General features: G+C 44.0%; 3 protein-coding genes and 1 long non-coding RNA gene across 9 annotated transcripts in view; all 4 read right to left on the bottom strand.

Annotated features, from left to right (window-relative positions):
* LOC122158402 overlaps nucleotides 1-331 on the bottom strand; it is a 6,119-nt gene extending 5,788 nt beyond the window's left edge. Inside the window, exon 1 of the long non-coding RNA XR_006168218.1 lies at nucleotides 261-331. This is a non-coding gene — a long non-coding RNA (uncharacterized LOC122158402). The remainder of the gene's footprint in view (nucleotides 1-260) is intronic.
* A 2,242-nt stretch (nucleotides 332-2,573) lies between these two features.
* Nucleotides 2,574-15,252, bottom strand: LOC122158140 (SERTA domain-containing protein 2-like). The gene is made up of 3 exons (XM_042814574.1): nucleotides 15,166-15,252; nucleotides 12,689-12,808; nucleotides 2,574-6,214 (listed from the first exon to the last, which is right to left on the bottom strand). The coding sequence occupies exon 3, from the start codon at nucleotides 6,208-6,210 to the stop codon at nucleotides 5,359-5,361; it is 852 nt and encodes a 283-aa protein (XP_042670508.1). The 5' UTR covers nucleotides 6,211-6,214; nucleotides 12,689-12,808; nucleotides 15,166-15,252; the 3' UTR covers nucleotides 2,574-5,358.
* Nucleotides 15,253-20,885: 5,633 nt separating this feature from the next.
* On the bottom strand, nucleotides 20,886-28,393 carry LOC122158202 (cell division cycle-associated protein 4-like). Of its 4 annotated transcripts, XM_042814698.1 has the most exons (5): nucleotides 28,314-28,370; nucleotides 27,581-27,633; nucleotides 24,977-25,057; nucleotides 23,035-23,325; nucleotides 20,886-22,899 (listed from the first exon to the last, which is right to left on the bottom strand). In XM_042814698.1, exons 3-5 carry the CDS (start codon nucleotides 25,013-25,015, stop codon nucleotides 22,144-22,146), a joined length of 1,086 nt encoding a protein of 361 aa, XP_042670632.1. In that variant the 5' UTR covers nucleotides 25,016-25,057; nucleotides 27,581-27,633; nucleotides 28,314-28,370; the 3' UTR covers nucleotides 20,886-22,143. The 4 variants fall into 4 exon arrangements, with proteins under 4 accessions (XP_042670632.1, XP_042670631.1, XP_042670633.1 ...); XM_042814697.1 differs by lacking the exon at nucleotides 27,581-27,633 and having other exon boundaries at nucleotides 28,314-28,393; XM_042814699.1 differs by lacking the exons at nucleotides 27,581-27,633; nucleotides 28,314-28,370 and adding an exon at nucleotides 25,785-27,567.
* Nucleotides 28,394-40,199: 11,806 nt separating this feature from the next.
* On the bottom strand, nucleotides 40,200-115,027 carry GPR132 (G protein-coupled receptor 132). 3 transcript variants are annotated; one of them, XM_042814818.1, is made up of 3 exons: nucleotides 114,777-115,027; nucleotides 55,770-56,085; nucleotides 40,200-43,933 (listed from the first exon to the last, which is right to left on the bottom strand). In XM_042814818.1, the coding sequence occupies exons 2-3, from the start codon at nucleotides 55,891-55,893 to the stop codon at nucleotides 42,792-42,794; spliced, it is 1,266 nt and encodes a 421-aa protein (XP_042670752.1). In that variant the 5' UTR covers nucleotides 55,894-56,085; nucleotides 114,777-115,027; the 3' UTR covers nucleotides 40,200-42,791. The 3 variants fall into 3 exon arrangements, with proteins under 3 accessions (XP_042670752.1, XP_042670753.1, XP_042670755.1); XM_042814819.1 differs by lacking the exon at nucleotides 114,777-115,027 and adding an exon at nucleotides 68,058-68,101; XM_042814821.1 differs by lacking the exon at nucleotides 114,777-115,027 and adding an exon at nucleotides 62,537-62,604.
* Between the last annotated feature and the right edge of the window lie 29,152 nt (nucleotides 115,028-144,179).

Genomic DNA, 144,179 nt, shown 5'->3' on the forward strand with positions numbered 1-144,179 from the left:
AACTACTGGCCTTCCAAAGATGATGGTCTCTGTGTTTCAGCTTCTTTTTTTTGTGGACAGATGCTCTGGGCTACCTGAGTGCTGCAGCACGTGACAGGTGAGAGAAGATCTGTGACTCCTGTCTTCAGTCTGAGCTCATTTATTCAAAGAAAAGGACTCACAGATAGGAAATTGTAAAGCAATTCAATTCAGCATCAAGTCTGTGGAGTCCCAGCTGCCTGCCTCAGAACTAGGACACGAGCTGTTTGGGGGATACTCACACAGAAAGGGAGACAGGCCTCTCCAAACTTGTTCGTAGATCATTTTCAGCTGTAGAGCAGCCTTGCCTTCTATTCTTATCTTTGGAAACAAGGGGTGACGGAAAACCCTATGATGCGCTTTGCACAAATACTCTCTGTTCATTTCCTTTTGTCATTTCCTTGTTGCCTTCCTGGGCACGAAGCCAAGCCTGCTAACAATCGCCACTCACCAACTCCTGAAATACACAATTGTATGAAGTCGGAGCAGGTGTTCGTTCTGTGAAAATGATACAGGGAGCAGAAGCTTCAAAACTTAGCGTGTTTTAAGCTACGATTTTCATCACTTCCAATCTTACTTTTGAGCTCCCAACTGTGAAATACTCTAGTTTTGATGAGATAAACTTGTCGCTCTACTCTGCGTTTGTGAAAGGTAAATACCACAGAGCTTGGCGTTTGCTCGTGGTTTTGAAAAGATGAAAACTAAAGCAAGGTGAGAGTTTTACACTGCAGAGCTGGACAGAAATGCATTTTTCCTCCTGTTTGAAACTAGAGGGAAAATATATTCATAGAACAAAGTTCTACAAAGTTCAAATCAGAGATGTGGTTACAAAAATGGTTCCTCTATAGGAGGAACGTTGTCTACAGTTTTGAGTAAAATAGAACAAAAAAAAACCCCAAACAATCCCATTGTGAAAGACTGAAAACATTTCAATGATATTCTGTTCAAAGCTGCAATCTCTTAGGGACCCTTATTCCAACAATCAATCCTTAGAGTTGAACAGAGCAGAGAGGCACGGTCTGGGGAGGTTCTGTCTTTGAAGCATCACATTCCTACTGCTAGAGCTTATTTTTAGAAGTCCAAATTAAAATAATTTGATAACATAAACAGCAATCCAGACCCCAGTATGAGTACACCTGTGAGTATACACTCTAAGTATTCCTCAGTATACTGGAGACCCTCCATTTCTTAGGTATATGAATTTTAAAAAAGCTTTAGATGCTGGCGTTGATCCCTGTAGATTTGTCTCCACATGAGGGGTGCTCCTGTCTACGGGCAGGAGGCCCTGCTCTAACTCACTCCAAAGTGCTGCAGTCAGAGGTGAACACAGATTACAGCACTTTATAAGATACAGCATTTATAGACCGACCTTAAGAGTGAACTTGGGAGTAGCCCACCAATACTTATTCCTAGTCCAGTTACAACAGCAGAGAAAATCTAACTAAAAACAAGCTGCATTCAAATTAAATGTTAAATCCACAAAGCCATTTGGATTTGAGTTTACCTTCATAGAGTGAAGGGGGAAAAAAAAAAAAAAGCAAAAAAACCCCACAACCATCCAGCTCACCTTAAGTGCCAAAGCACAGCCAGTCCAGAACAGTTCTATCTGGGTTCTAATGAGGGAAAAATGTATGGAATGAAGGTTACAGATTTTTCTTTTTTCACTAAAGGCAAGATACTGATGAATACTAGGATATTAGATAAATACCTGAAAGCCAAACAACTGCCCACTTCCACAAATGCTTGATTTAATAATACGTACCTCACTGATGCATCTTAATAGCTTAACTCTCCTAATACTGGTTTTTAATAACTCAAAATTAGTTTGGGAACTAATTATAATTCATTTTCCTTGCAGAACTCATGCACAGGTTACCTTCTTGTGTGTACTTCCCTGTTGTGTGAGCTGGAAATTACTCTTGCTCCATCTCCCAGTACACAGAACATTGATCCAACCAGAGCGTTCCAAGTGCTGCCTACACCTCCCCTGCCAGCCATGCTATACCAGCACTGTGCATCATGTTGAAGCTAGAGCCTTCAGAGTGGCTAAAACTGAGGTAAGCAAATAGAGAAACCTCTCACTACATTTGAAGTCTCAGCATGATCTGATTCCCTCATTTTCTTAATATGCTGCACTACTGTACCTTCACGAAGGCAGCTTTCCTATTAGTGAGTTCCAGGACCCATCACGTGAGCGGCTCTGTGCTGCTGCAATGCCCTCACAGCCAAAAGCACGTTTCTGGGGAGTCCCCTCCAGACTCACATTGATCAGGCTGTGCTCAGCAGCCTCTGTGGCAACAGGCAGGAGGAGTGCCTCACATACAAGCTGCAGTCAGTAGCTCTACCATTAAGACGAGGGATTCCCACTCTTCTGCAGTGAACTTCATTTTAGTGGTTGACAACAGGAAGAGAGCAGAGAACTTTAAACTTGAAGCCATCAGTGTAATCTCCAGTAGGGACCTATGGAAAAACGTCACATCTTTGAAAGGAGAGAGATGACTGAAGAGTGGCAAAGGTCATTTGTTTATAAAAGAAATACTGAAGACTTCAAAATATAAATGGTTAAACTGCAAAACTGTGGCTTTTATTTCCAAACATACAATAAATAGGTCCACCACAACTAGCCTCTAACTTCATTTTACATGGAAGGATTTTAAAATTAGTTTGTGCATATTTAAAAAAAAAATAATAAAACTTCCCTTTGCACATAATTCCATACATAACCCAACTGCATTACATACCAGCTTACGGTCTTGGCACTGTGATGCAAGCAACCAATTGGAAACAGAGCTTTCTGGCAAGAGATTGAACAGAAATCACATTTTGTACTGTTGATGAAATGTACCAACAATTTAATCTATGTCTGAAGTGTACAAAAAACTTTTAGCATGTAAATGCTGAAAAGCAAGTCTCCTTGTGGGGGCTGCAAGGTAAGTGGATTTATTAACTGTTTGCTATTTGCTACATGATATAATTTTCATACCAAAATACCTTTACTGCATAGTAACATTCCATATTTTCAAATGCAAGAAGAAATTAAATGCAGTCTTTTTGCTTTATTCCTCGTCGCTGAATTTAAAGACATTTTTAACCATAACTCTGCTTCATCACAGTGCAGAAGGCCCTTAATATTTCAAGGATTTATTCAGGCATATCTTTAATACAAAAGTAGAGGCTGAGGAAAAGCCAGAGTAGTCTATACACAATGCACAATCTGTGTACATTCTGAAGCTGTACCTCTTCAAGAACTACTTATACACTCTTCAAACAAATCCCTTTATCCAGCAATTCAAAATACTTTAGATCAGAAGTTTTATATTAGAATCAATACATTATATGCATATAAATACATTTATACCCTTCGGTTGCTGAACAACCCAGATGGCTGTGAGGATGTGACCTGAACTGGTTCTCCACTGGTCTGGGATACCAAACTGTATTGGCAGCTCACTGTTAACACAGTGACAGTAAGAAATGGAGATCTTTGCACAAGGTAGGTGTGCTACAGCATCAGTTAAGACTAGAAATAGTAGGTGACATCCTGGCACCTTCAGCAGGGCCAGGGCTCCAACTTTTGAGATGCAACACCTGGGCAGTGTTTTCTTTCTCTGCATATGCCCCGTTCATTTAGAGTCCCAGCAGAACAAAAACAAAACAAACAAAAAATAAAACCAAAGCAAAGCTTTTACCACTACAAATTTTCTTATGAGACAGGTGCTGCAGCTTTCAAGAGCAAAGTAGAATTCTGTCATTAAAAAAACAAAACTCCCCCCCCCCCAAAAAAAAAAACAAAAAACCAAAATCAACCACTAGTGTGCAAGTGTGTACTTCAGAAGACAACAGCAAGGATCAAATACAGACCTCAGTTCAATCTGAAACACGGTAGCCAAACTGCTTGACAGAGAAATAGCTCTCACTGCAAATCTCATCTTCAGTTAACGAGTGCGCTTATATATACTGGTATACACACCTGCCACACGCACACAAACCCCTCCTTCCCCCATCCTTCAGTACAATCTGCAGCATAATCATCATTAGCAACCACCAGAACGCTTTGGAAGCACACAGGCAGCCCCTGAGCTCCCACAGCACCGCCTCCTCGCGAGCGTTTCAGGAGCATTCAGAACTGCACCGGTGCAGCGAGAAGCGTTCTCAACTTTGTCTCTCAAAGGATACAGCAATGCTGACTCTTTGAGTATCCTCCAAAGGTGCTAGAAGCTTTAAGTTTGAAGCGTTTCTTTCTACAATGCCAGGCATACAAACGTGGATCTCTTTTAAATAATATTGCACATAAAAATCATCTTAAACTTCGTAGTGAAAGCAAGGTTGGAGGACAGTGTTTCCCAAAACAGATTAAAAAGCTACCTGTACATATTAAGTTTTAATTTAAAGAACGCCAAGATTATTCAAAATCTAAGCACATAATACTGACAGAAAAATGTTAAATTGCACAATCTACATATAAATTACATTTGTAAATACTTAAAAGTTTTTAAACATCGAATACCCTTGATTTCACCAATCAGCTGGGTCACTGGCAGAGGATCAGCTCGATGAGTTAGAAGTACTTTCCCCCAGAAAAAAAATAGAAACAAAAAGATCTGCAGTCTTAGACGAAGCACTGGAAAAGAGTTAAAGCATTTCAGCTCAGAGGTAGTGCTAAACACATCCAACTAGAAGTCCATTATATCTGAACTATGATGAAATAACGTAGTAAAATGTAGAAAGACTATAAAATTTACAAAAATAAATAGTTCTGAATGCTTTAGAAAATGCAAGAGACTTTGTTGACAAGTGTCTTGATCTGCTTTTCCGACCAAAAGAAAGCAAAGCGTTGTCTCATTTTTAAAATATACCCATCTCTAGTAATGTGTCTGCATCCATTCAATCCAACTACGCAACTCGACGTATGCTGACGTGGCATAGACTCTGATATTAAAAATAAAGTGGAGGCTTTGTAAAAGATCATCTCATATGAAATTTGTTTTGCATGTAAATTCTTCTGACAAATTAAAAATTGCACATAAAAAAGTTTATTGAAAGAGGCATGAGGGGTGAGAAGGGTATGTGCCTAATGTTCCACATGTACCCTGGAGGGAAAAAAAGATGATTGCACAGTTCTGATAAATAAATATTTCTTAAAAAAAAAAAAAAAGAAAAAAAAGAAAAAAGGACCACCACCTTCCAGGTTTAAAAGTTTTGGAATTATTTAGGAAACCTCACTACAGACAAGTTATTTTTAGCTGTGTTTTAAATAATTCTTTACAACGTTTCCAGTGGCTTTTATCCTGAAACCAAATGAAAGCGGCAGTCAAAAAGTATCTTTGGGTAAAACAAATATCAGGACCCAACCAGAATCTCCATGATGTGGTCCAACTCACTCAGATCTGTTCTACATATTTGAATGTTGTTTGCTGAAGAAGAATTACAAGTTGGAAAGGTCTTCAACGGTTCTTCTGTAGCAAGAGGTGGTGGTCTGGGCGGCATCAGCGGGGGGCAACAGAAGTCTGAATCGTACATTGAAGTATCGATATCTTCAAAAATGTCATCTATTGCCAGATCCTTCAAGTAGCTGGTTGAATTGGAAATCTCAAAGGAACCAAACACGCATTCGGCTCCTTTCAAATCCTGTCTATCGTCTTCTAGCTTTAGACCGGGATTTTCTGGAAACTTTGGCTGCTCATCTCCAGCAGGAACCAGACAAGTAGGTGGGCTTATATCTTCTACAAAGTCTAAATCCTTCAGAATAGACGAAATAGCAGACGACATATCATCATCTGAAACTATCAGCAGGCTATTTTCAATCGGGTCCTCCGCAGACCTCAAGTCACAACAGTTAGACTCTTGCTGACTAATACCTGAAGGCAGCTGTAGGGAAATCCCAGATGACTCCATCCCTGTGTAGCTGGGAGAACTAGGAGTAATGCCAGTGCAGACGGTAATTGCCTGCTGATTACTCTCTTGTCTCATTTCCTCTTGAATTTGCCGCACTGTGTTGGCTATGAGGACAGAGCGGTGCAAGTTCGGTTCCACCAGCATTTTGTAAGTCTGTAGCTTGGTGAGGCACATGTTAAGCACCAGCTGCCTCTTAACTGGATATGGCAGATTTCGACTGGAATCGAAGGCACTAGAGAGACCAGCCATGTTCTCCTCATAGTCACTCAGTTTGCGTTTTAGGCCTCTCCCCAACATGAACCTGAAAGAGAAGAACTCTGAATTAACCTTGGCCAACACGGTCACTTCTGTAAGATCTCAACAGGCACCTTCAGAAGTCCACAGCAACTGGCTGACTTAAAATTCTAATGCTGTAGAACACTGAAAGACAGTACAAAACCCCAGACAAGAGAATTTAATTCAGAAGAGGCACCTTCCACCTGCACTGTTTCACAACATTTTTTCAAAGGGGAAAACACTAGAAATAGAGTAACTGCTGTCCAAAAAAGCAGCCTAAGAACTTCCAATTCCCATTTTTAATGTTTACTTTCAACTCTACTATGAGAATAAGAACTTTATAGGTTATCTGTGTTTTTTAACCTCTACCATTAAAATTACACAGCATATGAGATTCATTAATGAAGTTTAAAGTCTTACATCCATATGAAAGGAAATAGTTGCTTAGCAGTTTAACTAAGGGACGAGAGGAAATCTGGCAGTGTCTCAGAGCTCAAAGAATCATTACCATTACCAGTGGCCACCAGTTCACAACTTGCTAGTAACCTAACTCTATGGATATCCAGCAGGAGTCTTTCACACAGAAGTTTAGTAGTGAACAGTAAACACTGGTAAAATACTGATTACACACATCTTGATGTGCTCGAGGAATACAGGGACCTCACTCCCAAACAATTTAAAAGATTAAGCAATTGTACATTAGACACTCAGTGGCAGATCAAGGGCAGATCCTGAACGTACAAAGATCCAGACACTGCACAGGGCCTCCCAGCTTCCTTTTCATGTGAGCACTGGGCACTGCCAGCAGCAGCTCAGCTGATGGCCGCAGCTGCCAGCTGCTAGACTTTTGGGAACAAGGAGATGGCAGCAGGATAAAGCCTCTTTTACTTCTGGGATTTCTCCAGATTTGCAGGAAGCAACGCAGGGCTCCATGGCTACGTTCACGTGCCTGGACAAGGCTGCTGGAGAACTCAGCTCCTCTGGAGGAACAGAAAATGAGCAGGCATTCTTCTCAGTTAGAAATGCATGAAAAACAGACAGCAAGTAGAGCAGTTTATGTTTACAACTTCTAAATCATACCCACAGTTTCTGGGACACACCTAAATAAGTTAAGCCTGTTGTAAGAATGTGTTTTTGCTTAATGGGTAAGTAGCTTGAAAAATAAACACAATTAGCTATAACTTTTGCTATTAAAATAAAAGATTAAGTGAATCTTTCATTTCTCACAATTCTACCAAAGCTGCAATTTTTCTAAGCTTCAAATATAAGTTTAAACTTTGTAAGCTTAAGAATGTGTTCTACTCTGATTTTTTTTCTGCCAAACTACCAGAGCAGCAGCTGAACCTCTTGATAAAAATAAGGTGTCTGAATGCTGTGTGCCTACTCATGTGCCCACACTGCCCCCAGCCCTGCACCCCATCTGAAGCAAGCAGAGCCAGGCAGTACTGAGCACTCGGCTACAACAAAATCAGCACCAATCCACGTACAGAGTTCAAGTGCCAAATATTAAAAGGGGATGTGCACGTACACGATAGGCACTGCCTGTAAAACTATCAGCAATACTGCCTGCAACTGGTAACATCGTACACAAACCAAGGGAAACTACAAGTTACACAGGCCCTTACAATAAAGTTGTTGCTAGATATGCCAGTGCGTGGCATACTGTGAAGAAACAGCGTCTGCCTATCAATGACAAATCACACGGAAATCACTAACTCTCCATCTTAAATAGCATTTAAGGTTGTGCAACCTAAGGCATGCCCACATACCCTTCCTGTAAGGAACAAAAGCACACATCAAACCAGCTCTGTGTCTGCTAAGCACCATCATTCCCACACACCACATACTAGCTGTGTTGGATTTTTTCCCCCCATTCTCTACTCAAGCAGACCAAAATTCCTATTCCCAAAGGAACAAAATACAGAGCACGCACGGAACAGCAATTCTGATGGTTCATACATTCAGAATGCTTGGTTTTGCCACTTTACAGCTGTTAGCAATCTTAACCTCTGACATCTCAAACGTGCTAGTGTTTCAATTCTGTAAGCAAGCTTAAAGAGCATGCAAACGTGCACGAGGACACGTCATTTCACAGAACAACTCAAACCCAAATTTTAACATTTCAAATCATACAGTAGGCTAGACTAAGTATTTTATGCTCCCATAGGAGACACCCTCCTTTCCTTTCATAAAGAAGTGTCCTACAGTATTCCTGACATACGTAACAAAGCTCGGGTCTGACAGTACTTTGAACTGTAAGAACTAAGTGCAAGAAACAATTTCAAGTGCTTCTATTTTACAGATTCCCCATTCTCCGCATGTTGCAAAAGCCTTTTGTGTGTGTGTGGGGGAGTTTTCTGATTATTACGATTTAAACATACTCCTATCTTACATTTCATTAATTCTGCCTGATCATTTTGATTTTTGCCTAATTGCAAGGCTGCTCAAGTCTCTGGCAAATAAAAAAACAGTGCCACCAGTACAGCGGATTTAGAGGTGACCAGTGGCATGGTTGCTACAGGAGACATGAAATTTCTTGTCAAACATACTCAGCTGCTGACCTACAAAAGATACAGAGTCCCTTTGTTACCAGCTAATCCACATTTTATCAGGTCTTTTGCTTTACTTTTGAGCATAAGAATTTCTGACAGGGTCATATTCTTAACAAACTGCTCTGTACTCACATGCAATTTGTCCTCTTGCAGCACTGCCCAAACCAAAAATCACAACCAACACCCTTTTATGATAGCACTGTAAGCCACTCTTTCCCTCAACATTAAGAAAAAGTTCAAAGATCCAACTTTTATAATCTTTTGTTATGGGGAAAAAAAACACAAAAGCATAATAAGGAATGTAGCATCTCAACAAGTTTTCTGGTGTTTTCTCATCCTCTCTCATTACAGTAATGCAAACAGAGCCACAGCCCATTTAGGACTAAACACTCTTTAATTGAAGTTATTTTGTGGAAAAAAAAACCCAACAGAGTGAATTTAATGTTTAGGAGTGCCAAACTCTCCATCTATGGCATGCACAGAAATTCTGCCCCTGACAGCAGGCTCCTCAGTTACTTTCAGTTCCACGGAGTCCATTTAATAGAAACTCCTCCCTGCTAAGAAGAGCAGAAGCCTCCATGCTCTGTAACCCTACACTGTACCCAAGTTGGAAAAAAACTTGGAGGGAAGAGGCACGTTATGGGTTGGCAGATCTGCAGAGAACAGCAAACACACAGGCCTGCTCAGAGCTTGCAGTTACTCAGAAGAAACATTCCAGGCTACCAAGAAAAATTCACATTGCAACGTGTCGCAGACAATGCAGGACTCGTGCCACCATTTCAGATGAAAAACACAGCTCCATCTGTCACGGGGTCTGAGAGTGCAGTGCAGCTGCCACTGACACATGGTTAGGAAGTGCAGCTGGAAACAGCCACAAAGAACACAGCACGTGAAAACTCTCCATTACTTCTATTTAAGCAAACTACCACTACATTTCTTCTTCCTCACCTCCCTACAACATTTGAAGAGAGAGGTGAGCAACAGGTAGAATGTGGAACTGCCCAGAGCTTTCATTTTTAGACAAGAGAAGAAAAGTTTCAAAAAATAAGTACATAAAAGCTGGCTGGCAAGTCAAAATTGCATAAACACAAACTTGACATGCAGAAAAGCAGCACTGCAGTTAACTACACAAGAATTACTGTTGCCACTAAGTAGGTTTAAATGCCTAGATCACCGACAGAGTGCTTGGCCCGCACCATGCAGGAGGTCCAAATTATTTCCTCTCACCAGTCCCTTCTGGCTTCCCTTCTGAGGTTATCATTAAATTCAAACTTGCTTAATTCTTCACATGCAGTGTTAAGTTTTTCAGCCTTAATCTGTCTCTGGTGATAAATGACTGTTTCTTGTGAGAGAAATATTAGATTTGAACAGATGTAAGCACCTCCTAAGTGAAAGCTGCCTGCCTAGTTTCCAGTAGGACAACTGTACTACCTTGAATTCACATCAATATTAGAGACTCCTCACTATTTATAATACAGGTAATTCTCTTTTAAAGTCTCCTTTGGCACATAACCATCCAAAACACCAAACGTAGAGCCAGCCTGACTGCAGACTTCTGATAGCGACTGACTAAAGCTGGCTATAACCTGATTTCCTGCCCTCCTTCCACAGGCACACGCCACAAGCATGCATCCATCTGCAGGAAACAAAGGACAACAAACACCCCCACAGCCAATGGAAATCTCCCAGAACTATCCAACGTACGCTGCATGCTGGTTCTAATGATACCTTTCCCCTACCACACACGTGTTTGAGCACAGGCAACACAACTTCATTAAGTTTTAATTAAGTGGTGGGTGGAGTCTTGGCTAGTATTGCATCTATCAGAAGCTGCAAAGGAAAAAGGTACGACTGAAGGTAGAGTTAAAAGTGTAAATCCTTTCCCTCCATCTGGACTTAACACTGATCACTTCAACACGACTTACATAACACAGTAAGCTGTCAACAGACCTCACAGGGCAGCCTATCTGAGCTGCCGGAGATCCCCACACAGCCACAGCCCGGCTGCGACTGAAAATTAAGGGGAAGTCGGGGCAGGAGGATTAAATGCCTGAAAAGACTGGAGAGTAAGAAAGTAACCCAGACGAGAATACACTGTAAAACACACAAAGATGTATTTAAGTCCCCTCCTCCCCGCCCTGCCCCGTTTTAGCCAAGATGAGTAACTGCTAGAGGTGGCTAAAAATGTACATATAGGGAGGAGTGCAGTCCTACCAGCTTACTCCCATACCTAAAGTCCTATGTAACAGTCTCTTTACAGGAGTTAGAAATGGCCAGAACAGAGCTGCTCAAAGAAGGGAGAACTGAGGTCAACGTTGGGTCACGAAATCCTGATCTATTAACACCAAAGTCTTTCCTGCTACTTCTCTGCTAACCAGAACACAGACCCAAGACATGCCACTGTTCAGACTTAAAAAAAACAACCAACAAATAACAAAAATAGAACACTCCACACATGGATGCACCTAGCATCTTTTCCTGTATTCAGAAAATAAAAATAGGCTGAAAAGTATTCATTAATTAAGAACAGGAAAGAAGTGAGAGGAAGACTGAGCTAAGCACAGAATTACTTTGTGGAATTCATAACCTTCCCACTGTCCCTTCAGTATTTGTGGAAACGGAACAAATATCTACCATACAGTAATATTTTAGGGACTGAAATTATGTTTACAAAGCACTTATGAGCAAGTTTTACTTCTATTTAGAATTTAGATGAAGGCAACCTCCCATCTATTTATATTATGTCTAATTATGTCTAATACTAATTCCTACATTTGGAGGACATCTTCCTAAGTTCCCTACTCCCTTCTTTGGTGCTGATAAGAGCTTTGCTTTAAAAGCTACACCACACTAAGTTTCAGGGCACAACATCTCACTCTGGACAAGACGACCCTCAACTGTGAAGTACATTTTCCACAAGGTACAAACATGCAGCTCTGGGCAATTTACAACTGTAAACAAAACACATTCTTAGCAACTGCTATCTATCACTACAGGCTGATAATATAGATGTACTCAGGCATTACTACTGTTAAGCAAATACAATTCTTCATACTTAGGGAAAACCCAACAACTAAACAAAAGAGCCACCAGCATTACTCTCCTCTTCCCTTGTGACTGTAGCTCCACACACACAAGCAAAGCTCACAGGTGTGTATTTTTAATGAGGAAGCATCTAGCAGATATTTTTCAGGAGCGTGGAGTGTGGGTTTTTTTTGTTTGGCTGGCTTTCCAGGTTCTTTTTTAAGCAGGAAGACAGGAATCATTTAAACTGGAGATCAATAGTAGATGGTAAGAGCTAACACCTGATCAAGAGTTACTAAATCAACGAACTCCCATAATAAAACTAGAACATAATTAAATGAGAACACACGAAACCAAACAAGAGACAAACAACCACAGTTCCACCTAAGGAAAAAGGACTGGGGAGGCAAATGATCCTTAGAACTTTCAATGTGAGGACAAACCAGTAATCAAGTGAATAATTATCAATCCTCTTTTCTTACATGATCTTTAACTTCAAACCGAGATACTGAATGTATTCACCTACTCAATACTGACATATTCTGGGGTTACAGTGATCTAGATGTAAATCACAAAACAAACAAAATTTACAGCTTATTACCTGTGTCAAATCTGGACACCTAAACAAAGCCTAAAGCACTTCACTTTATACTATATCATCACAGAATCATAAAATCACAGAATGGCCTGGGTTGAAAAAGACCACAATGATCATCTAATTGCAACCCCCCTGCTATGTGCAGGGTCACTAACCACCAGACCAGGCTGCCCAGAGCCACATCCAGCCTGGCCTTGAAATATATACACCGCAATTTTTAACTTTATTATTCAGTTTACCATTCTAGCCCACAAAAATAACACCTACAGCTGATTATGAGAACATGGAATATGCTCAGAAGATTTAAAAATATACAAGCAGATACCCTTAGAAAAGAGAGAGGAGTCCAGGCAGGAAGATTCCGGATTTTGCATAAAGTGTGGTCATCCAAAGAGCCTCCAGCTACTCAGGGGTCCAGGCCATCCACAGAGGTAGGATGATGTGACTTAAAGGGAAAAACATGAAAAAAAAAAAAATTAATTGATATGATATTTTTAAACAGGAAAGATTAAGCTCGCAAATCAATAGAGCTATTCGAACGACTGTGCTAAATCCTACTAAAGCAGTGAAACTGGAATACGAAAAAACAAGAGTTCATCAATGCACTGCAGTACCAGGACCTGGTAGTTCCACCTACAAAGACATGAAACGTGAAAATTATGTATTCTTCCTCAAAATGACAGAAGAGCACTGATCCTCCACATGTTGGGCTTTTGGGTAAGAACATGCACTGGTACTTCTTCAGGTTACTGAATGCTGACTTCCAATTGCAGTAATATCAGAAATCACACATCAGGAGAATGGTGAAGTACATTTCAGAATTAACTCCTAACTTTTAGAGGCTGCAAAACGAGATCAGTTTTTATGGAATGCCCTGATTCCTCTCATTTTCAGCACAAATGGAACCACTGCAAGTAGATAACAGGCAGGATGCCCCAGGACTGCATGTAATCAGCACAGCATCATTTTCATCAGAACTCCGATAAAGCAACATCTGCAGTGTGCCAACAGACCACACGGATTAAATTGTGGATTAGACCAAAGACTGGAAACACAGGGGGACATGAAAAGGCTGAAGTGACAATGATCTGAGGAAGAGGCTGGGACGTGCAGATGGAATTGTATGATCTGTGTTCTTGTGGTCTCAGCTGCACCCGGAGAACCCAAGTTCCTTAGTTGCAAGATGTAATGCCCTTATGAAGGCTGGCAGCCTACCCTCTGCATTATACTTAATGTGCTTGTGTGTATGCACACATACGTACAGATGCCCACCCACAGCATTCCAACTATTTCACAGTTACCAAAAGATCCAAGATCAGTTTTATCCAGATGATCACTGGGGACTGTATTTAAAGAACAACAGTTCATATGCTACTTAACTCTGCTTAAAATAATATGCAGTGAAAGCTGGTATCGTATTTAGCCAGACAGAACAGTAAATGAATACATGTGATTTTAGACAGCAACTCCCAGCCTGATCCTATCAAAAGGCTCTTCCATTCACAGTTTCTTGGAACTGAAAAGGTGCAGTGAAACAGCACAGAGGTGCTCATGGCTGATAATGCTCCATGTAACCTCAGTAATAGGTACAGCAATACTGCCCTCCCACTTCTAGAAGCTGACTTCCTTATGAAGGAACATTTGGGCCGGAAGGGACCATTAAGATCATGCAGTTCCAACCCCCACTATGGGCAGAGACACCTCCCTCTAGAGCAGGTTGCTCACAGCCCCATCCAGCCTGGCCTTGAATGCTTCCAGGGACGGGGCATCCACAGCCTCTCTTGGCAACCTGTTCCAGCGAATCACGAGAAGACCAATGTTATAAGTAACCAAAAAAATGAGACAAATAAGTCATAGTCTTTTTCTTGTTTCACTGCAAGCACAACAGCTTAAAAGGTCAACGTGGTGATCTTCTGAGGTGTAGCTGCTAAGTCATGGGGGGGGGGGGAACATTCACTGGCCGCATTTTCTACACATTAAAGATGAAAGGACAAACGTTTCAGAGTGCTAATTCTTTTCAGTATTAAATACCCCTCTAAAAAAAACCTAACAAATAAGCTGCAGCAATTAAAAGTTTTGGATTCGGGATAAGAAAGGCCCAGAGCTCTGCCCACTGTATTTCAGAAGCCCGACCTTTTGCTGGAAGGAGCTGGAGTCCAAGGAGTTATGAAACTTAACTCTTTTATTCCGCACTTTAACAAATCCCTTTAGCATCAACCGTTGAGGTTACAGCGTTTCCCCTGCACGATCTCACGGAGCGGCAGCGCAGAGGGAAGGTTGGCGGGCTCAGATCTTACAACCCACGTAGCGAACGAGCAGTACGCAGCGCACGCAGCAGCCGCACGGCAGGCACTCCTCGCCGGGCGCAGAGCGCTGAGGGCGCCGCACGGCCCGGGCCCCGCCACCATTCGGCCTTTGTGGCAGCAGGCGGGAGCCGCGCCGTTACTTCCTGCACCTCCCCCCGGCCGTAACCGGAGCCGCCCCCGGGCTCTCCGAGCTGCGAAAAGTTGCACTCCTCCCCCTTCCTGCCGCCGGCGGACCTCGAGCGGCTAATTATAACTGCGCGGCCAACTTCCAGCCCCGGGCCCGGCGGCGGCCCGCTCCGACCCCTCGCCCCGCGTCCGCCCGGCTTCCCTCCGGGCCCGCCGCGCCCCCCCGCCCCTTCCTCGCGCTCCCCCCGGGGGGCTCAGACCGGGGGCCCCCGCCCCCCCCCCCCCCCCCCGCGCGGCCGTTACGCCCCCTCACGGCGCCTCCCCCAGCCCCTCGGGCCGCCGCCCGGCCTGGCCCTACCCTGCGCCTCACCTGGCAGCGGAGCGGCCGTCCCCGTTCCGTCGCCGCCTGCCTGCCTGCCTGCCTGCCTGCTTGCTTGCCTGCCTGCCTGCCGTGCCCTCCCGCGCCTACCGGCCGGGCTCCCTTCGGCGGGGCTGGGACTCCGACCGGGAGGAGGCACCACCCCCGCCGGGCCCCGGCAGCCTCCGCTCCGCCCTTCCCTCCGCCCGCGGCACCCACAGCGGTGGCGGCGGGGAGGGGTATGCGTGTGTGTGTGTGTGTGTGTGTGGGTGTGGGGGGGGGGGGGGAGTGGAACGCCGCGCGCACGGCGCCCGCCAGCTGGCCGCGTCCCTATTGGCCAGCGACCGTCACAACCTGCCCAGCAACCATTTTCTCACTGGTCCGCGAGCCCGGGGGGGGGTTGGGCTCCGGCTTGCCCCGCGGCGCCGCCCAATGAGACAGCCGGAAGAGCTGAAGTGGGCGGGGCTCTCCGCAGGCTTCGCCCAATCGTGAGGCGGGCGCCACTGAGTCCCCCCCACCCACCCGTCTCCCGGCACGGCTCTCCGGGTGCCGCGGGCGGAGGGCGGGGGGCAGGCAGGCACGGGGCGGCACGCGGCACGGCTGCACGCCTCGCTACCCGCGGGGAGCACCCGGCTCCGCCCGCAGCGCTAGGACCCGGCCGGAGCAGCAACGCGCCGCCAGGCTTCGCGCGGAACCCGCATCTCTGCCCTCCTTTTATTGTTGTTATTAAACCTAAATAAAGTGAAATTAAAGTCGCTGACAGAAATCGCCCTGTTTAAAGGAGGGGCTCCCACAACTGCGTCCTGCCGCGCGGGCGCACGCGCCTCGGCCCGCTGATAACGCCGCGTCAAACGCTCCGAAACGCCTTTTCACTTCAATTTCTTTCTCCCTTTACAGATGAGAGCTTTTTGGCCGCGCTCGCAGCCGTTTTCTATTTGCTCTCCGTGAGCGTTTGGGTAATCAAGTGACAGCGGCACGATGCTTGTGCAAGGCCGATTTCAACACCTGACTTCCACGTAGTGATCGGTCGGAGCCGTCATCAGCCCCAGCAGGGCCACCTGAAACCCCAACGGCCCGGCCTAGGCCAACCCCACAGGGCCGCGGGGCCTTCTTCCATCCCCCACCCCCATTCAGGACCTAACGCTGACAGAAGCCCGTATTTTCTCCAGGGATAGCACGTCTTCCAAGTCCTCCGCGCTCTCCCATTTTGCTTGAAATCCAAAGGCAAACAGAAGACTTAAGAACATGAATTTTTTATGATTCAAACATGGCCTTTCAGTCTGACTCCCCTCCCAGCACATGGCAGGACACCGATCTCACAAGCAGCGTTGTGGCTTTCACACTCAATTCTGCAGGAGGCAGAAAAACCACACCCCAAACCCGGGCTCTGTACGTAACCCGGCTGACAGGAGCGCTGGGCTCTGCTCCCCCGCTTACCTTAGCACTAGGCTGCTAGTTGGTAACAGCCCCAGAAGGCAGGAACTGATGCAGACTGCTTTCCTATGGATTTACGTCTGTGATTAATTGACTCTGCATCTAATGCTCTAATTGAAGCTGGTCTTCTGCCTGGAAATTGAAAAATGTCTCTATTTTATCCCAGTTACCAGACTCAGCACAATAGTTTTCTTCTGGTCTTTCACCCGCACACTTCTCCATGTGGCAACAAGACCTGGTTGCAATTAATGAGCTAATTGAAGCGGAATTGCACAACAATCACGGTGTGCCACACTTCCATGGCAAAGTGAGGAAGAAGAGTGCACCAAGCCTCATGAGTTTCACCATCTACTTCTGTTGGTTACGCCTCTATGAGCTACTGATTAACCATATATTTAATGCCAGTCCAAAAAAAATAAAAATAATAAAAAAATCCCAGAATGGTAGAAAGTTGTGCTTGAAAACACACATTACACGTTACTGAAGATTTTAAGTAAACCGTGATTCTGTTTTGCTACAAAGAACAGCTAGAAGTGCCTTCTCCCTTTCAAGCAAAGCAGAGGCACGGAAGCAAACATTTCTCAGCACAAAAGTGAATTTGCTCTAAGTGCTGTTTTTCTCCTGTGAGTATTAAACTCTTCTGGTATCTTTCTTAGTCTTGTTTTGGAAGCTTGCACAGTCAGAGACTGAAATTACATTTTCTTGATCTCCAAAATTTGTCTGTGAGGGGCACATGAGAATTGCAATACACTGCTCCTTTGCTGTAACACTTACTCCTGCAGTACTTACTTGCTACTTCCCACATGGTGCTCCTAGGGGACTTCCAAGTACAGCCTACATGTTCTTACAATTTCTTTTTAATTCTGTTTTTGCAAGAAGTCATGTAATCACCTGTATCTTCAATTATTCCTCCCTAAAAAGATGACAGCTGGAATTACTGCCTGTTTCCCCTGCAGTGGAAAGCTGCCCCAAGCTATATATTTTCCCGTTGACAAGTTGGTCGTGCATCAACATTTACCACAGTAATTTTTCAGGTCATAAAGCACTCATTTTTAGCAGAATCTTAGTTAAGCAAAGGAATAATTGTATTAAAAAAAAAAAAAAAAAAAAAAAAAAAGCTACAATTCAGACAAAATATTCCTTATTTTCCACTGACTATATAAAGAAGTCAAGCCACTACATGCAACTGAATTATATCTTCCTTGGTAACTTGAACTATCCAGTGATTTCAGTTCTTCGTGAAACTTCCTTGAAAAAAAATAGCAAAAAAAAAAAAATTAACTGTCAGTTTTGTAAGAGACACCTAAAGGAGCTGGAATAAACCCTTATAGTTTAATTTTTTAAGATGTATATTTCATTGCTATGGAGTATTAGAGACAAGTTGGTGCTTTGGTACTTTTAGTATTAGTCACGTTTCCTATACTGTGAAATCACACTCATTTAGGAATTGATGAGCAACCAAAATTTGTCATGATCAATCATGGTTTTTTTGCATAAGGGACTATACATCGCAGGCCTGAGACATAAGCATACTTTCACTCTGAACGCAACTCACTTTTGAAAGTGTCAGCATAAGACAGGATGTTTTTTTTCATGCTGCCTTTTGACCAAGTTTGTTTGGTTACATGGGAACATACATCCGCAGTCACATCAATATCCCGAGACATGAGACATCCATAATGGACTGATAATTACAGTATAAAACTGTACTATCAAGCAGTTTACAGTAATGCTTTTTGAAATGCCTGCTAAACCAGTCTAGACCTGAGACTTCAAGAAATGACCAAAGGACAGCCTCCAGCACAAGTGAGTGCAGACTGTCTGCACCCCTAACCTGCTAGAGGATGAAAGCCACAGGTGTTGCTGTACCTTTCAGACAATCTGCAATGGCAGCTTTCATCCAAATAAACAATCCCCTCCTTGTTTACCAGATTTGTCCTTTATGCAAACATGACTACGTTCAGAGAGCTATGCAAAATTTCTTCCTAAATAAATTCACAGAGCTGTGGAAGAGAAAGGGGTTAAGAAATAAAAATAGCAAAGTGGTACGTAAGCCACCTCAGCCTCAATTCTCACACATTTTGCCAAATGCCCCGACTCCAGAAGCTCCACATATCCCAGTTTTCTTGAAAGAGAGGAGAAACAAAACTACGCATGACGAGACAGAGGGGACAGATATTCAGGGTTCTGAGAAGGAAGCAGATGTGTGTTAGCTAGAAAGTACTTTCCTTTATGCAAGTCTAAAGCAGAGTTATGTCATTCAGACATACAGCTTACTGTGAGACAGCACAGACTGTCATGCAAGTTTTGTGGTCCTTTTCCCTAGGGAGACATAAAAGAAAGAGGCCACAAGAAATGGTAGGAGAACCTTAGAGAAGCCTTAACAGAGGTTCAATTAATTTCCATCTCCACGTAGAAATTAAGAAAATTGCCATCAGCAAATATCACATTCCTCATTTGGAATAAGAATTCACAAAAAAGAAAGCAATTTAAAGTTCACCAACTTACAGGCACTCTATCATCCTTGCTCTCTTTCTTTATCAGGCAGGAATACAGAGCAAAATATTTTATTAACCTTTAGTGAAGCATATTTAACTATGACCTATTTGCACTAACAAAGAAATGACAATACGAGCACGAAAATAAAATTAGTTTTTTTTTTTTTTTATAAAAGTAAAGCTACAGAATGAGCAGCAGTTAGTCTGAGGCATGCCAAAACACAATAGGCTGACTGTAGACTGACTTGCAAAGTCAGAGCAGCTCTATGTACACATCTGCAGAGTGACTGTGCAAGTTTCAGCAACATAAATTCTTTGACCTGCTCAACGCTTGAGCCAAGACATCAGACATGTAAGAGCACATAAGATTTGGCAGAAGTCTTAAGAACATAATAAAGCAGAATACATATTTCTCTTTAAAATAGTTAACGACATAACCACATACTTACCTAATACCATTCCTGTTAAGCCAAGCAGTCCCTACAAATTACTCTTCGCTGACTATGGCCTCCCCAGCAAAGGAATGCAGCTGACTACGTGTTTGGTGCAATCACTCATTTATGTGTGCATTTGACACACACAGTGTAAAAGCCATGAATGCTCACACTAACTCCCACCTCATACACAAAGACTGAAGCATACTGAAGAGGAAAGGGGAAAAGATTCAAATATCTAAACTTGTAATTTCTTATTTAACAAAAAAATGGAAGGGGAAAAGGAACAGTGGGGTAAACCCACAGTTGTTCAACACTTGGAGTTTTGAACCAACACAGTTCAGAGCAGTTTGGGGGAAGTTTCCAGAGGCACGGAAGGCATTTATTTGTTCAACTCATCACTCCTGTTTCGTTTGTAAAACTGTGAAGCAGTCTGACTATTTTATTCTAATGCATCTGCTGTCTATCCATACAGAAAAGCATCAAGCATGTTTTCTTGAGGATTCATCATTTTAGAAGTAATTTCTTATACTGTAACACTGACAAATAAAACAGACTATTCTTTCCCTGGGAGATCTGACACCTTACATCATTATTTGTATCCTCTTGGACTATGATATTATACTACCACACCTTTCAGTTATCAGTGATGTCTCTCTTGTTTAAGATGCCCAGTAGTACTTTGTGTTTCTTAGGTCCAGCTGTATTACACAGATTGAAATTGCCAAGTGTCTGTATGGTATTTCATATTTAATACAGCTATTAATGAAGATTTAATTGAGGAAGCAATGTTTGACTACTATGGCAAGTAAAGATTAATATAATTTCCACTATCAAGTCTGAATAATTTAGCAAGTGATGTCATTTTTTCCCCAAACCAGATGCTTCTGAATCACTTGTTGAAAACCTAAGCCCAGCAGTGTATTTTTGCAGAGGTGACACCAGAATACCCTTAACATCCTCCTGCCCTCACCCTCTCTGCTTTGGGGACGTTTGAGAATCTGAAAAAGGCAGTATGCAGTAAGAAAGGATAGGCTGCCAGGTACGGAAATGCACTCTCTTCAAGTTCAGTGACTTGCTGGATTCAAATCTACAAAAAACAACTAAGAAAGTGGTGTATGTCTTCCTCTTGGCTAAAACATTCCAGAAACAAATCAAACAATCTTCTCTCCCTTGCCTGCCTCGCTGCTCGGTCAGGCCTCTTGCCACATTTTATCTTTACCAAAAAAATCATACAGTGTATGTTCTTTATGCATCCTTCCCTTCACTTCTTCCCTCCCTCCCCCCCAAAAAAAAGTCTCGTAACAATATGCTTAATTACATACACTCACATGAATGTGAGTATTTGAAGAAAAGAACACCATCCCATGTTATATTATCTTTTGTTATTAAAAATAAAAAAAAAAGCAAGAGGAAACTCATGTAAGAGTGGAGCATACTAATCATGACAAGAGATGAAGACATACCAGTTGAGATTTAAAGGCCACTAGTAACACTTTTTGTAGTAATTAGTGCAAGATAGTTAACCCATATAAACAAATATTTGATGGTAGATTTCAGTGACAAACAATTCACTTGATGACATTTACATATAAATACACATAAATAAAATCCTACGTAATTTAGGTTTGTAGTTAAGAAAAAATGCGGTCTGAAATGAATTAAATGTTATTGTCTCTAGTTGGATCAGAGCTCTTCCTCTAACAACAACCAAGTATATGGGGTATAAAAAGCATAATAGTACAATTCTCAATTTAGTAAAGTACTACTCTATAAAACGGAATCATGAAAACAGCTCTTACATTTTAATGTAAAGTATAAAATTGTATATTTACATTTACATACACTTTACTGAACTACATCGGGTAGCTCACAGTAAAAAAAAAAAACATCCCTTTTTGAAAACCTTTCAAAAAATACATCAACTGCAGATATGATCAAAAGTTGCTAAGTTAGCAGCTGACACAACATCTGTAGTAAAAATATATTTTAGGAAAATACCTGGAAAATTCTAAACACCAATAAACACTTTAAAACTATCTTTAAAGTAAAAAAATGTAGCAAGAACCAGAAGAAGCTAGCTAGAATAATGGGAACTATTGCATACTGCTCTTTAAGAGCCATGTAGCGACTTAGAACAGAAGCAGCAAATATTATAGGAGTTATGTGGTGTAGCAGAGTGGAAACTGGAGGAAAATGAGAAGCCAGTTATCCAACTTCTCACTGTGTTTGTTACAATTTTCAGTGGGAGAATGATTAAAAAAAAAAAAAAAAAAAGAAGGATGAGAGAATCCTTCTCACTAAGCATATCCTCTGTCAAAGGCTAGAACAAATTTGTAGAAGTAACCCAAATTTGAAAGCCTTGGACCACATACTTAAAAACATTTACCGTATGTACTTACAGTTCAGTGGACAAGAGATTGGATCATTACACTACAAGTTGCAGGTTAACTTCAGGAGTTAACACTATTTTGCAATATGAAGTGCTTTTTTAATATATATATCTATATAATATATAGATATTTGTAAAATACATGTGCAGATTTGATAGAACAACCTGTGGAAATAGCTTTCTTGAGTCTTTTTCTTCCATTAACAGATCTTTATCTCCTACACAAGGAGTTTCAGGATTCAACAAGGATTTCTACAATATGATCAAGCTCGTTAAGATCAGATTTACAATTAGAGCTAGAAGTTGTAGTTGTTGGAGAGGGAAACGGTTCTAGCCCATCACAGTGTCCCATTTTTGTGTTGCTCATCATGCCTGTTAACATAGTATCAAGATCATAGTAAGAATTGTCAACTTCTGAAAACAGGTCTTCAACTGAATTAGGACTTTTGTTCTCCAGCGTCTCAAATATTTGATCTAGCGATTTTTGAAAATTTCCTTTATTTTCTTGTGAATTCTCCATTTCCCACACATTACTTTGCAGGTTTCTTAGAGCTTGCACTGAAGAAGCTGTTGACATAGTTTCTGAACTATCTTGTGCCTGGTCACCCTCAAAGTCTTTACTGAAAGTACTGTAACCTGGAACATGCTTTCCCTCAGCTTGCTCCCTAGATGAGCGACAGAGGATATCTGTTGAAACAAGACGATCCACGGATGCCTGGCCTGTATTCTGCATATTTATCATCTGCCAAGTCCCATCTTGGGTCATTTCCTCTTGGATCTGGCGTACCGTGTTGGCTATAAGTACCGAACGACAAAGGTTAGGTTCGACCAGCATGTGACACAGCTGAAGTTTAACCAAGGACATGTCTAACAGTGACTGTCGCTGAAGATTATATGAAGGAATAGCCTTAATACCAGCCAGAGTTCCTTCAATATCTTCTTCGCCATCAAAACATTTTCTTTTTAGTCCTCGCATAAACATTGTGTCCTGTTAAAAAAAAAAATAAAATATTGTACAACATAAACGCTCAATAGACAGAAAAACAAAAGACTAAAAATGTAAACAAAACAGAAAAACTAAACAGCAAATTCTTTGAAGATAAAAACATCAGAATTATCATACCAGGTTATAGAATGGCCATTGTGGTACAACAGGGGTCAGGAACACATGGACAGGGTCCCAAAGACGACACTCAGGAACCAGGAGTGAGCAGGTCCATGAGTCATGGCTTCGCAGAGAGGCACCCGAGAGAGGCACGGGCTCCCAGCTCCTGGTTCCCATTAAATGCCAAACTTGATGGAAGTCAGGAGCCGCTGCTTCGCACAGAGGCGACCATCTCAACAGCTGTATTTCACCTACTGGAGAGGCAGTTTCTCCTCGCTCCTCCTGAGTTTCTACTGGCATGCTTAACCTCTAATTTTGGAAATAAAAATACAACCTAGCACACCATCTTTTAAATATATGACCCCTGTGGAAAACCAATATGCCTAATGTAGTAACAAAAAGAAAGATATATCTCACAGACAGTGTACTGGAAAAGGTTAAGTTTAGTCACTTGGGGTGTAACACATTCAGTTCATATAACTCAAGCATTCCTTCATGTGCCCTCACTCAAGTGAGTAAATGAACAGCTCAGTTACAATATCAATTGTGCAATTCCAATAAGGACAGATTCATCTCTGTATGGGCTTCTGTACTTCTTTCCCAGCTGACTATTAAAAAGCAAAACTTGCATTCTTACTTTATGTTCACTAGCTAAAATGATTGGAGCACATGCAGGCTTCTGATTATTTCCACCTAAAAAAATCACCTGTAGAATTAATCAAGGTATGAATTTCAAGCAGCAGCTTCCAGATTGTCATCTGAACCCTGCTGGTTTTTATAGCAGGCTCCATGCAAGTGAAGCACTACGGCTGACCTCTTTAAATACAAAGTAACTGTTAGTAAATGCAATAGACGTCACTTCACTTAGTCTTACAAAAGTTAGGATGCAAAAGAAAGCCGGCACCTAATCTTCACATTTATGCACCTTCATTATGTCCCTTTCAAGTCTTCTGTCCTCAGAATTCTTTACATAACATTTTGGGAATTTTATACACAGTGATTCAAATAGAATAACATTTTTCAGCTCAAAGCTGATAAGACCAAACTGCTATTGCTGCTGTGTGGTTTATTCTGCTTCTCTTGGTAAAGCCTAATCTCTACCTTGATTTCTGGTAGCTACAGAACGGGCTACATGTTCTCAGAGAGCTCTCTTTCAGCTTTTTCAGTCTCAGTAAAAATGCACCCAAGTGAGATGGAACATATGAACTTTGTCTTAAGGTCTTACTTAATGAACTTCTAAAAAGCTATATACGGACTACCAGTACATTAAACGCTTTTGAAGTCTCATTCTAAAGTTTTCTCCTGTAACTCAACATATCTGTATTATTTCCAACCAAAAAACAAAACAAAACAAAAACCAACCCAAGTTCCTACTTGATAGTGCCTTTCCCAGACCGTTAGGCATTAAAACTTTGTACCTGGTTATATCCTGTATTATTTTTTATGTAATGTTGTATTTACAATGTTTACACATACACACCCTATGTGAAACAACCTCCAGGAAACACCTTTTGTGCCTAATGATCACACAGGGTTGGTTATGTCATCAGACTTTACATGTTCCACACAGAGTTTCAAATTTCTTTTTATTTCAACTTCTTTTCTTGTAAAAGAATAATAAAACTGTAATTGAATGTTAAGCTGATTTTTAACCATCTACTGTTTGACAATTAAATACCTTCTAAGGCACACCTATGGAATAACTGAATGTAGTGTAGAACTTGGAAACATCAGTACATCACACACGCAAGCTGGTAGAAGACCAACAAAAAAACAACAAAATTTATTCTTAAGCATTTCACAGAATTCACTGGAATTTTTCAATCACTTTTCCCATTATAATATTTACTTCTAATAGGAATCTTACATCATAAAAAAAAGCAGTTCTTCATCACCTCGTTTCTGAATCTGCTCAAAACTAAAAGATTTCTATTTCACGTAAGGAGAAAAAGCTACATACCAGTAATTGTGCTTGATGGAGTCCTTCCTCTTCTCCCATGCTACTGAGCAAGAGTCCATACAGTAACAGTTAGGGCAGCACCTACCAAGTACCAGGAAGCAAGGCATCAGGCAAGTACAGGAGATGCACAGCAAAACCATTTCCCACTTCAAAAACATACACAGCTCTACTTTTTCAATTGCTTCAGCATCTCTATCCTCAGCACTCCTGTGACACTATAAAACCCGATTTACAACTGAAACACAAAGGTGATTTGCTGAACAACATGCACAGAATCTGTGACAGGAGAAGGAAACTGCCAATTTAAGTCCAAGTCCTGGGCTATTACACTGACCTTTGGACCAGCCTCCCCCTTATCCCTGTGCCTTTGCCATTTAAAGAGCAAACAAAATCTTTAGCCATCATCTGAAGAGCATAAATGTGTAGCAAGGCATAGTGAAAGCAAGTATATCACAAAGGTGTGCAGTTTTCGCCTCTGTCGTACAGAACCACACATCTCCATAGCATCTACAGGAAAGGAATGTGCACGCACAAGTGTAAAACTGAAAGAGCAAAGGTGGGGAGGATTTTCCTTTAGCAGCAGCACAGAAACCTCATGACTAAGATTTTCTTCACAAGATGACAAAAATGAAAGTAATGACAGAAATTGTTTTAGCTAGGAAGGCTGAGTTTTCAAAACACATTCGAAGCAAAACAAAATCGAATATACCAAACACAACTATCAAATACATGCAACAATTCCTTTAACAACTAAAGCAAAAAAAAAAAAAAAAAAAAAAAAAAAGCCATTTTAATGGGCTGCAAATACCTTATAGGAAAAAAACATGAATACAATTCTGCTACTGTTCTAGACACGTCTGACTGTACAAGTCAGTTCAGAGTCTGCAACTGAAGTTGACCTAGAAAATAAGTAAGTTAACTGGATGCATATGTACACCTTTGTTTTCTGCTGTGGCTGGTAATTAAAATTGTTGAAAAAGCACTTGTTTTTGAAACTGGGGAGAAGGGAAGAGATAGTTGACAAAGGCCTTTCTTTTTATTTTATTTATTTATTTTTGGGGGGGCAGAAAGCCATCTGTTTTTCTCCAGAGGCTGCATATTAAAATATTGCATTAAAAAAGCCACCTCAAATCTTTTGACACAACCCCAAAATATTACTAAAGTAACTAAAGCACTGTCACATCACAAAAACTATCTCAGCCAACTCATTCTCTCACAGACTGAGCTAACAGCAGGTTTGAGAGGGGGCGGTGAGGCACCTGAACTACAGCTCCAGTGAGACATCACAGCACCTAGTCAGTATTCCTCATTTCTATCAATCACCTCATAATGCTACAGAAATTCCGAAGCTTTTGCTCCCTGGATATATCCTCAGCCCGTTCTGTAAATGAAATGCAGGCTCTCCACACAGTAACCCATTTGAATCTCTGAACAGATGCCTTGGGTAAGCGACAAGGACAAAGCTTTTTCCATACAAAATAAATAAAAATGCAACTGCAGGTAGAGATGATACAGTCACGAGAATAATAAATGAAAAGATTTTCTAGTGCTATTTTGAATATTAGACAGTTTTAGAGGAAGAGAATATGGCCATTTGCCTCCTGGAATGATATGGGAGAGGTCCCTTGATGAGAACACCTGGAGAAAAACCGCTGTCACATCCACAAATGAAAGAACATGGGATGTTGGCAGATCAGTCCAGCCTATGACTTTAGCACACTAAAGGACAGAGTTTTCCCATGCAATGTGTTAGTGTGTAAGACCTGCTACATGTGATTCTAGGTTCTTGCCTACAGCAATAAACAAACCACACAGACCTCTGTTAGCATAAATGCACTGAAAAATTTGTCCATCATAGCAACTATTTCTTCAGATTCTCTTCCCTGTCCAGTCAGCGTGCCTCAGAACCTAAGTTCTTAGTAATTTTTTAACCTTAATAGCCACAATCAAATTCAATTAAAACCTTGCAAATAAACAGCCACCCCCTGACTTTTTTGCACCGTCTCCAACAAGTACTCATCTCAGGAGAATGCTAACCTTAAAATCGAATTAATTAAAATGCTAAGTATGCTTCTCAATTGATTTATATATTAATGTACTCAAAAAGGTATCAGCTGTTACATAAAACCTCCCGGTACATGCCCACAGGATCGCTGCTGCTCTGGATGCAAGGTGTTCCAAGTCCCCCCACTACTTTCAGGCAGGATTTGCTTCTGTTCAATCGGCAATATCTGGACTGGCTGTATCCTATCATCTCCCTTCTGCTGCTGCTACCTCACAAGCCCAAACCTACTGTGCCAAAACCTTAACTGTTGTTTGAAACAGCTGTAGGAAAGAAGTTGTCAAGGAGACAATGGCTATTTGCAGGATAACTAAGTATGAAAAAAGGGGGAGCTGCGTGGCTTTTTGTTTGTTGGAATAGTAGTGCAGGAAGCACAGTGCTATGTCATTCACAAAAAATGTTGCTTTTGAGTTTGTGACAAACTCCCAGCCTGCTTTACAAATAAGGTGCTTGAAACCTGATCCAATTCTTGCTGGAGCATCAGCTTACACATTCCAGAACCACATTCAGATGGAGGTGGTAACACCCCACAAAAGACATACCGGCTGCTTCAGAACAAGGCTGCTTCAGAACAAGGCGTTTTCTAACAGTGGAGCTAACAGAGAAGAAAGAGATTTTGGCATCGTTCACTTTTAGGAGGAAGCAGACATAACACGCATAAACCTGAAGCTGGAAAGGCAGCGACTCCCTTTCGGGCACGGTGTGCCCGGATCCAGGGTGGGCTCCTAGGACGGGGGACACCCCAATGGGCCCGAGACAAAGGCAGGAGGGAGGCGTCGGGGCCGGGTGCCCCTAGGGCAGCACGCGAGGGCCGCGGGAAGGGAGCCAGGGCAGCGGGGACGGGAAGGCGGCGGCGGAGGCGTGCCCGGGGCGGGGAGCGAGCACGGGCGCACGCAGGCAAGGGAGGGAGCGCGGCGGGGGCCGAGGCGGGGCCGAGCATCGGTGCGTGCGCTCGGGGGGAGCCAGGGGAGGGCCCGAGGAACCGCACGACGGCGGGAGGGCGGCGTAGGAAGGAAAAGGGCCGGGGAGGAGGCGGCCCCGACGGGGAAGGCCCTCGGGGGCTCTCGCCCGCCTCCCGAGGAACCGCGTGCGCGGCGGCCAACGGGCGGCCGTTTCTCGGCGTCCCGCGCTCCCGGCGAACCGCCCGCCGCCATTTTGGATTCGCTCCCTCCTCCGCGGGCTCCGCCGGCTCCGATTTCCCCCCCGCGTAAAGTCCCGGGAGACAGAGAGCAGGCGGTGCCGCGACCCACACCCCGGTCGGCTTTCTCCACTCACCACTCCACCGCCGTCGCCTCCCAGCGCAAGAGCCCGGCTCCCGCCTCGGCGCTCGCTCCGCGCTTGAGGGAAGGGGCGTGGCCAACCGTAACGCCCGGCCCCGCCTCCCTCACCCGCCATCTTATTGTCAAAGCCCACAAAGGATCTCGCTCCCCGCCCTGCCGCTGGGGGCGGGGCTTCGGCATCGGGCCACGCCCACAAGGCAGCCGCTGGTCCCTATTGGCTACCGCCGAATCGCGCAGACGGCGCTCGCCTTTCCGATTGGTCGCGCCGTCTCCGCGGCACCCAGCCGGTCCCGCCCCTCAGGCGCCGCGCACGGGAGACTGCACGGTTGCCGTACCGCCGGGCCCTTCCCCTCGGCTGTGAGAGGCTGGGAGGTGGGGGCCGAGGCGGAGCCCCCATTTCAAACGGCAGCCGAAGCCCCGCGGCGCGGCTGGGCTCCCGGCCACGGGCTCCGGCGGGAACAGGTTGGGACCTGGCCCGGCGGCAGCCCGCGGGGCCCTCACTCTGGGAGGAGCTCCATCCCCGGGCTGCGCCGCCCCCGCCGGGCCGAGCCGCTGCGCGCCGCGCCGCGCCGCGCCGCCGCTTCCCTCAGGGCCGAGAATCTGCGACGCCTCCCGCCCCCGCAGCCCGCGGGGTGCCAGGCCTCGTGACTCCATTAGCAAGGCTTGTGGCATTTCCTGTCTGAGCGTCGCAGGCGGAGGACAGGCAGGCCGCTTCCCTCGGGCGGGGAAGGGATGGAGCCCGGTGCCCCGGCAGCTCCGACCTTCGTCTGGAGCGAACGGCCCGACGCTTTGGACGTCTCTCGCGCTGGCTGGGTGCTGCGGCACATCTGCAAGCGTTTAGCTGGCCCCAGCGTTCGGCCCTGTCAGCAGCCAGGAGGGGGGAGTGAGTTCGTTCCGGCTCCAGCTGCTTGGCACCGGCGACTGCGGCCGAAGGTTGGGCGACAAAAAGCTCTGAGGCCCCGGGGAGAGAGGAGAAATGGGGAGAAAGAGGAGGCTTGGCAGCAGGGGGAAGCAGAAAGTGGGCCTGGGAGTGAGTCGGTAGGGAGGGCTGTGAAACAGCAGAGAGCTGCAACTCGGTAGGAGAAAGCAGGAGAAAATAGTGCTTGTACAAGCAATTTCACTCCTGGGATGAGATATTTTAGAAAGTGCATTATCTCCTCATGTTTTTTATGGTTTCTCAGACGGCACATAATGACATCACGATGCAAATGCACATGTAAAGACTTTGAAAGAACAATACAGAAAAGAGGAGATGCTCTCCATCTCAACATTGATTTTTTCTAGATCAGCTGCGATGAATTCAGTACGTAATCTCAGATAAAGTCCTGCACAAGCCCTCAAGCATTTCTGTTGTTCCCTGCAGGGTCTCTCCCATAGAAAAGTGTGGTGGTACTGCTTGGAATGGTGATAGCATCACCTCCATATCCCCTCTTATCTTTTTTCCTCTTTTAGCTACAATGAAAGGATCTCAATTTTTCCCCAAATAAATTCTCCAGTGAAACAAAGGAAAAACCAATGAAATAAGAGGATAGCTGATAGATTAAAAGGTCTATGTTGTTTGAAAAGGAGAACTATGGAAAGGTTCTCAGTGCTTTCTTTGAAAAGCTGAGAAAACTTCTGCACCTTAGTCAAGATATGACAAGATTTGATTACTCTCAGGAGAAAACAACTCTTGCATCTCACCTATGTGAAACATAACTTGACAAGTCAGAAGGGAAATATCTGGACAAACCAATGCAAAACAATACAGACCGAAGTATTTACTAGAAAGCAGACAATCTCTGATAGTACTAAGATAGTATTATAAAGAAAATAATTGAATTGTAATGACAGTGTGATAAAGATATCAGTTTTTAGCTACATGCTAATGTTTTCTATCCACCTACTGGTTTGAATAAACGAAACTTTAATGCCAGAGTTAAAAAGAGCAAGTGATAAATGCTAGTTGAGAAAGCTGTGTCAGCACATGAAACCTTAGTAAGGCAGTCTGCAAGCAAAAGCAGAACTGGTGCATAGCAGTCAGAGACAAAGCACAGAGCAAAACTGGGAATAAATGTCTTCTGAACAGTCTGATCAAGAAGCTGAAATGAAGACGGCAACTGCTATGAAAAAAAAAATAATAATAATTCTGCTGGCTTGAAATGGCAGGTGACAAAAAGCAAAAGGTATTCAGGGCTGCTGGAGTAATGTGAGAGCTTACACCTGGTGAGACACTGGTGAACTGCTTGCTGATGTAATGACTACCATGTATGACAGGAGAAAATGATGCAAACCAGCTCAGCACATCTCTCATAGGAAAGTGGATCAGCGCTGGCAGAAACTTCAGAATGGTAGACCTGAGGAAATTTAGAAGCCCTGGCAGCCCTCTAAAAGTGTAACCACATAGTGGGCTTCACTGTGGCCTCGCTGAGCTGGACCATGCTACAGGTTCCTCTTTAGCATGCCGCCCTGACCCCCATTCCTCTGCTTGGCACACAGATGCAGGACAGACCCGGCTTCAGTCCGCGTGAGCCGCACGTGCACACCGGCTGTGCCCATGCCATCGCTCAGCGGCTGCTGGAGCCTTGCTGGCAGCCGGCCCTGGCTGTCCCCAGCCCTCTGCTCCAGCAGACGGCCAGCTCTCCCAGGGCCTCCTTCCCTGGCACTGCCTGGTACCGGCTGCGTGAGCTGCGTGCCGTGCTGCTCTGCAGGCAGCCGCTGACCCTCCCAGCCCCCTTCTGTGTTGGGCTGCGCTTTATGCCTCCGGAGCTTTGCTGCTCCTTTCGCAGAGCCCCTGCTGGGCTGGTCAGACTTTCACACATCAGCGGTGACGGGAAGGCTGCTGTAGAGTTGGACAGTGTTTATAAAACCGCAGGAATTAATAGGAACTCAATGGCTGAGAGCAGGGCTGAAACTGTGTTTTTAAAGACAAAAAAAAAAAAAGAAAAAAAAAAGAAAAAAAAAGAAAAAAGTGTAATTTTCAGTTTATTTGTGCGACCTTGAGCTTTGCAAAGGATCTCAGACCGTGACATTTCCACATTGCAAATGATTCTAAAAAATCTGGGTTTTTTTAATAGTTTTAAAGGGTCAGTGCTGTTACTACTTATGTAGGTGAACCTGCCTTAGCAGGGCTTGGACTAAATGATCTCCTTCCCTTCTAACCCCTGCAATTCTGTGACTGTGAACAAGAGACAGAAATCCATGCAGAATGAAGTTCCTCACTTCTGTTGGGTCACCGTGCTGGTATGATTTCCAGCCCACAGAAAGGTCTTTCCAAGAGAGTGTTTCATCTGCACTGACAGGCACTGTCTCTGTCTGAGTGTTTGTATGGGGCTTACTTCCGTGTTTCTCAACCAGTGGGTTGCATGCCTGCAGATAAAGAGGTTAGGAAAGTCAGTCATGAGGTTGCTTAAGCTTTGAAGCAAATAGTTTAAGAGAGATAGGAGTGAGCCCTGTCCTGGACCCAAAACTGTGACGACAATGCAGCATTTTCCACTACCCTGCTGTGTGGCTGCAGCATTTTCTGTCTCTCCTTCTAGGGCCCTGGGGGCCAGAAAGCTGGGCGAGGATAGCTGGAAAATGTGTGCTTGCACTGCCGGTGCTGGGTGCCAAGCAGACATGAGTCAGCCTTGAGCTGGAAGCTGTGCAGCTGTCGTCAGTGCAGCACTGCTGCTGAGCCCTGTCGGGAGGCAAGGTGTGTGCATCCAGCTCTGTGCTGCACCAGCATGACCCTGTGCGGTTGGGGAAGAGTTTGGGCTGTGATTCAAAACTGGGACAAAGCTTGCTTGCCTCTGCCTGCCAAAGACAACGTGGACATGCTCTGAGTCTGTGTTGTTTCATTAATAAATGTTTGATTAAAGCTTGTAAGTTACGTGTGTCTTTCTTTAATTTGGCTCGGGAGTAGGGCAGGAGGCCCGCCTGTAATGTACAGTTTCCTTTAAGCCCAACCTGGCAAATTCTGACTACCTTTGAAATAAGCAGCGTTGCGAAACAGTCCTGAGTGCTTCTGCAGACGAGTACATTCCTGCAGCAGAGCTGAGCCTAGAACTCTGGGAGCAGATGGAAGAAAGGCTAAGGAAGATAATTAAATGTGGCTGTTCCCCAAGAAGTAAGCCTGTTGTAGCAGCTCAGCTGAGCCCTGTAAGCCAGATACAGGCTACAGCCGCACTTTGTGCAGTCTGCAGTCACAGCACACCTCATTTGGTACACTCATAAAATCGTCTCAATTGGAAGGAACCTTTAAAGGCGGTCTGATCCAACTCCCCTGCAATAACAGGGACACCTACAGCTCAATCAGGTGTTCAGAGCCCTGTCCAACCTGACCTCGAATGTCTAAAGTGTCTGTTTTCTTCTTTCTTATAGACTTCCTTTAGATACTGAAAGGCTGAGAAGGTCTAAGAGAAAGTGTTTTCATGTTACTGTTGTGTGTTACTGTGTGGAACAAAAAACGTGGCCAGAAGTTCTCCTCAGCCTTCAGTAAAGTCTTTGTCACTGCCCTGAGCCTGGAGAGCTGTTACCTCTGTCTGTAGTAGGGGGGTGAACAAGGAATGGGGGCATCCAGTGTCTGTGGAACAAACATGAAGTTTGGAGTGAGTGAGTGAGGAGGAAGAGGAGAATATATCTGAACTGTGCATTGATGGGCTAAATGTAACTTAATGTCGGGTGATAGTGACACTGGCATCAAGTGTTAGTGGTTTAGAAAATGAGCATAGCAGTCGCACTCATCGCATGAACTATTACATGCACCAGCCAATAGGTACTTCACCAGGGCAGCTTTGGCTGTGTTGGCTCAGCTGTTGAACAACTGAGGAGCTGTAGCAGACAGGTGATGGGAGGGAGGGTGTGTGGCTGTCAGCATGAGCTGTGGGCGAAGCAAATCCATTCCTAGGTAGAAATTTGTCTGCCTCAGGCCACCAGCCTCAGGCCTTAGGTTCTAATCTGTCTACAAGAAGGCCAGGAGCATTAGGGCTGACATGAGCTAAGAAATGAGCAGAGAATGAGATAAAAAGAACTTTAGCAGGCTCTGCTAGGATAGAACAAAGGGAAATGATTTCAAACTGAAAGAGGGCAGATTTAGACTGGATATAAGGAAAAGGTTTTTTATTACTGTAAGAGTGCTGAGGCACTGGCATGGGTTGCTCATAGAGGTGGTGTATGGCCTGTCCCAGAAGCTACTCAAAGTCAGGCTGGATGGGGCTGTAGGTGTCTCTGTTCAGTGCAGAGGAGCCAGATTAGATGGCCTTTTAAGGTCCCTTCCAACTCAAATCATTCTGATTCTCTGATCTGACTAAGAAACCCTATGTGCTAAAACCTCCACGACTGTTATCAGCTAATAGCTCTCTGGAACCGATAACAAATTGTTAAGAAGATGTATTAATATGTTCTGACTGCAGGAAATGAAATATAGAGGAAACAGGAGAAAGAAAAACTGTTAGGCTTGTACTAATCCACAGACTCTGTTAGCCTGCCTTTCTAACATATTGGTCATATTGGAGTTGAGAGCTCTTCACAGAAAACCGTAGAAGTTAGTAGCCATCAGTTTCCTCTGCTGATCAAAAAGACGAGAAAGATGGAGTGCCTTCATATTGCATTACTTGTTGCTGGTCCTCAGCCACCAAGACGTCACAAAATAAAAATAAGTGTCTTCATCAAGATTTGCATCTGTCAGCTGGTTCAGAGGAACTGATTTCAGCAGTGGGTGGTATGCAAAACTACACAAGCTGAAGGAACTACAGACTGAGATGTTCCAGCCATAAAACACAAGTAATGCATATTGTATGCAGGGGACAGCAGTACTACATGCTGCATGTTGGTGGTAGAATATTTGCACTAGGAACAAAACACAGATGATAAAAGTTTTCAAAAAAAGAGACTTTTAAGGTGACATCTAGCAAGGTAGCACTACTGCGATAGAAACCTTCATGGCAAAGCTCAGTTCTTTGTATCAAACAGCAGAAGTCTCCAAGTTACGCATTAGCAGTCAGCAAAAATGGATTTTAAAGAGCTGAATGCTGTTTGGGGTTTTATTTTAAGGCTTTTGAGCCCCCTTCTGGATTATCATGGCAGTTCTGCTCCATGTCTTTGAGGGGCAAGATTGTTTTGTTGTTGCAAACAGCAAGTAGGTGTGCTCCTCTCACAACTGGAGCAGCACACCTATTTGCTTTGTAACAGGGGTTTTATTTTAAACATGCATTTTGGAAATTTGAATTACATGTTGTCTGGTGCTGCCTAAAATATGTTCCATATCTAAGCATAAATACCATGGGGCATGACAGTTGCTATAGTAACTAAGCATCTACAATTAAATAGCACCCCAAGCTCATAAAACATGTGCAGCCTGTCACTACACAAGGTATTGCTGTCTTTGCAGCAGGCTAAGTACCGTATTTTCTTCTTGGAGTTAGTCTGATACTGATGATGTGTTTGTGCGGTGCATATGAAGGTCTTTTCTTCTTCACTAGCTCTACCTTCCTTTGAAAACTGCAGCTACTGTAGGAACAAAATAGCCTGAAGCAGTTGCAAGCTGAAGAAGTTAATGAATAATTCCTTTTTCAGATATCCTTGAACATACGTTAGAGGATGGCTTTCAGATCCTTCAGGTCAGATTTGAGGCTTGCACCTTTGCAGTTCTGCATCTTTTGATATGGCAGCATTATTCTCTTGGAATCAGCCTTTTGGGAGGCGTTGTGCCCTTGTGAGAATTTGTGTCCCTGAAAATTACAATGACAACAGGAAACCAATTTCTGCAGTACTGGCAGACTGGAGAGTTGTAATTGAAGAGCATGGGTAGAACTAACAGAACTTTTTAGAGTATTTAGCTCAGTTTGCCTTGTAGTTTTGTGGCACTGGGCATAGTTCTGCTAGATGGGACCCCAATAACAACCATTAACAGCAGTTGTAGTCTGACATTTTCCAAAACAGACATAGGATTTTCCTCTGGCCAACCATTACTAAGAAGAGGAGAACTCTCGAGGTAAGAGAACTGTGGATAAGCTGGTACAGAAGTAGTGCTTTATCTGCAAGTTAAATTGACCCTTCCCTGACTGGCAGAGTAAATGAAGGCTGTGATACATGCTCAGATTGTTTCCCAGTTTTGCTTTATAGTCTGAATTGATAGGTTAAACTGTAAAACATTCTGTATCCACAAATTATTGCCAGTATTGATTTGATGGTGGCTTATCTGAATTACAGTTTGTAAGAAAAAATACATCTTAAATTAAATACGAAGATAACAATTATAATTTAGAAAGGGTATCCAAAGATGAACATAAAATGTACATGATCTCATGAACTAGGGCATGGAAAGTCATATTTAAAATGTAGTTTTTTAGCTTTTTTTTTTTCTTTCCTAAGGGAATGCTTGTGAATGCCTGTCTGACTTATCTGGTTAAAGGGTTAACTCAATTAGAAGCAGGAGCATGAACACAGATAAGAGGCTGTGAGTGAGTCTCTTTCTCTGCTCTGGGTCCTGTACCTTGATGGGAATGACAGCCCTGACTTCTGTAGCAATAAAGGAACGTTAGCTCACGTCTCCTGCTGCTCTATCAGTAGCCAGTGACAGCCTAGCAATCATTTCAAAATGTCTTAGGTTAACAGAGTAATACATGTTTAATTGGCCTTACTTAATGTGACTAACAAACAGCTCCGAGTGCCAGTCGATGTGCAATAAAGGCACAGGAGCTGCGCGGAGCAGCAGTGCAGGGCAATGCACAGCAGTGCGGTAGGCACAGGGACACAGGGGCCCCTGAGGCTTTGCTCACAGCATGCTGGGTGTGCAGGTACTGCAGCAGCTGGCTCAGCTGGGTGCAGATTTCCCTCTGTCTCTAACATCCTCTCCATGGGCAGAGCCTGGCAAGCCCTATCACCCTCTGTTTTTTATCGTTTGACACAAGGAAGTTGGCTCTGTTCTTTTCTTTGCATGATATTTCTTGTTTTCACTTCTGTTTTCTGCTTCTCCTTTTTCTTTCTGTACATAGCCACCATTTGAATACGGATTTGTGTTTCTGCCATAGCCGGGTGAGCACCATGACCCTTTCTTTTTTTCTTTCACTCTGAAGTTCACCACGGCCAGCAGGGCAAATAGGTGAGAGCGTGGTGCCCTCTGGTGCCTGCAGTGAGCTCCTGGAGAAACAGCAGCTGGTGCGTCGAAAGGATGTGGGTTTGAATGCAACAAACCTGGCCGGAATAATAAAAACCGGAACTATAGAAAAGAGAATTAAATCTCGGTGTCATTTCTGAAATCAGAAGCTCCTGCTGCATGGTTTGTAGTAGAGCAGTAGGCTCATGATCTGGAGTTGACTGATGTGTTGATTGTTGGAGTACGTTGGGTTCAGAAGCTTCATGTTAGCCAGTTTGACCCATGATGATGAAACAATGACAAGTCAGGATTATACATTAACATGGCTTTATGTTACAATGGATACGTCCAAGCTATATTTCTACATCAAAAAGTTGTCCTCCAAATCCAAGTGGTTTAAAATTGATATGAAATGGAAAGCCAGGCCAGAAAAAACCCCCTTCAGATTTGCATTCAATTCATGGTAGGAATTGAATACATACATTTGGTTTAACTTTGTGTTGATTTATTTTTGATGGCTTTTGGTATCTCCAGAGAAAACAATGCTTTCATGGGATTTTTGCTTGTACGGTGTCAATTCTCGGCTTGGAATTTGACTAAGAGGTTCTAGTATCTGAAACTGAAAGGCAAGAAAACAAAGAGACAAAGATTTACTACAGTTTCTAGCTTTTAGTGAAGGAGGAGTATTTCTGGCTGGAAGTATGAGTGACTTGTCCCCCAGTGAAGCAGACAGGGCCCACAGCTCTCCTCAGAGCAGGTGGTGCTGTAAGATCACACATCTTCTGCTTTTCTGGAGCACTGAAGTTAACCTGCTGCCCCTTCCTACCCCTCGAATCTTTTCCATTGTTACATTATAACCTTTCCGTATCTCCTTTACAGTTCAAAACAAAGAAAGTTCCCCCATCCCTTTCTTTTTTCTTTTTTCTTTTTTTTTTTTTCTGACAGGAACTTTAGGTTCATTCTTGGCTGAGCTCTGATCTTCTGCCTTTTGTTGAGAGGCCATTCCCACAGTAAGTCAAGAAAGCAAGAAGTAAGTAATATCCCTGAGATTCTGTTTTAATGTAAAGCATATTTTTCTTCCTTTTTGCACACAGCAATATGCATCCAGTCTGAGTTCAGCTTGAGAAGTATGTTTCTTATCTTTGGGACGCGGCTATTACTACAAGTAATGAAGTTAAAGCACATCATTCCATCAAGAGCTATGGACTAGGAGTTTTCGTAAGCTTTACTTTGTTTCAGAAAGATATGAAGAAAATAATTAGAGGTAGACAGGAACCATGCATGCAGCTAGATGGAAAATTACAGGATTTTTTTAATACCTTATCAAATGTCCTGTATATAACATATTGTGTAGTCACTGGTAAGTGGAAAGCATACAGTAATAAAACCTACCTGCAGTGGGTAGTGTCATCCCAGTTCTGTCCTCACTATATTTAAGTGAAAAAAAAGCATCCCTTATTCAACCAAATGAGTGCTTTGTCTCAAGCACATTGTTGTTAGATAGTCAGAGACACATATCAGAAATCTGTTAGGAAAGTGCTTCCCAACCTACAAAAACTTTTCTAGGAAGGAAGGAGCTTGAGAGAGGCAGTGTCCACATGGATAGATCTTAAAGCACTGAGGATTTTAAAGATTATTACCAGCAATCTGCCATATACAGAAGGTGAAACAGCAAGTGCAGTTAGCATTACTGATGGAGAGATGCTGCAAGACTTTTGAGTGCTTGGCCTTGAGTATTTTCAGTCTGGACAACAGCTCTATGGATCTGTGCTACTAACTTTCTCTTACCTTCAGGAGACAACCAAACTCTAAACTCCAAAGCATCCTGTTAAGGAACAATCCCTGTGAAATCCCCAAGGGCCTAGTAACCATGTCCCTAGCAGGGAGGTTAAAGTTAAATGGAAGTCCTCTCTTCTTTTTTCTTTCTTTTATTATTCTTCCCTGAAGCTTACGAATAAACAGAAGCAATTACAGAGCTTCAAAGCTGCCTCTGAAAGTGCTGACTCAGTAGAATTTGTGTTTCAGTCGCTTATAATCACCTCCGCACAGCTCACTGCCCCTCTGCAGTGAGCACTGACTGTGCATACAGCACGCACCTGATCACTCTTTCTAGTATCTCATGCAAGGGGCTGTGTTTTAAGCAGGCAGACAGTGCTCAAGGGAAGAAGAGTTCCATTTTACAGAAGGAGAACTGTGATTCAGACTGAAGAATTTGTAAGCAACAGATTTGAATACTTAGGTATTTGCATACTTGTTCAGAACATCTGTGACTTCAGGTTTACAAGGCTTTTCAGGACTTTGTATATCATGCAGCATCCTTTTCCCACACTTCAATTTGTCACCTCCCTCAAGAAAGCATTTCAAGACAGACCTTTGATCAAGCAGGGGATGCTTTGTGCTCATAGGCTGTGATGTACGTGCCCCACTACAGTCTGAGGCTGCCAAACAGGATGGATTGTCTAATGGTGTACTGAGAAGGCATATTCTGCGGTTGCTCGTGCAGACAGTATACATATGATGTTCTGTGAAATTCTTACCACATAACTTATTGCCCCTCCTCAGCAGACTTTCTATCTGCCTACAAAGCTGTTTTTTGTTGGTTTTTTTTCTTTTTTTTTTTTCCTTTATTATCTCTGAGCATTTCTTACAGGATGGAGTAAGATGGTGAGACATTAGAATTTATCAGTGATCTGAAATACAGAGATGAGAAGTGAGTTTAGATTCCTTTCTTACTAATGGCTCTTGAGAACAGCAACTAACATCAATTACCAGGACATCAGCATTAGCCTAATTTGGGATAGCAGATTTCCCTTTGTTATTCACATTCCTTTCACTTGAGAACTGCCTGTCAGGAGGTCTTACTGCATCCCTGGTGCAAACAGAATACAAGAAGCGCCCTCTCCTGTGCAAAGCTTAACTGTGCAGGGAATGAGAAGGAACTCAGAGGTGTGTTAAGAGAATAAAAGAGACGGAGAGTCAGGCATGTATGATACCCTCATCTCTAGACACAACTTGCAGAAGCTGTGCTGGGAGATGCTGCTGCCCATACACTTCCTCTACACACCAAAGAGGTTCCAAATGTGACTGCATTTCTCTGATACAATCCCCCTACCCTTATTTGTTCCATGAAAATAAGATAGGCAACTTTGCCTTATCTTTCTCTAGAGGACATTTCCTAGAAGACCTATCCCACAGCATGACTTGTAGGAAGGCAATTCGATCTTGATGTGAAAATATAAGATTGTGAACAGCCTTGAAACCTTGGTTCTAAGTTTTGTCACTCACTACTGAACAGAACTTTGATACTGAGTTATAAGTGATAGCAGGGACTGAATGAGAGCAGCTGCAGGTCCACCAGCTGCAGACAAAACTTTGTCATGCTTAGAGTCTGACTTTGTTCATATCTGTGTTTGCCTGTTTTACAGAGGAAGAAATTGTACTTATGAAGCAAAATTTAATACTGAGATCACTTAATTTCTTAGAGAGTAATGGAGAATTCTAAGTGAGTTATTGCCAGCGAAGATGTAATGCAGCATTTGTAGAATTGATGAATAAACAAAAAGATATATTGTCTGCAAAAACTAGTTTGTCCACCTCTAGTTGATATCCAGAAATTATTCACTTCATGCTTCACATCCATGCTTAAAACAAGCAGCAATTCACTTATATCCCATGTACACTAGGAATGTCTGAGAGACGCAGAAATAAAATCATCTTTTATTATCTTGGATGACAGCAATAGGAGGTGAGGGAAAGGCATGGAGCTGTGTCAGGGAGGGTCAGCTGGGGGTTAGGGAAAGGCTGTGCCCCAGAGGGCAGTGGGCATGGAACAGGCTGCCCAGGGCAGGGGCACAACCCTGAGTGCTGGAGCTCAGGGAGCTCTGGGACACCTAGCCCTAATCCAAGTAATCAGTTGACCTTTCAGATCTGTTCTGACCTAAGTAACGTTCTTTGGTAGGTCTCCAGCTAGTATCTCAGCGTTGAGATCCTTCCTTTCCTTTATGACATACTGTGTAACAAAACAGTGAGCTCATATGCTTCAATTTATGGCGTGGGAGCACTCAGTGTATCTGATGGGCTGCTCCGACAATGTGGAAATAGCATTTCTTGCTGTCTTCACCTGGCCCCTGTAATCCCTTCAGTATACTGTCACAGGATAAATTAGATTGGAAAGGATCTCTGGGGATTGTGTAGGTCATCTTCAAAGTTAGATCAAGTTGCAGAAGGGTTTATTTCAGAGTGTATCAGAACAACGATTCTCCAAGGACTTATGTTAAGGGAAGATTCACAATGATACAGTAACTTGGAAAGGCAAGTGATTTAGACAAGGCAAAAGGATTGCTGATGTTGTGTCAGATCCTGCTAATCCCTGTCCCCTGCATCGATGGCACTGGATTCCAATATTGTTTGATTTAAATACGCTTACTTTTTCTCACATGAAAAGTATCAAAGAGATTTCTAAAGTCATCAGGTTGAATGTCCCATTTGCGACCATTTCAATCAGCTCAGAAGTCTGAAGTCTGTCTCTTTGGTTTCTTCCAAATTCACTGCCATTGTTCACCGAAGTTTTACATGTAGGCTATGAAAATCCTGAGGCTGAGGCAGTTTGCATACGTGTCTTCAGAGATTAATCAGCAACCCCCTGACTGACTGGGGCTGTTCTGAGCAACGCCTGCTGCTGATTTTCTTAGCAATGGGAAGTTTGATTTTCAGCAAAGTTACAGATATTCAGCATTCTCCTTTTTACCTCAGAGTGTTTGAGCTCACGTGAAAATAGAAAATTACAATTTGTGAATTAACATCACAACACAACTTCACATTTTTCCAAGAAACAATCTTCTACTACATTCAGAATTGTGCGAACTCCCTTTGGGAGAGAAGACAAACTTTTCATAGGAAGATGTCAGAGGACTCATTAAATAATACAAAAATTAAATATGTCATAAATACAACAGCTTGAGGAAATGCCATTTTGGGCACAACACTTCTTCCCCAAAGCATGTAAGAATGAAGCATAACATGCAGAAATATCTAGCACAATTTTAAAATATTAACAAATACTTAAAGTAGCCTTGACTAACGTTAATTCAATTCAGAAATGTGGATATTAATGCCAATTTTAAACTATTACTGAAATACAACATTGCAGATAAAGCAGAATGGCACTATGGAACACTTTAGAAACTTGTACTGAAATAAACATGCAATTGGTTCAGTACTTTGTGATGTTTTATTTTGTTGCATAAAAATACGAGAAGGTTTTTAGATAAGTCTTGCCAGGTGGTATGGTTAGATGCTTCTTATTTTGTGATTTCTAGTTTGAAGGTAGAGGATACTGCCATCAGTAGGTTATACACAACAAAAATGGAGGCAGAAACAGTGAAATCTGCCCAGCACAGTCTCACTGTGCACCACCAGTGTGTCTCATCCACGAGGAGAAGGGACTGTGTTCTCCATGCTGCCATCCATCCATCCTTGGTAGGAAGGCTTCCTTGGCAAAAAGGCCAAGGATCTCTTGTATAGATCCTGCACACTGAAATCCAGATTGATACAGAGAGAGAAGCATTATCGTAGTCAGAAATGAAACACAAGTTCAACAAATATTTGGAGATGGCATAAAAACAGTCCCTGATTCCACCTGAAAATGTCTGCAATTTCTAAACATTTCAGAGCATTCCAGAGTTAACACCAACAAAACAAGGAAGATCTACCAACTGTAAAATATCAAGCAGTAGAAGGGTACATTTTTAAGCATTACAAGACTGTTTGGTGCCATTTCCTGACAAATACTGTAGAAGTACTGTTTGTACACGTTACCAGGACACTGCTTTGCCCTTTATTCAGTACATGCAAGGTAGATTAAACTGCATACTGAAGCATTAGGAACATTTTCAAGGCTCATGAAAGACTTCCTCATTTTTTATATTTTCCACTGGTTAACCACAAACTTTAACAACAGGATACATGCATGAGAATCTGAACGTGTACCTCCTGAAGAGCTAGTGATTTCAACCAGAAGAATGGGCCTCACGTTGTTCTCCCAGGTTGGGTGTTTCTTTTTGTTCAGCTCAGAAGAAGAAACTGATTCTCAGTTTGTAAGAGTGCAAAAAATAAGCTTTTAAGACTTCAGTTTGAGTGAAAGTCAATTTCAAAGTTTATTCCACATGTTCTTCACCAAGCAAGGTTTTCACTAATGGTACTGATGGGCAAACCTCATAGAAGGAGAGAAACAGAAATAAGAAGTAACATTCCTGTAATGTTTTCAAGGAGCTGCTGGCCCATGTACAGCAAAAAAAAACAAACCCACAACCCTTCCTTTGGACATCAGCATGTAAATATTTGTGTGCTGCGCTGAGCAGTCTGCAACTCACATTGAGAAATTCTTTGCTGTCAGCAGCCAGCTGCAGCTGCAAACTGCTAGCTACCACCTTCTGGGTCTTTGCTATTATGACTGCATATGGTCTCCAGCACCTGTGATGAACTTGCTATCTCTTTGTTTTCTTCCCCTAATACTCCTTCTTGTGATTCTTTCTGCATTTTCAGTTTGCTACTGTCAGTCTTATGATTAATGGATGAGTTGAGCCTGGATGAGTTTGATTTCCACCTTCTCAGGCTTCTGTAGAAATCTTTCCTGACATTTTCACTAGTCAGCACATAGATGATTGGGTCAGCAATGCCATTTGCAGTTGATAAACACAGAAACACTGTAAAAATTGAATATATACTTTTTTCAAATGGACACGAGCAATCCTGATGAAACATAAAGTATATGGCTCTTATTAGGAGTACCACATGGTAGGGAGCAAAGCACATCAGGAAAATTACAATGATGGCAATTGCCAGGTACTTCACTTTGGCTTTCTGGTGACAAGTCACACTGTCACTTATTTTTGTTCTTTGGAAGATTTTGTAGTTGGTGAAAATGAGAATTGTGAAAGGTATGACAAATCCAAATAGGAATCTGGCAAAGCTGAAAGAAGCCAGTGTTTTGTCAAGGGGTAAGGTCTCGAAGCAGTTATTGTTATGTATACTATTCATGTTAAATATTGGACTGTGGATTACTGCAACCACAGCAACAAGAAAACATACTATTATGATTGCCTTTTTGCGTCCTCTTCTGCCTCTTGATTCCAGAGCATACACCAGTGCCACATAACGATCCAGAGAAATACAACACAAAAGCAGAATGCTGATGTATATGTTGCAGAAAAATATGAATCCTGTTAATTTGCAAACCTGTTCACCCATAGTCCACCGGTGATCGTGTTGCACGTAGATAATCCAGAGAGGCAAGGTGCTTAAATACATCAGATCACACAATGACAAGCTGAAAATGTAGATGGCAATTGCATTATTCCTTCGGATTTGTACAAGTGCGAGCAGGGAAGTTAAGCAATTTGCTGGAAGACCAATGGCAAAAACAATGCTGTAAACAGCAATTAGAAGTGTCTTGCTGTCTCCATAGGGAATGCTCGGACAAATAGTGGAGTTATCCTTTCCAATTGTGGTACAGGCTGCATGATCCCCCATGATTACGTTTTTTCCCCAGCTGGTGATTTCTGTGAATCAGAAGACAAGATGGAAAGTTAGTATTTCCATCAGTTCAAAGAGTGTCAGTAAAGGCTGCAGTCCCACAGATGCAAGGACATGGCAGGGTGCTTGTCTTAATCCACCAAGACAGGGGAGTTTTCCAAGACCTGCTGGTGTCCTCCCCAGGGAGCCAGGTTGCAGTTAGTTCCAGGAAAAAGGATCTTTATTCACAAGGAATTTATGGACTATACCATGCCTATCCACTAAGATGGGGACTGACCCTAACCGAGGATGCCTAATAAATAGGACAGAGCTGCTGATCAGTTACTAAAATCACTTTGCAGAGGAAATTAAGGGCATTAATCTTACTTTTTTTTTTTCTTCCCAAACTCAATAGTAAAAAATGCAAAGTATAGAGATTTCAGAGATGGGTTTGTAGAAGAACTTAATATTTCTGATCAGGTGGGGGAACATCCAAACTGGGTGGAGGCATTTTTGTGTCAAAAACTGCCCGGCATACAGGAAGCAGAGTCTGGCTGCTGGTGTGTACTCACATATAATTCACACCTCTCTCCTCTTGATGAGTAGCTGCAGATGAAGAACACAAACTTGTAGTGCTATACAACATTCACCATCGTAATTCGACAGAACTGCCTACCACACCTATTTGATAGTTCTCGGAAAAAAAAGACAGGAAATAAGGGTAGTTAAAGGAAGTAAACAAGGGAAGAACGTTTACACTTTTAAGAAATGGAGGTGAAGAAAATTAATGTTCCTTTAGCAGGAGTGGCTACTAAGAACACCACCTTTCCAAGGCACCCATGCACGAGAGAAGACCTGGCAGCTGGTTAATGTAGAGCTAGGAGAAACATTTCTTGCAAAGTCACATGATGATTTCCACGCTAAAATGTCCAATTGATTGAAGAGAGAAACATGGAATATGCCCCAATGGAATTGATTTGTCTTAAAAATTGTACTTCGTTGTATTTATGAGTTGTAAGTTTCCATTGCATAATATACTTCATAAAAACAGATCTTGTCTGGGCTAATCCTTTGGGCATTCACTAATGGGGTGGACACCTACTCCAATCAGGTAACTGCCAAGAGCAGATGTGTTGATACAAGTTGAGTCCCATCACCCTGAGGATGGGCATGTGCCTTCCTGATCCACTCTGCATGAGACATTTTTCAACCTGTGTTCATACATGGAAGAAGGTACCTTTCATCAGCCTATGAGCAGTTATTTGTTGTTTGCTTGGTCCAATTTCAAGCAGACCTAGGGGAAGCAGTCTGCTCCCAGTTCAGTGAGGACCTAGATTGTCTCATGCATCTCTGGCAGGGTAGACAAGCTGGTGGGATCTTTCTTTCCCCTCCCCGGGATGCCATAAGAAGCTCTACTCTGAATGCCTAACAGAATGCCTACCATTCAAGTCTGAGGGGCATTCAGGTTCCCTGACTTAGTTTAGTTACTGTAGGATGAGTACAGTATGAGAAAACCAACGCAGGGTGCAATAGACTGTGCAGTACTCACAGCTGTGAGATGCTAGCCATAGCCATCAGCACCAGGAGAGATTCTCCTGGTCCATGACAAGAGGTGCTCATTTGCTACAAGTACCCAAACACAGTCAGAGCCCACTCAATGACAGCAGCTTCTGACTGAAGACTCATTCCCAATCCTGGCAAGAAGGCAGATAGGGCAGAGGCAATAGTACCTTCCATTCCCAGTACTGGTGGCAGAGAAAACTGTTTCTCAGGGTGACACTTGGAATAGAGACTGTATACAGAGAAACTGAGAAAGCGCTGCTGTTGTAGAAGAAGTATATCAGAGTGTGTGGCCATGCTCTGTGACTACCTTCCACTTCCTCTTATGGCAAACCACGCTCTGCTTGCTTGCTGACATGTTGATGAAGTTAGCAAGTGGTTGCCTCACTAAGTTGGGCCAAAGTATCCTGTTGCTGCCAAGTGATGGAGGGCCACATCTCTTCTTGTCTGAGAGATGGGTCATCTGGTACCCAATGGGTATGCTCAGGTCCTCTCAAGGAGGATTTGAAGTTGCCCTTAGCTTCAAATGCTCCAGCTTAAGGATGACTGAAGAAGAGGATCCTCACTGCTATGTGTGGGAAAGACGGCACAGTACTCAGCAGGGCTGTTGCAGAGTTTTTAAATTTATTTCCCTTTTTGCTAGCAGTGAAAGTGTTCTCATAGCTAGTATCATAGCTAGTCACAATATAGAAAATTAGTAGTTGTAAGAGATGGTAGTGACATTAGGTTTTTCTGCCTCTATCACCCTTGGTCAATGAGGCCACAAACCTTACCCAGGCCACAAACCAAACAATTGCATAGAGGGATAAAAATATGTTTTGTCTTCTGGGTCAGCAGAGATTTCTGTGCCAGATCTCACCTGGCATGTGACGTACGAGAGCTTGTCCTCTGCTTGTGTCCAACCAGTATGAGAACTCCAGGAACCCATGTAACGCAAAGGCTCCTTAGAGACCTTCACTTCCAAAGTGAAGCACAGCAGATGAATGAAACTGATTCGTAATGGAAATAGCAACAGTCAAGTTGGGAATGTGGCACTGCTGCATGCTGTCTCAGCTACCGACCAACAGTCCAACCTAAGAGTGTTGCACACAAAACCTTTCAGAGAGGTTGAAGGTGTGTTCTCCTCCCCTCTCTCAGGCTTCACATGTGTCTCTTGGCCCACTGCTTGTGTTCATGCACTCTCCTCGCACTTCCTACACCTGTTCATTACTGGTTGTGCAAAGGCCTGCTTCCCCCAGAGGTAACTGCCTTGCAGCAGCAATGGTGCAGAGCAGAAAGTGGCAGGCTTACTCCATAGACACATGGTTCCCAAAGGAGGCTTATTCTGTACACACAACTCCTATTATTTCTTTCTCTTGCCTCCTTCCTTAGCCTCCTCTCTTCCTACTCTGCTCCTCCCATTCTTCAAGTCCAGCACTCCAGGGTTCTCAGGTCTCTGGCCTCTTCCTGCCTCCCTCATATGTATATATATACACACATTTATATGTATGTATGCCAGAAGAGGTCCAAGTTGGATATTAGGAAAAATTTCTTCTCAGAAAGAGTGGTTGGGCACTGGCACTGGCTGCCCAGGCAGGTGGTGGAAATACCATCTTTGGAGGTGTTCAAGAACCATGGAGATCACAGAATCATAAAATGGCTTGGAGTTGGAAGGGACCCAGAGGAACATCAAGTTCCAAAGCCCCTGCTACAGGCAGGGCCACCAACCTTCAGATCTGGTACTAGCCCAGGTGATACTGAGGGACATGGTTTAGTGGGCAATACTTATGACTGGTGGACGCTTGGACTAAATGATCTTAGAGGTCTTTTCCAACCTTAATGATTCTATAATTCTGTGAAAATTATCATTACTGTCATTATATGCATACATATATAAAATTATCATGGTTGTTATTTCACTCTTCCTGTCCCATCTTAGTAAATAGACTGTATCTCAACCCACAGGTTTTACTTCTCTTTTTTTCCTCTGATTCTCTCCTCCATCCCATGGGCAGGGGAGCACGAGGAAAAAACTGTGTTGCATTCAGCTGTATGCCAGCTTAAACCACAGCACTGCTGCTTACTCTCCGCATGGCAGTTTGCCGCAGGAAGGCCTGTGGGTGCTACTTGGGGCAGGAAGAGGCGTGAAGTCTGGTCCCAACACCTCCCTTCCGCATCAGCCAGACAGCAATGGGAGGCAAGGCTCTGCCTCCAGACCACATCTCTTTCCTGTGTCTGGCACCTGCAAGTGAGCCTCAGAAAGGAGTTCTGTGTGACTTTTTGAAGTTGCCTGCATCAGGCACGCTTTTCCTTTCTTGGTTTGTCAGCATATTGGGTTGAGGAGATTGACACTCTCACCAACCAGCTGCCAGCCACCAGGTCTTGACGAACAAAGAGCACAAATCTATGCTTACAGAGAAAAAGCATGTGCTTGGTGTTTCTGGGCAATGCCTGGGCTGTCAATGATGAAGCCTAGATCCTTCCCAGCAGCAGTTCTTCTTACTGTAGCCCCAGGCCAGGAGGCAGGAGGGGAAGGAGGCCATTTGCTCCCCTTCCTCCTGACTCTCAGCTCCACCTGGAGCAGCCTTCCAGCCCTGAGTGATGCATCCAGCTCAGTGCTGAGTCTAGCAATGCTGCTCAGCTCTCTAAGTCTGGGGAGGGGCTTCTTTCTCAAGCTGAAGATCAGAAAGCAGCACTTGGCAGGCAGATAATGAATATTCTCCTTGTAATGTTGACTCTTATCTGCCTTGTAGCTTTCAGCTGTGCCAATCCTGTCCAGAGCAGTTGTCCTCACCTTCTGCAACAGCAATGATTCTGCTAGGGCTCACCATCCACCAAAACGTGTTACACTGGATCATGGTTGTGTTTTGCTTCAACAGCTCAACATATATTTAGCAGCACGCTGGGGCTTCTTGCTCTCAGAGACTCAAGAGCAAGACTCAAACCGCAGTCAGCACATGTATGTTTCTCACCTTCCTTTAAGATTTGTAAAACATCTCATCTTCCTGGTTTGTTGAAGGAACAGAGACAACATCTCTGACTTGCAAAGCATCTGAGCACAAATCACAGTAAAATAGGATAAAGCACTACAGATGACTTGCTATGCTCCTGCCCTGTATTTGCCCTCTTTCTTGGATGTCTGCGCTTGGCTAAGTTATACATTATATATAGGTTATATATATGTTAGAGCAGATAGATCTCCAGTAGAATTTCACACCTGCTAAACAAATGGATCATTACATTTCTTACTCCTAAAATGTAGTGCCTACCTGCTCTAATGTATTGAGATCTTACATAGAGGAAATCCTAGAAGGCAGATGGAGATGCTCAAGTAAAAAGGGTGTGGACAAATAAGGCAAACTGGATGTGAAATCCCACTTTCTTGAGGTGTGGTGAGAAAGCAGCAGATGTATCTTGCTGCATGCCCACTCAATGGGACAACAAAACCGTATTAGATGCTGCCTACTCTTCTTTCACTCTGTCTTTGATCCACTGCACCTTGCATTTCTCCTGGCTGGCAGCCTGGGTGTACCAGAGGGAATGGAAAGAAAAGGTTCTCAGACTTTCCTAAACAGCGGCAGATTTGAGTTCAAACACCAAATTGATTAAATTCAATCTAGGAATCAGATCTCCTGTTTTGTGAGCAAGGACGGCAGCATTGTTGTGCGGGAGATGGACACCTGTGTGGTGGTGATCTGTCCTCTTCCCTACCGAGCATGAGGGAACATTAAAGTCTCCTACAGAGATGCCCCACACAGCTCATGGGAGACGAGGCTGTGAATCTGGGATGCCGTGAGGATGTGGTTTCACATCACAGCCACACTAGAGTAACAGCTTGGCTCTCATTGTTTTATTCTCTGCCTTGTCCCTGACCAGTACATCGCCTGACCCTGCAGTGAATACGTGCATAGTGGTAAGCTAGCAGAAAATGTGTCCCCTTTCTTATCTGGGTCAACTGACCACTGGTTTATCTTTCTGAATTGGTTGACCAAAGTCACAGCAGCAGTAAGGCTGGCGTGAGGGATTGGTAGTTGCAAGTGGTCAGAAGCAGAGCAGACAGAGCCAGAGGAGGTGTGTAGAGAGAAGCTTAATCTGGATGTGAACTACACCCTCCACCAACCACCAGAGATGCTCCTGGTTGTCTTATTGCTTTAGCAGATTTAAAGACCCTCGCTGGATTCTGGCCCTGTATGAAACAGAAAAGGATCTTGGGAAGTGTGGAGACTTGGCCAGCTTCATTAAGGGCTGCTGCTGCACATCCAGGCTAGTTTTGTCAATATCTGATCTTCCCTCAAGAGTCTGAACTGTTTTTGCTAACACTGAGGTGCAAAGAGGGAAGTGAAAACAAGGGAGAAAGCAAAAGGCTTTCTTTTGCAGTTGTCTGATGTTTATTAGCTATTCATGTAAAGCTGTTTTGATTCCTAACAGAGAAGTTGGAGTGATAAAAATAACCACTATTAGGAAAAGAGAAAATTTCAGATAGAAGAAGAGAAAGTAGAAAAAAGCGCAACAGTTGAGTAAAGCAGTGTGGAAAGGCTCTGGATTAATTCACCTTAGGTACAGAAGGACAGAAGAGAAAAAAAGAGACAGTGAAATCCGTAATGAGTACAGGTACCTCAGCTGAGCATGATATTTATCTGTTTTTCCCTTTCTAATCATTTTCTAATCCATTATGTCAAGGATTATGGTCAGAGCTGAGAATTTTGAAAGGCTTATCTGGACATTAAGAACATAACATCACATAAGGTAATATTTCTGTTAACTAATGCTGCTTAAAATAAGCTGTAGAGCATTTGTAGACTACTGCCGCTGAAAATAGCGTCAGAGAGGAAGCAGCAGGATGTTGGGATTAGTTATACAGCCTTGGCATGTAACTTCATACTGCAGATGAAAGCAGTCTAGAAAAAAAATAGAAGATATTTGTAAGAGAGAAGATATTCATCATCTGCTATTCAAAAGGACTAACTGCTCCTTTCTAGTGAGAGGAAGATGTTTGATTTACTTCATATACACTGTTCTTAGATGTGAACTCTCAGCAACTAGGTGTTTTAAATACGTATGTGGAGGCATTTACATATACTCACATATCTACTTCCTTACGTGTACTGTTTTGCCAAAATAAACTGTTGTGGGGACAATGAAGTGAAACGGTTCCATAATTCAAGTGGATGAAGGACCTGACTTGGAATTGTGATCCTTCCATAAGCAGGGCATCCTGGGCTTGTGTTACATTGCCTGGTGAGGGACCGTAGATGAAAAAACAATGTCAGGCAGATAGACATGCAAATGAAAGCTCCAGCTACAGGGTTTAAAGCCACTTCATTCAAGGCAGTAGGTAAAACCATGTGCACTTCATATGAGGTGATGGGTGACTGGGTTGATAGGGGAAGCTGAAAAACAGACCTTCACTTCCCCCATACCGGTTGAGTTTTCTTCCCAGTCTTAAATCTGAGGTCATGAGTAATGATTTTGGGAACTTCATAACCAGTGACTGAGAAAAGTCCTCTTTGAGAGCATCAGAGAATGGCTATTGCAGGACAGATTTACTCTACAACACCTATTAGATTATCTAGAAAATGTACCACAGGCAGAGGAATTCTGTTTGGAGAGCCATCAGAACCCCAGAAATGCTGTCATAAATTTGAGGATGAACTACAAAGCCAGTCAGGTCAAAAGGTTGAAGGAAGTTTCAAGGTTGTGGAGCAGATGTAGTGAAAGTGAACAACTGAGAACAACCCCAAAACTGCAAGTTTTGTACTTCTGATTCACACCTTCCTCCGATAAGAAACCAGCAGGCATTTGTGCCTGATGTCTCTATGAAGCTAGAACAGATCTAACACATAGCCTTGGTGGCAGAGGCTATTCAAATAAGGCTTCCCTTACTTGAGAGGCTCATGTAAAAATTGAACAGGTAACACCTCCTTGCTACTTCATGCTGAAATTATCAAATCTTGGAAGAATTGAGAGGGGATTCCCATGTGCAGCTTATTTAGAACCCCCTCAAGAGCTCCTGGATGCTCAGAGCAGCAAGGTGCCTTCAAGACACTGAGGTCTTACACAAAGATGAATACTGTTCTGGGTTCTCAAAAAAACAGGCTGGTATACCAAGGAGTTGGCACTGATGGTGTTGTGGCCATGTGAGGCCGTTGTGACTGCTACAGGCTGCCTTCAATCCTTATGCTTAAGCTTTCTATTGTGCTGCTCTGCTTTGAGGCCCAGATGGTTCATGAGGTCCATTTTCCAAACCTCAGCACAATAATCTTTGCTCTCTCCTCCTAGCTTTTCAATGCTCTTTGCTTACATACTGGGCCTCTTTCCCATTTCTTAGGTGGGTATCCAAGAGGTGATGCAAGAATGATGACAAGTATCCCACCCGCAGTCACCTTCTTATCTTAGGATCTCAGTACTTATGGACACCTTCCTCTTTCTTCTGAGCCTCAGTTATCTAGGCTTGAATGCAGAAGACTCCTGCCAGCACCTCCATTGCCATGCCTATGGCTTGTGGTAGCCTGTAGCTGGCACCCATCTTCTGTGCTGTTGGCCTCTCAACACTGAGCCCTGGCCAGGCTCTGTTCTCCATTGCAGATCAGGTCAGATCCTGCCAGCCTGTCATCACCTGGGTCTGTTTTTCTTTAAATATGATCTGTGCATTGCCACGCTTTGCACTTGCCTTTCACCAACTTGCTGTTGCTTTCCATACCTCTGTCCCATGTTAATCAGTGATTTGCAATCCACTGCTGACCCAGGAGTCAAGCTGGTAACTTGTACCTCCTCTGTCATTCAAGCTCCCAGGGAAGCCAGAGGATGCTGACTGGCCACTGCCACCAGGCAGTGATACATGCAGGGAATACTAATTCACAACCAAAGACATCTCCTGCTCAAACTCATAAATGCACAAGCTTCCCCTCTTTCTGCACTGACATCTCCATTGTCATAGGTTGTCCCTGTATCCCATAAATGTCTGTCCCTTTCATCTCTCTGAAATTCTCCACTCTGATCACAGCAAGGTAGTGCTAAAAAGAATGAGTAGGTAGTATGACTGATCTCTGTAGGAGAACACATAGAGTGTTCAGCTTACAACCTCATGATGCTGTGGGGGATTTAGTGATCTTGGCCCTGCCCTTGTGGGTCTGCACAGGAACCACTTGTGCTGCTGGTAAAAGAGGCTAAAGGGGAAAACTAGATTAAAAAGAGCCCAGAATAATTTTGTGACCTCCCAGATCTGGGGACACTGACAAATTGCTTGTCTCTGGGAATTCTAGCTAGTTTCTGCTCAAAAGTTTTTTACTTAAGCTGAAGCGAATGTGTCTCAGCAGGTGGGATTTGCAAAGCTACATGAAAACCACAGTGCTTTCTATTCTTGAAACAATGCTATTTTTAACAGAAGACTTAAAAATGGTACTCAGAGCTCAGTCACCAATATTTCCTCCTTTTCCATTTACCCTGAAACTCATTTTCTTTGTTCCTTCTTGTTCTATGGTTCACTCTCAACTAGTTGGAGAACTGCTGATTTTCCTTTTTTGCCAAATGGGTCGTCTCCTGTACAGCTAGCTCATCTACCAGTTGCAGGGTTTTCCTCTTAAGACTTTAGTTATAGCACCAAAACTGTCACACTCAAAAATTTCTCACTGCATCCGTGTGCATCTTTGACGTGTTCGTGAACTCATTCTTCTCTCTACTAAATCTCCTACTGTGTTTTGTCCATATCCTCAGCTGCCACCTCTTCCAACCCTTTGTACATCTCATTAATGGCTAAACCCTCGAGCATCTCATCTGAGGTCTGGGACCCGTAGACTTTACACTAGAATGCATGTGAAAACACCGGCTACTAAATATTCCCCACAGTGTCCTTTTTTATGGATAGGGAAATCATGCATTTTTTCCAATAAATCATGTTCTGAATTTCCCACTTCTCTTCATCCTCATCACTCCAGTAAGACCCTACTGGCCTATGCAATAATATAACTCACTTCATTTTCCACATATGAGACTCAATACCGAATGCTCTGCGTTTATGGACTTCAGGTCCACTGTGTGATATTTGGTTCCTGGACAATATTTTTGCCATATGTTCTGCTCCACCGAAAGACATCAACAATGGCTGAACCTTAGGTGTGTCTGATAACACGTATCTGCACTGCATACCTGCTATAAAAGTAGTCATAATTCATGAAATTGGATAAGATTCTATCAAACCTGGTGCGCTTTATAGAAGGCATCTGTAAAGATGACGGTTTTTCTGCCAAAATGATGAGATCCTTGACTACTTCCTCCTCCAATGCTTTGATATATTTCCAGCACAAGAGACATTGTGAAGAAAAATAGTGTCCCTTATGTACACAATCCCCAAAGTTGATTTAAAGCAGTGATTTTTCATATAGTGAGGCACATTCATGGAGGAGGCAGCAACATGTGATAGAGGGACATGAGCAGGTGTCCAATCTGCTAAACCCAACCACAGGAACCTTAGAGACAGTGGCAATGTGGAGATATTCAGATGCTTTTGGATAGGCTACCAAGTCTGCACAGGGAAGGAAAAGGGCTTAAGTCAGGTGGGAATGGAACAATAACATGTATTGGTTTCAGCACAGAACTGCTCATTGCTTTAGCTAACTACACCCCGTAACACATTGAAAACACAGAGTATCAAGAGAAGGCAAACAAAACTGGAGCTTGTCTGAGCTCAGGCAGTCATGAACATCGGCCACAGAAATTTGTCCTCATGCTGCTGCAGCTGTCGCTCCAGCCATGCTGTGCTGCACTGGCACCACAACTGCTAACATGATCCCCACAAATCATGGCTGACTTTCGCCACTGCAGCCAGAGAGAGCTGAAACACTGCCCAACGCTACCTGTGTGCTCATGATGAGGCTCTAAATTCAGCGTCCCCCTAAGAGGCATGGAAAATGCAGAACCTGAAAGAGTCATCTGCAGTTTCAGGCAGAAACCTCCAAAGAAGAGGTGCTCAATTCATACTCTATTTGTTTAAATGTAGTGTCATTTGCACAGACTATGGAAAAGTCCTCAGTAGAAAACAAGCCTTGCCTATTAGCTGTGAAAGAGCAGGAAAAGGGTCTTTTTTTTTCTTCAGATGAAGTTATTGGAAGCTGAGGAACTGCTTGTGTGGATGTGGTGTCTGGTCTAAATAGGATCACAGGAAAAATAGGTTAAAACTAAGTCTACATGCACATTGGTCTTTGGCAGAGTATCAAGCTTTACATCAAAATTTCCATGAGAGCCAGTATCCATAACTTGCGGTGTTTTCTTTTGCAACATGAAGGAAAAGAACACCTGGGGAAAGTTACCAGAGAGATGAAAAGAAAGCAAGAAGATCCTGTGAGAAACTAAATCTGGGAAACAAACTTCAGTTTGATCTAGCATGGCTCTTTTAGGATGCTTACCCTTTGCTAAATGCAATTTGGCATAGGAAAGATCCACCCTGACTTCAGAATCTCTCAGAGCAAAACTAAGTTCCCTTCAAGTCTTAGAGGGAGGAGCTCAAACTGATTCATTTTGCCCACATACCAACGTGGTGCCAACTGTTACCAACCTGTGACTCAATCACAAAATTTGTTTTCTCCTTAATGCTGCAGCTTCACTAAATGCAACGGCAGAGCAGCTTTCATTTCAAAGCAAGAGAACAACACTGAGCTTGATCAGCATTTTTAATGCCTCCGAAAAACAAGGCAAATCTCAAAATATTTATTGGAAAAAGAATTATCTCAACTTAGTCTTGATATTCCTCTATGCCAGTGATTAGCAGAACTGTGTGAATAAGAGATGGAGAAAAGAAAGGAAGTTTGTATACCTGATCAGTCACTGTACATCAGCAAATAAACACGATAAAATGCCTGTCTTGCTTTTCTGTCTGTGAAAGAATGAGTGGAAGGTCTGGGTGTGAATTCTCATTATGGTCTACCAAAAGAAGCCCAGCAATGACGATGGTGCTATTGGCATTTCTAAAGTAATTCAGAATGTATGCCTCATGCACTGCAGTGACCAAATCAAATCCCAGCAGCCTGAATCCTACCACAATATTTCAGTCTTACTTATCACTTATTTCTGATTGGAACTAATTCTTTTTGTACGAAAGGACTGTGTTTTGTTTAGGAAAGGAAATCTGTAAGGATAACAGGTAGCAAAGACTCCATAACTGCAGTGAACTCTAATACAAAAACCCAACAGCACTTTATCATAGCAATCACATGGAGTTTTAGGCTGTGAAACATCAATGAAGTCTACATCTCTGAAACACAAATGCACAGTATGGAGAAGCAGCAACAAAGCAAAGAAAGCAAAACGCTGCTGAGCAGAAACCTTGTCGCAGTGCCAGCAATCACTTACTTCTTTTCTGTTCCTGGCTTTCACAGAGAAGATGGTAAGGCGCTCTGACCCGAGCTGTACTCACAGGCTGCTCTGTAGGGACTTCAGGAAGTTGCCTACGATACTGCGTAGTCATAAGAGTCATGGGCTTAAAGAAAGTACACTGCTGATGACTTCATCAGGGTGCAAGTGTCACTTGTAGCTAGGTGCATGGTTACAGATGGGAGAGTGAGTGGAATCCCCTAGCCTTTAGAGTCTTGGTTCTGTCATTACTTGAGGTCGTTGTAAAGAGGCATCTACAGTAACTGCATTGGGAAGTTCTGCTCCTGAAAATATCCTGAAAGACAAGAGGTAGAAGAATATATTTACTACTTACTGTAAGTAGAGGACACTCAGAAAGGGGAAAATACAAAAGGTCAGGACAGAAAAATGTGGCATTGGTGGGAAGTTAGAGGAATAAACAAAGCATGGTGCTTGTGGGTCTGTGTCAGCACAGCCCCCGGACTGAGGGCTGTGGCATTTCTACTGATCAGAGCACACAGATTATGGGAGTTTCTACAACACTGCTGCAAATTCAGAGGTTTCAAAAAGTCCTCTGAAGCAGTCTGTTCCATTGGATGTCTTCTGCATTGCCTTCAGACACCAAGCAGTGCCCACACACACTGCTGCCCTTCTACCAGGGGCTCTTGCATGCAGAAGATCTGCTGTGCATGGCTGCTGCTTTTTACCAGCTAGCAGCTCAGAAACCACAGCTGCATTTTAGCAGGGAGTCTGTGAGAAGGGCACAACTTCCTGCCCTGCTGTGACGAATGAGGCAGCACAGCCTTCTTTGGAGGTGTTTGGGCTGTTGCTCTTTGGCTCCAACCTCCATTTAATACATCCTTCTTGTTATGGCAGGTAACCTTGGGCTCTGCTGGAAATGTGTGGCTGTGTCATGAAGAGCTGATGGGTAATGAAGGAAGCAGAGACTGACCCATGCAGTCAGGAGAGAAGCTAGGAGAAAAGAAACAAATTTTACACAAAACAAACATTAATTCCTTAACAAAGGAATTAATTTCTTTCAAATTCAGCCATTTGTACGGTGGTGGGAAAATGTAGGTTTAGCTCTTGTAACTGCTAGGCTTCATTTGTGACCAGGAACATCATTTCTTGGACCCTGTCCTTGGTGTATACCCATCATGCCATGGACACTACAGTGTTGGGCTCTCAGGCTCTGGCAGAGAAACAGGCTAACTGCAATAGGCTCTCATTTCTTATATGTATGGTGGAGATAATACATATCCTGGGTGTCTCAAGTCCATTTAGCTGTACACGTACGAAAAAAGTTAGGTATTTAATTGGATGAGAAGCCCAATAGAAGAGGGTGGTGATATGAAGAAAAAGCTATTCTGTTTGCAGTGATGCTAGAATGGATTATGCGACCAGATGCTTACTGACTCCCACTGACATAGATGTGAGGATATCCAAATAAAAACACTTACGCATTTGCCAGCAAGATATTTTGGTGACACAGTGAAAGTTGTGTGGTTCTCCATAGAGAAATGGAAGACAACACCTCTCTGTGCTCTTAAATATTCCATATGGACTTGAAAAACATTACTACTTAGAATCACTGCTTCTTCATTTATGGCCCAAATCAACATTACCCTCAGTTATTGCCCTAGCAAGTTGAGGTCAGATGTCAAGATTTCACATTCAGGATACTTTCAAAAGCTTTTGACATGATCTTCAGTGACTGGAGATGAGAACAGAGACATGGGTGGCAAAAACAAACCAAACATTTCAAGTAAGTTTAGTCTGTGTTCCACAGAGATAACTCAAGCAGTACAGCAATATAAATTTTGGCCTCAGATGTATTGTACTGCTGTCGTGTTCAGGCAGAATAAAGATCTGATAAAGAACCATTTATAGCAGAAAGCAGAAACCCTCTGGCCTCCATCTAAATTCAGCTGAAGTACATGGAAACATTTCTTTGCACTTTGGTGAGTTTAGATAGGTCACTTTGAGCTTATTTCTTTCTGTCTTTTAATTCCTGGGTGCTATTAAGACAGGCACAATGTTTACACAGGTTGAACTTTGTATAAGGTGTCTTCATATCATCTTCCTATTGGTGTACCAAGGCTATCCAAAGTATAGGAAAAGAGTCCAGCCTTTGTTAGCTCACTGCTGTGTAGCATAGAACTTTCTTGAGAGTTTTGCAGTACTACATTAGAGAAAACGATTGTGCATCGTTGATCAGAAAACAGAAATAGCTACGTGAGACTGGTGGGGTTCAGTGTCTTTGAAGGACTTTCAGGCTGAGTTATTCTCTCCCCATTTTCATTCAGAAACTCCTGAGTAGTTTCTGGTAGAATATTTGACATTTCTCTGTTCCACTGCAGATGAAAATGTGCATTGTTAGTGTTATCTTCCCCTCATCGTGACCTAAATTAAAAATAGCAAGAACCTACGAATGAAGAAGACCTCAGATTCCCTCTCTGTTCTACCTCCCCATGAACCACTCCAGGATAGCAATGGCCAAAGTGAGGCTCAGAAGCTCAGAGAGCTGCTGAGCTCTGTGTCTCTCTGACCAAGCACAAGGTGGAGATGTCTCAGTGAACAAGTCTCCCTGCACAGATATGACACACCTATTGTACCTAATGAAGAGCCTCAGCAGCTCCAGATCTGAACGCAGTTTGGACGTGACAATGGCTGTGATGCCACTGGGCATCACAACCTGTCACAGGAACAAAACCCAGGAATGCAAGCTTTTTTTGCACCTGATATCAAGATTGATCACACGTAAGATCCCTCAAGCAAGATACTGTGGGATGGGCAGGGCAGCTCCACTCCACCTTGTCAATTAGGCCAGATAAGTGGCAAAAGAAGTGGTGTGCCTTTCTGGTTTCTTAGGCACATGCACACAGAAACCCTCCTTTAGTGCTGATGGATATGAAACACAGAAGTGTCAGCTGCTGAGATTTCTAATGCACTGATTTTTTTTTCTAAGCGTGATGTGTGCAGTGCTGCCATAAGGTGGGATGACATTGATGAATTGCTTTTGCTTTGTCAATCTGCATAAATGCCTGCATCCCACACCTGTGCTTTAAAGCTCCACTGATTTTGACTCACCTGCTTCTGTAAATTGTAGAAATCTGCCCTTCCTCAGCCTGCACTGATGTGGCAATGTATGCCTGGGGGGGTGGAAATCTGTAAGTCCTATGCCTGATCATGACCTCCTCAAGCAAAAGTCTCACCCTGAACAGCAAAGCCCTGTTTGGTTTGGCAGTCCTATGTCTGCAGGCACTGGGATTAATGTATGCCATGGCAAAACTCCCTGGCAGTGTGCAGTTAATTGCCACGCAATGCGTTTTGGAGACCTTTAGCTTTACTTTTGGCTTTACTTACTTTACCAGGGAAATAAGAGGTTTGCCTTTCGTACAGTCAGAGTAAAGAGGTCTCTGTGTGTCCGTGGGGTCCTCAGGAGGAGATAATATGCACTACTACCTTACAGTAGGTAGTACAGTAGGTACAGCAGCCTCGCAAGGAGACACTACTGCAGCCTAAGCTGAAGTCAGTGAATGTGGTGCAGCAAGAATGGGTTTGGCTGCACATTCCCAGACCTTACAACCCACCCACGTCATTATTTCCTATGGTTTGAAGTGCCATTAAAAAAAGAAAAAAGAAGGCAGCTGAAAACTATAAATAGATGTAGATAGCAGGTGGGGACTGCAGCCCAAACTGCTGAGCTGCTGCATGATGTTGGTGCTGCTGCTGTGCTTGCAGATGTGCTGGAGCCCTCTGACAGATACGTTTGGGTTGTTTTTTTCTTGTTGTTTTGATTAAACACCTTCTTATTCTAAGAAATGATAACACCCCCAGGGTGAAAAAGGTTACTGCTGTCTGTGTTGTGCTGCAAAAGTGGCTCAAAGCGTAGGCATTTCTGATTTTTTTTTACAAAGACAGAGAAGCAGCACCTGAATTCTGCTCAGCCCTGGCAGACAGAGGGAAGAATCAATTGAATGTCCATGACACGGTCTGATCTGAGCAACCAAGTTTATCCCGTGGTGTAAATATAGAGAAATTCAAGCTGCTTTTGCACCTTCTATACACTGTGTTGTAATTTCAAATCTGTGTTCCTCTTTTTTTGTGTGTGTTTGTTTTGTTTCTCCTTGGAAGGCATCTAAGAAAGAGTCAAATGATGAACCTGCAGTATGTGAGTACCACTCAAGGGAATGGTTTATGAGGAGGCTGGACGTTTTCATGTGGCTACCCAAAGCTCCTCTGTGGTCCTTTTATATTTGTCTGCTATATCTTAGGTTATAGAAAAGCTATATTTCAACCACGAAATTGGTATCATCAAACTTGTCTACTGGTTTGAAAACTCCAGGGAGGTGAACAGCCCAAGGACACGCAGAAGGGATCTGGGATCAGCGACTCAAAGACCTCAGCTGTATATTCCAGTGGATTTTCCCTCCTGTTGCTGATTTGCAGCAAGGCTTGGCAAATTATAGACACTTGATCACCTCTTCCTTGTGTGTTCAGGGAGCCTCCCTGCAGGCTATCTATGGCAAAGACCCCATCAGACCAGCCCAGAGGGCTGTTCTGTGGACTCTGAGGGTGAGTGGCTTTTAGGAAGCTTGTCAGGGAAATTGCTCCTGAGCTGACCTGCACTGGCAGGCTCCCCTGGCACAGATGTGTTGGGATTTCACTGCTGAGGGGCACCTTGGAGAAATGCAGCAGGCATTTTGCAGGGCAGAGATAACACTGAAAATAGTAACCTACAAATGGTTTGATTTACCAATTAGCATGTGCAAGAGCTGGAGTGTAAGTGTCACAGGAAAAGGATGGAGGAGAAGTGGGAGGAAAAGAGCATGGGGACAACAGATCTGTGGATTTCATTGGGCATGGGGCTTCCTGTCCTGGATTTTCTCCTGAGCATGATGCATTGTGGACCTCTCTGATCACATATGAACGCTGAGGATGCAAGTGCTTTGCTTGAAAGGAAATGTTCTTATTTATTTACCAAGAAGGGCAATTTGCATCATCTCTGTGTTCCACTACACTAGGAACTCCCTTGTGCATCTATATGGTTGGAAATACCATGGGTGTGCTAGCTCTTATCTAAAGCAAACAATTCCCTGAGCTGAAAATCCGAACTTCAGCAGCTCCATGTAGTGGAGAAGTGGTTGCAGAGCAGGCACGTGGAGTTGTTCCCCTTGTGTTCCATTTCTCAGACTTTCTCAACAGCTCCTTTTGCACGAAGACCTCAGATGTCTCTGTGACTTTCCTGCAAGGCAATCCCTCCAATAATGTCAGCCTCAGGAGGCAACAGGGGACATATCTCTGCCAGCAGCATGTAGCTCCATAAGAACACCATGGGGAACCTGCCATGGGAGAAACCCTTGCATGTACAGAGTCCATACAGGGAGCTGGCAGCAATGAACAGATATATATGAAGCATGGATGTGGCTGAGGAGGGCTCAGCCATCCCAGAAGCCTGGTGTATGCAAGAAGAAAGTGTCAGAGCACTTGTCACAGCACAGTGTCTTGAATCATAGGATCATAGAATCGTTTGAGTTGGAAGGGACCATTAAAGGGCATCATGTCCAACCTCTTTGCAATGAATAGGGACACCCACAGCTCCATCAGGTGCTCAGAGCCCCATCCATCCTTACCTTGAGGGATGGGTAGATGGGAGAGGCCCCTTCCAGCTGCTGCTGCTGAGCTATTACAAGCAATTTACTGCTCTGAAGAAAGAAAAGAGCCTGACTAAGCCAGAAAAGTCCCAGATAGTGTCAGAAATAACAAGTATGGACTGCCTTGAGATTTCTAGGTACGCATATACACTGAGGAAAAAAAATCAAAGCTTTTCCATTCCTTTCCAAACAGCTTTTCAGTTCCTTTTAACATCTTAAAGACAGAACAGAAAAATTCACTGGAAATCACCCTTAAAAATGCTGACTTTTTTTACTTTTTTTTTTTTGTTGTTACTTTTTTTTTTAGTATAAATAATTCTTCTCTTAGATTCAACTTTCTGAAGACACTTAGGCTTGTGTTCAGCAGTTTCCATTCACTTAAACAATTAATTTATAGCCTTACCTTCCTAACATGATTTCCACAGCCTACTTGGTGCTGGGATCTTATTTCTTTGAAATAAGCAACCATGTTACGTGGAAAGACTCTTTAAGATTGCAAAGCATCCATTCCATCACCTTTTCTCCTGAGGTTCTATGTAAGAACTATCTAGCTATCTAAGGTTCTCCTAAGCTTCAGTCACCTTGCAAATAGAGAATATAAGGAACAATAAATGGTAAATACTATACTATAAATGGTAAAATAGTAAATACCAAATAATGGTGTAACTTCACATTATGCTGGGATGGTACAGGTGTATTTTAATGCAGGGTGCTGGAAAAGAGGAAATCTGGCTGCCCTACAACCTGCAATGCACAGAAGTGACATCTGAGTTTGCTTTCTTAGAGTGAGCTTATAAAGTGGAAGCAAAGCTCTTTGCACTCCAGGCACAGGATGCTTTTGCATTAAACTTCTGTGCAGCCTCAATGTGTGGAGAAATGCAAATATCTGATAATTTTCCATCAGCTCTGGTACAGTATGTGACCAGAAAATGAGAAGGAAACAGATACAACTCAGTGCTGAACTGGTCTTGTGGGCTCTTTTCACTGGTCTCATCTTTGCATCAGCTGTGTTAACTGCTTACACTGAAGATATTTTGAGACGAAGTGGCAAAAACCCACTGTATGAAACTCAGATTATTGCTGCATATTAAAAAATATAGAGATATCTACCTTTAACAAGCATGCAGGGAACTCACAAAATTCTGCAGGAATCAATAGCAGGGCTCCAGCTGACTTGGCTGGGGGAAGTCAGTCACAGTGTGCTGCCAGTGTTGCTCAGATCCCAGCAAATAGAATCTCTTGTAAGAGAAAGGCAGCTTGCACTCCAGCTGCAGAAATGGATCAAAATAACTCGTATCAGGCTTCCAAGTGCCAGGTACCAAAGAAAACAGTAATGCAAGCATACCCACCAAAGTCTGATTTTCTTTTTGCTACAGAGGACCCCTCATGCCTCATTACCTCAGGTCACAGAATCACAGAATTGTAGGGGATGGAAGGGACTTCTGGGGATCATCCGCTAAATCAGGTTCCCTACAGTAAGTTGCACAGGAAAGTGTCCAGGTAGGTTCTGAATATCTCCAGAGGAGATTCCATGACCTTGTTCCAGTGCTCTGTCACCCACAGAGTAAGGAATTTCACACAGAGGGTGGTGAAGAACTGGAACAGGTTGCCCAAGGAGGCTGTGGATGCCCCATCCCTGGAGGCATGCAAAGCCAGGCTGGATGTGGCTCTGGGCAGCCTGGTCTGCTGGTTGGCGACCCTGCACATAGCAGGGGGGTTGAAACTAGATGATCACTGTGGTCTTTTCAACCCAGGCCATTCTATGATTCTATGATTCTATGAATTTCTTTCTCGAGTTCCCATATTCCAGTTTATGCCTGTTGCCCCTTGTCCAATTCCTAGGCACCACCAAAAGAGCCTGACCCCATCCACCTGGCTTCTGTCCCTTAGATATTTATATTTATAATGATAAGACGTTTTCAGGTGCCCTGAAGAAATCTGACTTTGCATGACTGCAGCCAGGCAGTGCCTTTCCTCAAATCTTCTTTAAAGACCAAAGAAACCAGCAGATGCAGCAGAAGCATTAGCCACCATCCTCCAGTTTCCCCACCATGTGTGATTTCTGTTATCAACCTTTCACTTTATGTGTAAGCTGATATTTGTGGTCTCAGCCTGCTTCCTGGCAGACTTAGTGAGACATACACCTATCCTTGTGGTTTCCAGTATTATTTGTAGTGTTGCAGTTCATCCCTGCTGTATGGATCTGATGCCCCTTGCTATGGGCTATGTGTAAAACTAACATAGAGGGACACCAGGATGCTGCAGGCTTCAGTTTAACATAGCACCTAAATGTTAGTGGGCACAGCTCCAGGAGGAAGGGTAATCTGACATCAGTCTGTCTTGTTCCAAAGGAGAAGGCTTTGCTCTTTAAAAAATAAACAACAGGACAATTTTCTGCCATTTCAGTGAGAAGAATTGGCCCAAGCAAGGGTCTGACTAATGCCAGAGATGGCATAAAGACTGTGGCAGAAATCTGCTCTTCTGGCTCAGCTGCCTCCAGCTTAGGTCAGGCTGAATCATGTGCTTAAAATATTTTGTGACTTTGTGACTAATTGCAATGCCATTAGATCTGAGCCACTTTAGCAAGTAGACCTCTGTGAGAACAGAGTGGGATCCCTAGTGGCTATTGCTGTTAGCACCTGGTAGTGCAGTTTCAAAAAATCTGCTTTCTTGATTTGCTGCTTGATGGAATGGCAGCCTGGGGTGCTTCTGCTAATTTTGTTACTTTGAAATTTTAATGCATAGGATCATAGGATCATTTGAGTTGGGAGGAGCCCTTAAAGGCCATCTGGTCCAACCCCCCTGCAATGAGCAGGGACACCCACAGTTCCATCAGGTGCTCAGAGCCACATCCAGCCTGACCTTGGCTGTCTCCAGGGATGGAGCATCCACCACCTCTCTGGGCAATGTGTGCCAGTGCCTCACCACCTCTATTGTATAGTGGATACCTCACCTAGAATTTTTCCTCCCACTAGAGCAGGTTGCTTTGAATGCCTCCAGGAAGGGAGCATCCACATCCACACACGATGATCTAAAATTTTTGCTCTTACGCCTACCAAAAATATTTCTTCCCATGACACCTTATTTTACCTGCCTGTTAGAGAGAGGCCTTAATAGAAACATCAGTGGACAACAAAACATTAAATAATCATTGAATTACGCCAAAATCCTTTTGAAAAATACTAACAGCTTGGTGGTATTTACTCTTCAAAGTCTAATCCATTAGTTCAGAGTGAAGAGAAGCAACCTATTGTAGCTAAGAAACTTACTGAGCTCAATCACAAAATTACTTGAAAGGCAGCATACATTATAAGGTGAATTACTTCTTAATCCAATAAGTAATTTATAATAGCCTAAAATGAAAAATCAGATTCAATCTGCTGTTGGCCTTTTTTTGGTAACCACCAGTTTACAAATAGCCCCTACTTCCAAAAGACTATTCTGTGTCTGATGCTAAATTTCAGTTCACTTTATTTTGGCGTATCTGGGAGGAGTTTGTTTATTGTAAAACTGCAGGGAATTTCCAGATGGAAAGGAGGAGTCAGTACTTACAAAGCTGAACTCTGAGCTTTTCTGCCTAGCCTTTTTTTTTTCTGAGAAGAAAAAAAAAAGGAAAACAACAGTTCCCTTCTACTGGTGCTTTTCATCTGGCTGTGTAGGTGGTATGTTCACGTAATAGTCTGTTGGAGATTAAAGGAAGTGAGAGTGCTACATATCTTTTATCAGCAGGGGGAATCCCAGCTCCTTAAAGAGCGTGTGCAACTAGACGTGAGTAGCATCATTACAGGGTTCAAAAGATAAAACCAGCCCAAACAACCTCCTTCTCCCCAGACCTTCTCTAGAACTCCAGCAGGCATAAAACTGGGGCAGGTCCTTGACTGGGGATGTTGATGCTGGCTTTGGAGTGTGGTCTCTGTGCCTCACAAGCTGCTTGCTTCGCTCCGTTGCTCTTTGTTGAGTTCAAAGACATCCTGCTGGGTTGAAGCATCTCTCACAGAGAACTGCATGGCATCACTTTGGAGACATAAAGAATGAAGACCACCAGTCCATGGTGCATCTGGCCACTTCCTGTGGTGTTTTGTCCCATTTATCAAAGACTGTCCCTGAGAAGGGCCTCCTTTATTATAGTCAGTGTGTCTGGATTCCACAGAAGAGTCTGACTCCACACCATTCATATGTAAGGAGTACACCTGTCTCATACCAAATGAACACATCTATTTCAGCCTTCTCACCTAATGTAAAGTTTTTACTTCCTGGTATTTTCTTCACAAGTGAACTCCAGGTACAACCCTTAGAATGCTTTCTCAGTAGAAACACAGACAGCTAACATGGACCCACCTTTTGCAGAGCCCACATCTAAATCACATAATTTCCTTAGAAATCATGCTTTTTGGGGGGTTGGACTCAATGATCTCTACAGGTCCCTTCCAACCCCTACAATTCTGTGATCCTTTTCAACATCTGAGATTCAGGAAATGAGAAACCTTCAGCTAAACCCCCGATTGTCATCTTTTTCTTCAGCATGTAGCTATCCTACCACTGTAGTTATTGTCCTCCCATCCAGTGGGGAGTATCCAATTGTGCCTTCTGGTTCCTATGAGGTTTTGGGTTGTTCTGGAAAAGGTGTGGTGAAGGGATAGGGGAGTGTAAGAAGGTGAGGTTTGTGACTCTCCCATCCAAAGCGAGGCCAAATGTATGGAAAATGTATTTATAAATCAGAATGAAAGTGGCTGGGGAACTGACCCAGCAAGTGGGGAACTCAGCGCTCAGCTGGAAGTCCCAGACGTGGTGCTGGGGCTATTTTTGTCCCCTGGTGTGCCAGATCTAACAGAGAACGAGTCCTGGCAGTGGGGCCCAAAGCACAACTGCTGCCCGCACACCCACCAAAGGCTAACGGCCATGCTGGACTGTTAGCAAAGGATGCAAGAAACAAGTCTTTTTTGTGTGTGCAAATATTTGTGCAATCACAACATAGTCACAGAGGGCCGAGAGGTGATTTAGCAGTGATGAACAAGGACTAAAGCAAATAAAAGGCTGAAGAGCAGGGCAAGCCCTGAGCCTCGCACGGGTGGCTGTTTGCTCTGGCCTCTGAGCTGCAGGTAGCTCATGGATTCCCTTCATCAGATTGTTCTGAAGGATGCACAGAAGAACTGTGGCGATGTGGCACTGAGGGATGTGGTCAGTGGGCAGGTGGGGTGGGCTGGGATTGCACTAAACAATCTTAAACATCTTTTCCAACCTTAATGATTTTATAAAATTTCTCACTTCTTCAGCCCTCATAGCACTTATGGGAAACCTTCAGTGTTTTACAGGATACTGGGTTGTTCCATGGAACAGCACACAATGCCTTTGAAAACAGATTCCACCACTTCTAGTCCAGTATCATAAAGGTTGGAATCAGTTTGGTAAATGAATAGTTTAGTTCTTCAAAAGATGCTGATGACCATTTTCTGCATTCCCGTTCTTAGCTCACAGGTATGTGCATCTGTCACTTCTGTTTGCCTGTACTTGCACAGTTCATTCTCTTTACACTTTTGGAGTATTGATACATTATGAGCATTTCTTCCTTCTTTCCTCTTCTTCTTTTTTTTATTAACGTCACTATTAATTTTACTGCATCCTCCTAATGATATCCCTGCAAAAGCTTTAACTTTCTTCATAGACATTAAAATATAATCTTTCTTTGCTCCATTCTGTTTCCAGATAGTTTTAATTTCACTGGCTCATTTCTTACATTCAGTTGCTTCTATTTTATATTGATTGGCTCATTTCTCCCTTCTACATGTGGTGGATTGTTTTTCTATTTCATATCGATTCCTTCACCTCATTGCTGAACCAGGATGAAATTTTCAGCGTGTTCTGTGTGCACTGTTGACTTGGAAATCCTGATTTTTTGACCACGTGATAAACTCTTCATCAAAGGATTCAACTTGCATTCATATTTTTCTGCCCACATTTTTTTCTGTTAGTGAATCTGGAAAATAACTTTCCTTGAGTTGGAGAACTTAACTTCTTAACCTTGAGTGATTAGAGCATCCAGTGCAGCAAACAGTCAGGTCACAATCACGGTGGCTGATATTTGGAGGGCATCAAACTTTCCATCCAGCAATTAAGGTCACGATAATGAATGATCTCACCAGGGACTTAGTACCTGCTCTGTTAGAAATTTCACCCGTATCACCTAAATGCTGTTTTTCTATTGGCTGCATGCATCTTTGGTATACATCCCACTCTGAAGCCCTCTGTGCATACAGGATTTGTATTTCCACAAACTGGACAAGAATTCAATGAATTATGGGTTTAAGGAATAATTCTTCTTGATCTTCTTCCCTTGCCTGACATCTGTAGCAGATTTTTCTCTAGATATTCTTCCTCTTCTACACAACTTCTTATAAACCTGACTTAGCAGCAACTCACAAGCTGATAGTTATGATATAGAAAACCCCTACTCTCTCTGCCCTTCCTTATGAACAATTTTATTACTAAAATTGGGGAAGTCACTTCACCACCTCTCAAAGGCATCAATTGCATCAAATGCTTTCACAAGTAATGGAACTTCTTATTTGTCTCAGCACGTATCAGCTTTCTAGCATTGATATAAATGAGTAAAAGTTCTCATTTTTGTCCTCACTTGGTCCAGCTGAGTTGCTGTCTGCATGCAAAGTTGTGTGACAGCCACCTTCTCAGTGGAGAAGTCTCTAGTGCAGCTCTGTATTTGCTCTGCTGAAAACAGGTAGGTATGTGACAGCCATTTCTTTTTCTATTCCTGATGTAAATCTTCTTCCTAAAGAATAAAAGACAAGCAAAACAAAACCAGATTGCCTCATACCTAATGTGCTGGCTACCTACTGCTTATTCCCAAGTCATTCTGCTTTGCCTTCATGTATAAAGCTAGCACTCAAAATCACCACCTCTTTTTTTTGTTCATGCTGTTATTTCCTATCAGTTCCAGGTGTGAGAACAAAAAAGATCTGAATGCTCATGTGAGAATAGCTAGTTTTAGGAATTTTCAGGATGAATTTTGCTGATCTGTAGGCATTCACATGAATACCTACAAGTAGACTGACTCTAAAATGCTCATGAGTCACATTGCTGTTACAGTAATAAAAAAATTAAATGTCAGCTATAATATCTGGGTCAAGGGAAGGTGCTTGTGAGACAAGCTGTGGTTTTGAGAGTGCCTTACAAGAAGGTAAGAGGAAAGGGAGGGCATGCCACTAACAGTGATTGAACATGGAATTGAGAAAGGGAGAAATACAATAAGCCAACAAGCATCCTGCTGTGGTGACCAACAGCGTAGCTCTGGATGCCAAGTCCTGGCTCTCTTTTTGTAACAGGATGGTCAAGAGAAGTCAGGACTTGATCAGATTGAGAGACTGACCTTTCTGTTGGTTGCAGAGGACAGTACAGGATGGAAGAATGTAAAAATTGTGAATACAGTCATCACCTGCATGAAGGCAAAAGGCTACCCAGGCAAGTGGCTGCTGCAATCCCATGACTCACAGCAGGGACACTGCATTGGATGGAATTAGAGGGAGGCACCTGGGAGCAGTAGGAACTTAAAGACTGAGAAGTCATTGCTGCATCTCTTCTAAGAAGTCAGGATAAGACTTGAAGGTATTACAATCAGACAAGGTGCAAAAAGACAAGACAGGAAAAGTGGAGGAGGCAAAGGGACTTCTTTAGTGATGGTATTTTGGGTAGGCAGTCCAAAAGGAGAAGAGGAATAGTAAAGGTTGGTGGAGATAAAGAAGGTGTAAATAGGAGATTTTACTGTGAGAATAATGAGAAGAGTCCCAGAGTTTGGCAAGCGGATGGAGAAGTTTATGGATATGAAAACTCCACAACCTAGGGAGTTCAGCATCACAAAGTTGCACATCCTTAGACAAACTTCACACAAACTGCTGCCCATGTGTGCCAGCTGTTCAGCCTAGGGATCCCATATTTTGGAACTAAGCAGGGACCTGGATGTTGTACTAAAGAAGGACCTTTTCAAGACAAAGTTTTGGAACAGGTTGCCCAGTGAGGTAGTGGATGCCTCAGCCCTAGAGATATCCAAGGTTAAGCTGGATGGGGCTCTGAGCACCTGATGGAGCTGTAGATGTCCCTGCTCACTGCAGGGGGTTGGACTGGATGGCCTTCAAAGTCGCTTCCAACTCAAACAATTCTGCGATTACACGATTCCATAAGACAGTGTATATCTACTTTTCTCAACAGCAAGGAGCATTGTGTAGATGGCTCCTACAAGAAACACAAAACTCTTTGCACCCACTCTCCCTTGAATCCTCCACAGCCTGAAGTGAGGAAGGAGAGCATTAGTGATGGCCAAGAGAGCTGCGGGGGCTTTCCCTCCTCCACTTGGTTTGGTGGCACCCTGTGGCCTTCCCAATGACTCAGAAAATTTCCTGTGCTGAAAGTCCTGTCTTTGCAGACCTCAAAATTTGAACCACACAAGGAGAGTTTCAAAATGAAAATGAAGCTTTCTAGCTTTTTTCTGCCTGACTGGGAAATAGAGTAAGTCACTGGGAAAGCACGTATCAGAGGGGAACCCATCATCGGTCTGTGTCAGCCCCTCTGTTCTCAGGCATGGCCCCATGACTTATTGGAGAGACTGCACCAGTCTGGCCTGCCAGGGTCACCAGGTCCGAAAAGGGCACACAGCCCTGTTTGTGACAGAAAAGACAATTTTTACTTCTTAACCTGGAATGGTAGATAACCACGGCAGCCCTTCTTAGGGCAGACGCCTGTGCTCCCCTTGGTTTCCATGGCTGAGAAGTGCAGCCGAGCCCATGAGGCCCCAGGGAAGGAGGTCTCACGCTGGGCCAGAAGCAGCTCAACAGAGCTCCCTGCTGCTGATAGCAAGCTGCTTTTAATTTTCTACTTGTCTATTTAATGAAGAGGCCCTGGAGCTGCAGTGAGGAGCCTGTGCATGCTCCGTGTGCGAGCACCAAGGCAGTGCTCATTTACATTTCGCCCACATTGTACTCGATAAGCATCTCCAAATGCTTGTTACTTGTGCAGAGCTATTCTTGCTCCTGCATGGCTGAAGGGAGCTCGTGCCTCCTCAAGCAGAGGACTCAGAAGTGGCACAGAAAGGCCGTCACAGTCTGCTGATCAGATGGGAACCTTTCAAATCACGCACGCTCAGGGAGAGCTGATTCTTCTTTCTTTCTTTTTCTTTTTTAGTTATTATTTTTGTTTTTAGGCCATTCTTTGTAAAGCTATTCGAGTTACTCAAGGGTAGAGAAAATTCTCAAAGAGTTTGAGAGGCAAATTCAGACATGTCTGGGCTTTGCAGGCTGTACCTCAAACCTCTTATTTGCATGGAAGGAATTTAGTTGCTTCCATGTTGGAAAAAAACCAATGTGACTAAGATATAGCGCATCTGAATAGCAAAGAAACCTAGTTTGTGCCCCACTGAGTGCTAAAAGCAAGATTCAGCTCACAATAAGTGGTTTTGAAGTATCTTCTACTTGAAAGATCAATCAGATCATTTATCATCTAGCTGATAGATGACTTTTGCTATGAACGTCTCAAACCAAAGTAATTTAGGACCGTACATAATGGTCCTGCAGATAGAATGTCATCCTGAAGATATGTCCTTTGACAAATCTCCTGCTATGCCATGTCCAGAAGAAACCATCTCTGTAGGACAGGAGGAAAACTGTCCCACCCACCATTGGCCAAGGGAGTGGGGAAATGAGAACTCACAAGAGATGATGATTCAGGTTCTGCAGAGCACACGGTCCCTGTTGAGCACTGTGGACATTTCATAAATGGTTTGAGTGCTACTGCCATAACAGGAATAACAAGGAATTCCTCTATGAAATTGGCTATGAAAGGCAGAGAACCACTTGGTTTTTAGAGTCTAACCTGTCCTGCTAGTTGAAACAATGTAAGCACGAGTCTTCAATCTTTGCCCTTTCTCCACTCCCCAGAGTTGTAGATCCCCTCAGTCTTGGAAACTGCCCCATTCTGTCAAGGAAGATGTCTGAGACAGGGGTCACTTGTGAGTATTACACCTTGAAAAGTGTGACACAGAGAAAGGTTTCACATATCTCCATGGTTATCATCTGAGCTAATGAGAAGAAAAAGTTGTGACAAGCACTGCCAGCATTTAGACTTGGAAGACATTTGATGCTCTCCTCTGATGCACTGAAAATGGTCATTGCTTGGGCTCTTCATACCTTTCATTAACATTTTGGTTACTGAAATATAATGAATGCAAACTTAATGGGGGAAAAAAAATGTAAAAAACAGCAAAGTTGTAAATGACTGTAGGAGGCCACTTTAAGCTGCCATTAAAAAGCTTTTGGACAGATGTTCAGCACTCCCTGGAGAGCAGTGCTCCATCTGAGCAATTGGCACTGCTTGTACCAGTGTGGGCTGGTAGGGACTCCATCTCAAAGACTGGAAACTGCTTCCATGGCCCATGGACAAGCTTAACATCACAATCATGCATAATCTTCCTATGATTTGTCCTAGGAATTTTGATACAGAGCTGGTAGGTGCTGTCATCCCACTTAAGATTTTGTAGAGACTTTTTTTTTCCCTACTCAACCAATATATTTTCCCCAAACCAGCAGCACTGCCAATGTGAAAAAAATTAAGAATCCTGAATCCTAAAAGCAAACCAGCTTTTCAGGGTGCTTCCTAAGTAAAACATCTCTCAGCAGTGACATTTAAGAGACTGTGGCTCAGCTACTTTGCCGTGTCACGAAAATTTCATGCTCACTTGGCAAGGAAGTTGGTGAGTCAGGCGGATGAGCTCTTGTGCTGTCTCCCTGACCTGGATAGCAGCATGCATGGCTTCAGATTACTGTTATGGGTGTTCAGCTCAGAGAGACAGAGTATGAAGTGCTTTTAGACCTTCAGCGTCTGAGGAGACTGAGTTTGAGATATGCAACTGCACCTTTAAGGACTTTTGCTAATTCCATCCCTGGTGCCCCTAAAATACACCACTTTTACAGCTGAATTCTTGGCTTCCAAATGCAAAGGTTTAAGTCAACACAGAGCATTCATTCAGGAGTCACTGTTTTGCACTGGCAGGGACTTGCTATTGTTTCCCAGCCAGCAGCCTTGTCCCACAGCTGTGTGATCATTTCCACTTCTCTGCTCAGCTGCTGCCAGCCCAGGGATGCTCAGCCTTGCACTGGAGGCCCCATTCCACCTCTCACCAGACGATGTCATGCTAAGCCTGCAGATGCCCCACAGCCCAAGCCGCAAGCATTGCAGCACAGGCTGCCTTTTGCTTGTTGCACTCCTGGTTTGACTCTCCTTTTTATACCAATCAGGCAATCCAGAAGATACCATTAAGGCTTTAAAGTTTAATGAGCTCTAATAAAATCTCTTCCTGCAATATGCAACCTAAGCAAAGGCTGTGCTGCAGGAAAGCTGTACTTCTGGTAGCATGCATATACTTTTACATCTTTGTGTTAACTATATATTCCCAACCAGTTGGATAGCATTTCTACAGCTTAGTGATATGCTCTTACTGTGGAATAACTCCATAAATGCAGGTAGGTATCTTAACTGTTGCTTTGAGACTAACTCTACATAGGGGTACCTGCCTGCATTTCTGACATGTTTCTATAGGCAAAGCAGCCCAAATCTTGGCTTGGGTGGGTTGATTTTGCCTAAATCTGAGTGATGACTTCCTGTAAACAAATAGGAAGCCTGGCTTCTCTTCTGATGTGCCTAAGATGTAATCATCCAAATTTGTAGGGCCCATGAAGATCTACAGATGGCTGGATCACATAAGCATTTTCGAACTCATCAATAATTTACACCAAACACAGATGACACTGGTTTCCACCTTCTTCCAGCTTGGAAAACTAGACTGAACCTCCACATGATGGTTCTCAGTTCACAGATTATCTCAGTGCTCTTCTACAACCTTAATGATTCTGTGATTTCTATGGTTCCCATGTCCTGAAAAAATGAGCACACATCCAACTGATAGATTGTCTGGAGTTTGGTCTCAAAGTCTCCTGCAGAAGCTGTACCATGTTGTATAAATAGTTAAACATTCACTGGACCATAGAGAAAAAGTGAAAGATGGACTCTCCAGCCCCAAAGCCAGGACACCCATGTGTGCGATGTGGGAAAGCCTGGTTATAGGTTCCTGCTCCAGTGAACAGCTAACTAGCAGCACAAACTGGACCAGCTCCAACAGGAGAGGCTGAGAGCCCCCTTCTCAGCTCTTGCAGAACCTGCTTGTTTGGGCATGTCCCTGAAACAGGAGAGAAAGGACACCAAGGGCCACCTGCAAAGTCTGCAAGCATCTTAACTGCTGACACAAGAGCTGAGATGTCCATGGGGAAAGACTAGAACTACCTCACATGAAGCCTGAAACATGAGCTGGGTCAGAAGGCACCATCCAGTCCCATGTCTGCCTCCAACCTTGGCCTCTGGGATATTTTTTTCTGTAGTCTTAGATTGGGTCTGACCTATTTGGTAAAAGGACAGGGGAAAAGAAAAAGCCTCTGAATAGTTAACTTCCATGCTCCATCAAAGAATCTCTTAATTCCACACTCTACTTAATTCTGCACTAATTTTAAAGTGGAGTCAAGGGGTAGAAAGAGAGTCAGTACAGTTTATTAGTGCCTCCAGTTTATTTGGACAGAAAAAAAAGCATCCAGACCTTGGCTGGTCTGAAATAGAAATCTAAAGGCTAAGCTTGGGAGCTGCTATTTGAGACTTGAAAAATAGTGGGAGTCTCTGAATTTGTCTAGGTCAGAGCTATTGAAAAGTATTTTTATGTAGACCTTTCCCAAAAAGTATCCTCAGATCACCTCAGCTATAGTGAGACCCAACTGATGCAAGAGGAGCTGCATAGATGGTAAAACAGTAATGGAGAGAATGCCAAAATTCTGATGAAGGCTTCTCATTAGGAACATTTTTAAGGACCTTTAGACATGTTTGCAGATTCCCTGACTTCATGTCAAGCTCTGTGCTTAACACATTAAAAGGCAGAATGCCTTAGCTTTGGAAACCCTAGAGACTTCAGGGAGAAGTTGTTTGACCTCCTTGTGTCTCAATCCATCCAGAAAATGAGAGCAAAAAATAAACAGCACCTCATTAAAAAAGAAATAGATAGTGTGACTGACCTGAGTTTGCCTTGGTAAATAAATTACGAAGCCATAAAACTGCTTGAGGAGATGCTTTGTTCATCTGAAACAACACCCACTCGAGACACTCTCTAAACACATCATGCTGGGGGTGACACGGAGTAATCGCAAAGGAGCTGTTATCATTACCTGCCTGTCAAGCTCCCATACATTCTCCCTGAGCTTGTATCTGAGCTAAGGAGAAAGTACAAACCAATGACAAGAGGTCCTGATAAACACCAAAAGAGAAGGATTTACCCATGACTGTTCCCAGCTGGTCTTGCCACACGAGAGTGGCCCAAACTCAAATTTATTCCCGCCTTCTTTTCCAGGCTCACGATGACCATTCTGATGTTGCTACCAATGCTGCTTACTGGGATGACCCTCATTTCCTTGGAAGTAGTTTTTTTCTGTGGGGACCTAGCAAGAATAAACTACAAAACAGGCAGAAACTGCTGGGTGAAGTGTCAGAGGGGTGATCTGGGACCCTGAAGATTAAAACAACTGGACAACCAAACAATTCTGGTGCTAGTATGTGTTGATTTAAAAATGGAGATGACAGGCTCTGAGAAGAAGGCACTGCCTTACTTCCTGCACCAGGTCTGACAATGGAGAAGTCCCATGCCTGCAAAAGCAAAATTTGCCTCTAGAAAGGGAGTCCAGGGAAAGTTAAAAGTCTTTCTAGTACTTATGAGTAATATCCTGTCTCCTGAGAAAAATGGGAAAGCCTTTCTCTGGATTCCCACAAAGCCAAGATTTCATCAGAGGTCTTCGCAGTAGACCTGCTACATGCGCTCGGTTATTTTATCCCTAAACAGTTCCATGGGATGTCACATAAGAGACCTGCTTGGAATTGGCATCATTTTATAGTAGATAACAGATGGTGATATGTACAAATATAACAGGATTCCAAGTAGGGAAAAGATCCACACATCACGTGGCCAGATGCAGCATAATTCCCTACCACCACACCCGCTTCAGCAGACTGAATGCACAGAATCCAGTCAAACCAAGAAAACATTCTGCCCCTATCCCCATCCTGCGTGGAACTGAAACCCTCACCCCTCCATAGCCTCTGTCTTTGGGAACATGACCTGCAGTGGGTCACACTAAAGCCTTACTGTGGTCTAGATACAAGCTGTATTAATGTGTCCCCACGCTTTGCCCCATGGATAGGTTAGGGTGGAAACAGAGTTTCCTCCTGAATGTAAAGAGAAACCTCCTCGACAGACCATGGTCTCTTTGAAGAGAAAATGCGAACTTGCTTTTGAGTAGTTGCAGAATCAGTGCTTAGCTAACACAGAACTGGTAAAGAAGAGTAGAGTTTCTTGGCATGGCCTTTCTACGCTGCCTTTAAATTCTTGTTTAATTAAAAAGAAGCAAGGAAAAATGCCCAAACCACAACAAGCACCACTTTTTATTTCTCCCCTAGTGCTTAACAAAGTCCTAAGGATTAGGGAACTGTAAAGACAAGACCATTTAGCACAGCACACCAGAGCTTATGGGCTGCATCCAGCCCACTGCTGATACTGAGCAAAGACAACCACAGCATACAGCTGCAAGAGAGCTTTACATAATTCAGGTCACTTACTCTTCACGACTGCAAGGCTTTTGTACAGCCAATGGAGAAAAACAACTGTGGCTCTTACATTAGGCACCCAAACGCTCCTGTTTTTTGAGCAGGAGGTGTGATTTTATGGGTCAAGTCAGCTCTTCTCCCTCCTGCTTAGCTGAGGGAAAGCTCCATTGCCATCAAACATTATGAGATGAGGACAGAATTTTGCCTTCGTTATAAAATAGCTCAGCAAAGCAGTGAAGTGGTATCTTCACTAGGCAGGATCATTCGAGGGGAATCACGCTATTTAATCTTACTATTTAGCATTGCATAACGTGGTTTGTCTTGTGGAGGAGATTTGTTGAGAGAAGTACGTTAAGAAAAGCGCAGCACACCAAAGAGAGAGGATCACTTCCATCTCCGTGGTATAAATAAATACCCTAATCCTTCCAGCTCAGAGGAAGGCACTGGTTACTCAAGATGAGATGCAGCTCTGTGCTGGCCTCCTGTCCTGGCAGCCCTTCTGAGGCTAGACCCAACAGGGTTTCTTGATGCTATCAGTGGCAGCATATCTGCAAATGCCTTGGGGCCACAGACTTCGTTGGCCAAGCCACCCTTGGAGTTACCCCGACATGCTCTATTCTGAGCAATCTGGATGACTTTATGGGCAGATTCCCTCAGGCTTATACATGCTCAGCTCTGATTACCTAATGGGACATCTCAGAGAGCAAGAGGCTATTCTGTGCAAGTGGGAGCTCAGCACTGGCCGTGACTGGGGAACATTGCATCCAGTTAAGCTCTGCACACTCCAGTGCTGTAGTTAATGCAGTTAAAGTCAATGGGCTGTGTTAATTTACCTCAGCTGAAGTGCTCAGTGCCTGCATTTCACATGGCTTTCCAGGGCTTTCTTTAAACTCCATTAATTCTAACGTTTAATTGCAAACAAACCGGCTGATGGATCAGTTAAAGAAAAATCAACTGTGAAGGGTCAAGGATTTAACCTGTCCTATCTCTATTACTCCCACACAGATCTCTCAGACCAGTTATTTGCATATGTTAAAATCTAATTTGAGTTGTTCATCACATAGAACTAGGTAAGCTTTTTTTTTATATAATGAGAGATGTAACTTCAGGGCACTATTAAATTCTAATTAAAAATCAGTAGAAAGCACCCCTCTCTTAGTGTTTGCGCCTGCAGCAACACTTCCACTGTGGTATCAAAAGCTCAGTTCATTACTTCTTAATTAATTTTGCCTTGAGAAGCTCTAAGATCTCAGAGGACCTGTAGGATTTTCAGAGCGTTGCCTACATAGCATCGGCTTGTAGGCAGCAACCACAGCCAAACGACATTGAGATCAGGAATTCTTCCCCATGTAATCCAATTTGGTACACTGGCTGCAGCCTTTGGGAAGCTGAAAGACCCTTGAAGCCCACAGCACAGAGAATATCCTGCCTGGAGTTCCTGATCTGGTAGGGATTTTCCCACCTCCCTGTTCCCAGTGTGCATATTTTGCAGTGGAAATGGTTGATATTATGGGTTATTTGGCTTTTTTTTTTTTTTTTTGTGAAGAAGATCCTGATGAATAAGAAACCAGACTGGTCTCTGACCCCCCAGAAAATCTTATTTTAAAATCCCTAAGCTGTCCAAGGTTTCTTTTGCTCTGCCAGGCTCTGTGTAGCTCCTGAAGATTTGCACGTTCATGTTCAAGATAAGAATCCTACAGTCGTGATCACCCATTACAAATGATTCATTTCCTTTCTTGGCCTGGTTGTGTGTGCACGTGTGCGAGGGTGGTGAACCAGGGGCTGACCACTGCCCTGGAACAAAGAGAGGAAAAGAGGGGAAAGGGGTGGAGGAGAATAATCTACCCAGCCTCTCAGGGGAATAATTCTTACTGATCTAGGGCTTTTCACCTGAATGAGTTCTGCAATGAGCAGAGCGTTAAGGGGCCCCAGGTGGCATGAACATCCATGCTCTACACAAAGTTCACAAGATGGGTTTGATGAGAGAGCATGAACTTGCCAGTATCCTTCTGAGCTGAGGCTACAGCTGCTTTTCAAGCTAGGAGAGGCTTGAATTGTATAAACCTTTATTAGAAGCTGTATTATTGTGCCTGGGATTTCACAGCCATTAGTAGCAGGAGCTACTGCTCCAGAGCAGAGCATGAAGAGCCCATAGGTCATATAGTAAACGAATGTGAGCAGGCACTGTAGGAGGGGAAGGTGCCTTACTCTTGTTAAGTATGAATAGGTTGACTTACTGCTTTGTGCCTTCCTGGATTGACTGCTTCCCCTCTGCACTCAGTGCTGATGAAAGGAGAAATGTCTGCTCAGGGAGTCTTGCAAGTATTTGCCAGAATGCCGGATGCGAGGTGAGCAAGGCTGCAGGCCAGTTTTAGCAGGAATCCCCTATATATTGGAACTTGCTTCTCTTTTCCTATCGAGAAGATCTGTCTGCAGGGCTCTAGTTGCAAACTGCGAGAGCTCCTGGCAGGGAAAGCAAGTCACTTGTGAAGGACTTCCTATGGGAAATGCTTACATCCAGTGAGCTTTAACATATTGGAAAATGTACAAAAAGGAAAAATTCCTGCATTAGACAGAAGATGGCCTAGATAAGATAAGCAATCTTATCAGACTCTGAAAGTCTAACTACTTACTTACTTACACCACCCCGCACAGAGTATCCTTCCAGCCCACACCTCCCAACATATATCAACTATCAAGAAGCCTGATCGGTGTGGTGGTCCTTCCCCATCCATCACACACTCATTCCCTCCTCTAGCATCCTGGCAACACCTCCTGCAGCTGGCATCAGGCAGAGTGTGGCCCTCGGAGTACGTGCCTCTGACCACCTTGCCTTGAAGCATTTTCAAAGCCACACACTTCTATGCTCTGGGATTGCCAGTGAGTTTCTAAGGAATTCATTTGTCATTACTTGCAAAATAAATGGAGCCTGATAAGAATCTACATTCTGTTTCCATAAAAACCTATAGGTGCTGGATCTGGTGTCTAAATAGTTTCTCACAAGAACGCACAAGTCACTCATTCTTCTCCATAAAAGCCGGAAAGCACTGCCTGGATCAGCTGTTGAAGTTAATGGTTGGGAGGGAGGCCTTTGCGCTCTCATTATCAGCAGTCACCATGAAATGTTGGACAGGGAGGGCTCAGCAGCACAGCAGGAAAAGGGTTTCGTATCTGGAAATAATCTTGCAGAAGTCTCTCCTAAGGCTGAAATTCTTGGCAGGAGCCTTTCATCCAAATCCCCTGGGACAGCAAGGCAGCGGGCTCTTGTCCTTTAGTAAAACTTGGCAGCTTTCGTGTTTTTGAAAAGCAAATTCAAATCTTTAAAAAGAATCCCAATGGCAGGTACTGTACCAATATAAAATGATACAAAAAAATCTAGCCTTTTTTTTTTTTCTTTTTATGATGAACATAAACCAACATATTCCACAAGTGACATTTGGCACAGATCTCACTCACACCTCCTGAGAGGTCAGACCTTCAGGTGCTCAGTAGTTGCTGAAGCCACTGTGATTTACGTGGTCACTGAAACACTTTTTTTTTTTTTTTTTCCAAATTAAGCCTACTTCGAAGGCTGGCGATTAGGGGCATGTAACTCACAATCAGATTTTCTGAAGAACTTGGTCTAAATCACAATACTGAAAACCTCATCCTTGAAATTGGCCCCAGTTTTTGGAGGGGACTCATAATGGCATTCACATCTATGCCTCCAGACCTGGGCTTCACAGGACAAAGCAGGCATAAGCTAGAACTCATTACCTCCAGTTGCCTTTTAGTTTTCTATTATTATTATCATCTGTATTTTTTCCATTATAAAAGCATCAGACACAGGGAGGGCTGGGTGGGAGAGACTTTTGTGCTTCAAATAGGGCTTCACAAAAGGGCTAAATACAAAACCCACAGAACATCCAAGATAGCATTGTCATCTGTAATATTAGTAGCGTGCCCAAAATGGAAAGCATACTTAGTTTGAAACCCTCTTGTTGCTGTTTTGTTTGCTCCTTGTTAAGAGTTAATAAATGGAACTGTTTGGGTTAATTTTGTCGTGTGTACTACGAGTTGCTAAGTAACATGGCTCCACTCTGCCTGAAGTCTGTGTAGCGAGACAACCAATAGAGGCATTAAAGTGCTATAAAATAAATGGGATGGATCACGTTAGAATGAACCAGCCCCTGCCTTGGCATGTGGAGTGTGATTTTTTTTTTTTTTCTCTCTCTCTCTTTGTCTGAGATAGAAGAAAAACTGAAGATACAGAGCCCACCTGGCACTCAAAGGGCAAAGGAGAGGTTGTGCTTTTGGCAGGAGCGAGGCTGGACAGAGCTGCCCAGGAGGTGATGCCTTCAGGTTGGACCCAATTTCAGGAGCAGGGCTTGGAGAAGAGAAAAAGCTGTATTGAGTGGTGGCAAAGCAAAATGCTCAGAGCAGAAAGCTGTCTGCCTTTGAGAGTTGGGGAAAAGGCAGTGATTTTATCGCAGCTTTCAGACAAATGGACTCCTCTTCAAACCGGTGCCTAAAACTGTCATATGAATGTAAATTGAGAATTACTTTCTGCAGACAAGTACAAAAAGAGGTACTGTTTGCAAGGTCTGATTTCATACTGAAAGCAACAAGTAGACAACGAGATACTTTTAATAGTAATAGAGACAAAGCACGTTGCCAGGCTGGGAATTACTGGGGAACATGCTGAAAATTTTATCAGATCTGCTTTGTTCTAGCTCGCAAGCATTGTTTGGCTTTTGAAGAAACCCTAATTTGGATATGAGGGATTTCAGTCTTTCAAAGGAGTGTTCTCAGCAGCATAGTCAGTCTCTGTTTCAGCCTCCTCCAAGGGCAGGCTGTTAGAGAAAGGGGATTTTCTATGTGGCGTAAGGATACTGAAGGAAGTATTACAGCCACGTTCTTAGACATCTCTGTTACAGACTGCAGGTGCAGTCTGATTAAAGCAAATGTCATGGGAAAAAAGTCTTATATTTATCCATTTGTATTGTGAGCCACAACTTCCAGGGCATGTCAGCTTTGGGAATGCTTACTTTGGTGTGAAGAGTAGTGGTTTCAGTGTACAATTTTTCAGGTGTCAAATTTTCTCTTGAATTCAGTGACCAAAACTAGTGGAAATGATGCTGCAAATCAAGTAGGCCTTAGGGGAGAGAGGAGAAAAAAAAACAAAACAAAACAAAACAAAAAAAAAAAAAATCAAAAATGAAATCTCTGAACACTGATCAGCTAGTGGCAGATGTTAGGGGAAAACACGAACAGTGCAAGTCTCAAACTTCCAGAGCTTCCCAGATTTCTCAAAGCAGAAGTACTACTTGTCAATGTGGGGGGAAAAACAAAAACAAAAAACCAGCTTTTCGGTCTTGATGAAGTGTGGGCTGGGTTTAGCACTTGATGGATCTCTTCTAGGACATACCAAAAGCCATTTCTGTCCAGCAGCCAACCTCCCATCCTCCAAGTGCCTGCAGACAAGCAGAGAGTGCTCCCAGCACTGTCTGAGGTCACAGTTAGAAGCACCAGGCTGGTCATTGCCAAGATCCTACCAAGAATGTCCTAAAGGATAGGCAGAGCTCATTTATGGCTTCTTCAATCAACAGGAGGGCAGGGTGCATTTCACATGGCTTACGTGTAGAACACATATAGATCATGCACACACAGCCTACTTTCTTTTGCCTGCAGTGCCTGACATAACACTGTCTGACAATGAATCATGCAGATTCAAAGAGTTCACAGTGTGCCACAGATTTAAACATGTAAGTGCCATTTCCTATTGTCTCCAGTCCAAGGAGTTGGTGGAACATCATGTTAAAATAATAGGGCTGCTATTAATAAAGCCATTAGAGTCTGTATTTGGCACTGCTACATGACAAAACACATCAGAGAGGCAGAGGTTCCCATCTGCTGATATAGTATTGAACAAAAAGCTGAACCCAGCCTTCTAACATGCTTCTCAGTTTCACTGGAGGCCCTGTAGAAATCTTGAGACAAATAAGAGCAGAACAATACTGAATCACTTCTTACCAATGCTGTCCTGTGCATTCCTGCTGATGGAAGGTAGTCTAACTTTCCGGCAGTATTTCAGCAGGTCACCTTATTTGTATTAAGCTGTGCCAAATGAATACTCTCCCCAGAGAGAGCATGGAGAACTTCTTCAAACCTCAAGAAGGGAGATGGGGGACACCTACTTCAAACAGGAGTATCTTGCAAAAGCAGCAATCCCAGCAGGTTGAGACAGTGTCAGAGCATGGACAGAGACCTTCTATCTCGACAGGAGCTGAAGGTGTGAGTGACAAAATGCAGCACAGCTGAAGGGTCATTTGAACTTCAGTAGTCAACTAAAGGTGTCAGGTGGATTATAGATATTCCATACTGCACATTGTCTATTATAGAAGTCTATTATAATTGATTATATCTGACTGGAAGGGATGCTTGGTACCACAGATCATGTTTGCAAGGCTGGGCTTCACCTGAGGAAACGTAGAAGCTGCCTAATGAGAACTTCCCTTCAGGGAAACCCATCTCTTCCCTAGCGTTGACTTTCTTCCACATTCCTGCCCACCTTCCACCCAAACACTGCTTTTTGGTCATAGAACCCTAGTATTGTAGAATCATTAAGCTTGGAAAAGGCCACTATGTTCATTTAGTCCAACCATCATTATGATGCTTTCTAAACTACATTCTTCAACACCCAGCCCTACTCTCTAGAATGCTGACTCAGGAATACTAATATCAGATCTTTGAAACCAGCATTTCAAGATTAGTTCTTTCCCTCCCCATCCATGTGAGAAAAAGCCAGCAGCTTCTATACTCCTCTAATTATTTGCTTACCAAAAATATAGCTATAATACTATAACACAATGGAAAGCACAGCAATGACAGCACAGTAGCAAAGTCCTAGGCTGCAGCAAGCGAGGATATGCTCAAATACGGTGGACATAAAAACAATAGAAAGGATCTGTTTACCTTTGTAAGGTCTCAAGTACACAGAAATCTCCAACAAGATACCCTTACCTCAACTGCCAACCCTTAAATGAGCTCTGGGAAGGGGTGGATCCTTGCTTCATCGCTTCCATTTACTCTGGTGCATTGCTTGCACCTGAGCTTCCCTGGGTGAATCCTGCTTTCCCATCAGGTGCTCAGTCACTGGTTCAAGCCATGACTTTGCATTTCTGCTATAGTAGGCAATCTGCAATCATTGTCGGTCTGACTGTCTGCTCTGTCCTCATCTTGCCATCCTATTACAGGTGCTCATAGAATCACAGAATGTCTTAGGTTGGAAGAGACCTTAAATCCCACCTGTCTCCAACACCCTGCCACGTGCTGGTTGCCCCCACCAGATTAGGCTGCCCGCTGCTGTGCTGCAGATAGGTCACATAGGCACAAGCCTATTTAATTAGGGATTGAACAATATAGTAAGAGGCATGTGGGCCTCTCAGGGGCCCATCTGAATTTCAGTTCATTGAGAGAGAAGCTTCTGAGAAAACAGGAGAGAATTGAATGGGGCTGTGCTCTACATGTACATGCTACATGGCAGTTAGGTTGATATGGCAACAAAGGTTCTAAAAATGATGAAACGCAAATGATATTCCCAGCTATATAAATAGCTGTGTCAAGTTGTTATGGAAACTGTCAAGTAAACTGGGTTAAGGAGGGCTACTTTCTCTGCTCTCTCTAGCCAAGGATCTCTGAAATAGTTTGTACCAACACTCTTCATGAACAACGACCTATGGAAACCAACGAAGCGCTGATCAAAGAGGCCCGAAACATGAAGTGGGACCACAGTGCAGCCTCTGTGTGCTTGGGAGGCTAGGACTCAAGGTCAGGTCAGACAGGGCTCTGAGTACCTGATGGAGATGTAGTTGTTGCTGTTCTTTGCAGGAGAGTCAGTCAGGATGGCCTTTATAGGTCTCTTCCAACTCAAACAGTCCTATGATTCTGTGACTTCACGAGAAATGCTGTTACTACAAGAAAAGCTCCATTCCCTATTGCACACTGATGGAAGTTGTAACACAGTCTCATAAGAGTCCCCTTCTCAGGGCATGGTGATCTGGGGAGACACTGCCGTCGTTCAAGGTTCATCTAGGTAGATTTTATTTTTCTGAAGATGTAGAGCAAACACTCAGTGGGTGAATGCCAGGTGGAGTGGCAGTTGCAGGTGTGAAGCTCTTAGGGCAGACAGGTAGAAGAAGTTTCTATCATGCCTCGAAGTAATTCTACCAGCTTTGAAACCAGTGTGCCAGCTGTGGGTTGAAGAGAGATTCAGGTGCCTTTGATGGGAATATGAAAAAATAGAAATCAAAGCAAAAATGTTGAATTGCACCTTAGGCACAAATCTTTTGTCTTAAAGGTATAGCAAGAGCAGATAGACCCAAAACATTGAAAACTTCTTAGAATTATCATTCTGTTTTTCAGCAGAGAGGTTATTTTGACGTCCTGTTTTCAACCCAACCCCTTTTGTGAAGTCCACAAAGGCACCACTTAAATTAACTTCTTCTTGTGAGATGCCCACTGTGTTGTATTGTCAGACAGAAGATTCTGAGATAATGCACTTGTTCTTGATTAGGAATTTTCCAGCAATGAAATGCAACTTGATCTCTTTGAAAGATACCAGGCAGGTAATTTAACCACTCACTCTATTAACACTGTCCTGTTATTGTCACTGTGTCTGTCTTATAACATAATTCAGGCAATGTAACTGTTAATGGGATGCATATCCTTCTTATCTTTGTTTCCACCAATGCATTTATCTGGCACCTATCCTTCTCAACATGATGTAGATTGGAGTCAGAGGGAATGAAACTGTTGAAAGACTTTCATATTTCTGAAGATATGATAGCAAAGAGAATTTTAGCAGGCTATTACTGTGCTGAGATACAGTGGGTATTCGATCCTTATAAAACCTCTCTGTCATAGATTTGATTCACCTTTCTTGGGCTTTAGTGAACAGGGTGTTAATACACGGTGATTTTTGTCTGGAGCTGCGTGGAAAAAAAAAACCCATAAAATTCACAAATCTGTAGGAAAGAAGGGAAAAACACATCGAGTTGGCTTAGTGCCACAAAAGGGCAGTAAAAAGGATGGGAAAAGTTCCCCTTTTTGCCTTTATCCCTTCAGTGAAGAAAAACGGCTGTTTGCTTTGCGAAAGAATGGTGTGTGTGCACAATGGGGAAAGGCTGCGACCCAAAGGTCAAACGGTAAAAACTGTGCTCTGCAAATCATTTTTGAAAGCTGAATGAGTTGTAGTGTGCTCATGCTGGGATGCAGCTCCTGTGGAAGATCTGACCCTGCAGCAGGACAGGAGGACAGTGCTGCTGGGTGGGTCGGCAGGGAGAGGGCTCCTCTTGCTTCTCCTGCTTGTGAAGTGAAATGTTCTGAGATTGCTTAGTCTGTAGGAAGCTCACAGGAGATTTGATCACCCTCTACAACCCCCTGAAAGGAGGTTGTAACGAGTTGGGGTTGGCCTCTTCTTGTAGGTAACAGTGATAGGATGAGGGGCAATAGCCTGAAGTTGCACCAGGGGAGTTGCAAGTTGCACATTAGGAAACGTTTATTCTCAGAAGGAGTGGTTATGCACTGGCACAGGCTGCCCAGGGAAGTGGTGGAGTTACCATTCCTGGAGATGTTCAAGAACTGTGAGCACTGAGGAACATACTCAGTGGGCGTTGTGGGGATGGATTGAGGTTGGACTAGATAATCTTAGTGATCTTTTCCAACCTTACTGACTGTGATTCTATGGTACTGTCAGTGTCATGCTCCATCATCACGTAACAATCAGGGGCGAGGATGACACTGGTGTGGTGCAGATGAGGAGTGCAGGCATGTATGTTGATCCCTCTGCATGCCAGTTCTCTATCTGCCATTGCAGTCATCAAGTCCTCAGGTGATGGGCTGTTTCTCCTTGCAGTGTGTTTCTGGTAGAGATTTGAGGCCAGTGCTGTGTAAATTAGGGGTAAGTAATAAAGAGAAAAGTGATAAGGAAGAAGATCAGGTGCTACATAGATGGGCAGCAGTAAAAAAAAGACCGGAGATAGATTAGTAATGCAAATATTTCTGCTGAGGGGTAAATGCTTCAGAAGAAAGAAGTAGAAGATAAAACAGAAAATGAATCAAGCACACAACTGGGAGAATGCAAGGCTCCTGGTGAATGGCTCCCAGCCAAGAGAATGTGCAGGCAGAGAAAGGAAGGGAGCAGTGCAAGGTGTTTTGAGTTGGCTTTTATGAGATAGAATTAGTGACCTAAGGAAACCCAGAGAGGAAATATCATTCTTTGCATTGCTTGCCCTCCTCAGGGAGCTACAGCCCTGACAGATAGTAGGGAAATTAACTATGTGCCATGCCTGGGAGGCTCACATCTCCCCAGCATGCATTCCAGAGGCAGGTTGCTGTCCCCTGTCTCCTGTGTCCATAGGGAACTGACAGATAAGATCTCGATGGTCTTATGCCCCTGAGATGTAATGAACCAGGACTGACTGCATGATGTTTTAAACAGGGGAAATGCTCTCACAAATAAGCTGTTCTCACTGTTGGAAGTACCTGTAGGATTGTGTCAAAATGATGGACTCTCATAAGCTCTGTATAACAAGGTTACAAGTTTCTATTCTGAAGGAGTCTCACAATATTGGAGTCCATCAAAACTGGAAGTCGTAGCATTCATGACACATCTCCAAGTGGAGAAAAGTGCAAAGCAGAAGAAGAGTTGAACCAAACAGCCCCACTTTCCCTGTCATTTTTCAGATCATTTTAGGAGAGACCGCAGTGGAAGGGGCACTTGGTGACAAATCCTTAGAAGTCACTTAGTTCTAAAGAACTCCAGAGGAAAAGAAACAAACAAAACTCCCTCTGCCTCTCAAGGTGCTTTGCAGTGATTTTCCAGCCCTTTTCCAATTGCTTCACAACACGTGGGCTGAGCAGTGATTGGAAGCTCGCACATTTTAATGCCAAGTTTTAGAAAGATCTTTCTCAATGTCTACTCCACCTTTGTTTCCTCTTTTCTTTGTGGTTTGGGTCCACCCAGACTCAGAAGCCAAAGAAAAGTGGATGGACTGACTTACTAGACTTTGCACTTAACAGCTTCAAACGTTTTCCATTCATTCCAACCCTCCTTGGAGGTATTCATAACATTTTTGCTACTTTTTTTCCACAGCCTTGCATGTATATACATTGCACCAGATTTCCACTATCAGATAGGGTAATAACCAGCATTAAAAGAGTGTGCTCATTCACGTCTTCTGGGTGATGTAGGACAGAAAAGTAGCCCTCAGCTCAGCTCCCTTCAGCTCTGCAGCTTCTCACACTGCCCATGACAGCACCTCTCTTCCCAACAACAAGAAGACGCAACCTAGTAAAACATCTATTTGATAGCTTGTTGTATCTTAATGCCACGTTCTTCCATTGTTTCTCCTTGAGATCAGGATGCACATCCCTACTTTCTGCTGCTTTTATTCCCACTCAGTGCATCTCAGTTTAGATTTTTACTTCTGAACCGAAGCTGTTATTGGGTATGTTCTCAAGCATACTTTGTGGTCCTCACAGGGAATGTGGTCTGAGCTCTTACAAGGCCAGAGAAAGTTGGCTCTAGAGGACAGATCCACAATGACTTCTGTTTTCTTGCCTGGTGGGAGCTAAAAATTCCTTGTGAAATCCTCCTTGGAGATACAATACCTTTCAAGATTCTCCTCCCTTTCTTTCTTCTTCCCAACAGTGGAAATGCTTTACATACTTTGCAGATGTGTAAGGCTGTTACGTAAAACATCACATGAAGGCAAGGACTCTTGCAAATAATAAAACTGCAGGCTAGTTGAAACCAGCCCCCTTTTTTCATTTTCCTTAACGAAATGTAAATCTACACCCACACAAACTATGCACGCTCGGAGCAAAACAGTATTCCACATTCTGCAGCAGGGAGGGAGCCATCTTCCTGGAGGGGCAGCTGCCTGGCCACGTTCCTTCTCCACTGGGCTTGTGCTTGGTTTCCACATGAGATCTGATCAATGTGTTCATTGATCCAGGTGCCAGTGGAGACACTGAGATGAGGAAGAGGGCTGCTGGTTCATAACCCATGGGGCAGGTTTCCTGGAGCATCTGCCCACCCCTGTGGGTTTTGCAGGATATGAGCTGGAAAGCACTCAGCCTGTTTTCCTTCAGGCACTCTTCCACATGTCCAGGCGAACTTCCTGCTGGATGCACTGCTGCTGGCCTGGGCACGAGTACAAGGAATAAGAGAGGGACCTCTGTCCAGCTGATATGCAGGCTGCCCATTTCCATTTAACAGCATGGACTTTCTGACCTCTTCCCTCCTGGTTCTCAGTGGAGGTAGAATCAGAGAATCATTTGAGTTGGAAGGAACCCTTAAAAGTCATTTAGATCAACTGCCCTTCAAAGAATGGGGACATCTACAACTCAATCAGGTGCTCAAAGCCTCATCCAGCCTCACCTTGGGTGTTTCCAAGGATGGGGGTTGTCCCACTGTCACACCAGCTTGCTTTCACGCTGCCCCTGGCTCTGGTTTAACTATGGAATAATGACAACAACTCTACCACCTCTCTAACATCCAAAACAAGAAAGGACCTGGCAATGCAGGAGGAAAACATCAGTGGGCATCTCCAAACGACTGTGGAAGAAATAACTGAGTCACAGGGCAACCTGCATCATTAGACATTTTTTAGTATGATATCCTAAGAAACCTGACTAGCTTCAAATTAATTGCATATTATTCAATTAAAAATAAGAAGAAACAAAACCTTATTTAATTTATTTCTGTCACCAATCTCCAGTATAACTAATCTGATGGTCTGCCTTCACATGAATAAAGAATTTTTCCTCAGGCCACCTATTCCCGTCATCACCAGGGGATGGGGAAATCTCAGATCCATTAACAAAGGAGAAGTCCAAGGATGCTGCTCTGCAGATGGGACAGGACAATTCCCTGTTGCTATTACAGTGCCCTAACTGGAAAGGGCACATTTTGGCTTGCAGAGGGATTTTCTAAGAGCAATGACTTCCTTTTCTTATATATTTATAAAAAAGTGTTTCCCCTCCTCTTCCCAGAGGTGTTTTATATGTAGTTTTTCTGTCATTCTCTGCTAAGGAACTGTAACATGGACAAAAACACCTTGTGAAGAATTCCTTCCTCCGAGCATCAATGCCCTGACACGCTTTGCCTGCTGTAAACCCCTGCCCAGAACATGGGCCATCCTGCAGCAGAGACTTGTTGGGCCAAAAGAGTGATCCTAAACCTTCAGGATGCTGAAGTGGAGCTGCAGCACTGACAGAGTCCCTGACATCGGCAGCCTTTGCGGGGATCTGTGCTCTCTCCTCCCTTCCTTAGCCTTATATAATGTTACTGCTCAGCTGCAGCTCATGTGACACCGCGTCCTTTGTGTGATTGTAAGGCTTTTGCACATCAGCCAAAATGCAATGCTAAACCAATCAGGATAATAAGCGTCCGGCTGTTAGCGTGTGGTTTCCAAAAGGGAGGTTGTGTAATATTTCATTTGTTGCTTAGAGAGCCAGGGAAAGGCTCTGCCCAACAGGGCGGTGGGCATGGAACTGGTTGCCCAGGGCAGTGGGCACAGCCCCGAGCTGCTGGAGCTCAGGTACTGTTGGGGAACTGCTCTCAGTCATATGGTCTGATTTTTGGGTGGTCCTGTGTGGGCCAGGAGTTGGGCTCAATGATCCTTATGGGTCCATTCCAGCTTGGGATATTCTATGCTTCCTGTTGCATTTTTAGCACAAGTCCACGAGGGCCATAGAAGGAGCAGTTTTTCTTATCTCCGACCCAAAAATAAAACAGAAATGAGGCAGAACAAAAAAATAAATAAAGAAATAACTGAGATGAGGAGGGATTGCTTGTGAGGCCAAGTTCCGAGCCTGAGAAGTGAGGTTAGAGCACACAATCAGAAATTTGGGGAGCAGATGACAAACTGACCAATAGTCCTTTAAATCAATGTCCTGCTCCCAGCCAGCTCCCAGGCACCCAAAGAGCTGTGCAAATATAGATAATGTAACACGGCATCCTGTTGGGAAGCTCACTAATTGTTTGGGGATCAGTGGGGATGAAATGCTGCGAGATGGATTTGGGGCTGGGGAGGCCACCAGCGAAAGCACTGCAGCTGTGGGGCTGTGGCTGCCATTGCCCAGTGTGTGGGATTTGGCTGCTGTTGGGTGGGCACCTGGGCCTGCCTGGGTGTGTGCTGTATGGCCAAGGGGAGGCACAAATACACCACGGGGGCTTGGGGTGACTGCACGATGCAGTCATCTGACTGCTACAATGTTGGCCTAAAGCATATGATACTGGTTATCTTCTCTGAATTAAGCCAAATACTGAAAATTAAACATTTTTCTGTACAGCCTAGAAAAACATGTTCCTGACTGGCTATGGCTTGGCACCTACTTTTGTCTCCTAGTTTTCCCAGTGGGAAATGTACATTGCCAGTAAGCCAGCATGACATATCAAATTCTGCTCCCTGAATACAGCATATTAAAATGCAATTTTTACTTCCCTAATTATATTGAATTATACAGTCAGTTACAATTTTGACAGTAACACTGAACAGAACACATTTCATATGCTAAGTAAAACAGGGTTTTTTTTGCTAATTTGCTGGAAAAAACATTCTAGTATATCACAGAATCACAGAATCGTAGGGGTTGGAAGGGACCTCCAGAGATCATCAAATCCACCCCCCCCTATCCAGGATATAACGTTTCTGGGAGTGAAAAGAACCTCAGCAGCAGGTATGTGGTCTGTGATCTTTGCTTTGGGTACTGGTGGTAATCACACACACTTCTCCAGATGAAGTGACAGATGCTTCACCTGGTATTATTAAACCACCCCACTTCATGTAACACATTGACAAACTTCAAGAATTTACACATAACTCTGTGAAAATATTAGCTTACCTAGCTTTCAACAGCAAAGTGCAGTACAGTAGATCAAAGAAGTGACCCTACTTTGTACAAGAAGCACTGGTGCATTCCTACATGGCCAATGGCATGCAGGGGGTATCACGCATGCAGCAGTGCTCAGAGGGCACTGAAGCTCCATGTCCCCTCTGTCCATGCTCAGCAGAGGAGCCCAGAGGCTCCCAGTCCACAGCCCATCTGCAGCTCTAGATTCATTTTGGCACGTGTCAGGCCAGCGATGCACAATAAGAGATAACTAGTGATTAAATTGCAACCTTTTATCTTGGAAAATGACGGTTACTTCCTAGTAGGCTACCTACAATGGGTGTTCAGGACAAGGTGAACAAATGTATTTGCTTCGATCCCCGACAAAGCTCTGCAGAAGCAGCTTCCCTCTCCTGAGGCGGCTCCTGTTCTGCAGCCCTCAGGAGGCTCCCAGTGGGAGATTTGCAGTAGATGGATGTGCACCCGACTATCTGCTCGAACGGGGCTGTGCAGCAGCAGAGGGCAGCAGCTCAACACGATGCTTCCTCCACCACAGGCAACTACTTCTCATCTCCCATCAGCTTTTCCTATCGCTTTTTGCAGACACTAGGTAACTATGTGTGCTATCAGTGTCAAAAGACACCATTTTAAAGTAATCCAAATGTCCTCCGTGGGGAAGGAAGAGTGCTTGCCTGTACCCCCAGCCCCTTGGGAGGCATCTAGGGGTGGTGGGGTGCATACAGCAGTGGGTGGCTCAGTGCTTCCCCATCAGCTCAGGAGGTGGCACCTGAGTCTTAGGGCACTGTGTGGGCTGTGTAGGGTGCAGTGAGCACCCTGGGAACGAAGTGGGTTGCTGGGCTCTCCTTTTGTGATGAGTTTGGACCTCACAGGAGAGCTCAGAATAATGCAAAGTAGGCTTTCAGCAAAACCTACATACTGGCCATAAGACCTCAGCCAGTGCTGGCTTCTGCAGTGACCTGGGTGTCAGTCTTTGGAAACAAAGCCAGTTCCTATGCTATTCAAGTTCTGATCTAGCACAGAGCACCCAGATCTTGCCTCAGCAGTATTAAAAAAAAAAACACAGTCTTCTTTCTTGCGGATACTACAGTGACCTTAATGCCAAAGGTACTTCAGACAGAGCCTCACCTAGGAAAACAGGCAGAGGCACAAAAATATGATTCCCTCTATCAGTACAAAAAGCCTCTTCAGAGGCTTCAGAAACCCCAGCAAAGAGAGGGGAAATAAATCATGGAAACCTCTAACGAACCCCACCCTGAACATACCAGCATGCCAATAAAGCCAAGGCACATGCAGCAACATGGCAGGCGGGCGCTCACCACCACATTTTACACAATCCAGTGCAGGTATGCGAATTATTGCCTAGTGCCCTCCTTCCTCTCCGAGACATTCACAGAGCTGCACAAACATGTTGAGGGAGCTGCGGGTTATATCTTTACCTGCTTTGGCAAGCTCTGCTCAGCCACGTGCTGGGTGAAAGCTTTGCCCCACAGCAGGTCCTGAGAGCTGCAGCCCTGGGATGTGCATGCTGGCATGTGGACTTGTTTCCCAGTGCAGCTCTGCAAGCTGCAGCTCTCCTAGAGACAAGGGGGAATGGCTTTGAGCTAAAAGAGGGAAATGTATCGGTTAGATGTTAGGAAGAAATCCTTCACTCAGAGGGTAGTGAGGCCCTGGCACTGCTGCTCAGAGAGCTGTGATGCCCCATTCCTGGAGGTGCCCAAGGCCAGGCTGGATGGGGCCCTAGGCAGCCTGAGCTGGTGGGAGGGAATCAGCCCACTGCATAGGGTTGGAGCTCAGTGATCTTTAAGATCCCTTCCAATTCAAACTGTCCTGTGATTCTATCATTCTATGGAGAGCCTACAAACACCTTCACTTTGATGCCGTTTGGTGCTCTGCAGTTCAGATACTTTGCATCCAGATTTTCCATCTTCGGCCACTTGTACTATGTACAGAAATGCAGCATTTATTTTTAACCCAAAGGGAGTCACCCAGGATAGAGTTTCACATAGGGACCTCAGAGCATTCAGGCTGTGTCAGATTTTTTAAAATGTTAGCACATTATAAATCAATACATTCCCAGTCTGCTTTCCTCACCTCTACTAAAAGAAAAGATCCAGCCAGTGCCATGAGGTTCCAGACAGAGTTTAAATACCATCAGGATTTGTTAAAATATGTTTTTTTGCAATGTCTGAAAAAAAAAGAAGTAAATGGGTTCCCATCAACTTGATTGTCTCTAGGGGGTTCTTTCTACTGCCCGGTCTGCAAACACAGACAGTACATCCTTGTGCACTTTGTGTCCAGAGACCATTAAACTGGCAAGGACAAGACGTAGCTCCAAACACTGAACCCTAAACCCAGTGAAAGCAAGTTTTAGGGTGATCCCAGGCTATTTTTTCCTTTGCAGGAGAACATCATTACTCCTCTCTGCCTCAGAGGACTACTGAAGTTAAGCAACATGACAGAGGGTATGCAGCCACTCGGTGGCAGGGACAGACAGATTTCCTGTCTGTCACACTGGAAGTGCTGATGTACACAGAAATGTCTCTGAACAGGTCGCTGCTCACAGTTGAGGAGTATTTCAGAACCTGATGTACCAGGCTGAGAGAAGCAGGGCCATATCCCAGCCCAATGGCTGAAAGGACTGTGGTCTATGTCTGACTTTTGTGCAGTTGGTAATAACAGAGAAAGTTCTCATCTGTTCAGTAGGTGAAGGAGATGACAGACACTCAGATAGCACCATAGTAACAGTGAAGGTCATTAGCAGAATTCTGATGTTTACCTCACAGCCCTTCAGCTATGTCAAAGCCAGCTCCTGAGGACTGCATCTGCCTGTGGCACAGGCTGCACAATGCAATCCAGGTTGCCAACGCTGTGGTGATGGCTTCAAGGACAGTCTTGGGAGAGAAAACCAGCAGACCCAGCTGCCACCAGTGCTTATCAGAGCTGGAGAAGGCACTGATCATAAGGATTTAAAGAGGAGGATTTGGAATTAACCGTCTGTTAATAATCCCCAGGCATTACCTGTTGCTTGCTCTGTAGATGGCAGCACAAGGAAGCCAACCAACGTGGGGAAGGCAGGGCAAGGCGAGAGCATGGATCTGTCATTAACAGGGTCAGCCTAGGGAGTTATTTCACCTGGGACTTGAACCACTTTCAATTTTTAACAGCAGTGGGTTAGGAAAACAAGAAAGAAGCCACAGCTGCAAACAAGTAGTAAAATTAACTTGAAAAGCAAGCAAGGTCCCATGTCACGCAGAGATAGCTTTGAGCTCACAAAACCCCCAATGGTTACCACATAACTTCAGATCAAGAAAGCCACCTGAATGGATTTGCTAAGAGCCTACTTTCTTTTGGGCACAAACCTGACCTTTAAGCTGTGTTTGAATAGCAAATAGGGACTTGTTGTCTCAATCCCCAAATGTCTCTGCAAAAAAGGCTGGTGTGGCAAAATTTATCAAAACACAACATGTTCAGAGGAGCTTGGAATTTCCATTTGAAAAATGTGGGTAGCTAATAGTCTCCAATCACCTCCACCGTGTATCTACCCTGCAATCTTTTGTTTGCATTGTGATAAAGCTCAGCTTTGCAATTTACAAGCAAAATATGCCCTCCTGAAGGGCTTTGTTTTCCCTTCCATGGGGCGTGTTGGAGAAGGAGCCTGGAGGGACCTTCATCTGGTGAACTCCCAGGGCTGCTATTTCTGAGCATCAATTTCCTACTTGGGATGTAGATCTTGACCTCTGTGCCCCAAGCCGACCGGTTTGCATAAACAAAACAGCATCGCAAAGAAGTCAAAGCCGGATGTACCTACAGCAAATAAATCTCTTCCTCTCTGACAAACACAGAATGAATTGACCTCTTGCACGTCATGTCTGCTTGTCTGACCAAAACTGTCAGTCACAGCCTTCCCTCTGGAAGCCATGGCTGAGACAAGGGATGAAAGGGACGTAAGTGGCATCAGTAAAACCAAAGCAAAGAATGATAGGATTTCCTTTACCACCTCCATTACTTGATTCCTACAAGTTTTCCAATCACTGCTGGTCAGATCCCGGCCGGTGTCTGTGTGCATTTGATTCATCTGAAGCGAATGAACAAACACCGCCTGTCGCTCCCTCTGTGTGACCCAGCCCCATTTTTGCATTCGTTTTTCTGGAAGTAGTCCAGCAAACAAGTTCTCCAGCAAGAACATATGGGTCGGAGTGAATTTTAAAGCAAACATCTGTGATCTCTGCAAACAGGAAATCCACCACACTTACGGGCTGGAAACATTTCTAGCTGAAAACTGGGTTCTCTCTGTGCTTGGGCCATGAGATCTTTGGAAGACACCCTGTACTCCCCACACCCAATCAAGCCCTTGCAGTTCTCCTCAAATTTCAGATGGTGAATCCTAGAAGCACAACGTGAGGAGACATACCACAAATTACAACAGGAATTACTGTATCATGAGTCATGGGAAATTAATCTGTGAGTGCTGGACATTGCTCCTGGGTAATTTGGTGATGTCTGGGCTATGGGGGATGCAAGCTTCCCCTATGGGGCACCAAGCTTCCTCTCTGGCCTCACAGATGGGATTCTCCCCATGGGCAGCAGGGTCTTGTGCCTTCATCCCCATACAGAGGAGCACAGTCATGAGTCCCATGCTAACTCTGTGAGCAGCAATGCAGCTGCATTCATTCCGTGGACTACTTAGCACAAGTTATTTGCTCAGCTTTGCAATGAAACACACTACAAAAGGTTGCAGACAATTCCCACCCAGGAGGATTTTCAGCCCCACTCACACAGAGACATATCCTCTGGTCTACACCAGCTGACCTATTGGACGTGCACGTATTTATGGTACCTAAACTCTGGCCCAGTAATCTCAGTAAGCTATGTATATAAAGATGGATCGTAAAGCAGTTAGGGAGGCTGAAGGGCCAATAGACAGGGCAACCCATATTGAGAGGCATGCATTAATCATGAAATGGAAGTGTAGGGAGAGAGGGAATTTCTACATCGCACTGAATACAAGTGCTGCCCTTTAGATGGCAGTGGGATCAACTCCTGACCTTCCAGGAACTGGGGAGATATGGAATTACCGGATAACCTCCTCCCCATGGATGTACCATGGGACTAACAATCCCTTGCCAAAGCCTCCTTTCAGCCTAGAATGGGGAAACTGAGGCAGTGGCTGTTACCACAGAGAGGAGTATGGTGATATGATCCTGCTTAGGGCCCTCCTCCACCCCTTTGGTTCTGGGCTGAGGCACGAGGTGCAGAGATGTGGGACCAGGCTCCTGGGCATATGCTGAGCTCAGTTCTCATGTCTGGGCTGACCGATTACACTGGTGTAAATCTAGGCTAATTTGGGCAGTTTGTGTGGGAATATTGCCTGGAATGCACATCTGTATCTTTTTTTTTTTTTTTTTTTGAAGCCCTGTCAGATTCCAGGCTTGTGAAGAAATGGCATGTCAGGCAGGAAAGCTTGGCAACCTTTGGCCAAAACAGAGAGGGGCAGCTGCATTGAGAGATGCTGAATTACCTTTGTTTTTTTGAGAGGAGCTCAGCCTGGAAACAGGGGCCCTCTTCTCAGAGCCCAGAAATTAAGCTGGGAACTCCTGGCTGAAGCTCCTCAGCTCTCATCTGGAATCTCCTAGATGGGTGCCTCTGGATGTGCCTTTCCATGTAGAAAGGAACTGGTCATTCCAGTTGCTTTACCTCCAAAAAATGCTATTTACACAATTATTTCCACTCTTCCCTTTCTCCTCATGCTTCAAGAGCTAAAACCTTTCCTTTGGGAATGTGGGTAAATGAAAACAGGGCTGCAGTTCTGGGATGCCCAACTTATTTCTCCAGGACATTTGAAGGAGAAGGGGACATGTTGGGGCTGATGGGGAGCAGAGCCAGGTGGTGTGTGCAGTGGCCATGGGCCATGGAATGCTCTCTGAATGGTCCTAGTGCATCCCTAGAGCTAAATTCTGGTCTCACAGCTGTCCTCCAGCCCTGCTATTACTTGCTGGAATGGTGGGGAGCGGTGGGGAGGGGGGTCGGGGGGGGTGGCTGCAGGGATGAGGAGGATGAAGGCAAAAACCTGAAGGAATGATGAAGGCTCCACCCTCATTCCAGCTCAACTGCATCATCATTCTTCCGTTTTTATGGATCTTGAATATAAAAACTTCTTCCACCATAATGGAGGCTTCTGATGTGATACAGAAATAGTCTCCTCATTCCCATTACTTCAGTGCAGTGCTCCCAAGAAAGCTTCCTCTGGCAGTCGTGAGCACTGCTTCAGGTGGCAAGGAAGTGTTTCATTTATTTGCTCATTAATTTGGATGTTGTTCTGCTGCCCTAGAGGCAAAATGCCTGCACCAGCCTCAGCTTTATGCTGCCAGAAGTGCTTGCAGTGCACATCCTTGGGCACCCCATATTTTTCTACAAAATGTGTTTGTGGGAAGTGGTGTTAGTCCCTGAAGAACCCCAAAAGGACTTGGACAAAAATTAAAGGGAGGTGAGGACCAGGACTGTGTGACTTTCCCAAGGGTGGCACAGGTAAGGACGTGGATCTGGGAGCCTGGAGGTCCCTGCAGATGTCAGACCCCAAGGACAGCAAGCTGGCATGCAGGCTGAGTGCTCACCCTGTATCTGAGGATGCAGCTCAGTTGTATCATATCAGGCCAGGCTAGAAATCACATTTTCTTGCTGAGTTCCCAAGATAAAGCTGCATATAATATCTCAGTAATTTTCCATCCGTCCATTCAGTCTCATACACTCAGCATTTACTATCAACTTTACTGTCTCTTCCAATGCAAACAGCCCCACAGCGCAGCACTTATCTCCACCTCCTTATCTCCAGGCTTCCAGGCTGGGGGAGCCCTCTGGAAAAAGTGAGATTTTTCTCAAAGAGCAACATGATTTCAGGCAGTTCATTCCAGATAGTCCCTACTGCTTCTTTCTCTTGTAGTGGGGAGGCACGCACATTGGGATCCCATTATTTAAGTGTAATACTTACACAGCTGGGAAAAAAAGCATGTTGGAAGGGTGGGAGATTCGCATGACTCCAGCCAGCAGAAACTAGGGAGAAAATGTGTCATTCTTTGCATTGGTCGGTGTTTATTCTGAGTGGAACTTTCTGATAAGGCTTTTTGCTGATCAGATGCTGTTTTCCTGACTGTGCTATGCACTCCCAACAGCCAGGACATGAGAGAACACCTTGCATTTTTTCCAGATAAAATGAGACACCAGAGCACATGGGGCTAGGAAATATTGCTGGAAGACATGTGGAAGTGGAGCAGAGCCTCCTTTGGCCATGGCTGTGGCAATGAGGGCTTGGGAAGGATGCAAGGCACTGCTTGGAGGAGGTTCTCTGGGCATGATGCTCACAGTGCAGAGCCTGTGGGCTCTACGTGCTGGAGATTGTATCAAGCACTCCATCCACTGAGTGGATTCCACTTTTTCTTTAAAAAGTCATCACAGGTATTTGGAGAAGCTGAAAGAAGCCTTGACTTGAAAAAGGAAGTGTGGATTGAAATCCTAAATGCCTTCAATGCACTAAGTCCACATGTGAAGCCTGATTTAAACTGAGATATGTGTTGCCTAACTCAGATGCTTGTAGGGACAGTTACATTAACCTCTTTGGCACCAGACAGAAGATCACATCCCACCAATACCAGTGCTAAATAACAAAACACACACCAGTAGAAACATTGACACGCAACTGGCATGATCTCTGTTTTCAGTCTGGGCTGTGCCAAGATACTCTTTCTTTACAAAGATTTGATCCAGCTCAATTTAGCAAAAATAAATAAATATATCCATTCCCCGAGTCTGAATCCCAGCCCTTGGCATGTTGCAGACTGGCAGGCACACTTCTCTAAGCAGGACATGTCTTGTTCATTGGAAAAGCTTAAAAACCAACACCTCAGGCTGCATTATTGCAGGAACTTTTCAGCACAAGGGAGCAGTTTCCTGAAGCACACGGAGAAAAGGGTGCAGGAAGGCAGGGAGCTTTTCTTCAGTTGTACTCTAGTGGAGCAGTCTCCTGCAGAATCCAGGTTACTTGCTCACAGGCTAAACTTGTGTTGCACCGCTCTTGTTCTTACGGGCATGCAACATTGTGACACAGCACTGAGGAAGTGAGCCACTCGGTACCCTGCTGGGAAGGATGATTCGACCAGCTCTTTTGTTTTGGAAAGAATCATAGAAAAGAATAATAGAATCACAGAATGGTTGGGTTGCAAGGGGACTGAAAGCCCATCCAGTCCCAAACCAACCCTTTCTGTAGGCTGGTTACCCCCACCAGATCAGACTGTCCAGGGCCTCATCCAACCTGGCCTTGAGCACCTCCAGAGATGGAACATCCAGAAAGACAGACAATTCAGCAGAGTCTGAAGGCTGAGAACATCCTCACGGTCTGCAGAGCGGTGGGACCTCAAGAATCAGATCCTGCGGAAGCAGAGCTGCCACAATACATGCTGAGAGGTGCTATATAAATATGCCATTGCCAGTGATTCACTCTTCCCACAGATTCTAGTCTGTGCCATGTTTCTATTAGTGTTATAAGCAATTTGTGGGTGAGATGGTGTTTTACCAAGGACAGTATCTGTGATTCAACACTTTCTTCCATCCTGGCAGTTGTAGAGCTTGCGGAAGAGACTTTGGGATATGAGACACAACTTACAGTTCCTCCATATGCTGGATGGAGTGACTGCTGAATTCTCACTTTCCCGACCCAAACCTTTTTGCTTATTTGTATCATGGCTGTGCCTAAATGCTCCACAAAGCTCAGGTGGTGCACACACAAATATTCCCCATATCTTCCCTGCAGGAGCAGGAACTGGCTGAATGCATGTTTGAAAACTCCTCTTCCTATCATGCCCCCTCTCTGCCCTCCCTCCCCACTTTTTTGAGGTGGAAATGTCCCCACGGCTTGTCCTTCACTCCCAAAGCAGAACTATTGATACTGCCTGAAATGAAGCTGTTGCTCTGAACAAGTATGGACAGATAGAGATTGCCATAGCAACAGAAGTTATGTGTGAAAACCTTGGGAACTGTTCCTCCTCCCCCATCCATTCAGGCTCCTTTTCAGATTTCTTTTTTTCCTTTTTTTTTTTTTTCTTTTAAGGTGCTTCCATTCCTGCTGCCGAGCACCTGGGGAGGTTCTTTGAGAACAGCCCATCAGGTTACAACAGCATGCCACCGGTTTCTGGGTCCAGGCCATCTTTGTGGAGCACTGCATTGGAAAAATGTATCCTGCTGGGTCCAGGGAAGATCTTAATAAGGTGAACTGAAAGAGAGCAGATAGAGGGAGGGTGGCTTCCTGCATATAGGACCTCAAGGGCATATTCCAAATTTGGTCCTGATCAAATCTGCACTGAACTATTTACTTTTCGAGGTGCTCAGTCAACAGATTTGCATCAGAACAAATTACAACCATTTAACATCAAGCTGCTAATGGTTGGAACCACACAAAATAATGCAGGTTATTAACCCCATAATAAGGAGCTCATTAAAATGTGAATTACCGATTAGGTTACCAAGGAGAAACACAAGCAACAGAAAAACCACTGACAGTTTGCCAACTGCTATGCGTGTGAAGACCAGTGGCCAAGGAGAAGGTCCCAGCTGGTGCAAACAGGCAGAACTGCCAAGGGCTGCAACACAGGCCAACTGTCTTAAACTGGGGAAGGACTGAGTTCAAATGTCTCATGGACTCATCCTGACCTCAAGGAGGAGCATAATATGGCGGAGGAGCTGGGAGGTTCATTGGTTCTGAGTGATGCAGAAACCATTGCTGCCATTCATGCTGTGAGACATTTACTTTCACTTGGGTATCAATGCTCCCCTTGGTCAAAAGGGTATATTAAATGTATTAAATGCTCCCTGAACACTATGTTCGGCCCTTAACTTACCAAAAGCTCTTCATGCAGTAGGCTCTGGCCAGAGGGATATTGAATGGGATGGCTAACTGCAGCATGACCTTGCATGCTGGCATCCCCAGTCTGCTTTGGAGAAGAGTTTTACTGTTCAGGCCTGTGTTCTGCATTTCACTATTTCATAGCTCAGGGGTTTTAACTTATTCTCTTCAGGTACTATCAATTTTATGTGTAGGGAACTGGCATCCTCCCAGATCTTGCTTTGCTTTGTATATATGTGTAAAAATATATTTTCTCCAACATGCTCAAAATGGCATGCAGAGAGGAGACATCTAAGCTTTATTTTTTTCCTGCTTAAAAGTGGCAGAGAAACATGCTCATGTTGAGATCACCACTTCCCAAATGGCTTCCTTCTTGTTTTCCCCACTCACGCTTCAGTCAATGTCAGATATCTCAGGAGAATATGAAAACAGCAAGCGCCTGGCAGGCGAGCTGAGTGTGTATAAAGATTGAGACAGAAACGTGTATCAGTTGCTCTGTTTCCAACAAAAATTTAACTCAGAAATCCCAAACTTTTTTTGAGAAGAAAGAAGATGGCTAAAAGAGAGAATATAAGAAGTGGTGCACTCTTTCATCTCCCTCATACCTATATCCTTATTCTGTAGGCTGTAGTTGGCCACCCCAGAGTAGCAAGCACTTCTCAGATGGAAGAAGAAAGAAGGAAGATGGGAAGATGCCCCAGAGAAAGCTAGATGGTGCCTGGGTGCATGAGGAGGGGGCTAGGAGGACAACAGATGCGAAAAATCCCTTTTGTTGCACAGCTAAAGCATCTCAGTCTCACACAACAGGGACCCCACCACCCCAGGACATTCACTGCACTCAACAAAATGACTGATGTTTCTGGAGGAGGTCCATCTGGTCAGGGACAAACCTCTTCTCAGGAAGAGTAGTGATGCAGTGGCACAGGATGCCAAGGGAGGTGGTGGAGTCACTGTCCCTGGAAGCATCCAAGAACCATGTGGATGTAGAACTGAAGGACATGGTTAATGTGCACGGTGAGGGTGGGTTGGGGTTGGACTAGATGATCCTAGTGATCTTTTCTAACCTTAATGATTCTATGATTCTGTGATATATCCCATCCTGAACTGCTGCAAGTTTATACCATGCTGCCTAGCACCAAGAGGAGTTCAGCTGGGAAAATGCCTTCTGCTGTGCTGCTCCCACAACTGGTACACACTGCTGGGATTTGGAAGCTTGGGGTCTGCCTCTGCTTGGAGCAGCTTGCAATCCCCATTGGGAGCCCTGCTCACGATGGCCATGGCTTTCATTCATGGTATCCAGCAGCTGTCCCAAATACACTTTACAAAAATGAACCCAAGGTGGGAGAGGACACACTAGGGTTTGGTAGCTGCCCCATCCCAAGTGTTCCTGACAAACCCCTACAATGTCCTGTGTGCAACATCAGGGTAAGTAGAGATCACATGAGGGGTCGCCAGTGACTGGTGGCTTCAGGTGAGTACTAAGCTTGGCTGATGCAGTAATTTACATGAGGATAGGAGAACACTGTGTGTGTACTTCTTTTTTATATAGTTAGACTAGCACTTCGGGGGAAGGAATTATGTGAGCTTATCAGTAATATCCTCACGCAATCCAAGGTGAACACTTGGAAGTCATTTAATAGACAGAGCTTCTTTGAACAGGCAGCAAATCAGGATAATCTCATTCAGCAAAATCACAAAGAACAGCAAAAGCATTAAATCAGTCGAGTCATGTGTTTACAGTGAATAATTTAAACAGCAGCATTGTTGAGGCCAGAAAGATTTGTTTCAACACTTTGAATTTAGCTCTGTTTTCAGAACCACATAAAAATGGTAAATTATGATCTTCTGTTCCACTGGTCTGAATGAAAATTAGTCTCTCCCACTGTGACTTCGCAAAGGATTTGCATCAGAGATTGAGTAGGGGCAGGTCCTGTTCTCTTTCATCCTCCTCAAGATGCTGACTTTTACCTGTATGTTTTAAAGATGACAGAAACTTAGATAAAACAGGCAACTTTACTAGCATTGCTCAGGAATGAATTAAAGAGATGTGAAGTATATATTAAACTAGAACTGTGCTGTAATCTTAGCTGGTATAGACTGACATATTTCCTAAGGTATAATGGACCGATGCCAATTTGCATCAGCTGATTACAGCAGAAGATATTGAAACCAATTGGAAAAACTCATCTGATATTTAAAAGCAGCAGATGGGAGCAGAAGAGACTCTGTGAAGACATTTGTATATCCTACTATAATGTGGAAAGAGGTGTATTAATGTGTATTAATCTGAATCTGTATTCTGTTGAATGTCATTTCAGTTTAAATCTCATGCATATCTCTTCATGTTTTAACATTCCTTGTCACGGCTTTTGTGACACGAGGGGAAAGTGAATGGTACATCGCTGCATGTGCCTGGGGAGTCAAGTAGTGAATGTGCTCAGCACGCCTATGCTCAGCAAAGCAACCTCAGCAGGACTTGAGAACAACCCAGAGAACTTTGCTCAGTCAGGGTTTGCCTTGCCCTTGGTTTATATGAGAGTTCAACCTGCACATTTGTCAATGATCCACTACACAACCCGTGCTGTTTGTAGAACACACACTACGAGAAGATGACACAAATATGGGAAAAGCATCTGTTTTCTCACTCTCCTTGGCAGCAGGTTTAAGAGCACAGTGCATGTTTTGTAGTGATTCAGCATTTGAATATTTTTAAAAAATCAGTATTTCCAACTCTGTTCCCCTTATGTCCTTTTATTCTTTAAAGAAGTTGCAGTAATGAGAGCCTCGCCGTAAAGACCAGAGTAATCTACAAATGCAGTGTAAAATTGTGAATTTTGATATAAAATTTGAGCTTGTTATTGCTGCAGAGTTTCGAAAGAGGAAAAAGTCAGTCTCAGTGAAAAACTTAGAGCATAATGTTAAAAGGTATTTTATCAATGGAAATACAGCTGAAGAAGCTCAGAATTTGTCATGGCTTCCCAGCCTGACTGAAAACCTCATGCTTTATCAATACACCCAACAATTCTACACAGTGAGCTCATCACAGAACTGATCCGAACCCCATGGGCCTCAGTGTGCTCTGTCTTAGGTCACCTATGACTGCTAAGAACTGGAGCGGGAAGCAACATGTATCAGATACAAGTGAAAGTGGCAAATCAGCATTGCCAAGAACCCCTGGTTTAAAGTCACTTCAACCTTCTTTTCCATCCCACTTACTAAAATAAACGTTGGCTGGTACAGGTAAGCAAACACTGAAATCACAAAGTTTTAAATTTTTCCTCTCTTTATCTTGCAGGAAGCAATGGGGGAGAATTACTCTCAGAAATATCTGCAACTTAGACCCTGCAGAAGGCTCACTACAAGGACATAGGATGTACTTCAAGCTTCTGTGTATGGACTTGCAAGCTATTTATGGCCCTATGGGGATGGCCTGAGTGGAAGGACTTAGATCCCTATCAGGCTATTTCCTTGTAAGTGTATGAGCACCAGAACAGCTGATAGATGCCCTGAACCTGATGGGTGCAGGAGCAGTTATGTGTGAACCCTTCTGCTCCCTGGAGGAGTTCTTTCCCTATCAAACTGTCACATTGTGAAAAGCTCTTCTCCAAGAAGGGTTAATTTCCCGCAAGCACAATTGCTCTGCAGAGTTGTCTCTCCGATGGCCGTGGAGCTGAATATAGATTAAGTTCCTGACTTTCAGGCATCTGGTATTGTATGAGATGACTTCTGGCCTGGATGTGGCACTAAGTATCCTCGGATGCTTTGGAGAACAACCCAAAGAAAGCTAGCAAGGCAGCAGAGCCTTCTCACCACCAGCAGCACTGACTCAGTCCCATGGCATAAGAACACTGTATTCTTAGCCTCAGATAAGAGGCTGAGAATTGTCATAAAATTGTCAAACAGAAGACCATATGCTTTATGTACAACAAAATGACTGTTTTATACCATTATGTTTTTATTTCCTCAGGAAAACTAGGACAATTAAAGGCAGGAAGGAAGATCATGAATTTGAAAGATGACAAGGGGATAACCGCTCACCTGAATAGGAAGTTGCAAATAGTCTATCACTGACTCTGGGCTCCTCAGTTCAAGAAGGACAGAGAACTTCTAGAGAGTCCAGAGGAGGGCTGCAGAGATGACTGAGCCCTGGAGCATCTCCGTTATGAGGAAAGGCTGAGAACCTTGGGGCTGTTGAGCCTGGAGAAGAGAAAACTTAGAGGGGATTTCATCAGTGCTTAGAAATATCTGCAGGGCAGGAGTCAAGTGGATGGGGCCAAATTCTTCTCATTGGCGCCCAGTGACAGGACAAGGGGCAATGGGCACAAATTAGAACACAGGAAGTTCCATATGAGTGTGAGGAACTTCTTTACTTTAAGGGTTACAAAGCAGTGGAACAGGCTGCCAGGAGAGGTGGTGGAGTCCCCTTCTCTGCTAATATCAAAACCTTGCTGAATGCTTTCCTGTGCAACCTACTGTTGAGAACTGCTTTAGCAGAGGGCTGGGCTGTGGAATGTCCAGAGGTCCCTTCCAACCCTAACAATTCTGTGGTTCTGTGAGTCTGTGACTCACCATGATTAAGAAAATGGCACACCTTACACTTTTCCTCTTGCTTGCAAAACATGGAACAGATATTGGGCAATGGATGAAAATGGACTTCTATTGCAGTTAATACCCAAACTGATCAAATATCTACATTAGTTTTACACATACATGTTACCCATTCATGGCATAAGTATCTGGTGAATAACAACTAGTTCTGGGAGCCATTCCATGAAGACAAACAATTGGTCTTCAGCCTTTCAACCACAATAAACTCTCCATCATAAGACCTAGCCCCCTTGTAAATCATTCATACTCTAATTCCTTGCCCACGCATACATACATATGCTTCTATAAATCACAGAGATAGTCCCATGTAATAACTAGTTGGCCATGCTATATAACACATGTTCTCTATAGTCATCTTGCTCTGTACAAGAGAATATAATGGAACAGATGTCAAGTTGAAATTAATATGAGTACCTTAGAACTCAAGACTTCAAGGCTCGAACAGGGGACTGACCTTAGATTACATGTCTCACCATCACTGCCACAAGCTTCCACTTCCTCTCATTTAATGAAATTGAACTACAGTGAGATTTGAAGATTAGACAACATAACATTTCCTTTGAAAATATAATATTCATTTTTGGTTCTTGATTAACAGTTCCAAATCCAACAATTGTTCACATATCTGTTTATTCCCTTCACGATTGTTTCTCTGAAACAATGCTTATGTAAGACCACATTGTCCAGTCAGATTAGCAATCCTGGAGCCTTGGGATGCCCCTTAAAAGCTGTTTTCTACTGCTCACAGTTGCTATGCATGCATGGCCTTTCCTTATTAACCATGCTCACAGCCAGTGTGAGTTAGATGGTGCCTTTCTGTAGCTTCTGTGCAGTAAAAACATACTTCTGAATCTGGTACAGTAACCAGAGATGAGCAGATCCCAAATATTTTGATAGACACAGCCCTATAAAACATCAAGTTAGAAACTTGGCAGCCCACAGACACCCATGACTTCAGCAGCTGCTTCAACCTGTAGCAAAGCAGCAATCCAGCAACCCATGAGTCAAGTGGTGGGAGTGAATTTCTCATTCCCTTCCTTCAGAACTTCCGTTAGCATTGCTACGGCTGCTGTTACGGGCACTCAAATGATTCTGTATGATCATAATGTGCTGTCACCCTCCCAGATATGTAGGTGGATTTCATATCACCTAGATTACATGCAGTGAAAGCCTTTCTACCAAGAAAAATTGCCAGGAATTCCTCAGTCTGCTGTGAGTAATGCAGCCTGAGCAGAGAGGTGAAAGCTGCTACTTCTGATCAAGATCAGATAAGAGTAAGATGTGTCTCTACTGGGTGCAAATCCAAGAGCAGTGGGCCTCCTGCAGACAAGTCCTGCCATAGACTTCTGAAAGCCCCACACAGATACAGACTCAGAGATGATGCATGCTGAAGTGAAGAAGAATGTGGCAGGTTGAGGAGCTGGACCTTGCCCTTTTCAGGGTTTCTGAATCAAAACCTGCATTATGAATCCCAACTGAAACTTGGTGGGCAGTCAACACAGAAAAATGGAGACAGTGGTGGGATGTGTGGCCCATCTATTTTGTAAAGTGACCAGTGAAATTCCCAATAGGTTGTCTCATCTTTTCCCAGAGAGGATGTGGCTGTCCACAAGCAGAGACACTGAAAGATGGTGGACAAAGCGCAGGTTCAAATGTAGGATTAATCTTCTGTCTGTTGAGAGTCTGGTTGAGGTTGTGATCAAAGTGGATCCAGTCCTTGAAGTATGGAAGCAGAGGGTAGCTTTTTCTTTATTTCCTAAATTTGAGAAGCAGGGTACTGCCTCAGGGGTATGTGGAAGAGGGTGAGATTTGTGTGTCCTTTGCCCCAGGTTGATTAGTCTCCAAGAAAAGAGAATAAGTAAAATTCTTGCCAAGGACATTTACGATCCTTGGGATGGGGACTTGACTTCTCCGTGTGATAGTTCATGTCCTTTGCTTTGCCTACCACAGAATTGCCATGCTTTGTCTTTGGCTGCCCAGACCTGGAGTGATTTAACCCCATGCTGCTGGGATTTCCCACCTCTTTCTTTGGCTACTTTCCTTGCACTCACTGTGTCATTTTTCATCAGTATGTTGATTTTGTTTCCATTTTCATCTCTACTGGCCCAAGGAACATTGTTAAAAGTGGTCTGTAAGTATGCTGACCACTTCATGTGGGTGGAGACCAAGGCTGTTTGTTCATACAGAGACTTTATAGACTATTTTTCTGGACATTGGAGACTCTTTTGAGCCAGTTCTACTAGATGTTTTGACATCAGATCACCACTCTCTTTCCCAGTTTGAGCGTGGCCCTGTCTGTGTGTAGTTGCACCATTGTTAACTGATGAACCTTGGTTCTCCCTCCTACTCAGCAGCATTCTTCCATGGGAAGGTTTGTCTCTATATCAGAGCATACCTTGCTGTCTCCTTTTTTTTCCAGGCAATGTATGTCTCTAATTCCTTTGATCTTTACAGTAAATAGGTCATTGTTTCCACCCTTGTCTATACCAGTTAATCTATAACATCACCGGTTCTCCTGTACTCTTTTTAGTAGGCCCTGCCCCAACTGGTATTCTATTAGCACTTCAAAAGTGGATGGATCTGTTTTTTTTTTTTTTTTTAATGAATTGCCAGTTGTTGTTTTCCATGAACATTTGCATCCAGAGGCCTTTTCTAAATTACTGCTCTCCACAGCCTCTAACTTGCTGTTTTGACCTCTCTTCAATGACAGTTGTTGTCCTATGGTTGTTTCTGCGCTCATCTCTTGCTATTCCCACTATGTCCCTATCTTCATTTATAGAAATCCCTTTAGGATGATGCTTCTAAAAAATGATTTGCAATTCACACTCCAGCTGGGTGTTATCTTTGAATTTGATTGACATATTTTTCTGTCCCTTCCTCAGTGCTACTGCAGATGAATACAATGTCCAACACAGCAGGAGTCCCCGAGGAGCACTGTGGGAATATTTACAAGCATACACAACTTTCTATTGCAGGGGCAGATTTTTATCTCTTTTGGTACTGTTCTCTGTATCCACCCTTCATCATTCTTGTTCTGCATTGGGCCCAGTCCAACCACTGTTGAAGTCAACTGTGTCTGCACGGGATCCTTTAGGGACGAATCAGGATCTACAGGAACAGTATGTCTGAAGAAATTAAATGAAATAACCTCCTGAAATCAAAACTGTCATCAGGAGAGGTCTCTGCACAAGCAGTTGTCTTGTCAACGAGTGAAGGGGCAAATTTACTGAATGACTTAGGGGAATGCAGCTCCCTGCTCTTCCCACCAGCGTGCTGCACTATGGAGAAGCAGCTTCTTACACTTCACTCCCCTCACCCAATGCACACACCCTGTGGTTTTCCTCCTCCCATCAACAATGTGGGTATAATCCGGCTGTGCAGTCTATCGCTCAGATGCAACTGCTTTTCTTAGGGTGATCTATCTTTGTGTGTGGTACCTCTGTTTCCCTCTTCCTGCATAACATCTACTCATAATTTCTGATTATTGGAGACTGAGTTTCCCCTGAAAATGATGTAAAGTGAATTGATCCGCAGTTCCCTTTTAGGAAGAGGAGTATAATGTTTTCCCTCTGCCAATCATCAGTGGCTTCCTTGGTTCTTCAGGAGCAGCTGAATATAATGGATAATGGGCCTAAGAGTTTTTCAGCTAATTCCTATAATACCCTTGGGTATGTACCATCTGGCCCTGTGTGCTGATTTGAATGCACTCCTCCCTTAATATTTATCATTGTATTTTAATGATTTTGGTAACTGAGTTCTCAATCTCCTGGCTTTCATTTGATTGTTCATTACATGCACTCATTTCAGAGGAAAACTGATATAGGTGATGAATGTTTCAGCCAAATCCTGCTCACTGTATTCGTGGCAGAAATGAAATCACTTTTAAAATTCCCATTTCATGAAGAGGCATGGACTCTCAGAAGCCTGAGCTGCAGCTGTTCCCTTGTACTCTACCCTAGGATGGCTGTATCTGCAGAACATTTTCTGCTCCCTGAAAGGTCTCATGAAAGACAGCTTTCTCTATGACCCTACACACAAGCCTTATCTTCCCTTAATACTGGTAGGGAATTTTCCCTTATTCTAATACATCCTATTTTTTCTGTAAGTGTATTTTTATGACCCTGCCTGCATCTTTCAGATACTTGTAGACTCACGTCTGTTATTTTCTTATCTCTTCTCCAGCTTATATCTAAGCATAACTTAATCTTCATAAATCAAACCCACACCGAGTGATCTGATCGTGTCACTACTCTTTGAGGTCTCTGATTTTACAGTGTTTGGCAGTGGGATGGCAAGATATTAGCAGCAACATTCCGACTGTATCTAAGCCAGGTTGGTTTGTGTAATGCCCACTGAGAATGGCACGAGCTTTTTGCAATTCACGTAGGCTGCCAAAAAGTTACATGTAAATTGTCCCCCTGTATCACTCCTGAGCCTTTCTGTATATGGCTGCTTCTGAGTGTCCTTCGGGGTTATTTTTTCCTGAATGTCAGTAGCCTATATTATTTCGGTTTTATTATGTTATTTCCTGGTCACATTGCTAATCACTGTAGGCGCCACAGGATAATTTCTCTGTTCAATAACATTAAAAATTCCCAGCTTAGCTTCATCACTCTCTCGCTTAACTGTGTATTTCCCCTGCTTGCTTGTTTGTGAATTGCTTTCACTTTTTTTCCTAATCTTTTCTTCTTCTTCCTCTATGCTCTTCTTGGAATATTTTTGCTTTAAAAAGGCATCTGTAGGTTTTCCCCCCCCTTTTTTTTATTCCTTGAGAAAACACATCCTTTCTTCTACTTTCTACATATGCTTGTTATATGTAATAGGTTTATGCTGGGTTACATCTAATACGTATTCTCAAAATAACTCCTGGTGCTGATGCGTTGGCCCACATGCTGAAAGATGCAGTAAGAGGTAAGTAAAACTCCTTAGCTGAAACAGAAAGCAGGCAGCACATGTTTGTGCTGGATGGGAATAATTCCCTGTACAATCTGCAGAAGTCCTTGCAAACAGGGGACTGATCCTAAGCCCTTTGCGTGACACTGCCACGGGGACCTTCGGGAGCCTCAAATGGACTTCAGGCCTCTTGAGAGGCTGCTTGGATAGCATACAAGTCCAGTAATTGCCTTCTGTTCACCCTGACTCCTAAAACTGCCATGCCATGGACTCCAGTATTCAGCTCCCTTGGCACCTTCTGCAATGTGGTGCTGAGGTACGGGTTAACCTACACATGCTGAGATGCTGCAGAGGCAGAGCACAAAGGGACATTGGGCAACTGCCCTGAGCCTTCAGGCTCCAGGAGAGAGCTGACCACTCCTTTTTCTGCAGAAAAATTGAAGATTTTCAGACAAATAACAAAGGACTTCATTAAAGCTTCTGCTTGCAGGAGAACATGTAGATTTCCGTGATATTGCATGCCACTACAGGAGGAGGGATTAACAGTATTACAGGACAGATTTACAAACCCTGGAGAGAATAAGTATCGAACGGAAATCTTTGGCAATCCCATTCCCTTCCTCTTCTGGGTCGCACCCTGACTTCTGGTAACACTTAGAACAAACCACTACCTCTTGCTTTTTTTAGTGTATTCTCTACTTTGCCCTGAACCCAAAGGAAACATCAAAGCTCTAGCTCTAGCACTTGCAAGTAAAAATAGCTCTCGAGCCAATATGTGTAAGGCCCTCAAATGATATCTCTGAAATAGTTCATCCTAAGCCCATGAGAGGGGGAATGGTGTTGTTTGTTAAAGGAATGCGTGCTGTGCTGATAGTGGGCAGCACTGACATGTGAAGAGCAATGAGCGATACTGCAAAACGAAAGGAAGGTGAGAAAAGCGGCACGAAGAATGCATTGCACTGTGTTGTGAAAGAGGAGTAAAATATACTTAAGATAAAAGCCAGTTTCAGGCTGCCTGTATTATTTCTTCCATTCTGATCCTTCTCTTTCCTTCTTAGAAATTGAGATTTGAAAGTGTCTGTCTTGGTACTTGTGTGTACCATACATCTTGGTTCATCTGAGGTTCATGAGAACATGGCTTTCTATCTCCCAGTGTAGTTCTGCAATTTCTTTTACCATCCAAGATTCATTTATTCCCTGTGACTATGAAAGTGTCAATCACAACCCTTCTAGTGTGCTTGTATCAGTCTTTTGTATCTACTATTTTGTATTTCTCTTTCCATTTTCTAGAAAATAGGTAAATGCTGCTTTGCAGTCATTATTACTTCATGCACTTATGTCTGCAGTTCCCCGCTGATCCCCAGAAACATGGACAGAGGCAGCTCAAGCCACTGCAATAGCACTGCCAGATGGGATTGTTGGAAGAGATCAGTGTAAGTCCTATCTCCCTAAGATCTGATGTTTTCCAGCAAATCATTCTCAAATGCAAACTTTCACATTAGTTTCTCTCAAATACCATCTATGGGTACCACAGACTTTTGCCCATCACAACAGGCAATTTAAGAAATCTTTCTTGTGAAGGGGGCTTCCTATTAGCAGATGGCACTCATAAGAGGTTGGAAAGAATATTTGTTATTAAGCACAGGCACACATCACTCAAACTCTGCTGCATAGAGAAAACTACTGATGTGAGCATATCCTTACAGCTCACCTGTGAAGAACATGAACATGGACACATGTAGCAGATGAAGCTGTCAAAACAAAGCCTGCACTCACAGAGTCACAGTTGGAAAAGGCCTCTAAAACCGTCTTGTCCAACCATCCACCTACCACCAGTGCTGCCCTAGCCTTGTTAGCTGAGCCCAGAGAACAGGGGAATGGGCAAAAATGACCAAATATAAAGGGACAAATGCTGGAGGGTGTGAAAAAGAGTCTTGTGCCTTGCAACCCTCAAAGCTTCTCTATTAACACAAGGGCTTGCTGCATTTACTTAGCAGGATGAACAAAATAAAAAGAGTTTGTTGGTGTTGGATGCTGAGGCAGTGCTTAAGACATCCCTGACTCACAGCTCACAAGCTAGGACTCGTCTTGCAAGTTCAGCCCGTGTTCAGATAGGATCAGGGACTGTCTCTGGGCTGGATTGCAAAAGAAGCAGACTCTTGCCAAATATGCTCTGCCCACAGCACCGTCCAAACCCGTCAGATGATATTTCTTCTAATTTTACTAATGTATGCTTGGCCCTGATTCCGTGCTACCTGAGGCTACAGCCGTAACAAAAACATGGCACACATGTCGTGGGTGGAAGCATGCAGCTGGTGGGAGTTGAGGCACGTGAAAACGAACAACACAGCCCTTTCTTAATTGCAGCACAGAAATTAAGAAATAATGTTCTTCTGATTCCCTGCCTTCTCCCTCTCTGTGGCACAGCTTTACCCACAGCCTTGCCAGAGAAGATGACAACAACTTTTCTCTATACGTAGGTTGCTCCATATCCTGAGCAATGCATTAATTTTCAGAAGTGGGCCTGTGTGCCACACACATAACTTGTGTTTGGGTGTGTCTACATGCTAGGACCATCCCACACTCTCAGCTCGTTGGTGGGGAGTTGGTGTTCTGGTCCCTACCTGAGGATGTAGCCATCAGGCCATTGTCCTGCCACCGTCCTACAAGACATTGTCACAAGATGGTATGAAAAAGCCCTTGGGACACACTCGTCTCCTAGCCATGCGCTTCTGCTCAGGTAGCCACGGGGCATGGAGAACCTACTGGCTTTAACCCAGCAGGCAGGTCCTCAGGTTATTCCTGGCCAGGTGTGCTGCCCCAGTGAGAAGTTTGTTGTGGGGCAGCATCCCTCCAGCTATCCATGCTGAGCCCCTCTTGAAAGGGAAGGGGCAGAGAGGAACCTTTTGATTCAGCTTTTATTTCTGCTCTTGGGAACTAAAGTCAATAATTAGATGGATACTGCAACAAAGGACCAGAACACCTCGAGGTACAAATGTGCCCACAACTGAAATCAGTCAGATATCACAGCTCCTGGATCTCTGCAGTGACTTTCCACCATCACATAGCCCCATAGTAACTTATGGGCCACATTATTCTCTGCTGGCTTTTCACACTGAAATAGCTCACAAAAAGTATCAGCGTAGGTTATAGAAAACCATGGAAAGTACACTGCAGACAAGTACAAGCATTTTCAGTCTAAAAATTTACATTCATCACAGAGCACAATCTATTCTTGTTGGGTTTCAACAGCAGTGCTTTGATAACTGGTGGCTTTTCTGCTGGCTGATGTTCAACAATTCCACCTGCTGATGCCCCCTCTGCAAGTAAAGATGATGCAAGAAACAGAAAATCATCGTTTCCTTCTTCCACTTCTCCTTCTGACTGATTTCCCACAGTTGGTATCTGTTAATGACTACCTTACTTCACTGGTCTGTGCTGTGGTTTGTCTCAACGCCTTAAAAGCATTGCCCAAGCAATGCACTGTCATATCTGAAAGTTCCTTTTCCTCACTCTCTCCAGAGGAACCTCCACCCCTCTCCAGGCAGAACACACGAGATGCTAAGGCTTGAAATTTACAGCGCCTGATTTAAAAGCCAGGACATCTCCTGGTCTCCAGGGAAGGGAAATGACCCTTGGCTTATTATGCAGTCACTCCTTTTTGGAGAAGGAAGTGCTAATAAGAGCTCACTTATAGCACAACAGCTAAGGACAAATTAAGGCCAAAAAGCAGGAGTGTAATTGATGTGAGTGGGAATACAGCAAAGCCAAGGAAAACACGTGAGAAGTTTCCCTTGTGAGCAGTGCTCTGCAAGTGATAGAAATCAGCAGTCATGCTCATGTCTGAGGCTGGAGCTACTGATCACCAAGAGCCACCCGTGGGGGCTGCTTTTTCCCCTAAAGCAGCACTGGAAGAATTCAAAAAATCCACATGGACACCAGTGGGAGTTAAGGGTGGAGAGAGAGCACACTGCACACCCCATAGATATGTGAGTGCTGCAGCCATCTGAGGACAGTGCTGGGACTTGGTCACACTCACCCAGGATGCCGAGGGGAAATCCAAGGTGGGATTTCAAAGCACAGCATCCTCGGGCATGTGCTCATCCTACCCTATTCCCCCTGCTCCCCCCTCTCTTGGAGGGCTCAGATTCATCTCTCAGCAGAGAGATCTCTTCACCTGTCATTAAGGTGAAATGGATCCGCACCCTGAAACAAAATGCCATGTGTGCTGGGCTGGTGCCATCGGTGGCACAAAGGTATGCATCCAAATGGCGATGGCCCATCCTGGCGGGGGCCACCAAGCACACAGAACCATGCACACCCAATGCACAGTGCTGCTGGAATTCAGAAGGAGCCTTTCAGTTGACTTACCTGTCTTGGTGGGTTTCAGATTTCACGCAAGTGTTGGGTCCGGTGACTTTGTTAGGCAAAGAACCTCAGCCCTCGCAAAACAGTGGGGTGTCAGATAAAAGAGGGTTGGGATGGACTAATCCTGCTGTTGTCTGATGTCCATAAGTGGCAGAGAAGGGTTTGGTGAGCTGTGCCTTGGTGACATTAGTAGTCAAACTGCAACCCATTGCTGCAGAGGCAGGCAAGGAGAACCCATCTTCATGCTCTCTGAACAGAGACAAAAGCAGTTTTGGACCTCAAACCCAGAAACTGCCTTGACCCGTTGATAAGGGTCAAGAGGCAAAGAGGATGTGACAAAACTGCTTTGTACAATTGTTGCACCACTCTTCTTGTTGCACTTCCACTTAATTCATTGCTCAAGCATGGCACACAGCTCTCTGGCCAGAATTTGCCACTGTTATGTTGAAATTCAGAGTGATAGTGTACAAAATCATAGAATATCCCATGTTGGAGGCAACCCATAAGGATTATCAAGTCCAACTCCTGGCACTATGCAGGACCATCCAAAAATCTTCATTTGATTGTTAATAGTGTTCATACAATGCCCAAAGTGAGAAAAGCAATTTCTTAATGGAAGATTTGATGCACACAGAAAATTGTGCACACCCTTTGAATGCTATTGATAACTTGTTAGAAAATCATTTATCAGGTAATAAATCTAGGAGTCCTGGGCAACCAAGTCTTTTGTGTTCCTCATTTATAAGTCCTTTTCTTGCTACGATATACTATAAAGCTTCAGAAGGGGATTTGCTCTCATGTATGTATGTAAACATACATTCCCACCAGGTCTTTCTGAGACAATGATGCCTTCATTCAGTGTCTTTGTCTTAAAAGTGAGGGAACAGCTGCATTCTCCGCAGGAAGCACTTCATCCTTTCTGATAGAGATCATAGAATCATAGAATTACAGTATGATTAAGGCTGGATAGACCACTAAGATCACCCCGACCAACCATCAGTCCATGCCTGTGACCTCTTTAGACCATGTCACTCAGTGTCACACCTACCCTCTTCTTGAAAAGCTCTAGGGATGATGTCTCAGCCAGCTTTCTGGACATCCCTGGATGTTTCCTCTTGGCCCTCCATTGCTGGCAAAGACCCCTACTTGCCTTCCAAGGGGCACCCACCATGAAGGGACAGATTGTTCAAAATGAGTCTGTGAGACAGAGCTGCTGAAACAAAATCTTCCATCCCTGCAACCTCATTTGGTGAGCACACACAAGAGCATCCTGCATCTTGGCTGCCCACACTGGAGCTCCGTCCTGGGGAAATGACACCTTGGCACTTCCAGTAAATGCTGCTTCTGGGAACTGCCAGCTGAATCACCCAGCACACTGCAGGCAGCCACATGCTTCCTGCTCTTCGTTGCAAGAGCAACCAATCTGTGCACATGTGAGGTGCATAGGCAGGGCCAACCAGGGGGTATCAGCCAGACAGAAGAGTATTTTCATCATAACTTCAATCTGGGGATCTTCTGCTGTCATACTGCGAAATGGAAACATCCTGAGTCCTCAGAGGAAGACAGTAAATGTACCAAAAACACACACTTAGAATGCATCTTTGGAAGAATAAATTCCTTCCTGACTCATCTAGGAGACATGAGGTTGTATTACTGTCATATTCTTCTGACAGAGTAACTGCACTGATGCCCACACTGAGGACCGTGGCAACTGGCCACTTTAGGCATGATGTCCAGGCAAAGGAAGAACAGCCCTTGGATTCAGAGAGCAGCACACCCACCACACCACGCAGTTCTCATCCAGGTGGAATCATCTATCCACAGCAATTAAGTCACTTCTCAACCTGCTGCCTGAGAAGCAAAAGGCATCCTGATCCTCTCACCCTGATCCTCTCTGCACAAAGCTCATTTTCCAGCAGCAGCCTTACTCCGCTGATCCTCCTTTACACAACTCATTGTCTATATCCTTTTGCTGCCCTGGCACAATCATACCTGCAACAGATGCACTATTGCTTTCCTGTTTCCACTTTATATTCCTCTGGGAAGGAATTGGACTTTCCTGGTCATGAAACTGCAGGGAGAGCAGTCACCCATCTCATAGGCAGACCTGGTGTTTGCTTGGGAAGGAGAACTTGCATCTGTGCCAGGCTTTCCAGACAGCATTTGTCAGAGCACTTTCATATTAAGCAAACAAAAATGCAAAGAGCAAGCTGTACACCCCTACACTTTGTTAACCACATTCTTCTGCACATGTTCCCCAGTAAAATTTCCAAACGTGGTCAAGGCACTTAACTCATTATCATCACAGAGTTCCCCCAGACTGAAAGTTGTCCAGATAGATGTCAAAGTCTAAGTAGTATGGATCACCAAAACCCAATGCTGCAGCACAGCTGCTTTGGATGAGAACACAGCAGCTCTCCCAAGCCAGGAGTTACACAACCGCTCCTCAGAAAGAATGAAATCCACAAAATTCTTCTCCATTTGAAACTGCAGCAGAAAATTAAGTATATTAAAATGGTGCTTGGCCAATAACACTCAAGCTCCAGCACCTGGGATCATGGTGGCTAAAGGGATCACAAGCTACCAGGAAATTAAAGTAGTTTTCTATCTGCTAGTAGGGACACCAGCAGTGCTGTGGCTCTGCCAGCACTGAGTTAATCCTAGGCTGACCCAGGCTGACAGCACGTCCTGCAACATCTGGGTTCTCTTTGGACATCTCCTCCAAGTTGCAGCTTGTTCCAAGCCTGCTGAGTTCACGCGACCTGAAAACATGCAGCTGGCTACAAGCGAGCAGCTTCAAAGGTGAGAAGCTCACTCCCTACTTGCCTGCAGTCATGCAGGCATCTGTGCAGAGCAGAGTGCTGCAGCCTGCACGCAGCCTAGCAGTCCCACCGCAGGTGGCAATGCATGGGGACAGACACATCCTACATCCATCCCTGTCCTCTGGCAAGCTGCAGCAGGAACAGCTGGCAGGGAGGGATTCGCCCTCCATTACACTAGCTGGCAGAGGGCAGGGTGAGTCACAGTGGAGACTATGTGCCTCCATCAGTTGGAAGAGAGCACAGCCTGCCCTCTCTGCAGCCCCTGGCCAAGCTGGAGGCATTACCTCCAGAGGAATGCTCCTCATCTCTCATGCCAGCTTCCCCCCAAGCGGGATGCTTAAAATTGCAGTGCCCTTTGCAACCCACAGGACACCAGAAGACCAACCACACATTTGAAAATCAGAGTGGTTCTACAGCAGCTTTGGGGACCATGGGTGCTGAAGCCCCCGATGGGACCCAAGGCTGTGAGGCCATGGCAGCTGTGTGGCCAAGCCGTGTCTCTGCTGGCAGTGACCCGCATGAATTACAGGTGTTTCCTCAATGACGTGGCCGCTGGGGCTGAGCTGAATTTTTGAAGAAGAAAGCAAAGCCTTGGGTTAGTGTTGTTGTGCACGTGGAGGGTGTGCCGCGGAGCCAGAGTGTCTGGGACAGCCACGGTCAGAGGAAGCTGCTGCGGCCACTCGCAGAGGAGGAAGTCTGTGTCCCAAGGATGGAGGCAGGGCAAGCAATGAGCTTTTGCGGGGGGAGCTGGAGAAGGGGGAGTCCAGCCTGGATGTGTCAGAGGAGACATGGCTGGAGGAGGTGGGGAAGTGCTGCTGAGTAGAGCCAGGAAGCAGGGACTGAGACTAGTGAGTGAACAAAGAGAGAGAGACGGTGACACCAGGGACCAAGAGCCATTGTGCAATGCTGCCATAAGGCCCAGGCTGAGATACATGTAAGCTGGGAGGCATTCTGGAGCAGCCAAGGTGAATAAAAAACAGAATGTTGCCTTCAGGTATCTGCAGAAAGCACATGATCTGTCATACATTCTACACCCGTAGCTTCATTTCACCATTGTTTTTGTTTTGCTCCGTTAAAACCCCTAATCTTTACCTGGCACCATTTAAATCTGTTGAAAGGGAGCAGGCAAGGGGCATCTGTTATCTGCTGGAAAATCCCCACGTACCTGCGCACAAGCAGAGAGCAGACCCAAGTAATGCAGTCAGGAACAGGCCTGGAACCTCCAGCAGAAGCAGGGCATGTGCCGTGGGCATGTCTTCTGATGCATGGAGAAACCAAGCCAGAAAATATCAGAGCGCACAGCCCCCAGCATGGAGAAAGGCCAGGGCAGAATTTCTCAGAGATGGGCAGGAGGAGAGGTGTGCTGCGTTGCAGCCAGGCAGCAGAACTCCCCAAAAGAGAGTCAGTGATATTTTCCATCTATGGGTTTAACTTAGTTCTGCCAAACCAGACCCCGGTTCTTCCTGCCCCGCTCAGCTCAGGACTAAAACTCGTGACTGTTGTTGGATGCTAACGCCTGTATTCCTTGGAATGTACCCTAGAGACGTCCCAAGGAGAGATTGAGCAAACTCCTTACCCAAGGACAGAGAAACTTTTAGCACAGCCTACAGCAAAGCTAGCAGCATCCAGGGGCCTTGCTTTCCTACTGTGGCATCCCCTCCTTTACTCTGGTACTCACCACCACAGGGCCCTATGCAATTCACCTTGTGAGTGATGGGAGACGGCTGATCCCAAGGCTTAGGAACAAGAAGGCAGATCTGCAGTAGCTTTGAATTTGGCTTGAACTGACAAGAGATCAGCAAAGAAATGTGTTATGTTAAGATGAGCACCTTGTTGCTGTGGTTCATAAATTTTGGGCTGTGGACTGAGCTCCTTGTATTGTACTCAGAGGACTGAAAGCAAGTAGTTCCCAGAACAGCCACAAAGGCAGAGCCAAGCTGCCCAGGCCTTTGTGTCTTATGCCTGGAGACTGAGGAACCCAATAAAACATGAGGTGTGGCTGTGAGTGGGCCATCACAACTGCTTCTTCAGGCATGCTTTGTGCCTGCTGTGGTTGAGATTGTTTTGCAATTCTTCCCTGCGAGCTAATGGGGTTTCTTTCTCCTTAGAATGGAAACAAGCATTCACAGAACTTCTACAAGTGTAGGATATCTGACAGTCCCCTTCTGCCAAATGTTCATTGCAAGTGGCCAAAATTATTAAAAGTTTATCTAGAGGGAGAATACATACATTGTTTTTCCTAAGAGTCTCTGCAATATCTTGTCTGTATACTGGCATTCTGTGGGGGGAGATTCCTGATTATATGAATAATTATATTATATATATGAAAATAGAGCCATGCATTGGGGTAGTCTCAACAGCACGGAGCTGGCCACAGTGAGCGTCCAAAAATGGCTTCCTACAAACAAGATCTCAATTCAACATTTCTGCACTTGATTATCAAAATTTCTGGGTATCTTCTTGATTTTCAGATGTGACTTGGAGCATGTTTATATTAATTATGAGTACCAAGACCTTTGCAGGTTCTGCTGATTTGGATGGAAAAGCAAAGTAGACCCTGTCTTGTCTCACGATTCAGCCTCATAATTGGTGTGTTCAATTCTGATGGCAAAAACACCATGGCAGTAGAGATGCGGGAGCATTGAGCCTCTGCTCAAATTCCCAACCTGATCTCCATTGTCTGAGCAGTAAACCTGGACCTGTCGCAAAATAAAAGCTGTATCAGCTTTCTTAACAGACAGGAAATTTATAGAACACAACGTAATTACTCTGCAACACATATTCCTTCAGTTAGAGAGAGCAAAGTCTGCCACTAGAACTTCCCGTTCAGGATCAAATATTTGTCACAGAAAGAAATATTGGCAAATACATATGTACATATACACATGTACGTATACATATGCATGCTCAAAGACACATACACATTTTCTCACTGCCTGAGCCTTCTGTTAATGCTGAGTGCAGGTGTTTGCCTGCTAAAAATAGTCTTTGCATGATGTTCAAGCAACAGTTCTTATCAGCCCTGCCTGCCTGTGGCTGCAACCCCCTGGAAGTACCAAGTCTTTATGATCTGCCTGCATAGCTAGAAATAGAGACAGAATTAAGAAAACTCAATCTGGCCAGGATGGTTTTAGGCACATTTTTCCCACTTTTCCATCTGACATCAGCTTTCTACGAGGCACAGAGGGAAAATCTCAGTGAGAATTTGGTGAAGGATGAGGAATGCACTGATTGCAGAGATCCAAAGGGAAAATAAAGGTGTGTCTCGTGTTTCATCTTTAAGCAAGATATAAGAGGGTGGCCATGCAAGACCTCAAATAGAGACACCACTATCAAAACCTGAACCATGTTTTCTCTTTCAGCAGCCTTTGTTCATGGAATCTGCAAGGTCTGGAAATCATAGCAATGCTGAATATGTATGAGGAGGGGATGTTTATATCTGTAGAATCAATGGAAGGGACAAACAGTTAATTACATACAGGTGCTGGGTCTCTAGTGATTTAAAGTTAATGACTGAATTTGGGAGGGTGTAAGAGAGAAATGTGGAAACGAACAGCAAGCTGTCCAAAGAGCTTGTTCTGTTTCCCTCAAGGAAGACCAAGTGGTCACTTGGTGAGGGAACACATTCCCAGCATAAAGGTGCATTCATGTATGATGTGAAACATCGAACCGTGCACAGGTCTGAACAAAAGACAGACTGAGCTGTAGGGGGATGCAAAGAAACCAGCTCATCCATTTCTGGGCTTGACCCCACTGCAACAAACTTGGTTTGGCCTTCACAACCATTACCAGTTGTGTTTTGCTGGTGAGAGTGCTTACCCACTGAAACAAACTGGCAAAGGTGTTGGTAGCATTTGCCCCTTCAGCTAGAAGCTTTGCTGAAGCCTCAACGTGAGTTACAGGGCTCAGCTGAGGGGTCACTGGATGAAATACCATGACCTGTAACATGCAGAAGGTCAGTCTAGGTGACCTAATTGTCCCCTTTAGCCTTAAGCTCTATGAATACTCCAGCAAGACCAACTGCCTTAATCCCTTACCAAAGAGGTGGGGGGATACTTATCTTCTCTCGTAAGACTTTCCATCTCCATTACGGTGCACACTCTTAAGCAGCTCACGTTCACCCATATGGTCAAGCACATACTTTGCATTTGTCTTCTGCTCCAGTGTTAATGATCCTACCAGATGCACTCACATATGACTGCAGGAAATTCACCCAGCATGTGCAGTCATTTCGGAATAGTGCATCATGTAAGAGATACCAGCTTTTGCGGGGTGAGCAGGGGGAGCTTACATTGACTCATTCCAGCAAATTTCAGAGAATGAAAGACAAAAAGGTGAATTCTCTTCCTTCTGGCAAAGTTTTTTGCCACCTACACAAGTGTCTATTCAAACAAAGGATTTTCTTCCTCCTCAGATGTCCTCAGACACTGAATTTGTAATATCTGATAACACACATTTCCATAGCAACAAACAGTGATGACCCAAACATAGGATTATGTGACTTCACTCAGAGTCGAGCAGAATATTAACAAGGATACTGATAGCTAATACTTTCCACTTCTGTGGCACCTCCCTGCAGAGGATTTCAGAGAGCTTCATGCACATCAGTTCCAATTTGCAGATGGACAGGCGAGGAAGAGAAGAAAAATCTATTCAGAGATCAAGGAAAGTGGCCGGGCACAGAGCGCTCGATAGAAAGGAAGGAGAGGAATGGCCAAATCTGGGTCTTCTGTACTGCAAGCATCACACTGAGCTGATAACGTCCTGCTTTTCCCCATCCATGACAGCTGTTCCCTTTGGGATAACATCTCCACCTGGCTGTTTCCTATCCAGTCTCCATATACTCTAATTCCGAACAAATATAGAGGGTCTTTTGGGGGTAATTTGCTATTTGTAGGCCCAAGTGCCTTCTGCTAGCATGAACTGAGCCTGCCTTGCACCTCCCTAACTACCCAGAGGCTGCTGAACCCGTTGCGACCAGGCCCAAAGTTATGGAGATTTCATTCACTCAGAGTGATTTATGTCAGGCGATATGAAGGCAGAGCCCATTTGCAAATACAAGGTGCCTGGCCTGAAATACATGAAATGCAAATCCAGGAGATCAAACCTCAGTGAAGGGATGGTAAGAAAGCAACTAGATGAGCAAGAACCATGCAATGCTCTGCTGGAGTCGAGGGAGAGGGGAGAAACCCCAGTGTCTGCACTTCCATGTGTCCGCTTGGGAAACAACATATAACTCACTGACGGCAAGTTGAAAAGACTGTTGCATCTTCAGAAACTCAAGGAGTCTTTTAATTTCAAAAGGAATTTAATGCAAATGATAAAAGGAAACACATCCCTATCTCTCCTCCCTCAGATAATTGGGTGTAAATACCAGCTTCTTTTCATGCATCAAACCTTTTATCTGTAATTAGAATTGGCTTCATCCAGAGCTGTTGGTATCCCATGTAAGGAGAGTTCTGATGGTGTAATAAAATGCCACGTGATTATTTATTTATTGTTATAATACATGTCAGAACACTTTCCAGAGATTTGTCTGGTTTTAGAAATGAAGCTCTGGAAGGCTCCCCTAAACTGAAGCCCAAGAACAGATCCTTTTGCATGTCTCTGCAGTACTGTGATATCGTGGTTGTCTGATCCCTGCGTTAGAAGAAATGAGGAATTTATTCAGTGAAGTATTTGGTTATGTGCTTATTTCCAAGTATTCTAGGAAGTATCCTTATAAACCAGAAGCTAAACAAATGCTCAATCCACACTGAAATTACTTGATAATTCTAGTTTGCTAGGCATTTCAGAGTACTGGTAAATGTTTCAAAAAGCAGATAAAATCAAACTTTTCTTTCAACCCCAATAATACATTTTACATGAGACTTGAAGACTTCTCTCACAGGAAAGCAAAAGAATACTCTGGGGGAAAGGGGCCAGGGTCACAGACAGAGTGGCAGTTTGTTGGCCAAGGAAGCACGGACTGGATGCTACCTTTGGCACAGCGTGTAGCACATGCAATCCCACTAACTGCATGGGAATCCCCTTTTGCTGCACTGGGACAGCCTTGTAAATTTCCTGTGATCCTTCCCTCCCTCTGCATGGGTGCCCTGAGTGTCCACCTGCAGACTGCTGGTGGCACAACACCTGGCTTTTAGGGTCCCTCTCAGAAGCTTGTAGCTTGCAGGAGGACCCCAGAAAGCCATGCAATGTGACCTCCACTCTGAAACAAATTAATGGCTTCTTATGTTAGCAATATTGAGCCTGATAGAATGGGAAGATGGTTTCTTTTCACACCTAGAGATGTGTCACACGTGACTTGAGCACTGGAGAAAAATGTCTGCATCTTCTCTGTGGAAATAAACTTCCCATTACCTTTTTTCTTTTCTCCTTCCCATTTGAGATGATAATTATGTTGATTAATAATAATTAATTATTATTAATTACAATATAAAAATTAATTAAATTATTATTATTATTTATTATAATTAATAATAATAATACTATTTAAATCTTAGGTTACTCTCAAGGCCTTTCAGAGGGTACTAATAATATTCTGTGACAAAAAGCCTGACTGGAGATAGGGTGGAATTTCTGAGCAGCAGGCTTCACTGGGGATTTGAGGCAATCCCATATCCAGTTGCTATCCTGGTTCAGAAAACACTGTCTATGTGCAACAAAAAAAGGTGCAGCGTAAAGCAGCCAAGTGTTAACGTTATAAGCAAGCTCATAAATTAACATCTACTATGAAAGAAAATATGTGTACATTGCTGTGCACAGTTATTGCACATCCATACTGGAGAACAGCTGCAAAATCCCTGTGCAGCTCCTGGAGCCACAGTCTGCGCTATTAAACTCAAAGAGATTTTAGCTACAGCTTACACACTCCTTAGGACTTAAACTGGACTTTGGGAAAACCAAACAACCAAACAACCAACCAGCACTGCCACCAACAAAAAAACAGTCAACAACAACAACAACAACAAAAACAACGGAAAAAACAGCCTTATCTTGCACTTTGTGCATGTGACTTACGCAGTCAGCATGTCAGAAGGGAATATGTGGCTCATTCTAAAGAAGAGACATTTGTCCTCACACCATGTCACATCTTGAAAGAATTTGTAGAACATTCTGATGATGATGGAGAGCAAATTTCTTTTTATCCCTGTGGCTGGGACAAAGTGGACACACAGTGCAGTGGCCAACAGAGATCACGCCACACTTATACCTGGACACTAAGACATCAGCAAACCTTCAAGAGAATTCAGGGTACAGAAACATCTTGTGCAGCAAGTTTCCTATTCCCCACCACACTCTTCCCATTAACACTAACTTTAAAGAAAAAAAAGGAAAGAAATTATTTTATATCAGTCAATGAAGAATAATAGAGCAAAACTTGAGGGACAAATAGCATCTTCCAAACAAATTAAATCCAGCAGTTGGAAGCCAGTGTCCAAGAGGTGGAACTCAATATCCAAGAAATGGAAGGCAAAAGCAAGCTGTTGTGCAGTCTAGACTGAAGTCTGAAGGAATCATCATGCCCTGAACTGGTTGCAAAATGTTTGTGAAATCCCCTATCATTAATGGTTCTGCTATAAACAGGGGACCAGATACCCAAGCATTTCTTGGTGTACTCTGATAAATTCAGATACATGGGCCAAAGAAGCCTTCTTGTTTGCTAGAATGAAGTTGGCCACATCCCTTTAGATTTCACTCACAGTGTTAGGACCCTGTTGGCAGCAAGACTCATTGCTTCCTTCAAATAAAAAGCAGGATATGACACACTAAATTGTGCCTTGAATTCTGTGGATAGGATGATTCAAAGACTGGGATTCTTCAAGGGGGGAAATGAAACCAGGCTGTTTGCCTGCCAGGAGAAAGAAGTTCTCTGCAATAAGGAAGCTGATGCAATTAGCCCTTGCTGTGAGGGAGCCTGGGTATCCTGCATTTGGCACGGCAGTGGCAGCCAGACACTTCTCAGAGTCATCACTGACATTTATGCAGTTACACTGGTGAAGAAATGCTGCTGGGGAAGTGAGTATGATGCTTCCTGCAGGCAAGTATACATAGACCAGTGCTTCATGCTAGTGTGTCTAGATGTCGCACTGCACATGCATCACTAGATCAGGGTGAATGTTACACACAGACACACATGGGTCTGTGTGAAGGGAGGACCAGATCCTCTGACGCTTCCTTTCCCACACTGTCACAGCAGCATCATGCATGTGCACTGCTTCTTCCCTTTCTTACAGAGCACAACCACTTCCACCTCTAGGCAGCACTCCTCAAGGGCTCAGCTTCAGCCTGGCTGCCATGCACCAGGCTTCATTTCCACAGCTTACACTGGGTAGTATATTTCATGTTCTTTGTGAGATGGAAGAGAAAGTAATTTTGGAAACCTCAGATCATTTAGACCTACTGAAAATAAAGTGATGTCTTCACAAGCCATCTAAACCCTTAAAGGAAACTTGTAAGAAGGAGACCACAAAAGCAGGATGAGATTGGAATGAAAAAAAAAAAAGGTGTTTCCAAACAAAATGTTAAAAGAAGGAAGATCTCAAAATGTTGAAGTCCTTTTTGGCCTTTTCATTGCCTTCCTCAATTACTTACATCTCCCCCCTCTTCCTTCACCTGTACAGAACATGTTTGTCTTCTGCTTGGTCAAAACTTCTGGCATATTCCACCTACCTTCATCATTAGCATCTACATCTCCACAGTCCCATGTTTGAATGGACTGGTTTGCGTGGGAACTCCATCTGGCCCCAGCACAAGCCAGCAGGAGGCTAGGTGTGTTTTTCTTTCCTAGAGTTATTTCTGTCAAATCCTGCTGGGAGTAGGGCCCAAAGGAAGGCTCAAACATGGGCTGAGCTGTGACATCGCTATTGCTCAGTGTGAGGCTTGTCCCCAAGGTAACTCACACTGGATACGTTTGTTTGCCATAAAAGTAAACACTGCTATAGTAACCTGCCCTGTGCAGAATGGCCCATGCCAGCAAATCTCATCATTTGCTGTATTCACAATAAGTAACTGCAGGGCAGATGCACCCAAGATGCCTTTGAATGACTCAGTTTGGAGCAGCACATTGCTTTGTGCATGCTGTTTTTCAAAGCTCATCCCACTGTCTCTGTACTTTGGGCCAAATATCCTCAGCTGCTCTTCTGCAGCTCCTCATCTGGATGGTTTCTTTCTCCTTGACTTTTCAATTATTACCCAACCCAGTCCACAGTGACTCCACCACCTCCATGGGCAGCCTGATCAATGCCCAACCATTCTTTCTGAGAAAAGATTTTTCCTAATTTACAACCTATAGTTCTGGACCCACCCTACCCAGAAGTATCCTTGGCAGGCACCCTCTTCTGTCCCAAGCACTGGTATGGGCACCATGCTGTCCTGTCTATGCTGCTCTTCCTGTCATCATTCTCGCAGTTTAGGAGGTTTCTGACATTTTCTCTCCAGTTGATCTTTATTTCTGTAAATTCCTTCAGCAAAATGATTGAGATCTTTCAGACTTTATCCTCCTTGTTTCAGGATCACCTTTGCTTTCTTTTAGGCATCTCTAAAAAAGCAGCTAAGCCCTGGAGAAAGGTGTAGGCTCTGGGAATGTACCCAACAGTAGGCACTTGGCTTTACTTCGACTTATCATTGTACAGAGCCAAGGTCAATATAGCTTTGAGGTCATTCCTCCACACACGTCCACAAATCCAGTCCTCAGCCACTCAAATTAGAAGCCCAGGAGAGACATCCAATTCCTTCCCTACTTTGTCCACACAGAAAAATATCACTTCACCTCATAAATAAAATGTTAGTAGTTTTCCTCTGTGATTTTTTTTTTTTAAATCTGTGACTATTTGTGATTTTCCTCACATCAGGCAGAGTAAACAAATGTATTCAGCCCTATTTGCTTGAGAAGATCCAATCAGTCCCAATCAGTGCCACATGAAATCATGTTTATACCTGCACAGAAGTTGCTCAAGAACAGTACGTCCTTGTGAAACTATTGCCTGTCCCCTCCCTCTCTCCCCCCACCTCACGATGGCCAAGGCCTGGGAGAGCTGAAGCTGTTTGGCTACAGGGCTGGAACAACATGAGTGCCGCATGCCTGGATGCCGCAGATCTGTTTGTTTAGTGGCTCTTTGCCCTCTTCTCATTCCTCTTCCTTCCAATTGTTCTTTGCCTCCTCTCACATTTTCTCGGTCCTGGATTGCAATGGGACACACATGCACGCTCCTCTGGGAAGCTCTGAGGAGCAGAACGTGTCCCTTTGGTGAGGGCAGGAGCAGTAAGAGGGACAAGAGTGGTTTGAAGGCCAGGCTCCTCTCCCATCCACCCCCACTCAGCAGGGCAGCTAAGCTGGTGGCAGATGTCAATTTGCTCCTGGCACTGGTCTCTGGTGAATTATGACAGAATCCCAGAAACACAGAATGGTTGAGGTGGGAAGGGACCTCTGGAGATTATCCGGTCCTGTTCAAGCAGGTCCACCTAGAGCAGGTTGCCCAGAAGCACATCCAGTTGGTTTTTAACTATCTCAAGCGAAGGAGACTGCACAACCTCTCTGCACAACCTGTGCCAGTGCTCAGTAGAAGGAGCCAAGGCCAAGGAGAGAATCAGTAAATTGCTGGAGACACAGCTTCTGCCTTTGGTGGGAACCATCAGTGTCCCTGGGCTCTGACAGTGTGGTACAAGCAGAGAAGCTAGATCCAGGGCTCTGCCTGCAATGGAGGACTGAGGGCAGCACAGACCTTTTTGCATCACAATTTCTCCCTTCCTGAAGTCTCTTAAATTGTCCTCTTCCAAAGTGCACACTACCAAAGACCATTTGCTGCAACTGAATCATGACATACAGCTCTTGAAAAGTGCTCAAAAGGCAGAGATGGACCCAACAGTGCTGCAAACAAATACAGAAGTTCTTTAACCACACACTCTAAAGCATGGCTTTGTGCACCCTTTGTACAAAAATGGGAAGGAAACTGTGATTTTGGGTAGGTCTGTTAGTTTTGGCAAGGAGTGTGAAGTTTCCTCTCCTGTCCCCTGCCCTCAGTTTCTGCCTTGTTTGTCTGCTTGTCTATTGTGATCAGACATCATGCAGGGGGTTGTAGAAAGGGTTGGAGAAAACACTGAGTGCAATACAAAATTCTGTCCAAGCCATGCGTGTCTGTATACTGAACTACAACAGCCTGAAGGAGGACCACAGCTGGATCCAGTTTAAGAGCTCAGAATGTCACTGACCACTAACAATGGCTGGAAAGAGCTGAAGACAGCTGTGACTGCCTAAAATTGGAGAAATGTTACTTCTCTCTCTTATTCTCTTTATTAGGAAAGTCAGCAGCTTCACTGATTTTTAAATTTTTGTTTTTTTCTCCTAATCTGAATTCTGGTGATTCAAGGGGGACATCAAGCAGCATAATTTCTCTTTTTTATCAAAGGGGTTGCTGGATGACTATTTTGCAACAAATATTTTCAGAGCAGAGGTGTCACAAGTCAGGACTTCTTCATAGCACCATGATATTCATCCCTGCACACAGAAGAGCTAGATGGAGCCAAGCTGTATTCTCAGTGTGGCCAGTAGGCCCCCATGATGAATCCATGGCTAGAGACACTTCACTCAAGTGAGGCAGGTGATCAAACACTAAAGAGTAAATTGAAAATGAAGGGAATCCTTTCATTATTGTTTACAAGAGAGCACTGATGATAATCACTTCCTCTGTTCACTTCATGACAGAGAATGAACATCGAGGCCAATGTGAGTGGGAGGATGTCACCTTCACCAGGACAACCGATGGGGACAGCATGACCTGACATGGAATTCTTTAAGCTGAACTCACTTCAGTCCAGTTGCTGAACCCTTCCTGTGGTGGGTGGACCAGGTTGCAAAACTCGGAGTTATCACACTATGAGTAGTTGACTTGATCTCATATAATACACCTGCATAAGTATGGCAGGCAGGCAGGCTGTGCTGCATCTGTTAGAGAGACTTGGGTTGAACCAGAAAGCTGTTTGTCAGATAGAGTAATGGTTATGACAAATCACTACACATGTCCCCTTTTACTGAATTTAACAGTGAATCAGAAAATCATAGCTTGAGATAAGGCAAGAAAGGTCTTTCTGATCATTTGCACAAGTTGTGGAATTTGACTTCACCATTCTTCTGCTGCTCTCATAATTTCTTGACACAAAGAATGCCTTTCAAAAATTATCTGACCTTGATTTACAGAATACAAGTGTTAGATTGTCAGTCACATCCGTTGGCAAGTCCCTACAATGGTACATTGCCTTTTCTGATAAAGAGAAAAGTTGTACCTGGCTTACAAGGAGGACTTGTCTACATAGAGCTGCAGGTTATCAGGTATGTCTTTTACTGTCTATCATTTAATGTTTAAATATTGGGCTAGGCAAAGAAATTTCAATGGAAGTTAGAGTAATTGGTTCTATTAGAATCTGAAAGAGTTGTGAAATCCAGTAGAAAAGTTATAGGCAGTTTTGAAAGAATCTATTCTACGGTTGGCTTTTTTTTTGAGAGTGAATTGCTTTATTCATTGCATTGTTCACCACAGAACAGTTTTTCATTTTGATATTCTGTTACAACATGGATCACACTGTAAGAAAATGTTCATGTCATACACTGGAAAATGGAAACACTGAAAAATCAAAATGAATCAGATCAGCAGAATGAATTTAAATCAGGCAACTGTAGCTCATCTTTGTTTGTTTGCTTGTTCCAAATTTTTCCCTTATCATAGTTTGAAAATTTGGGTTTTCAACCTCATGGAGAACAAAGGTAACCCTGGAATACTTTCTGAAACATAACATAAGCTGTAGGTAGGACCTTCTAAGATTTCTTTTGCTGATTCAGCTTCGTTACCTGGAGGCACAGTGATACTGTACCAGGCATGGACAATCCACACCAGGGTGCTCTGTCAATGCAGCCATTCCAGCAGAGCCTCTGCAGGAGTAAATTGCCCTCTGCCACCTGGTCCTGGTTAGCTTCGTATCTCTATACTGCCTCAAAAATATGCATCAATCCAAAATTAAACTTGAGCTTTGGAGTTTACTTGGCTTGTGAAATTTGGTGCTGTCCATTTTCATTCTATTCAGTTTTTATACACATGTATATGTCTATATATGAGCATTCACTATACACATACACATACACATACAACATCACAGACTGACTGAACACAGGCCTTTTCTAATGTTTTCCAGGTGGCTTTCAGGCCCAACAATTGAGGTTTATTCTGTCTAAAGTACTGAGCAGATAAATATTGCCGTTTCAAAAATAAACTTCCTCAAAATTGTCCTTTCTGCTCTGAAAGACCGTCTTGTTCTTTAGGTGATTTATGAAATCAATCTGTAACTACCTGCGTATTGTGTTGAGCGTTCAGCAAACAAGACATGAGTGTTTGAAATACTTCAAGGCAGGAAGACATACAAAACATTTAAAAAGTCTCTTCTAGCACAGACACTCGAAACTCAGTGTCTTCGTTGCCGTTAATGCATCTCATGTTGTCATTACCTCTGCATATGAGCAGAAATGAACACTGGCGTACGCAAGGCATTTGAGGAGCAGAGACCAAAAGCAATTTGAGTACTTCCTCCACTCTTGTAAGTGATGGGCCAAGCTTGTTACATGTTTACTTGATGCCCAGCCAAAATATCTGCCAGATCTTTCTTGATTTCCCTCACTAAGGCTGACAATGTGGGGACTCCATCCAGTTAAAACGTGTGATTAATATTTGGAAACTGATGCCCCACTACTGTGGAAACCACCATTTGGTGGCAGGGTTGGGCCAACTCCAGTTAGACCTTGGGGGTTCCCATGGATCTGTGCCCAAGGAAAGCACCCTGACAGCATTTCTGTTTCAAGGAGCTGGGGCTGGAAACTCTCCAGAGAGAAGAGCAGAAGAAATCAGCAGTAAAAATCATGAGGCTTGAGAGTATCATGGGAGTCCTGAAGGCAAAAATCTGAGTGGGAATGGGCAAGAGTATAGAGCAAATGTATTCTCCTGCAAGACCAGCCAAGCAGGGAGATATGAGCCAGACTGGGAGGAGAAGGAAGAGAGTGAGAAGTAAAAGGAAGAGCTGGTAGCCAGGAGAGGAAATCTCACACAAAAGTTGAATGCGGATCATGGAGCTGAGCACTGAGGCCAAGATGTGGGTTGAGGCCAGGCAGGAAAAGGGATGCAGGAAGGTGGTGGTAGACTCAACCAGTTGAGAACGCAGCAGCCCAGGGAGCTGTGATTGATGGGTGACACGGGGGTGTTGTATTTCAACAAGAGGTCCCCTTGGTCACCTTGAAAATAGGGAGTGGAGAAGGGATGGGTCAAGGGTCTCATATAAAAAGTCTTATATGAGATAGGCATAAAGCGGTGAAAAGAAATAAAAATCCATATTTATTCTAAATGAGATGTAGCTGCTCAGAAAGACAGCAGACAACTCTGCTGAGGACAAAGAGTCTTTGGGACCATGCTCCCCCCACACTTGCTGTGCACAATACTTGCTATGCCCATGGCATGGGATTCCCGTAAAGAGCAGGAAGCACCTCAGGAGCAAGTTGCAGCAGAAGCAAAGTATTTGATACGAGCCAGTGCCAGCACCTTGCCATGTATGTCGTGTGCACACCCCGTGCACGCCTGCCATTCCCCTGCCAGTCCTGATGAAGCAATTCTCACTGCTGGGCTGTCCTGCTGGGCATCACAGAATTTCCTGGGGAGACAAAGGGTGGGCACCTAACTGGGAAGCTGGAGAATCCTCCTGGATAAACTAGTGCCATCTACTCCATGGGTTGACTTGAAGAGGTTCTGCACAACCAAGTAGGGGTGCTCCTGTGCTCATGATGTGCTTTTTCATGCACAGCCTGACCACTTTCAGCAGTCTGATTTCCTTATGGTCCCCACATGTGCAGGCATAGAATCAAGGGAAAAACTGGGCTGGGAGGCACCTCTGGAGGCCACTCAGTCCAACATCACGTACAGATCTATTCAGATCAGTTTGCTCAGGGACTTTTGCAGTCCAATCTTGAATACCTCCAAGGACTGGAAATCCCACAGGCTCTTTGGCCAACTTGTTCTGTATAATCACCCTCATACTAAAAATATTTTGTTTTATATCTAACTGGAATTTTCCATGTTCCAACTTGAGACATCGGAGGTCAAATACCTGCTTGCTTCATTTGTTTATGAGTTTGTCTAATCCTCATTGGCCCTGCTGACACTCTCTGCCTCCACAGCCTCCTAAAACAGCAACCTCCTCCCACTGCCAGCTGTGCAGGCAAGGTCCTGCCTCACAGGTTAATGCTGGTGGTCTAGGACAAGGACAGCCTTGGGGAGTGGTGGCAGGGAGACGGGCAAAACATATTCTTTCTTTATACAACTTCATGCTCCGTTAAAACCCATTTTTCCATAATAACCTATTTTCCAGGTCTGGGCCCCAAGTATTTGATTTGCCTGAAGAATACTATAAAGCTTATTAATTTCACTAGTGACTGATTTCCATAAATTTGTTCAGCCAGCACTACAATAGCTCTTTCTGGCCAAGACTTAATAAGTTGCACACCTCGCGTTATATATCTCATATGTATATATATTATATATCTATATGCACACGTACGCACACACACATTCATCATCATGATACATCCTTTCATGTCAGGTATGTGAGTTATTTTGTTTTTAAGAAACAGAGTTCCCCCCCTGTGCCAGGACTGAGGAGACCTGTATTCCTGGCTCTCTTTGGGATCCCATGTGATCCGACCAAGTCGTTTCATGTCTCTGTGCCTGTACCTCCTGTCCAGGAGGCAAAGCAGAAGCAGCAGCAGCATGGCTTGCTTTCGTTGGAGCCCAGAGATGCCAAGTGGGAAGCAGGAGGACGTGTCACTGTTAGCAGAACAATGGCAGTTCTGACATTTGTAACGCCATGGTGATGTCAATATCCAACACAGTAGGGCTTTGTTAGAGATCCTGATTAATCGGTGATTAATATCACTGTCATTTCCTGCAAGCTTAGAATAACCTGTGCTCTGTTCTTATTTTAAGAGAAGGGAAAAAAAAAGGGGGAAAAAGGTCATACTTGAATGTGCTGGTAGGTGCACTTTAATGGTATCTATAAACAAAGACAGGAGACTCATTTATGAAAAAGCAGGGGTTCCCAAACTGCACTTACTCCTGTGACATTTACGCTGCTCAGGTTCGTGTACTTCACACTGTGCTCCGGTGACCCTCCCTGGTTCTCAAGTGGTGCTTGTGTAAAGTGTCAAACCGGCTGAGTTTAGGGATGACAGTGACACACCACAGCTATTTTCATCTTTCTCTTGTGAACATGCCGTGCCCCTCAGCCTAGCAAAATCCTTCCCTGGGCCACAGAGCGCGTGGGAGATCTATGTTGTGTCACAGTATCTGTCACTGATTAAGTTATTTCAACAAGAACACCTTTTTGAAGGACATATGGCTTATAGTGGAAAAACAAATTATTAAACATGATGGTTGCAATGCTTCTGTTTCTCTGGAACATCTGAAGCTAGCTTTATCATCAAAGCTAACACATCTCATAATTACACCCAAGCCGCTGGCCATGGTACATCTCCAGCGCCTCTTCTGCCCTCATTGTGTGGCCCAGACAGAGGAATTTTGCCCTCAAATTCTTGTTGTGCACACATATAACACATATTTTCTAAGTTAACAAAGCCTTGTTGTGTACCATTGCACTGCAATGGATTTGATCTCTAGGATTTAACTACAAAGGCCCATTTAGATGCAACATAGACCCCAAAGGACAAATTCTACACTTTCATCAAGGCAAAACACTGAAACTATTTAATTACAACAAAATATGGGCAAGGATGCTAGCAACATTTCTTCAGAAGAGGTCCAGACAGATAGACACATTCATTTCAATCAAAGAGCTAAGAAAAAAATCCAGACCAGTATCCACAATAATCAAATGGATGAAAGAGCTGGGGGGCAAATTTCCTTCATACCTAAGGTCTGTAAATTAAGTCGTATATGAAGATGTATGTTTCTAAGAGGACACTTAAGCAAAGATAAGCAGTTAAGTACTCACAGCTTTGCTTGTGTCAATGTTATCAGTAGACATTCTTTTTCCACAACACTTTGAGTGATTTTTTAATGTACAGATAATGCATTCTCTAAATGGAGCCTATGTACATGCACTGTGAGTGACTATACCACTAATAATGAAATTTTGCGCACTTAAATTAAAAGGCCATCCTTTGCAGGACTCTTCTCTCTGCTTCTGTTCTATGAAGCCCCTTTAAACACATTAAACAGAGTAGTTCAGCAACGGCTTTCTCCACCACATTTGCACTAGACTGCCCTGGCTGCTGAGAAGGTGTCAGCTCTCTTTTAGTAGCAGAGAAGCAAGATTTCTGCCAGAACACTTGCAGTTCTTAAAAAGGGCAATTCTATAAAGGAAAAAAAAAAATCAATTTTAAACAGATGCGAATTTCCTGTCCCCATTAAAATAACTAGATCTTTCTGGGTTCTCCAAGACAGCAAGGTCTTCAGGGCGGGAAATTCTCATGTCCTGGTTGCTCACTGTTTTCTTCATGAAAACTAACTGTCAGACGTGACCAAAGTTAAACTCTCTGTTTTCACTCCTACTCCATTCTTTTTCCATGTTCCTCATTGGCAAAGTCTCCATCTCTCCAGCCTTAATGCTCTACTTACATTTCCTTTCCCATTTCACTTAAGGTCCCAACTCCGCTGCTTTCTTTTGGGTAAATTCATCCTTCAAGCCCATCCTGCCCCAACTTTCCCTGAACCACAGCAAATTCCCAAAACCAAAGTGAAAAAATATTACCACCTCCTCCCTGCCACCTTTCCTGCCTCCTCCATTCAAAAAGTAATGTGGAACTGGTTGGGAGCAGAGGGAGAAGCCAGGGAGAGGACAGGAACAACACTTGTGGGGTTTGATGGCAGTGGAACCTGGGATGTATTTAGCCATAAGAGGTTGCCTGCAGTTGTGAAATCCAGTAGAAAAGTTATAGGTGGAAGTGGGGAACTCCATCACTTGCTAGTGCACAGCTGCATCAGGGTGCACAGCATGTAACAGAGACGTGGTCTGACAGTCCTCTTTAGCATGCACCTCCTGTTCCAAGTATTAAATCTCACTTGCAAGGGATCTGAGCTCCTCTTCGCCCATCTCAACAGTGTCTTCTATGTGCAAGCACTGTTTATATTCTGCTTTTTTTCTCTGATGCTATCTGAACGCTTATTGCAAAATGGAGCAATACATATCAAATAATGTCAGATATTCCCCTGACTAAACCTACAATAGATTATTTTTTTTTAAATTACTCATATCTCTTCTAGCATCTCAAGACTCAAGCATGATCTGCAGCAAACCTTTGATGTATATTGAGGGGGATAGTTGGTAGTCCAAAGTGTAGAAAAAAGGAAATGCATTCTGCAATGATAGGAAATTGAAAAGCGGGAGTAATGATGGCACTTACCACTGTCCCTCAGGGAGATTATGGAGTAAGGTATAGACTGCAGAATGCACAGGCACCAAACAACCATCCAGCTTTTTAAAATAAGCACACAGTAGACAGGTTTGTGCAAAATCCACAAATAAGGCAGAGCAAATGGCAAGTCATTGCCCTATGGTAGCATGTCAGACTGCAGAACCTGAATTTGAGGGGGTTATTCCCTTAGGGTAGAAATTTGTAGATATTGCCAAATACTAATTTTAAAATTGTCCGTTTTACAGTGCTTAGGAAAAGTAAGAAATCTTATTTTCAGCCTTAAGCAGTTCAGCAAATTCAGACCAATGGAGTTAAATTGGCAATGCTTGCAATCCTAGATTTATATGTCAGTGCTTTATCAGATTTCCAGAGACATATAATGTCTCTTTCTGCTGCCAGTAAAACCAGATGCAGAAGTATCTTTGTGTGTTTATTTAGCACAAGGCTGTTAATGCCTGGGAGTAGCATACACCGGGGTGTGGCTTCCATGTCTTGCACACAGGAATCAGTGCTCAGAGACCAGAATTAAAACAGAGCAAAGCAGGAGCGCAGCAGGCTGACCTTGGAGCCAGCAGAGTAGGAGTAGAGCTAATGAAAACCTAGATGTGACAGCAAGGGCAGGGATCATTTCTACCCCTGGAAATTCAAAAGTGATTGGTATTATGTGCAGCTCCAGCCTTGCTGAGGGCTGAAGCTGGGGTTAGAGCCATGGTATATCACTGTAAAGGTGAGAACGAGAGGGTCTCTGCTCCAGAGAAGGCCCAAGAACAGCTGGCCCATTAAAGACAATTCTGGATAAACTGGAAAAACCAAAGCTTCTTTGTGCAAAAATGCCCATGTCCAATAAGTCAACATTCATAATCAACTTGAAGCCAAGTTGAAATCAAAAAGGCCCACTCTGCCTCTGAGGAAGCAGCAGCAAATAAGTGGGAAGGGAGGGAAGGGTGCGTTCCATCCACATGGTTCCTTGGCAAGCCCCAGCAGCGTTTGATTAACCAGGAGCAAGATTTATGTGCTATAAAGTGCTTTGGGGAAGTTGCTGATGCCAAAGTTCTGCACCTGGGTTTTGAAAGCATCTCTAAAGGGATGAGAATACACAGGAAAAGAAATCCCCCCTAAAACCAAAAAATGACTACTGCTTTTTGGCAGAAGGATGGGAGAGTGCAATTTCACCTGGGAGGGAGATTTGCAAAAAAAGCAAATGTCCCTGTCCCACAGAAAATGGTTGTGAGTTAGCATTTCATGACTATGCACCTCTGGGGAGATGTGTCCCTTCACTCCTGATTAGTTTGGATTCTTCCATACAAGGAAGATTAAAGAAATATCCCATTAAATCATTTCAAGATTGTTATTGTGTTTTCTTTCTTTTTTTTTTTTTTTTTTTGAGTCTTAAATTATTCTGCTCAGTATAATCCCATGGAAACTTGCTGCAGGAGACAAAGGAGCTCAGTGTCTCTTAATGGTTAGTGGAGTCACATTCTTGTGCGACATCTGCCTCTAATATGATTGCTTGAAAATGAGCACACCAGCGGGACTAAAACGTAACCAGGAATGTTATCAGCCTCTCAGCAGACTTGAAAATTAATTTTCACCACGTATTGTTTGAAATTGTATTGTGCTGAGCGTTGAAATTGGCCTGTGTTACAAATAATTATGCTGCACTGATGATGTTTTCAGTCCCTTCTAGAAGCCATCAGCAGTCTTCAAAATCTGGGCGTTGTGCAGCCTTTGTCTGGAAAGCCTCCAGTCTACACAACTTCTGCTCTAACCAAAAGGAAGCTATTCAAGGGGATGTGTTAGCACCATTTCAAGGGTGGTGAGGTCCTGGCACTGCTGCCCAGAGAGCTGTGGGTGCTCCATCCCTGGGGTGCCTGAGGCCAGGCTGGATGGGGCCCTGGGCAGCCTGAGCTGGTGGGGATAGCCAGCCCATGGCAGGGGTTGGGACTGGGTGCGCTTTAAGTTCCCTTCCAGCCTAAGCCTTTCTATGATTCTTTGCATTCCTATCCAGAGAATTTTCCTTCAGCAATGTGATGCTATCAGCCACCAATTAATGTCACATTTGGTCAAAATCCTCATTCAATATGATTTATGTTTCATGAGTTCCATAGCCCCCACTCAAGAAGAGTGTGGTGACATCAGACCATAGATGAGGGGGATGAAAAAGGATAAGAGAGAGATGTCTATACCTCAGTGAATGGTAGAGAACCACAGAATGAAAAGAGCTTTGATGAGGAAAGCTGAGACAACCTGGATGCCCTGGCTCACCTTGTCTTCCATCACTAAGACTAAGACTTGAACAGCTTCTGGAAGCCAGTGGCCTTGCACAGAAAAAGGGAAGGGATGGTGATCATAATTTTAATAGAAAAGGTGCAGAACACGTGGCTCACAGAAGCAGGACAGAGGTCACAGCACAGTCCTCACGTACTCTGGGAGTGAGGCCAGTGACCATTGAGTGGCGGAGTGCTGGGAGAGGAAGAGAGACTGGGGTGTGAAAAGATGTCCTGAAAGGAATTAAGACCGTTTGTGATGGAAAGCAAAATTTATTTTTCAAAATTATTTGGGGTCTCACTTCTGATCCTCAGTCTGCAATGTTTGGGGCAGCCCTGCACCAGAACAACAAAGCATGAATGACATCTAGCAAGGTGTTGATGTTTTGGCCATTTTGTGGCAAGGCGCTGCCATTACTTGCTACTGACCCCTGGACAGAGACAGACTTACCCTATGAGCAGTGCCCACTGCACCTCCCTCCACTCTGTTCATGCCAAGCCATTCAGCTGCACAAAGGACAAGGACAAAGGACAAAGTGTGCATTCGGTCTCTGAAATAAGAACTGTATCTCAGGGGCTCCTTATGAACTAGACCACTAGACTGGCTGGTACTAGGAGACTGGCTGGTCTCCTAGTACACCTAAGTACTTCTCCTGTGAGACAGGAGATCCCTGAACGAATACCAAGAAGTAAGCAGTTTTGTCTGACCTTGTAAGACATCAAGAGCCATGTAGCTAACTCCCACTTGACTCTTCCAATTCATCAGCATAGTCAAAATCTAGAGAATGTTTAAGGAAAAGAGAAGCTATGATTATGACTGCAAGCTGAAGAGATCCTCAATTCATGCTGACAAAGTCAGCGTGAGAATATGACTGGTCTGCAAACCCCTGCAGTGCTTCCCTTGTTTCTGGGTGTTCAGGCTCCCAGGGACTCGATGTTCGTGTGAACAATGAGTACACAAATTCTTCAAATGCCAGGCACTTCCTGGCACTTACATGTACTGGTTGACTTGTACTCGCTGCTCCCTGTGCAGACCTCCCTGCTTGATGATGCTTATGCCTTTGGCAGTGCTGGCAGCCATCTCCAGCCTATTATCTGAAGGCATCATGGTCATCTCACCTGTCATCTGGAAGATTAACCCAGAAAAGTGGGTCACCAATGAATCTCTTGAGGTGCTGTATGTAAACCTCAGGAGCATTCTGACAGATAATAAGTCCATTACATTTTGAAGGCAAAATAGGTAAATGTACATGCAGAAATACTATTTATATTCATATCTAATCAGCTGCTAAGTGAGAGTGATCCAGTCCCAACACTGCCCTAGAACCATGAAGTATGTGTGGTTAAATATGCTTTAATAGGATATGGCAGATCTGGAGAAGAGATGTTTCTGGTGTGAGTTGGTAAGTCCCAAAAGTTTGGCAGTAATGCAGTCTGGTCCCATGATACTCCTGTCAACGTTAGCCTTTTGTAGATCTGTATCTACATCCATACACTTCCTTACAAATAAATATACAAATTAATCTCCTAATTGGTCTGTAAATTAGATATTGGATCTATCTAAAAATAAGGCAGTGAAGTGCAGGGATTTTATCTGGAAACTTATTTGTGGAATGCTAACATTTAATCTAAGTAAGTTCCCTTCTTGTTTTTCTTAAATTGTATCTTCCACTCGGGGCACATTGTGGTGGTACTGCTGATTGCAGTGGAGGTCTAACAGCACAGATCAGCTGAGATCCAACCCATGCAAAACAATATGAACATCAACCCCTCTCTGTTTTTTTTTTTGCTTCTGTGTGAACGCTGGTGTGATTCCTCCCTCTGAGAAGTGGCAAAGCCATCTTCCTGGGTACCAGCTGGGGTGGTATAAGTAAGGCTGCACTGTGTGCTCCCTTGATGGTAATGCATGAAACTTTCATAAGACTGGGTTTAAATTGTGCTGGAGTATTTGATTTCTTGAAACTCAAATCAGACCTCTATGCATGCAGAATATGGAGGCTATAAATTCCTGTAGCGTTTTATAAGCTATTCTTAGTAGCAAATATCATGTGCTAACTTTATTGGAATTGGTACTTGCACCTAAAGAAAACAAATGAACTGCTGCTGAATTAATTTGCAGCTCATCCAGAAACTTTTTTGCACTTTGTCTGGAAAGCTTCCAGGCAATGGAGCAGCTGGCATGCAAAAAGTGGGTGGCTTCCTAGAAAAGGGGGTTGGTGGTTATTTTTTTTCTTCTTCATAATTTGTTTACAAAAATATCTACCTATGGTCAGACTTAGCTCTGCCAACCTGCTTGGAGTAACCCATTTTAAAGGGAACATGTTGAGTCAGACTAGTCTTTGTCTGTCGCCGGTGGATGAGTCTCCAAAGAGAAGCAGGACTTCCTTCTCAGTACAATCCATTAGGGTGTGATACACTCCTGCAGGAGGCTACTTCTCTCCTCTTTGCCACAAAGAGGACCTAAGCAACTCCCTTATCTAAGCACTTATATTTTTCGTGGTCTCTGGAAGACCAGGAAGGGAGTGTTGCCCATGGCTGAAGGCCAAGTTGGACTCAACGTATTCCTCTATAGTGGGTTAGCAAGCTACAAGCATCTGCTGTGTTTGGGATCATTTCTGAGATAAATGGGCAGAATGTTCCTGGTGATAGTGAGAAGAACATGTGAAGACATGAGAGAAACAAGAAAAGGGTTTTCTAAAACAATCCCTCCCAAAAAAAAACCAGCTGTTCCTACTATACTAGTTTGTTTCCTTCCTCTAGCCCAGGCCAGGCCCCCCACCATGCATGTTGCCCCTGAGCCCTTCTTCTTCCACAGCCCTGAGCTGCTGCTGCTCTGATGCTCTAACAGCACTGCTAATAAGGATGATGACTGCAGTGCTGTAAGAGTGTATCTGATGCTTTCCCTGGTGATGTAACTTCTCTTGATATGGAGATACCACTCAAAACCCTTTAGCTATACTTTTTATTACACTTCATTTTCTTTCATCTTTCTTTTTTTTTTTTCTTTTCTTTTCTTTAAATAAACTTCTGATTCTGGCATAAAACAAATTAAACATATAGACAAGTTTGTACAAGCCATTAAAATTTTGGAGGCAGAAACTAGTGTCCTATCAATGACATTTCTTTTGAGGAAGTTAGGAAGCCAATGGGAAATAAACTGTTCTAACTTTTCAAACAACAACAACGAAAAGTTTGAAGTGATTTCCTAGAAAAGAAAACAATTAAAAGCCAAATCATGACAGTAAGTACAATATAAATCCTTCATCAGCAATAAAAATCAATCAAAAATATCTAGAAAAGCCCGGGAGGCTAAACAGAGCTGTGCAGGGACGAAGATGACACATGAAGGAAGGTACACTTGCCGTGCGTCATCTTCTCACGGTACTGAGGTGTACTGAGGCTGCCCAGAAACAAGCTGATCTAACCTGCAGTCTCAGCTGCAATGGCACAGAGTTGGAGCAGTTCTGCTAACTTCAGCCAAAGATGTTCCTCCAAAATTTGTCATGCGTTGGGATGGTGAGAGCTTGGTGTGTTATTTATGATGACACAACCAAGTGGTGAGTGTTGATATGGTGTACAACTCTATATGAAATACAGAAATGGATCACCGATGGAAGTTAATGGGTTGATGGTTGGCCTAGATGATCTTGGTGGCCTTTTCCAACCTTTATGATTCTATGAGGTGTGACACAGAGCACAGTTCCTTCCCACTCTGTGCTGAAGTGGTGACTGGTGCTAGCAGTGTGACTCCATGTTGTCCTGGGATGAAGCAGAGTCAGCCCAGCACCACAGCTTGTGTGAGACAGCCACTTAGAAATCCTCTGAAGGGGTGTGTTTCCCCAAGGCCTCCCCACAGACATGCCAGGGCTCCAGATGATTGCTCCTTCCACTTGGCTCTGTGGCTAGTGCCAGAAGAGGCACTCCAGACTGCATGGGCAGGCTGAAGGGACACACAGGACCCCCATGGAAGGGGCTGTAGAGGAGGGCTGCACCTGGGCCTGCTGTTTCCCTGTCAGGCAGAGGCTCACCAGACAGTGGAGGCTGGTGGAGGAACCCACTAGGCTAGAGCAAAGCAGCCCTGCGTTCAACCCTCACATCCCTGTGGAGGGGGGACAGTTAACAGCTTTGAACAGCGCTGTTCACAAGACTCCATTTTTCACTTGTTCCTCCACCAGCAGGAGTCAGGCCTAGGGATGCTGGTGTATTCCTGGTCCCTGCCAGCACCATGGTGCCCCTTCCTGGCACTCAGAAAGCCCGTCCTTGCCAGTGCCAAGAGCGAATACCAGAGGCATGAATCCTGCCCTAACATCTCCGTGTTTGCAGAGCTTAATTAAAATGATAAAACAGCTGCAAGGCCAGGCAGGCCCACTGGCATGTGGCTGGCGGCAGCGACGGGGCCATGGGATCAGCTGGCTTCTCACCACTGATGGGGATCCTGTGTGAAGCACAGAGGGCTTCGACTGGTACTCAGGTCCCCAGAATGCCCAGATCTTGGGTAAACAACTACAACAAGTTTCTCCTCATGTCTATACATGGCTGTTTGCTAAGGCACATGCACACCTCCTGAGGAGATCCACTGAGGTCTGCACTGAGGGACTCCACTGATGTTTTCTTTTCACTCGAGGGTTGGCCAGCAGTTGATGTTGCAGGTTCAGGCCTTTGTTGTGGAGGCATTTGAGACAGAAGTTACCTTCCAGGGAAAACGGAAGTGGCAAAGCCCCTCCTTGCTCAGCCTGAGGGACTGAGGAAGTTAATTTGTTCAAGCAGAGAGATTAGGAAGAGTGAGATGCAAGTCTTTTGCTCCTGCATTGTTTGCCCTCCATCTCATAACAGATAGCCACCTCCAGCTTACAGGGTCTTTGAGGGATTCAATCAATTTCCCCTTGGTTTAGAAAAGACTCAAGATCCGCTGCTTCCTTTCAACTGAACCCACCTGCTAACTACACAGAGGTCCTACCTGACGCACTCCTATCCCCGGGAGAGAACCATTTTCCACCCATAGCCTCCAGAGCCAGGAACTCCTCTGGAGTTTGATAACCCTCTTAAATTTCCAGCTGGCTGCATGCACAAATACATCATCAATTTGTGTCCGGACCCTTTGGTGTGCCTAAACCTTGTCTATCTTTCCAACATCTAGGCAGTTATTTTAATGTCAGAAGGACCACTAAAGCCTGAGACACTTTTTTTTCTGTTTTCTGGATCTCTATGGCTATTAGAATGCCCTCAGCTATTCTCAGTGCTCTTCCTCTTCAGGGACATAGCTGAGCTGTTCAAGGACAAATATTCCAATTATAGATAAAACAGAGAGCTCTTGGAGGCAGGTGTTACATTCTAGCTTATAGCTCCACTGTTTTCAGAGCCTCTTTCAAGGTTTCTAGGCAGCAGATGTAATCCTCTCCTCTTCACTTTCTGTCTGCATGTCTCACAGTGCCCTGTGAGCACGGAGTATGGTCGCCTCCTGGTAAAATGGGAAACATAGAACACGAGAAACCTCTGCAACGTGAGAATGGGAATGGAGGTATGACACGTTCACAGGACGTCATGAGTGTGCCCCCAAAATCGGGCACTGGTTGAACTAAGAATAGCATTACAAAACTATTACAAAGTTGGGGAGAGAAGCCGGGGGTTTTCTCTTCACCCCTCTGCTTTTAAAGGCTGTGGTCTTGTGCCCATGGGACAGCTCTGGCCTATGAGTGGCAGATCAGGGGTATCCATGATCTCAGCATCCCAACATGCACTGCAGAATGAGAAACACATTCTCATCACCAGGTGATCAGTGGCACGTATGTAATGTTACACTCAGCACACTAAAACTGATCTCTTTTACTGAGCTGTTTAGTACCCAGCTTGGATAATT

The sequence above is a fragment of the Centrocercus urophasianus genome, unplaced genomic scaffold (genome assembly GCF_019232065.1).
Source record: "Centrocercus urophasianus isolate 14NV4802_14NV808 unplaced genomic scaffold, USGS_Curo_1.0 seq_14, whole genome shotgun sequence".
NCBI lineage: Eukaryota > Metazoa > Chordata > Aves > Galliformes > Phasianidae > Centrocercus > Centrocercus urophasianus.

Bases quoted from the DNA above. Each gene is read 5' to 3' on its own strand.
- LOC122158140 (XM_042814574.1), bottom strand. From the start codon at position 6,210: ATGTTGGGGAGAGGCCTAAAACGCAAACTGAGTGACTATGAGGAGAAC.
- LOC122158202 (XM_042814697.1), bottom strand. From the start codon at position 25,015: ATGGGAGAAGAGGAAGGACTCCATCAAGCACAATTACTG. The intron at 23,326-24,976 runs GTATGTAGCTTT...TTCCAAAATTAG, and splicing joins TCCATCAAGCACAATTACTG to AGGTTAAGCATGCCAGTAGA. The intron at 22,900-23,034 runs GTATGATAATTC...TTTTTTTAACAG, and splicing joins AATGGCCATTCTATAACCTG to GACACAATGTTTATGCGAGG.
- GPR132 (XM_042814818.1), bottom strand. From the start codon at position 55,893: ATGACTCTTATGACTACGCAGTATCGTAGGCAACTTCCTGAAGTCCCT. The intron at 43,934-55,769 runs GTAAGTGATTGC...TCTGATTCACAG, and splicing joins AAGCCAGGAACAGAAAAGAA to AAATCACCAGCTGGGGAAAA.